Source organism: Cottoperca gobio, chromosome 8 (assembly GCF_900634415.1).
Source record: "Cottoperca gobio chromosome 8, fCotGob3.1, whole genome shotgun sequence".
NCBI lineage: Eukaryota > Metazoa > Chordata > Actinopteri > Perciformes > Bovichtidae > Cottoperca > Cottoperca gobio.
In genome coordinates, this window is record NC_041362.1 from 4,457,669 (window position 1) to 4,564,161 (window position 106,493).

A 106,493-nucleotide genomic window follows, 5' to 3' on the forward strand; every position below is an offset into this window, starting at 1 on the left:
GTGACTCATGTGTCCATCCAAAAAATGCCCCACCTCCTTTTTTTGTAATCTGTGAGGAATAGAGCACGTAGAATCTCTCTTCTAAGAATCAAATATTCAACTTGTCGGCTTAAAATCTGGCTCTCAAAGCGGGTAGCGTTCTCCTTTTGCAGAGTAGTGTAGTATCAAAATATTCATAGGAACTTTCTCCATGATGACATCATTGATCCACATCTTCAGTTTGTTTTAAATCATAATAGTTTCACCACAACAGAGATGCAAAATGTGGAGAATAGTAGTAATTCAGTGATTTGTTGGAAAAGCTACGATTGTCTACGATAGTTTATGTCTTGACCCTCTTTTTTTGCCGTGAGTCCATTGTAAGAGCTGTAAATCAAATCCCAATCTACAACTCCTGTCGTCCACAAAGGAACAGGACACCCTTCAGAGCCTGCAGAAGTTGTGTATTTCATACTCAAAAGATATATGTTTGATGTAATATTCTTTTAAAACTTCTCACCACCCACTCTCTGTCACTTCCTATTTCGTTTATTGTCTTTCTCTTTATCTATCCCATTTTCTCTGGCATTTCATCCATCATTTCAGCTCATATTGTCAACGGTTTAAAGTCTAGCAGCGTGGAACAACAGCTAACACTGACAGTCGTAAAGGTAAAGCTTTTAGTTGCTGCCAGAGCGCTATGACTCCAAGTAGACTGGTCTGTCCACTTTCACCTCAATGCTGTCAAGATACAGCAGCTTGCCAATTTCAAAAAACACTCCAGACAGAAAGTCCTGCTGCAATAAAGAAACTGTCCACATTGAGACTGACCAATGGACTGTTTTACAGAAAAGGCTCAGAGGAATAAACAACTTTTTAAAGGTTTGGAGTCCCAGGATCAACTGGACGGCAAAATTGTTCTCCTCGGATGAAAGAGCTCACATGTCATGCCATCTGTCGCACTGAATAGGCTCGAAGCTCCTGCGACAGTATGGAGTCTGTCATTTAGAAACATTACAGTAGTGCTCCAGTGCTGCTGCATTGCAGTTCAATTTAGTTTTTTGCCAGCTGAGGGGTCTGCACAGTGTGCACATTACCTTCCTCCTTCCTCGGCTTGCAGTGCTGCTTGACTTGCAGCCTGAGAGCATGGCATGGCACGGATTGAGCATTGTGAATGATTGCTTCATCTGAGCATAATGAGACAGTTGGTTACAGTCTGTAATAATCACGTGATTTACTTGATGCCATGTAATGATAAAAAAAAAAGGAATGAAACTTTGGCCAGAAATCGTCCTTTCCCTGTAGTCAAGCTGGTGCTTTATTTTAGACTTTAGTGAAAGGAAAACAAATAATCCCTAACATTTTACCACTTTATTTTCCACAAACATCTTTAAAATAGATACAACAGCATTAACTTCAGTGAATCTGAAACAGTTGGAGTTGATGAGAAACGTTGTGTTAAATGAGGAAAACAAAATCAGATATGTTGTGACTTCTTCTAAAATGCACTTGTGGTAGTAATGCACACCTTCACAATGCTTCAGTGTTACATAATCTCATTTCCAGCTCTTAATGTTTGGTTTGAGCCATCATTCATCTATTCACTAGAATCCCTTTTCAGCATTATTGTACATTTCCTCTCAAATATGGCAACAGGAAGCAACTGCAGACAGTGCAGCGAGAGAATTAGTCCTTATGTTCACTGAGCAACACTGTCTTTGAAAACAACAAGCTTCATCCCCCAGACATCCTGCTTCAACATGGTCCTCACACGCACTTCATCCTCCCCGCTGTCGCTTCTCCGCCGTGCCATCCTCCCATTAGTGTGGTTTCAGGAAATTAATTCCTCCTAATACCCGGGACTAGACGGCATTTCCACTATCACAGCTTCCTCTTGTCCAGAGGGTTAGTCCAATTTGCCATCATTTCAAAACACAAATATGTAAACAACTTAGAAAATATGCACACACGCAAAAAAAAAAGAAAAAAATCCAAAGCAATTCTTTCCGCAGTGTTTCGTTCTTCCTCTGCAGTGCAAACAATTTAAATATGAGAAAAAGATGAACAACAAAAAACAATAAATAGACCTCCTCTGTTATATAATTCTGTGTTTATGTATATACATATATATATATTTATTGTGATGGGTCTCTACATCAACACACAGCTCTTGGCCCGGTCCTTCCTCATGGCGGGGGCCTCGTCCATTTGCTCAGTCCGCCCCGGCAGGGGTGGCAGGGGGAGCTGTGACACTCGCTTCAAGCCTCTGCGGGAACTGCTGCGTTTTAGCTGCGGCTTGTGCGGCCGCTGCACTGACGCCACCGTGGTGACGTGGAACACGTCCCGAACGCTGTTCTCCGAAACCTTGGAGGTGCACTCTACGTAGGCCACCGCCCCCATCTGTCGAGCTATTGTGCTGCCCTGGAACAAGGAGACAGGCAAAGCAAGCAAACTTATTTTAAGAAACAAAACGCGTTATGGGAAACATAAAAGGGGAGACTACATGCAACACTTCAATGGTTTCGTATTCTGCGTCTTTTCTAAGACATTGTTGTGTCTGACCAACAATGTCTTAGAAAAGACGCAGAAAGTCTTCTCTCTTGTTTCCTTTTAGAGGCTGTGCTAGACACGAGATTACCCCACATCAAGGTGTTGTGTGAGCGCTTCACAAAGAAAATTAAATTTTACAACATGCACCCTATCCGTCATCGCACCTTGGTATAAGCAGGCGGTATATCTCAGCAGTGAAAGACTAAATGTCCCTGAAAAAGGCAGCAGATCTAACACAAAGATGTCGATCTAAGCCGTAGACTGAATGTCAATGATTCTAAACATGTCTGGAGACAAATGAAGCTCCTCCATCTGAGGCATGAATAATGTAGATGCTCTGACTCCTCAATCTTTGATAAGAGAGTGGGAACAGAACGCTGTTGACATGGTCCATGCAGCTATTTAGAGAGAAGAGACTAAACTCTTAGCAGAACTCCTCCAGCAATCGAGCTCACCCCTGAGAAGTGTTACAATACACTCAGTTAATTGAGACCGTAAATTGTTTGCTCGAGATCAAATCAGAGACAAATTTAATTTGAGTCCCTCTGCTTCTCTCTTTGCTACAGTACAGCCTCGTCTCTTGTTGCAAAACTTTAAACCCACAATCACGCAGGATCAAGACAAGCAAAGGTTGTAGTCAGAAGTAAAGGTTGCAACAGATGAGACAAGACTGCATTTCCCATGACCCTAAAATCGCATGCTCTCCAACACAGAGAGCTTTTCATCCCCAGTGGACGTGGTTTGATTATTATTGCGACTGTGCACTCAGCCGCATATAAGAAGCAATGAAGTCCTCATTAGGTGGAACGGAGATTTAGATTCAGGGGTGGCGGCAAAAGGGGGCCAAGGTAGAGATTGTCTTGACGAGCGGAAAAGCTTGATCGGATCTCAGATTAGTGCAGAAATGTCTGGAGTTCACCCAGTGGTCACTCGCCGCGACTCCTCAGCTGTGTTGGAATTCAATTTGAGATCAACAACAGGATAACAACACAGGCTATTGGATTAAAGCACCAAAATGTTTATCGTGCACAGCTTTCTGGGCATGTTAGAGAGACAAGCAGTTGTTGCCTTCGATGAAAATACTGCCGGAGAAGGAGCAAAGCAATAGTTAATGTAGCCCCCGCTATTTTACATTATCTCGGTGGTTTGCCACTCCAACTTTTGTTTATGTGTCTTATTTACATGAACTGCCCGTTGTTTTCAGTTGCTGATTTTTTGCTTTAAGCCTCCAGCAATCTCACAGACGGCAGTGGAAAGAAGGCTCCTTTGTTCTGAGGGCTTTTGTGTGGTGGTGAAAAACCCCCTTCACTTGTCCAACACGGGAGAGCACAAAATGAACACGCTGAAAGCTGATTAAAATTCACAGATTTACAGAACAGTTTATCCCCTCCCTCGTCTCCCTATCCCCTTGGCTTAGAGGTCATGGCAGCATGTGATAAAAGGGCTCACTCATTCATCAATGTCTGTGTTTCTATTCATCCTGCATTTTGAAAATCCCTAAATCTGCATGAATATTTCATTTCAGGGAAAAAATGTGTCCCTAGACATAAAGTCCAATAGCCACCTTTGACTCTTCGGCGAGCCTCGCCATAGGCAACCTTACATCACTGTCAGCAAATGTTGGTCAAAGCGCAGACCCCAGCAGTGTGTCCCCGAGGGGTTTCACACAGCTCTTATTTTGCGGTGGTTGATTGTGTTGCGTGAGCCCCCTTTCACACTCCCTTCCTCTGGGGCTTCGCCAGAGAGGCAATGCCACTGCTGATCCAAGATGGAACAATTGTATATAATCACTGGATTGCTTTCTAATTTATTTTCCTACAACCGTTGCTGTTTTTAAGTCTGTCTTTTTTTTCCCAGGGCACCTTCCAAGTCCCTCGCTCATTACTCATCTCACCCCTTTCTCCTCACATATCCATCATCTGCTTGTTCTCACCTGCTCGTGGGTGACAGGGATGAGGCGCTGCTTGGACAGCTCCCTCAGGGTGCTGACGTCTGTCCTCATGTCCAGCTTACAGCCCACTAGCACCACTTTGGCGTTAGGACAAAACTCCTGCGTCTCCCCTTGCCACTGTTGAGACATGAACGGACAGAGAGACACAGAAATACATCACTGAATGTGTCAAATGTGAGAGTAGAGCTGCCTGTACGGAGATACAGTGACAACCTTTGGCTTCTCTGACACTGGATACCTGAGCTTGAGGGACATTAACGCTCTGATGAAAAGCCATTTGTTCAGCTAAGGTGCCAAGGGAAATTAAAATGTCTTATTAATCTACTGATATCAGCATTCCTGAGGCTAAACGAGTCAAATAAAACACCACCAATCACCAAAGAAATCTTTATATTAGTCATTTAAGACATTTAACTGGCACAATTGAAGAAGAATGTTCTGTGTTTCTCTGTTATACCATTTTGAATTGAATATGTTTGGGTTGTTGACTGTTGATTGGACAAAACAAATGGTTTGAAAACTCTGGGAAATTGGAAAAGGCATTTTCACTGTGCTCTATTGTGTTATAGACTAAACAATGAATAAATTATTTTAAAAAATAATTGAAAGATAAAGCCTTATGAAACATAAACGGTAACGGTAGGACATCAACTAATTATTTGATCAATACATTGTGTGAAGCAGTGAACATGCACATCATAATTAACTCAAGGTGACATCTTCATATTGCTTGTTTTGTCAGACCACAACAAGACTCAATGATATTGAATTTACTCTCTCATGAGACAAAGAAAAACAATAAATCCTCACAATTGAAAAGCTGGGACAAAAGCATGTTTAGCATAATATTCAGTCAAATAAATCCATCTTCACATTATCTCAGTAAAAGCATTGTTAGTTAAGGCTCCTCCCATTTCTTTCATAATGCCATGCACTGTCAAATTAAATTGTCATTACTACAGTAATTTTAGAACCATATGAATGTATGGCATCTTTATTCATGCCATGTTGGTTCAGTCTGCAGTACCTAATGTGTGTTATACCTTCCTCACTCAGCCCCCGTCAACAAATCTATTTCAGGTTCTGCACAGAAAAGGTTGAGCGGTCTTTCTTCTGAAAAATCTCCCTGAGATTAAATGTCACTTCTGAAACTCAGCTGAATCAACACAGTCTCTCCTCCCTGCAGGTTAATACATGACAGCAACCTGCAGACAGCCTTGAAATATTCCTCATGCCGTGTGCAGAATGTCAGGGTGTCTATTCATCCTCCACGTTGAAAACGACCTTTGACCTTTCAAGCCCACACCCCTATTCTGCCAATACCACCCAATCAAAAGCTTCGATTGTTTAACCATCTCTCTTCCCCCAGCTGTCATCCAGAAACCTTGGTGACCCTCTTGTTTCTAGAGGTCAAGAGTCTAATTTGGGATGGGGATTGTGCCACAGGTTTTCCATGTGCCCCTGAGTTACAGAGATTACCAGGGCGACAGCTCGGGGTCAGGGGTCATAGCAACCCCCTGCCAAGGGATTCAAGAGAAAACCAAAAGCTTGACGGCCGCTCTGCTTCCCCCTGTTGACAGAGAGCACTGAGGCTTGTGAGATATTTGTGAGTTTAAAAAAAAGGTGTCTCGGGTTAGATCTACAAAGTCTGCAGGGGCATTTTCGCAGCTCCCCTCCGACCACTAAACACGTCAACAGGCCAGCCGTGGGAACTGCCTTTGGCCCACAAGGAGCGCAGTTCAAAGGCAAAGACACACACATGGCTTCAAGATGACAGACCACTGAAAGGCACAGGCCCATTCTACGCACATAAACACAAACAAACCCATTTAAGTTGGGTGTTTCTACATGTACTATAGGTATTGCCACCGGCTGTAAAAACACGTCCATGACCACAACCCCACCCGGCCAGTATCACACCAATGTCAACTGCAGTACCACAACATCTAGGCTACCTTCCAAATGTTAAGTGCCACCATCTGGAACTGTTCTGCATAAAACTCTGATTTTTAATTGTAAATGCCTACAGAAGGGCAAATTTAGTGCTCTTGAACAGGCTCTGCAACAGCTCCTCTTTGATATGGCTGATGTGGCTAATTTGCGTATCTGCAATTCCTCTCGAACCCACTCGGGTGCAAAGCCTCTCTTCTCATTCCTCACTCTGACCTTCTATTCCTCAGAGGCACAAGGGGTCAAGTGTCCATGGACGTTTTGATGAGATAAAGGAAAGGGAGGCTCTAACCTCGGTGCTGATTTGTTCTATTGTTGAGCCATGAAAATGCAAGCTGCCGCTGCTGAGTGGGCACAAGATGCTGATCAGGAAAAACTAGATTTTTTCCGGTTAGTTCTCCAGTGTCACAGCAGGTATTAAATGCTGATCCAAAGGGTTGGGGAGAGGAGATGAAAAAACACACTGACCTTCTTTATGACACTGTCCAAAGTCTCTGGGCGGCTGATGTCGAAACAGACGAGAACCGCATCTGAGTCAGGATACGCCAGCGGCCTCACGTTGTCGTAATAAGAGGAACCTGTGGACACACAATAACATATGGCATAAGGTCATGGTGGAGAAATTCCTCTGTGTACTTGTTTTTAACCCCATGAGATTCAGTCATCCCGACCATATGGCTTATTATATCAATTAGAAACATGCTGCACATCCCTTGAAGGTGATGTAGAGGTCATGGAGGGAGTCTGTGGCATAAACTTGGACACGCTGCAGCTTGAACGCACCCCGCAGATGCAAATGAGTCTTGATCTGAACAGTTGTGTGCATGTATTTGAGTATCTTTGTCTCTTTGGCTTCCACACAGCTGTGGCCTCCCTTTATGCTTCATGAGGAATGTCGAGGGGTTACTCGGAGAAGCACACACACACACACGTACACACACTCCAAAGTGAATTATGGTGGGTTGAGGACTGGAGGACTTTTGCACACAATCCATAATCATCTTGAAACAACAGTGAACGCCAGCACAAAGGCCAAACTAAAGGTTGAAGCCCTTAATTCTTTCGACTTATCCCTCTTCCTGAGTCTCTTGCAAATGGTCCTTGTTTTAAAATCTTCAATTTATTTCTGACTATGTGAGATTCCCATGCACTCACACGCCTCTCCCCACTCTCGCTTTTCATTTCTGTACCTTGATCAAATTTGAAGGCGGCGTGGTGTCTCTGTACTTTCACGGTTACACAGATCCTGCTCTCTTACAGTCTCATTAGGAGGCTTGTAAAAATATCTGGGCTCTCTCTCTCTGGAAATGTGGCCGTGGCTGTGGGCACCCTGCCTCCTGCCTCCTCTGGGAACTGCTAAGGAACTGAACTCTTACATTTCGATATCAACAACACCGCGGCTGCATACATTTTGTGTCATGAAAACTCGTACGTTTGGGGACAAATCACCACACTTTACACTTACAACTGCTAGAAATCTGCATAAATCTGTGAACCACATACTGTAGATTAATGTTGCCCACTAATAACATTCAAACCCTTAAGGTCCTACAAACTGATTATGATTATTATAGATAGTCTTTATACTTGCTGTTAACGTGCTTCATACCAGACCTGACACAAAAGGCAGTCGGCGTGTTAAAGAGCTGCGTGCCTTTGTCAGGTGGGGTAAATGGAGTCTGCACAATGGCACTATAGTCTGTTTTAACATCACTATGTTCTCTATGTTAATCATGGAATGACAAAAGCTGCACGCTGCACGTGGCCCACAGCCCCAGTTATTCAGCTGGCTGTCCATAGTGACCTGCTCCCTCCTCACTGAGAACAATGCAACAGCCTGCACATTAAAGATTTATGCATTCTGTGCCTCCAAGTGAAAGAAAGTTCCGTTTACATTCTGTTTCTCACCAAAATACACTTTGCTATGGTTTGCAGTCTTCTTCTTCTTCTCTCATGTTATTGTGGCATACCACTATCGATATGCACCGCCCTGCAGTCAACACAGATATCGCCTATCTCACCCTTATCATGCCATATCATGGATGTATTAAGATAACTGGATACTGTGTTCCAAAGCGGTGCCCTCTGCATTCGAAATGAAACGCTCTTCAGCCTTCTCTGCCTTTTTTGGCATTATAGAGCAATGTGCATAAAATGCCTCCTGTGGCATGACTCTGCACACATGAAGGGCAGACAAGTATTAAAGCTCGTCGCAACTCAACCTTAATGGCTCAAAATGTGGTGACATATTTGTCATGAAACAATTATTTTCCTTGATTTAACAGCAGATTCTTGTATTTATTTATGATTGGTTATGGGGGAAAGTGTTTCTGAGCCCCTGCACGTCGCATGAATTGCATTGTCCATTGCTAAATTGCTTCACAACCTGACACTGTTCCTGCAGGCATTTGGTTAGTGTGAAAACAATGCAGGGATCCCAGAACCTCTGGTGGGGGAAAAAATCTAAAAGGTAACTCCTTTTTAACAAAGCAAAAGCCTAAAGGCCATTGTGTAAGATCTCTGATACGAACAGTTTAGACAAACTTGTATCTCCTTCTTTAAAAATATACACTGTGATCATATTTTCTGTTCAATATAGAAGAAAGAAATGTAATTTTACCCTACAACTTACAGGACTTTATCAGGAATTCACAGTCCCCTCCTCACCAAGATTGCTACTGTTTTGTACTGCTGAGAGGGCAGGACTTGCACACACACACACACACTCCCAAAAAAAGCCCAATCAAATGGATGCCAAGTCTAACAGTCAGCAAAGCACACATTGTACAACAGTGAGCCCTGATTGGTAGTGGTCACACATGAGGTGCTGTAGCTGCTGAAGTTGGTCTTTAGTATGTATCACGGTGCAGCAGACCCATGCTGAGGTTAGAGCTGAAGAAGAAAAGAGACCGAGCGTGTGGGGGTGGTGAGGAGACAGAAGAGATTTAATGACTTTGACGGTGAGGTGAGGGCAAGGTGCAGAAGCATGAGATGATGAGAAAAGCAACCGGGGAATTAAAGCAGAATCCAGATGAAGGAGAAGAGATGTCAGATGAAGGAAAGTTGAGACAATGGTGCTTGTTTGACTTAACATGTAATTAGAGGCTGGAACGAGGCCATTGGGATCAATTTGTCAATTCCAAAGATCAAAATGATTGGCAGGTCACGGTCACGACGGGCCTTGTCACAGCACAGAGCTCTTCTGCCCTGAGCTACAGGGAAGCTACCTCAGCACTTTTGCAAAGTCAGAAAAAAAAGTCCAGCAAAAAAGAGCTGTGTTTAAAACAAGCCGAGCAGGCACAAATAAAAGCCAATCACCATAACGATCAAGAACATGAGGAGGAGGAGGAGAAGGAGGAAAAATAGAGTTTTTTCCTGATTGTAAAATATCACCTCCACCACCTGAAAGCCACTTGTCCTCCTTCCAGCAAAGAGACATGGCCAGAGATAAAAGTGGATGTAGCTATAGAGGAGTGGAGGAGGGGGGTGGGGTGTGCAGTGGGTGTTTGGGTAGGTAATAAAAGCACTGGACTCGGCAGGACAGATCAAATAAAGAGGTATGAGAGCTCTGGGTTGGCTATTGGTGGAGCTGTCCTGTGCCCATTCACTGTGAGGTGGAACAAAAGGTCAATTGAATTTCAGACATAGCAGGATGAGATGGATGGAGCAGGGGGGTGAAGGAGGGGAGCACAGCCTGGCAGGAACCACTAAAAACCATCACGCCTGGCAAGGAGTGGGACCCTGAGCCAAGGACGGGCGTAAAACACCCCTCACAAAATCTCCTCCAGCATTAGCATTAGTGGGATTTAGCACCGGCGATCTCTCACACTGGGAAGTGGATTTCTGTCTTTATTTCCACAGGGCTAATTAGCGCTAAGCCACGCTGCAGCACCACACAGGAGGCTTAGCCGAGCATAGGTGAGAGAGGTGGGAGGAAAGCGTTCCTCACCAGCCGTCAGTCGCGCTTCATCAAAGGCTAAAAATATCCCAGAGGATGTCGAGGCGGACTAGAATTTAGTGGAGTGCTAATGTACAGTAATACGGCTTGTGGGTTTGTGGTATGACTTCATTTCTGCCTCCTGTCCCCTGACACATCGACTCCCCCGAGGGGACGATCTGTCTGAAACATGACAGCTCACTATCTGCTCATTCGGTGAGAATTTCCATTTAAAAAAAAACAAAAACAATGAAATAAGGGTAGCAACAACACACAAACGATGCAGTTTGAATGAATATTCTATAAGGAACCTGTGTAATCTCATGTGAATCAACATCCAACAATGCCTCCCAGTCTTCAGTGTGTTAATCCGTAGCAGCACAGCAAGAATGCTCTCTTTCTCTCTCTATGTGTTGAATGCTCATTGCAGACGCAGCTAAAAAGCAAACCATTATGAGTGACGGTAAAAGAATAGTCTTTGCCTCGAGGCTCTCTGATGTGTTCATGCACATATGGCAGGGAGTCAACAGCCACTAACAGCCTCATTAGGCCAGAGACACTGAAAAACACCCATGCACACAGACAAAGGCAGGGTATAAGGAAACCAACACCCTCTCAAATGTGGCAAATAAATGAAAACGGTTAGCCCCAACCTTAGAAAACAACACATTCGGCCCCAACATACCCTGCGTGTTTTTTCTTCTTCTCCTGCAGCTGTTTTCCTCTTGAAATTCACCTTCAAAGCAAAGGCAAAACATTTCAAGTCGGGCTGGCCGAGTATCGTAGCAACCTGGAGGGATGCAAATGGTTTCATTGTGCGGCCCTGAAAGGAAGTAAGGAGGAAGAGAGCAGGAGAGCAAGGGGACTGCGGAGGCTAATGACTCAGGTGCATTGATGATTGAGGTGACTAAAGGAGGCAGAATAAGAGGGTTGGCACTCCAATCTTTAAGAGGTTGAGCAGACTTTTCATTGCTGAAGGTCTGGTGTGTGTTGTGAACTGTTATTCCTTACTTAAACAGTGATGAACAGAGCCTGCTGCAAAGACACCCTTTGAGAAGAGCCTTTGACCGGAGCACCCCTCTGCTGCACAAGACAGCGTGTGTTTTATTATGTGAATGCAAGCGTGCACAACACTTTATTTTACAGTCCCACATCCAGAATCCAATTCAGTCTTCCGCATATAGTGCCAATGACCGACCTTGTACGCATGGCGGAAATTGTGATCTCACGCTCCAGGTGGAGAAACATCTATCTGGAAGATTGGCATAAAACTAGTTCTTCACATATAAGAGGAGACTTCAAACTTTTTTAACTCAAACGTTCGGCTGGTTACATTAGTGCGGGATCGAGCGTTTCAGAGTTTTTAAAAACTATTTCTTCCTGGAACAATTGAAAGAAGTAGAGGAATTAAAGTGGCACATAAAGCTAATTATTTTTCAGTTTTGTCACACACACAGACACACACACACACACACATGCTCGTCCTGATATAATATAAAGATGTACTTCTTGGCTTTATTGGATTAATGATTTCAGAGTTCCAGTTTCTTATTGAGATCCACTAATTCTTAATTCATTTGGTATTTCTTCTGCTGTGCAAGGTGATGATAACACCAATGATATCAGGTAGATATGTCTGAAATATTGAACCTGTGCGTTAATATATGCAGATGATGTGCAACATGTAGAAGCAACGGAGACACCACTATGTGTCACACTATTATATAAGAAGCTTGGGGCAGTGAATCTGTGTGCGAACATCCGGTGAAACAAACCATTAAAAAGCCTTTTAATGAAGCAACCTCAGCTTCCTGCACTCTAGTGCACTGAGGCTTCCATCTTTGGGTGCTCATGGTCTGACATATAGACTATACTAGTGTACATACGACACACACACACACGGTGAAGCTGATGATCTGTAATAGAGATGGCTGTGTCAAGTTTTCAAAGGCATTAGCACAGAGCCAGGACAGCGGAGGTGACACTGGGTTAAATGGCCATTAACCTTCCATGTCTGCAGCCTTCACACAGGGGATATTGATCAAAGCTCCTTGCACTTTCCCTGTGGAGGAAGTGCAGCCTTTGAAGGGCGTCGAGCACCTTCCACGGATCTGCTCTGAGCTCTGCTGCCGAGGAGTTAATGCCTGTGTCTGTCGTCGAAAACGCAGGTTGAAAAGCGGAGCCGGCCGCTGAAAGCACAGGCAAGGGGACAGAGCAGCATTACTGTCTGTCTCCTGCTCGCGCCCCAGGGGTATGGAGATGAAGTAGTGTGTACGCTTTCAGTTTCTCCTCACCCCCAGCCCCTTTATAATCACACACACACACACACACACACACACACACTCATTCTGCCGGAGAAATAGCTTTGAAATTCATCTCCTGTTGTTTGATCTCCGTGTCTTGTCTAAGGCTCTGGTTCATGCTGCGCTTTGCTTTTAAAGATCACTAAGCTTCTTTTGTCGCTCAATTCTTCTGCTGATTTATATTTTCCCTGCCTCGCTTTAAAAAAAGAAACCACCAATCTTTTCTCTTCTTGTACTTCCCCTTCACACTGTTTGAGACATGACTTTAGATTTGGTGTGGCAGTCTGCATTGGTGCACCCCTCGGTGACACTCTCTTTCTGTTTTTTGGAGATGCTCATGTGTTTCGACGTTGCAATTCAAACACTTTTTTGTTTGTGTGAGGAAGTCAAGTAGCTGTGAACGACTGCGGGCTGTGTACAGGGAGCGCACGCAGAACTCCTAATCTTTTTCCATGTTTCTGTGTTCCCTCAAGCTCCGTGCCTCTCACACCAGAACCATTGAGTCCCGTCAAAACAGCGACTGCAGACTGTTTGGACATGATCCACCACATAACACAGTTTTTAAAATAACAGACAAGAGCCAGTTAAAGCACACCAGATGCTGACTTGAAGATTATTTATTCTTTGCGCAACCTCTGAGCTCAGACTGCAAGTCTTCTTGCTGTATTTGTTTTTGAATGGTTGCTCAATTTGAACATGTAAAAGCAGAAGATTTCAGGCGGGGAAGAAGTGCTTTTTACAGAACTGGTGACTATCTGCAATAACCCGTTTTACTCCTTAAAAGCTGATGAGATCGGCTTCTCTGGGGGAGCCACTGTTTTACAGGAACATCCAGATTATGGAGCCTGCGTCACCGTTATTGACAGTATACCCTAAATAAATTCAAATCAAACATTAATGTGATTAATTAATACTTACACAGGCACATGAGGATTTATTGACCCAAATAAAGCACCATATTTAAGGAAGTTTCAAATCCTACACATAAGTTTAGTACTGATGGTGTGGAAACTAACGCCGGTGGTTCTGTGAGCCTGCAGATTATCAACAGTGCCTCCATTTGGCGAGAAAGGCAATAATTGAAAAAACCTCAAGCTGCTTCGATTAATAGATTTTTCTGCAGCACAATTTTCAACAGTCTTTGAGATCATGTAATAATGTTTGGAGTTTACTGCCAACATTAGACACCCACTCTAATTCTTTGACCTAGTAATGGTGCCATGGCACAATGAATTCTGCACGGAAAAGCTCCCAGCCTTCCTCAATGAATACAATCACCACACACACACACACAGTATTCAACTCTTTCGATTCCTTTTCACCTGTGAAACAGCAGAGCTCACGTCCTTTATTTCCACTCCTACACATCTTTCAATCTCCGGATTTTCATTAAAACTTGTAATAACACTGTCTGCAGCTTCTCTGTCCACAGCTGTCGGTCTGATATGAAAGAAACAGTGAGGATATCCAGACAGTCGCTACATGGGCATGTGAAAGAAAAACGTGCGAGTGGAAAAGGACATCCTCTGCTTCATCGACTCCACTTCCTCCAGAGCATAACCATCCAAACACATCCCTATCATGGTGCTATCTATTCCCCAGTCCACTCTGAACCCCCCCCCCCCCAGTGAGGCCGCAAGGGAGACATGGCACTACTTCAAGTGAAATTCCACTTCCACAAAAGCAGCAGTAGCAAGAAAGAGAACACATTGGATCTTGTTTATAAATAAATTCATCCATAAATGATGGGATCTGTCTAGTGTGTGTGTGTGTGTGTGTGTGTGTGTGTGTGTGTGTGTGTGTGTGTGTGTGAGCGGGGTGCAGGTGGGGAGTGAAGGATGGAGGTGAAAGACGGCCTCCCTCCCTGTATCCCCTTACGCTCGGATGGGTTGCAGACGGATGCTGAGAGGGTTTTGCTCCCGTGGAGGTGAGAGGGGGGGGGGGGGGGGGCAGAAGGACCGAGCATTTGCTTTGGGAACAGCAGAACCAGTCAGTGTGGTTGTTTGAAGTGTGCTGATCAAAGTTGGTGCTGCATTGGGTTCTGTTGCACTCGGTCGAGGGAGTGGACCGGGAGAAAACACACACAGCCAAAGTTCCCTGGGTGGGTTTCCTGCCTGCCTGGATGACTGAGGCATTCACTGCTGCTGCTGCTGCTGAATAGGAACAAATGCCTGGTTTAGTGCCAGGGTGCATTAGTTTGTGTCTCTTCTCTTGTTAAATTCAATTTTCCAAACACATGAAGAGTGCTGGGGTAACATATAGTGTTACTGTCATCGCAGTACTACACAGAAGTTTGTTTTATTTTGTGATTACGTCACAGTTCAGTACTGGCATGCTGAACATCGTGTTCCTTTTGTCTAAATATATATATATCGAGTATAATGAAGCTGCAAAACTACCAATCTCCAAGACACGCACAAAATGAAGTGTTTTCAAATAGAGTCATCATCTGTAGACGAAGTTTGCTTCTCTTTGGATATCTATTAGGGAAATATGTTTGGCCCATTTGTGCAGGAGCCCCTAAATAAAGCACATTATGGTAAAGAGCTGCGGATGCTGGATATTCTTGTGATATCTTACATAACGAGTAGAAGAGGATATCACAGTAACATGTACGCTGTGTGAAGGTCAGATCCGTCAAAGCACATGACCTGAAAATAAGCAGTTTAGTCTGTTATTATAATCATTACAAAACAAAATACTTAAGAAGCTCCCAGTTTGTCTGGTCAAGTCCATTTGCTCTTGAAGTGACAACACTGAGAATCAATAACTTCCTGTCAATGGATTCCTTTGCGTCTCAATGAAGACATGCTTCCTCCATCTCTTCATACAATAGACGAAACCACTGCATTAAATGAGCTACGGGACTATTTATATCTCCATAGCTGTGTGTTTAGCTTGTAACAAGAGCGCTGCAGTGGTTTATCGGCGGTGCACAGTTGCCGTTTGTGTCTCTGCATCCCCGAGGAACACAGTGGGTCAGGTCCCAAGGGTGCCACTAACTAACCTTACTCGCAACAAAAAGCATCGAAGGGTGGGGGTGGGAAAAGCACAGATGTACACTTATCCTTCTGTCTACTCCTTCTGTCCCCTTTCCCAGTTCTCCATCTAGTGAACACTTGCTGCTCTTATAACATGCTCTAAGGGCCGCCCCCCACCCCCTCTCATGCTTTTACTCGCTTCAACTCTCACTTCGCCTATTGGGCGAAGCAGCTGCTGCACTTTCCAGCCTTATTGTGTCCCGGCTCCCTCCCCAGCACCCCTTATCAGCCCCCATTACGCCTCTGGTCAGCTGAGAAACAATAGGAGAGGTCGCAGGGTCAGAGCTGTTGGAATTGCCATACACACACCCATTGTATCACACATGCCCACACACATGTATACATGCACTCACTCGTGTTCATTACACACAGACATTGGTTATTGTGATACCTTTGTATTTTATGTTATCTTTAAACAATGACTGAAAGGTCAGGGAGTATACATATAAATGTATATTAGATGATTAGAAAAACTATTTCAAAACATCCGTTTACTAAATAGTACTCTCACGGACGATCGGCGCGCCTGCACAAGTGTTAGACTGTCTCTAAGAACTGAGAACTCAAGGTAACACGGGGTGAGTAATTTATATACAAATGATAATCTTGGAGGTGAAGTTATTCCTTTAATTACAATTTATTCTCACACCAGCCCCTTTGTATTTCTGTTGCCTTAACTGCTTGCTAGCCAAACAGTTTCATATCTTCATTTTATCCATTATATAGCTACACATTTCTTCTACTCTGTTAGTGACACGGTTTAAAACAGGGCTTGTAATCTAAGTCGGTGTGAGCTCATCAAAAGCCCTAAATGCTCTTTTTTCACCACATACCAAAAGACTCCTTTTAATTCTGCCCAGTTGATGTTCATTTACTTTAATTATTCCATTGGCACATTAACAAAGTAAAAGCCGTATACCTCCTATCAGCACTGCGCAGTGCAGTTCAGCAGTGGACATGCTATTTAAGCAGATTATACAGTTTTGCCCGGTGCTCAGCATAAAGCTGAGCATGGGGGCTGAGATGTGGTGAAGGAATGAGTGGTGGCTCTCAGCTCATAGCTGTATCCATGGTCACATTTACCGGCTCCTCTGACCGAGATAAGAGATCAGAAGAGATGGGAGGCTGTCTCCTCTGGGGCGTCCAAGAAGTGCTTGTTTTAATGTTATGGGCGGGTGGACATGTGGGACACTCAGGATGTTTTGTATGCACGTAAAAGTGGGGAAGAACGCTGGGCACATGCCTGTGTGGTGCAGTGGCTGCTCTTCTGTGTGTGAATATAGGTGTCTGTGCGAGTGTGTTTCACTGTGTCACTGAGGAGATCAGATGTTCTGTGTGGTAATTACAGCCTGTGTGTTCCTGTCAGTGCAGCTGGCTGGCTTTAATGCAGCACTTCGGCCCACTCCCTGCTTAACACTGCCCCTGACTGCTGGTGACCTCAACACAGCACTTCAGGAGCCGCCTTGATTAATGGGCTACCAGAGATGGAGAACATCGAAGAGGAAAAAGAAAGAGGGGAGGATAAATAAATGGCACCGATGAAAAAAAGAACTGACAATCCACCTCCAGAGAAGTTGCTTTACGCTCTCCTGCACATCAACAATTCTTCCTTTGTTTCTTCATCTTCTCTTACAGCTACTGCAACATACAGGCAGCCATTTCCTCTTTCAGCTTGTTGACCCTTTGTGTAATAGTCTAATAATATGATTCACGGAGTGCTGAGCTCCAGGGATGGAGCACAGCTGCTTGCCTGCTCAAGGACCAAGACAGTCAGCCCAGCAGCCAGGACTGCCGGCTGTCCTCCACACTTTCCATAATGTGACACAAACCTACTCAGAGAGTCAGGGAGTCAGGGAGTCAGGGTGCAATGAGGTGCAGCACTGTGCATGAGACCATCATTATTCAAGAAGTTTAGACTTGGAGACCTTTTGCAAAGAGGGAATGCATCACACAGAGGGGATTTCTTCTCGTAATGCCAAAATAATTAGAGTAATTTACTATATGAGGTATGCATGTGTCTGCATTTCTGTAAGTGCCATTTTTATTATATGCACTCATGTGTGATTATGAAGAAATTATGTTGGAATGGAAAACCTGAACATATAGGACTCTCAAAAGCCCTTCAGTGGCTTTTAAGCTTCATTTACATTTGTCTTCACATTTGAAGTGACATTGCATTTAATTTCATGTATTACTGAGGCCGATTATTCCTGATCATGGGAGAGATCTGTTCAGAAGTGCCTAAAACTCTCAGCTGTAAAATGTGAGGTGGTATGTACAATGACACCCAAAGACTGCACATCCACTACACCACACGCAGCTCTTGCCGCTTGATTTCTAATATGCAAAACGTCTTTGTGGGTTCCAACCATTAACTGTAATCCCAGGATTATCAGGTGCAGCCTGTCAGAGAGGCTGCAGGCTCATCCCAAACCTGACGCCAGGGGGAGAGAGTCATCGAGGAGCCGGAATTTATTCTGTGAGGTTTTGCTGTTGAGCTCATAAGGCCCCAGAGGACAGAAGGGTACCCCCTTTGTCCAAAAATACCTTCACAGGCATTCCAGTAACTGAATATGGAGGTTGGAGACCTGGAACAAAAGCCAACGTTTATTCCTTGCAAAAATAAAATATGGCAATCACAAGCCGTACAACGATATTACAAACTGTACATCCACATTGAAAAGGGAAAGTTCCATTACAGTGGAAGTACAGTGGGTTCTTTTCGCAAACACAATACAAAAGATTACACCTGACATAGACTCGCATAGCCAGACTTATTTCCACACTCGGCGCTGGAGAAAGGTCTAGCTGAACCCATCATGAGTCTGCACGAAGCGCAAACAACGCACTGGGTTGTTGGTTTTTCTTTAAAGCAATCTCAGACGTCTTGGGCGGCACCAGGATGCAGCGACAGTGCCCTTGCAAAACATAAAGCAGACATGGCAGAAGGGGAGGAGAAATCTGTTTGAAATAGGCGGCCAATAACAGTTTACTTCTGCATCCTGTGAGTCAGACTGCACCTGACATGCCTTCTCATGCTTCAACAAGATTCAGCCTACAGCCAAACTTTGGCACCGCATGCTAATATGTTCACCGTGATGATGTTGACATCCTGAAGTTAAGCAGGTACAATGTTTACAATCTTACTGTAGCTTTTAAGAATGCTAACAATTGCGAAATAGCACAAAACACAAAGTACTGCTGATGGGAATGTCATTGTTCAGGTATTTAAATATATACCAAAGTCTTGGGCAAAAGCCAGGATCTCTAAAGTCATTAGGATTCATCCTCTGGGGACCATGCACGTCTGATTGTTGTTGAGGTAGTTCAGTCTGGACCAACCGAAGGACCAGCTTTTCAAATCCGTCATTTATTAAAGAAAATATATCTTTTTAATTGTGTTGTAAACTGAACATCTTTGGGGTTTGGACTGTTGGTCAGGGGGAAAAGCCAAAATGGTAGGTAATTTTCATAATTTCTTAAATGTGTTTGTTGAATTACAGGGGCAAACACTTTTACTTTAAGTTTCAGTGTTTTAACAGTATTTCAATAACCTTGCGATATCTTCTGTTTACTCATTACCCGAAACTGTCATGGAGCTGTCTCCCCCAATGCAAGGGAGTGCCTTTCCGCTTGCTATGCATCATCAAAACAGGTTTTGTTTAGGCAGTTATTGCCCTGGGCTGGTGAGGCAAAGACTAGGAACAACTTTCAGGGCTTAGAGTCGGTGCATACATGGAGTCTTGTGAGCAGCAGTTGAAAGGATGCCGTCACCATCCCTTCAGGATGCTTTCTAAAAATAAACAAAAAGGTATATTTACTGTCTGTGGTTAATCAGGCAGCTCCCTTTCCAGCGGGAGGCAACCACCTAAACACAATCTCATTCACCAATTGCAAATTGTTCAGAGAAAAGAGAAAGAAATGTTGTTTTGTAATTATTTAACGTTGAGTCCAACACTGCAGTAGTGATTCAGAGAGGCCAAACAGACCAACTGTAAGAGCGCAGAGCAAACGATGTTATCTCCTGTGAACAGCGTGCTCGCCGCCCGGATCAGACCACTTTCTGAGCTTCCACTCATTCCATTGAGCGGTAGAATTGAGGTCCTGTTGATTTTATTTCTGCTCTGCATTGTGATTGTAGTTCACACATTGTCTATTAAAGATTAATCAAGTGGAAAATGTTGAGGAAGAGAAAGCCCCCTGAACTCGGCGTGTTTTTACAAGCCTCTGGACGCCATCCTGGTCCAGTGCGCTGAGAATGTGGAGTTTGAAGAGCAGAAAGACACCAGGAATGTTGGGAAGTCAGTATGAGAGGAGGGAGACAGCCAGACTGGGACTCTGAGCGGGCGTTGGGAGTGGTGTATCACACTTGCAGTGTCTTGTTACTGTAACTCTCTGACTGTGAAAAGTCCAGACAGCTTTTCATGAGAAATTAGCCACGAAAAAAACAATAAACATCTTTATCAGACAAAGACTCCATGGAGAAAAGGGGCTCTGAAATGCACGGGATGGTGATTGTATTTAAGAATCTCTTATAATCTGATATTTCTGGATAAATGAATGTGTTTTCTGATCTCTGCCACTGACTGTGTAGTACAAGAGCGCGTCAAACTGTGCACACCTGGGTTTAGGCAGGTCTGTCGCAGGAAAAGAATCCTCTACTGCACAGCAAGTGATGCGTTTCATGTTCCCAGCAGCCGCAAGAGCACTTTGTTTGGAAATAAATAGAGAAAAGAAACTTGTGGTTACGTTTGGGAAACCATAGCAACTCAATGTAGTATTTAAGAAAGTCAAATTTCATTGACGGATCTTCTCGGGAGAAAAGTGAGAGACACGTGGTTTAAATCACAAGTGATCTCTGGGAAGCACCGTGGAAAGAACTGCGCAGCGTGAGCGATTAGTAGCAGAGATGTCAGCAAAAGAAGAAAGAAAAACAAGATTACTGTGGATTGCCACTTGAAAGCACAATCCAGCGTGACTAAACAGAACGTACGAGTTCCAGGGCTCATGTTAGAATCAGATCCGGCATTAGAGAGGCAGCAGAGAGGCGAAACAGAAAGAGACGTGAGTGTACTGCTGTTGGAAGTTTGGGGAAACCCGGCCTGTCATGACTTGGCGGTAAGAAACGCAAGCACATCTCTTCGCAGGGTATTAGTCTGAGGCCAAGGCTAGAGGCAATCTTTCCCAGGCACCGTTACCATATTGGGAAGAGAGGAAGAGTGTATTAATGCCTCAGGCTCGGTAAAAGACTGGCTGACTACGAATAAGCCCTATGAGCATCGATAGTAATCACTAATGGCTCTCAGACAAGCTATCCCCGGGCACACTTTGACATTTTGACCACTTAACAGCTAAGGTTGCTTTAAATGTCCATTAAGATGCAAATACATGTGAAACCGACCTAACCATCTATCACTATGTGGCTGCATGTAAATATAGTCATACACAGATACAATGTTTTTCCTCATTGGAATTCAATTCAATCACTTTCTACTTGACTTAATTCACCAGATGGTCTGGAGCAGAATGCAGGGCAGAATACAAAGCACAGCTCAAAGTTGCCCTCTGGTTCTCTGAAGCCATACGACCTCCCTGTTTCTGTTTAATACTTCTTAAATACCCATTAATTTAGAGCTTCAACACAAACGCACATGCACATGCACAGACATACATATTAATACTCAGTAATGACCTCAATTAGATAAACACCTCACCACTGTTCTCACCCATCCTGCACGGACTAGACCTTGTGGAAGAACAGGAAATAATGAGAACAAAGTAATCAATGGTGCAACAACAAATGCTGGGAACATTTTAATGGCAATGCACATCTAACCATGCCAGAGAAATGTGAGCCGGGCGAGACGCAAGCTGTTTAAATAGTCATGCCTCGGATAGAGATCAATAATGCTTTGTGAGCCGAGCGAGACCACAGGAGGCAGACTTCACCAGCAATTAAAAGGGAGACAATACTAAATGTGAAGATGCTGAAAGCTTGGTGGTAAAAAAAAAAAAAAACAGCTGTATATCTAGGGGGGGGGGAATAGGATGTGGATTCAGAAGAGCAAGTGGAGGATTGACTGATGTAAATGCCAGGTCGAAATTGAACTGTCCAATACACTGTAGATCGCTGCCACCAGGAAGTGGCCATTCATTTCTTCCTAAAATAGCAGGTACTGGAATCAATGTTGTGGCTAGTTTTATTCAGGGCGAAGTGGGTACGAAGAGGGAAGGCTCTGTTGGTATTTCTTCTCATTCGGCACACAACTATCATGATAGGTTCCTCCACTTTTGACTGGTTCCCTTAAAGGTCAGCACTGCTGAGACGGTTTGCACGCAGCCTGCAGAGTGAATTCACAGGTCAGAGTTTACCAAAGTTAAACTCCACAGATTGCAGCGATTCCATTGAAATAAATTGATTTTACTGAGTTATGATGGAGTGAGCATGCCTAAGAGCCTGCGCACTGAACTGGTGTTTCTGCTAGTGTACATGAGAGACATTGTAATAAAGAATAAGAATAGGGGAGCTGAAGGAGGAGAAAGATGTTGAAGGCAGACATGCTATTTTCTTCAGATGAAAGCCTTTTTCATTTAAGTGCGAGCCAATTATTTTTCTTGTTGAACAAAAATATGAACATCTGTGTTTGCTGTGAATCAGTGAATAATGCCGTACCACACAAGGACCTCTGAACACACACACACAGAAGCACACGTGCTTACCACACACACACACACACACACACACACACAATTGCCCTGTGGGTTGGGTGATGTCATGTTTGTTGTGGGCTGGGCTGGTTGAAGATTAAAGACTAACACTGCTAAAGGTGGTTTAGGGTTTTAAAGATGGACAGAAGCACAACATTCTCACTACATCATTAGGCTCCTAAAGCCCAGAGATAAGGAACTCTCCTAAGTTGTGTCCCCGGGCTTCAGAGGACCCCGACCCCTGACTGACAGGCTCAAGCAGATTTACTCCCTGGGTCGACTTGAGGTCCAAAGAAAAACAACATTCTTTCTATGACTGACCATGTAACATAAACATTCTGCCGTCATCTCTCCTTGAAGATAGTTATAGGTTTGGGAATGTTTATGGTAAAAGAAGGAATTCCCCCTGTAAAGTTCCCATATCCAGTCCTGTGACTGGACAGCCATGTCAGTGGTCAGATATCTGACAGGAGCCTGAGATGACCATGATGAGATGCAGCTCTCAGGGTAGCTCAGAGCAGTTAATCTATCAACGCTGACAGGACTGGGATAAAAGTAGACCACGGATTTCTGTGGAGGAGTCTCACGGCCTGGTGGCCAAAACTACTTCCTTAACAAGAAGCATGTTTGTTGTTATTCTGAGCATATCAACGTGTTTCAATTTGACATTTTTAGCTGCGACTAAAGTTCACTCTGTCAGTCGCTCAAACACAACATCTCCCCCGCCCTTTGATGGCCACAGTTTTCGCATGGAGGTCAAGTGTTTGTGAGGTTGTGTGGCTGCATGTGCGTACGTGGACGCACTTGTTAATGTCTTGAGAATTTTATTATGTGTGGGAAAAGCTCCTGAAACAACATTGACAAAATTACAAGTCACTAAAACTTTCAGCTGAATGAAACCTGGATGAATAAATCGTAAAAAAAGAAACTTGATGAATGAATTTCTTTCAGGGTTAAGAGAGGTAAGGTGTGGTGGACAGCTATGTAAACTCTGGAAACTCTCGTTATATTAATGAGCAATTTGTAATGGAAATAAAACTTAATATCAGATTGATTGTATGTACGTCTAAAGAATGGAGGCGGAAACTAAATCAAACCAGCAGACAACATCTATCATATCTGTCAGCAAACCATACATCAGTCTCCCTCTGATGAAAACACTTAAACAGTAAAGGCCGTTACTGATCCCTTTAGGCCCATCCTGTTTCAATTATACACGCCCTTACCCCTTTCTCCCCCCTACAGTCGCCTGACCCCGGACAGAGCATGGGAAGAGCCAGCCACACACAGTGGACAGCTCAGAGGAATGCAAACACAAGGCACCAAGAGGCATGGCTGGCACCGAGGTTTCTAACAAAGACAACAGTAATAAATAGCAGATGCACCAAGCTAAAATAAATAATCTAAAAACAAAAGACATCTTAAGTCGCCAAGGTCAAAGCAATTTGTCAAAGAGATGACGGGGAAAAGTTGGAGAGGGCAGATGGAGGCAGTCCTCCCACGGTCGCAGCCGGGGACAGGCCCCGTGGCAGGGCTGGGAGGGGATTGATTTGATGTCAGCCTTTAGGGGAAGGTGCAGACAGAGATATGAAATTGTCTTACCTGATGTGTCCCACATATTCAGCTCGATCCGATGCTTTTCTATCTCAAAACTGGCTGTGTAGTTTTCAAACACCGTGGGTACATAGTTCTGAAAATAAGAGATTATCCAATTAAGTCTGTGTTTACACAAACACAGGAGAGTAGACTATTTCGGGGAAGAAATCATATTTGCAGCAGATAAATAAAATAATTGCAGATATATTTCATAGCAATGCTTGTACTGTAATCCTTTTGGTATATTTTAGAAATATAGTGGTATTATAGCAGATGGAGACAACGCCTTAAAGTTGTATGGGCGGTACAGCAGACATAATAAAAGTCAATTCCAACATTACATGGCTAGTACAGGGGTTTTACAGGCTTACAGTTGCCTCTCCGCCAGTGCTTCCTCTCTGTCTTAATTTAACATGTCTGTCTTTAGGCAGGTGCATGTAACCTGCTGAACAAGTGCTGAAGTTGACTTGTTCAGTCTTGTATTTTAATGGCTCACTCATTCACAGACTCCTAATCTCTTTTTATTTTTTAATTAAAAAAAAAAACACTTTAGTTCAGACTTTTGATATCCCTACCTCTGGATAGCAGTCCTTGGCAAAAACGTGCAGGAGTGCCGTTTTCCCACACTGCGTGTCCCCGACCACCACAATCTTACAGCGGCTGCCTAGACTGTCCATGGTTTGTCCGTCAGAGGTGTGTTGTTGACGCGGTGATGGATTGCATCCAGCATAGGAGACGCAGCGGAAAAGAAGACAGGGAAAGAAAAATGAGCAAATACCTGCGCCGACCCTGTGCGCTTTATCCAGCTCCTTCCTTCCTACAGTACGCGCAGCTCCCGGTCCTGCTGACAGACTCTTTTGACTGGTCGGTTACCGAAACCACAGGCAGGAGCGCACAGCCCTCCCTGGAACTCCAGCAGTTTGATGACTGGCCACGCCTTCCTAATATTCACATTCACATCACTCAACTGTTATAGGCTGCTCTTGTGGGAAATAAAGGGTCTGCAGGACAAATAGTTTAGAGTGACCTTTGTTTTGTTTTGTTTTGGTCTCCTATGGTATTTTTCTAATATCACAATAATACTAGTCAGTGGGACTCAGAGGGTTTTAATGGCCGTGAGCTGCTGTGTCAATAATATAAATTATATATACTTTACAATTTGGGGAATACTAGTTTATGGGGGACAATTATGCCTCCTGTTCTAGCTCTATGTGTTTGTATTGTATCGCCTTAGGGACTTTATATTTGAGAATCAGAATTACATCAGAATAAAGAGTCTTTGCATGTAAATAAATAAAACTTCAAATAAACTATAAGAACGTGACTTTATAAAGAACTATGTTAACATCAGGTCATAATATCACTATAAAATTGCAATAAACTGTAACGATAAAGTGGTAATATAAGAGCTCAGCAGAGTCTACTTTTAATGTGTTGCTTTTATATTCCTATATGAAGCTTAGTGGTTGCAATCAGCAGAGAGATACATGATACCCCTTAACTAATATGTCATAATTACAAGACTTGGCCAAAAGTCATAAAGCATCAGCATGTGCAGATCATGCCTATGATGTAACATTTGTATTTGTGTAGTTTCTGTAGACCTCAAAAGCCTCCAACTCAACAAAGCACTCTGGTGGGGGCCATTCCATATGTTCTGAAACCAGTTATTGCAGTACCGGGTAGGTTTTTTGATGAAATTAGTTACTTCAGCTCTTTGATTTATTCACTAAAGAGGTACTACAGTGAATAAGTCATGCCTCTCTTGTAAGGGGATCATTTCTTCACTGCAGTCTTTGATGCTGTGATAAATTGCTCTGCAGGAAGGATGATATTTCTGAATATCGTGGAAGGAAAACTCCTCCTCTAAGTAATAAAATAGAACTATTAATAAGCTAGAAATAGGCTTTTAAGTGGGGGTAACAACATATTTCTAATTAGAAAACAGAATGTTTTCCTCATTACTTATTTGTTTAAAGTGGTGTCTGTTTTTTCATATAATGATCACTGACTAAAAAGCTATTTCTCCTCGTCACTGGTGGGAAAGCAGCATAAATACTCCGCACATTAGGCCTCTTATTTAGTGCCAGCATGACCTCTTAATGGAGATACAATAAAAGCAGCGTACATAGATGAAACAGTCCATCAAATTAAGTAGTTAGAGGTGACTGGGTTGCCTTTATGGGTCTCATCGCATTGCATTCAGTTGATGTTCCTTGTAAGTGCTCCGCTGAGGAGTTATTGGTTTTGTGAATGAGATATTTATATGATTCGGCACCACGTGCCAGGACAGGTCAGCAGTGGTGAATCATGTTTTCTCCCCTAAAGGCCGACACTGCCGCCTTCTGGAGAAGAATTGTAATTACACACAAACAGACCTGCAAAACTGTTAAGTAATTATTTCTCTTATTTTTATTTAAACATTAATGTTGTAGCTATGGTAGGTGGTATGTGGACTCCTTCACATGAGCAAAGAAGTATTAATACAACAATATAAAAACACTCCATTACAAGTAAAAGTCCAGCTTTTAGAGTATTATTAGATAGCACATGAGGATTATCAGCAACATGAACCATAAGTATATGAAACAAATGAAGAACTGGTTCTGCAGAAGAAATGGCCCCAATGACTTTCTCAGATAGTTCATATTGACGCATTAATGCATTAGGTACAATCTGTATCTGAAAAGCAACTATCGCTGTCAAATAAATGTACAATAGGTACAATACTTCTCTCCGAAATGTAAAATGTTATAAGGAGGGCCGAGCAGCCATTGACTGTGTGTCAGTGAGGAGTGTGAGGCCTTTCTGTTTGTGGCATTAATCCCTGTCACAGTTGTGGCTGCAGAGCCCCCTTCATCTCAAACCATTTGAGACTTTAAAGGAGCGCAGTGGGACAGAGAGGCCGAGTGCACTGGTTATATTATGCTTTGAGAATGAATGAGCAAGTTGAACCCAGAGAACATAGAAGATTCAAGGTGCACAAAACTCAAAAAGTGTGTTCAGACACATGATTACAACCTAGCCGACGCCTACTTAATGTTTGTCACTCTGGGTACAGATGAGAGCGTAGTATCATAGCAGCGTGTGCTGTATCCTCTTTTGCTGCCATGTGTTTGTGGCTGCAGACGTTACAATTTTATTGTTTATACATCTGTGTTTTATTATATTGTTGATTCTATATGAAGTGTCAGGTTATTTAATATTTCCATCACGGTGTCCATAGCTCTTTTTATTTATTGTCTGTCATTTTTGTTTAATTTCCTGCATTGTATCCTCTTTTGGGGTTAATTATAGTAAAGATATACAGAGGAAGGTGAATATTTGAACTTTGAACTTTTATCTAAGCACGTTGTTACTCAAGTAGAGTTTAGAGTATATGATTCTTTTATTCTTTCCACCCCTTCTTGTTTCTGCAGAGGTTGTTGCACGCTAGTTTTTAAGTAATATTCTCTCAGCTCCATTATATTAAAAGGGTGGTGTGTGTGTGTGTGTGTGTGTGTGTGTGTGTGTGTGTGTGTGTGTGTGTGTGTTTGTGTTTTCTTAGTTTATAAGGTTAAGGGAAGAAGCTTTTTTTTTATTGATGTCACGTGATAGAATCAGAAATATACTATATATATATACATATATATGTGTGTGATTTGGGGGAAGTCACTCTTTGAGTCAATAGAACAGCAGGTGGCAGTACAGTATGTATTCTTTACATAGACAAAGACATTTAATGGTCTTTTGTGTAGTGAGCAGAACTCTTTAGGTCTCTATAGGAAACTGCTCAAGCTCATAATTCTGTTCTTAAGAAGGCCTACATTAAACATTTCCCTTTAAATTAATTGAACCTAATGCCCACAAGAACCTCCACTGTTCGCACCTCTTACCTCTGGTCAGTGGGTTTACTTGTTAATAGCTGAACGTGAGGGGAAAAGATGCCACTTACAGTACAAGAGTGTTGGTGTAAGCCGATTCTCATATTAAATAAATGCATTAATCTGTCTGCTGCATCTGCCAGCAAGTGGGTGTAGTGTTCTGCATTTCCATTGCCTGTATATTACTATGTGCTAAGAGATGCTTTGATGGGTATGCTACTCAACCAACAAACGCATTACACCCATGCGTGAACAGAGCAGAAATGCCAGCGGCAGATCCCTCAAGGAGAGGGTAGAGGAAGAAAAATAAATATATAAATGGCCAGAGGTTGAATTGGTAAGGAGCCAGTATGCAGTGACTTCTGGCTTCGGAGCTCTCGGGTTCTGTTAACTTGCCAAGAAGACTGTGAAACAAACAAAAGTTCCTGCGAACAGCATTTTAATTTAACATGTGCAAATGACTCAGCATATGTAATGCACAGATGCTTTGGCAACCTCTGTACAGTGCAACCCCAGAGACCAACCATTGAGTTTGTTAAGTTTGGTGGGATGAGGATGTGGTGTGGATGGATCAGCACATGTCAAGAACGGTTCTTCAGTACACTCTTGAGGTTGGCCTGTTTGTTGTTGTTGCCTAAGTATTTCCATGTTCTGTATAACATCTTTAGAGGGATACTGTATGTTTTACTCCACTACATGTATATAATAGCTACACTATAAAGAGGAAACATGGGATCAAGTTGAATTTTGCAAAACATTACTTGTGATAAATAAATAGATGTTAAAGTATACTCACTTAATAAATGAAAGGAAATTATTTCCAACATTGAACTGAACACAAAAGGTAATAATAAAAAAAGAATGATGGCGAAAACGATATGTATATACATATATGTATACACATGTATATACACATATTTATATATATACATATACATATGTATATATACATATATATATATATATATATACATATGTATATATACATATATATATACATATGTATATGTACATATATATATATATATATATATATATATATATACATATGTATATGTACATATATATATATATATACATATGTATATATATACATATATATATATATATGTACATATACATATGTATATATGTATATATATACATATATATATATATATATATACATATGTATATGTACATATATATATATACATATGTATATATACATATAAGAATATATATACTAAAATATGTATATATACGTATATAGTATGTATATATACATATGTATATATATATATATATATATATATATATATATATATATATATATATATATATATATATATATGTATATGTGTATATAATGAGAATATATAAGATGTATATATACGTATATAGTATGTATATATATATATATATATATATATATATATATATATATATATATATATATATATATATATATATATATATGTATAATAAGGCAAATACAACAAGTATTACAAGATCACAAGAAGAAAAATCATACCTGCTACATTAATTATGTTTATTATGTTTATATCTTTTTAATGCTTACCATACTGTTTTACTTCTTCAATCCTCTAACAATGAAGTGATCTAAGAAGGCAACAGCAGGATTTGTTATAACGTTTGAGAAGCTACACACATGAGAGGATATTACTTAATGAGGCTCATAAACCAAAAGGGTCGGGGTCCACTGCTTCAGCAAAACGGCAGCACCGGAAGCAATACAGATTATTGCTCAAGGATATTGTAATAATGCATGAAAGAATAACATTTACTTGCAAGCACCAAGCTGAATACACCAATAATACATTAAGACACTTTAACCCTTTCAGTAATAAGCAGGTAAGTCACCATAGCCACAGAACGTGAAGGTATTTCTTACATCTGCAGTAATAAGTCATGCAGACAGCATGTGTGGGATGTGCAAGATTTGTCCTAAATCCCAGTGTTTGCCCAGGTTTAATGGAAGAATTGAAAATATCAGTTTTCATATTTCAGACACATACATCCTCAGAGAGCGTCCAGACTCCCTGCAGACTCTTATTTGCCTGGCAGAGTGGTGACACAGTACTTTATCCAGGTTAAATTATGCCACTGAGCAGCATTATGCATCCAGTAACCTACTTAGACAATAAAGGAACGCCAGGTGTCCAAAGCAGTACATCTCTGTTCCTGCTTCCTATTCCCGTGTTCCTTTTAACTGCAGCCATTTCCTGTGATGGATACATTTTCAAACTGCTGGAACATGTTCTGAAATGTTCTTCTTGGCCTCAAACTGAAACTATTATAGAAAGCTTTTGCACTATGCTTCTCTAATATATGTGTCAGATTCCAACCTGCAATCCTGCCTGGTACATTACCATACTGGCTCTGTCAGAGGTAATGAGGACCCACAGCATACTCATGTATATTCAGAGTGGCTCAGTGCGGTTGGTCGAGAACAGACGATCTGCCTTGTAACGTTAGCCTGCGTCAAAGTGACAGATCAATAATGCCTCCATCCTACATCGTTAAGCCCCTGTGGGCTATTGATTGGGACTCTGCTGACTTTGGTCCCAGAAGTGCTGAGTGGCACTTTATGGCCACAAGGTGTCTCACCACTCCTCTTGTGGCCACATCTCTGAATGGACACTTGACTGGTCTCTCAGCTCTAAAGGCACAGAGCTGGAAAATGTGACTAGACTTCTTTTTGTGGCAAATATGAGAGACACTAACAGTCTATCACACGAGCCAAAATACTATACTACTTATACATTGTATGTGTCCCATGTGTACTAGCTTTTAAATTGAGAGGTCATCCCACCCTAAGGCTCTGGCTCCCTGTCCTGAAGCTGAATAACACAAAGCAGGTTATATTGTTTAATCAAAAACTGGCATGACCTCAACACTAACCCATATTTTTCTGAGCTGCCTGCGCAGGGAAGTTACAACAATGAGCTGTACACGGGCCCAAGGTTCCTGCAAATCCTAATGTTGAATAGGAAGCATAAACAGACATTTCCTCCAGCTCCTACGGTTACAGCACCACACACCTCGCTGTTAAACAAGCAGCAGTAAACAGCCAGAATAAGCAAATACTTGCGTGAAGAAATATTAATTCATTAATTAGAAGTGCATTGTGTTCGGAAGATATGTGATGAAAAATCAATGTGTAAAGTGTAATTGTGAATAATGAACCTATTATCTTAATTTGTGGCTTCCTTATTTAGCATGCTCTTATTTTATTACAACATTTTAATTGTATTGTGTCTGTGGAGCCTTGCAGTAGTCAACAGTTTTTGAAGGTTTCGCTAGGGTTGGCTTCAACTCTATTAGCCTTTTAGCTATAATGGCCATTTCTGCAAATCACCTCTCTGCTTGATGCAATATAAGCTTTTCTTATAGCCCTACCCAGACAGCCGAACCCACCCAATCACAGAAGCCAATCCCAGGGTTTTATCAGCTCTCCGTGTTTTCCAGCCTGCCTCTGTCTCGTCCCACTCACACACTCTGTCAGAGCGCAGCGTTGACAGCCACTGGCCACTGATCAGCCCACTTTGTCGGGGTTTGTGTCTCCATGCAAGACTGCTGAAAAAGAAGCTCTGACTCTCACATTTTCTTTTATTCGCAAGACAAGCAAACACGAACGAAACACAAGCTCGTCCACGGCTGCAACAGCACAAGAAGTGAACAAAAAGCATTTAATTCATTTTCTAGACTCATCTCTGTCTCACAGCTCCCTGCACAATGTCTGGAGAGGACGCACCTGCCGAGCAGCAAAACGCAGTGGACCAGAAGCAGGAGACCAAACCCGCCGAGGAGCCCAAAGCCGAAGAGCCCAAGACGGAGCCTGCACCCGCCGCAGAGGCAACCCCAGCGGCGACCACCGAGAAGGTCCCCGAAGAGGAGACGTTCACTTACCGCGCTCTGGTGCTCACCGGCTACGGGGGCTATGATAAAGTGAAGCTGCAGGTGAAGAAGGGCAAGCCGGTGCTCAAGGCTGGAGAGGTCCAGGTGCGGGTCAAGGCTTGCGGGCTGAACTTCGCAGACCTGATGGCTCGGCAGGGGCTTTACGACCGGCTGCCGTCCCCGCCGGTCACCCCGGGAATGGAGTGCTCCGGGGTGGTGGAGGCTGTAGGAGAAGAAGTGACGGACAGAAAAGTAAGCACTCATGCCTCTCAGCTTTTTTCTCCTTCCACTTTAAGTCTAATTTTACTGTGTTTTATTATTTAAGTGATTAATATTGGCCTTGCTTCGTTTTTTGGTGATGAACTGCTACATCTGGATATGGGCGTGTCAGGCTGCGATCGCTGCTCAGATAGAGATGGTAGTGTTGTGCAGTTTCATGACTTAATGCATGTAATGTGAATACGCTATTCAGTCAAGTCATGAACACAATTGTCTTATAATAAATATGTATCTGTATTTTATGTTTGAGCTGTTAAGGTTGCTCATCCATTCATTCACTCGAGCGTAAAGACACAGTTCATTATATTACAGTTCATTTTTAGTACAGTACTTGCTATTCAAAAGTAGAAAGCATCAATCCTGGTAGTGTGTTCATGTTGTATTTTTATCTCTGTAGAAGAAGCCCAAAGAGTGTAAATGACACGAGTTGAGTACAATGAAGTCAGAAGCAGGCGTTGCCCCTCTTGTCTCCCCGGTTTTCAAATTGCGCTGAAGTGTGTGCGCACTTAGCTTAAGCAACTTGAAGTCCAACATAGTTACTGAGATGGAGATGGATTCATTGTTCATTCGCAACATGTGTGTTGTAAGTATAAAGTCTAACAATGCACATGCAAATCCACGGGATTCGTTTCACCCTTGTTGCAGCACCACACTGCTCTGCGCTTTGATGTGTGCCAAGGCGCAGGGAGCTGCGTCAAGTCACTCAGAGATAGCAACCATAAGACCGGAAATTAGACTGCTCTGCCTTCAAAATTAAAGCTTTAACGGTCACCTGGGTGTTTCCTTTATCGTTTTATGATGGCAAAAGAATATAAATGAAAATACGTGAAAGATGGGGAAATGAAGAAGGAGTGATGAGTATGTAAAGCATGATTGGCCTACTGGGCGTGCAACATTTAGTCATATAGGCCTACAGTGCACATGTAGGCTCTAGGGCGGCAGTTCCTCATCGTGCTTAGGCCTTCATGGGTCTTAATGCAAGTGTAAAAATAACATGTCTGGTGAAAGAAAAAAAGGCCACATCGGTTACAATTTCTCCTAGTTTGCTTGCAAAGTGTTCATTATTAAGGGGTTTTATTTTGTAGACGATGGCCAGATGCCACAGTTATTAATATGTCTGACTTGATACCGGTGGCAGAGACTGGAGTCACCGACGCCTTTTGTTACCGGCAGCGACGGTGGCGCACAGACTCACCGAGCAGAAAGGGCGAGGCGCGACGCAACAGACAGCATGGTGTGAGAAATATAGGATCACTCGCCCTCTTTGTCAACAGCTGAGCCTATCGCCTCTGTTGTGTGTCAGAAAATATGTATCCAGCAGTCATAAATAAATCACGATCAAAGTTCAAACAGACAAGGAAGCCAAGTCAATGAATCAATCCCAATAAAAACTGATTTTCTTTATTGTTCAGCCACAAGGAATGAAGTGGTGATTGAAAGGGAATTATTAGTAGCTTTCTTACATTGCATGATGAGTCACAGGCCTATATGTCTGTCTCCTGGCTGCATGGCATCACCACGGCAACGCCTTCGTAAGGCAATTAAAGTACAAAGCCTAATGTTACACATCAGCCAGTGATGACTCACAACGTTTGTTGTAAGAGCACCACATATCAGCCAGTTAATATCTGTGTAACACTCGGCTGATCAGATGTGAAATGCAAATGCAGAATCAGTGCATCTGGCTGGGAGTGGCACATATGCCAAGTCCTTATGGATGGGGAGTCTGTGCAGAGTAATAGGAATATGATTGGTCAGCCAATAGCAGCCAGACATCATAGAAGGTTAAGACCCTTGTGTTTCTAACATACTTAATAGCTTCTTTCCACATTGTCCGTAATGTCGATTGGATTTAAAGGTCACGCATTACACACACATGCACAAACACACAGCTTGTCATCGAGGCCTCACACTCCCACATCCCCTGGCAGCCTTTAGCTTATAGAATTAAGAGCCAATCTTTCTAATGGACGGAGGATCTCTGAGATCTTTTGGCAGCCAACTCAGAGAGAATGTGCTGACCATGATGGCACAGAATGTTTTGGGAGGATCATCACTCAATGCAGCTCTATCTTTCTGCCTATCGCTCTCTGTTTCTCTCTCTCTCTCTCTCTCTCTCTCTCTCTCTCTCTCTCTCTCTCACACACACACACACACACACTACCCCATATGCACACAAAGACATACAATAATGGGTGTGTCTGATACTTTGTTCCACATACAGTGCACACACAACAATGCACACTTTCATGCCATTTAATTAGATAATGCAACATAAACATTTGTGGCTAATTAAAGTGTGACTATTTGTTTTTTTTTTTCTTCGTCTGACATTTTAATATAGTGCTGATCCTTTTGTTCTCTAATGTAAGTGCCTGCTTTCCCAAACAGGTTTAAGAGGCGTTTGAGAACTTGATAAAAATCAAATATATTTATAAAAATATTGTTTCGGTATCAAAACTCCGCCAACACCCATCCATGGATATAATGTAATAAAAATCGCTCTGCCATAATACAGTTTCAGAGTTGATAAAGGCACTTGCCCCATTGTTGCCCTTTGGTCTCCCTGTCTGTCTTGTAAGTTTAGCATTGTTCTGTCTTTATATGTATTTATTATCCCCTGCATGCCTCCCAATAAAAGCATCCCTTGAGGGGAACAATCAAGTTGAATAAAGTAATGCTACAGTGCCCTCACCCGAAGTGACCTCAGAGTGAATGCGGGGAAAAGTGTAACAGTGAGTAAGCGAGGGGGAAGAGGGGAAATATCACAAATCACGCCGAAGCTCCCCTGACACCAAACATCAGCACTTTTTTCTCCTGACCCGCTTCTTTTTCTTTTCTTTTTTCATGCTCTCCTTTGGTGAGTTTTGGTCGAATCTGACCCATATGTTCTCAATTACCTCCCTCTGGCCGACATTGTCAGTCTGGTATTTCCTTCGTCCCTCGCTCGAACTATCTCTCCTTCTTTCGCATAATCTCTTGATTCTTCCTCTGTTGATCGTACTGACAGTGAATCCCTCTATCATGCTGCTCTAACATCCTTCCTCATCCTGCGTGTCCTTTTCACCCTGGTGTAAACATTAAGAGCTTGCTTTCATATGCTTTCATACATGGCCTGTTGACAGTTTGCCATAAGCTGCCAGGTTAAAAACGGAAAACCAGACGCCTGTGTTTTGTCTTTTCCCCTTCACGCTTGTCCAGTGTGGTTTTCCTTGATACAATCTGGAGAAGCTGCAAAAGCTGCTGCTAAAACAAAATGAAGAATAATGGTATTTTGTTGGCATGACATGCTGATTTGCATAATCAGAGGTGCATTCAAGTGCAAAGAGCAGCATGAAGACCCTCTTGTCACAGATTTTGATGTATGTGAGCAGGGCGTGGCCTTTATCCGAACATCAAGCACAATAACACCTACGCTGACACCGGCAGGGAGATATTATGTTTCCATTTAATTACATTTACAGGAGCCATGCAGGCTGTGTGGTATTGTATTTAACCTCCATCTCTTGTTTAAACCTGACTCAGGAATACTATTAGAAATTTGGTACATCCTTTTTTCTTTTCTCTGATAATGTTTTGCTGAGATCATCAAAGCTCAATGCCACGAAACAGCTGACTTGGAGGCCCACAAACCCCAAAATTGAATCACCATCTGATTAAGTCCATTCATGTACAGTAAACTGGAAGTGTCTTTGTTCAGTTCCCCCACACTCCTGACCCCAACTGTGACTACATTGGATGCAGTGGCATGAAGGCTGAGAAAGGAAATGTGTGTGTGTGTGTGTGTGTGTGTTTGTGTGTCACATTGTGAAGATGTTGTAACAGAACTGTCACAAGGCTTGCTCACTTGGCTTTGAGTGATTCTACCGAGATTCTGTGTGACTGACACTAACTCGCATGCTTTACGTGGGCACAGAAGAATAGCTGCAGATGCATTTGAATGTGCTGTATGAGTCATATTTGTGTGTGTTTCCAGTAAAAAGCCTGAACTCTCGCGTCCATCGATTTGTGCCACACTGTACCCCCAATTAAACCTGCGAGGCTGATGAGTTTAAAGACTCAAAAAGGGTGGGAAAAAACCTGTGATGGAGATGAGAGAGAGACAGTCAGTATGAATAACAATAGGGAGGAACGACAAGTAGCCCACAGTGAAAAAGTGAAAGTAGAGTTTGAAAATAAACTTAATGACTCGACCTCAGGCAGAAAGATTCGGGTATGAAAAGGGAGAGAGAGAGAGAGAGAGAGAGAGAGAGAGAGAGAGAGAGAGAGAGAGAGAGAGAGAGAGAGAGAGAGAGAGAGAGAGAGAGAGAGAGAGAGAGAGAGGGGAGATCTCTCTAATTGGAGTCGATAGACAGCAAGGCGCATTGCTCCCTCCAGACCATTAGAGAGGCCCGGGTGGAGTGGGTTTGTTCCCAGGAGGAGAGAGCTTGTCTTATGCTCAGCCATGGGGAAGAATCTGGCAGGGACTCTGATGAGGGGAGGGATGCCAGGGGAGAAGATGGGCCCCATTGTCCTGTCTCGCTGATGAGGAAGAAGGGATACGGGACACTCCTCGAAAGAGAAAAGAAAGAGGATGGTAGAGACAGAATGAGACAGTGGAGGATGAAGAAATAGGGAGGAAAGAGAGAGCGTCAAAGACGGCGGCAAGTCTGAGACACAGACAGGACGAGACAAGGGACTCTTGAAGAAGGGGAAGGAAGACATTCTAAAGTTGTAAGGGGAAAGGGAGTCAGGAAGTGAAAGAGAAAGAAGGGAAGAGAAAAAGTGAGGAGAATGGAACAAGCAGGAGGGAGAGTTTTGTCAAGAGGGGTGAATAAGGGGGAGGAAGAAAACAGGAAGAGAGTTTTAACACTGCAGTCGTCTCTGTTTCCTGTGTCCCTCGAGCGGGCTCTCCTGATTGGTTAGTTAGGATGCCGGGGGGGGGGGTGGGGTAAGTTAACATCGAGGCTCGTCCTTCTGTAAAGAGACAGTTGTAATTTGGAGGATCTAGCTTTGATATGGACAAATTAGAAGTAGAAAATCACAAGATGGCGTGCAGTTGAATGGCGTCTGTGGCTTCCTCACTGTACCAATTGCTTAAATGAAACTAACATATTCTATCATATAAAAAAAACAAATCATAATCATAATTTGGCTCCCGAAGCATCTCACATGTTAAACAAGAAGAAAAGAACAGCCCCGACTCCTCTGCCGCTTCATAAGGTCAATAGAGTTACTACTCTTACTCTGCTGTGGTTTATCGCTTCCCTGTTTGCTTGCTTTTTAAAAAGCAAACACTTTGAGATTTGGTTGGACGAGGTGGCTGCATGTTTGCATGTCTGCCATTGTTGTAAATCACACTCCACACTCTAACTATTCCTGCTGCACGACTCACATCATTCCCACTGCACCAAAGAAACCGTGAGGCCCCACAGACCTGTCGGATGAACTTATTAGTTTATTATTATAGTCCTGTTTGCAACCTGTGGTGTTCAGGTGGTACAACTGACTGAATATGTGGACATTAAACTGGTTGTGAATCACTGCATTAGGTTAGGTCACATTGTTTTCAGTAACTTGAAATGGGTCCAGACAGAGAACCCTCTGCTTTCCCTTCTTCTCATCCCCTGTCTTCCTGTGCCTTCTGTTCCAGGTCGGCGATAAGGTGATGGTGCTGAACCGCTTCGGGCTGTGGCAGGAGGTGGCGGTGGTGCCGGCAACTCACACCTTCCTCATTCCAGAGGGCATGAGCTTTGAGGAGGCAGCAGCCCTCCCTGTGAACTACATCACCGCCTATATGATGCTGTTTGACTTCGGCAACCTGCGGCCCAACCAGAGCGTCCTCATTCATGCTGCTGCAGGTAAAGACACAAATACAGAGAGGGATACACAGCATACACACACTCTTTACATTTATATACATCTCAGGTTGGGAACAGATGCATGATCACTGAAACCTGAAAGGGTCATTCATTTAAATGATCGTTGAATTAATTATAAATTGATTAATAATTCCTTCACAAGACTGAAGCAGACATTGTTTTACCCTGTTTGCTGTAGTATATATGAAACATTGTTCACTTGTGTTGTAATCCTGCAACTGAAAACCATATTTAATCAACTTCATCTCAGGATGTGTCGGCACAGAAGTCTGCCAACTACAGCCACACAAATGAATATTTTACCATCAGCCCTTTGAGTAGATCTCTAGAGAATCTTTTTTGAAATCCTCTGCAGAAGCTCAACACAAAGATGCAAAGCTTGAATTATGACGTTAAGGAAACGCCCATGAAAGCTTACAGTACCAGACTTCATCCTTCTCTGCATCTCCTGTTTATGCTTTTCCTTTCTATATGACTTATGGCTGTTGGAGAAGGTCCCACTGTTCATTAGTATGAGATATGTAGAGTATGAGAGTGTGTCGCAGTCTCTAGGACTACACTAATACTGGAGCACCTGCCACCTGGGCTTCGAGGTCAAAGTTCAGAGTGAGGGGGTGGGAGGAAGATGGGGATTGAGGGAGTGAAAACACCTGTTTTGGGGTGTGATGCACCGAGCCTAAGAGCATTTGATTTTGCTGTGCTTACACAATCAGGCCAGCTGGAGAGAATAGGGAGTGCATTAGCCATTAAAAATTGCTCTCTCCCCTATTCTCTGCCAGCTTTCTCTCGTTCTTACTGTCTGTGCAGAGGGAGTCAGAAAGGGATCCCTCAGCATTTGGGACAGTGTGTGGGCGTAGATGGCTAAGAAGAGAAGTAAGCACATAATGAAACCTGAGCCCCTTTTTCTCTCTGTGAGACAAAGAATGACAGAGAGCTGTGGGGGACTGTCAGGTGGATGTATCCCTTGGTATTAACACAGCAGCACTGTAAAGGGATGCATTTGTATGATAATCATTGAACAGTGCCGTTTCCCCAGAGACTCATAGTTGTGGGATTGGTGGTTTACAAAGGAATCCCAAATGTTTGTGTTCATCCGGCTGATGTCACTCATCCATGTGAACACACATCTTGCCAGAAAATATGTTTGCTATAGGAGGAATGCTGTGGAAGTGTGGTGTAAGACACTTTCCCCCACTGGTTTGGTCGAGGCGTCTCTGGTTTCTCAGGGCAGGCTGCCAGTCTTGGCTCCCCAGCTGTCCGGACATCAGGATTGAAAAAGCACATTATTGAGGCTATGACAAAAACATTTGCTTAACAGTCTGCTTCACTGCACTCTGTCATTCCTTGCATGTGTAAATCATTATCATACTGTATGCTCCACAACGCTGCTCCGTTGAGACTTGGAGAGCTTTCTTGTTAAAAGCAGCGAACATGATAGTCGTACCTTTTGTGGAAAAGGTGTTACCAGTGTGACAAATGTGCACATCCTTCGCCTCTCTGCTCTGTGGGGCTGCATGGCTCACATGGGGCTGGAGGTGAGTGTGTGTGAGGATCCTGATCCTTACTGATAGTCTCTGATTAGAAAGCTCAAAAGTATCTGCTGTGACAGTACCAGAGAGAGAAAGAGAGAGAAGGTGAGATTGTGTATCTGTCTGTCTTCTCAAGTCTGATATTTTTCAATATTAAGAAGGAAATTGCATATATTCCTCACAAAATGCAGTACTGGAGCTGGTTGTGTCAGCCATACTTTAACCTAAGCAATGTATTGTAGACATGATTCATCATTTACATCATTATAATTTGAATATCTTTGAGTTTTGCGAGACTTCTTCTTGGTCTGCGGGAAGTTCTCAGGAGCCGTTTCTGAGATTTTACAGATAAAATGATTCACTTGTTCTGATTAACCTCGTTGTAGCACTGCAGTATTCTAAATGAAGGGTGTGGTTCTCTCTTTGGCTTAATATCTTTACAGTCCATCCTCAGGTCACAGATGTCTGAGCAGATCAAAGACATTTTCCCATCTATGATTACCCCTCATGAATATCTTTCAGTGGCCTGAGGACCTTCCAGTATTTCACACGTTAGTTTTTTCCTATCATATTGAAACGCCTCAGGGTTTGGAACCACTGATCTAAGGTAATGCCTCTGCTCAGTACTGTACTCTGATTACTTGCATTATTGCCATTATGTCATTCATCTGACTGTAATGCGTCACATGGAAATGTAGAACGTCACCACTGTTGCCTGAACACTTTCATGTTTTTCAGTTGAAACGTTTTCCAAGACTTAATGTTCCTTTTTCACAAATGTTTGGAGTTCGAAGAAACACATCAGAACACGGAGCATGTGTTGCATTCTGATTGTGAAACGGTAATTAACAAGCACTCTGTCTGTTACTACTCAACCCTGCCCACAGCTCCAGTGATCTCCCCACTAAACCACACACAGTATAAGTATGTGGTTGAAAGGCTTTACGTCTCACAAGACGACGCAGCTGATGATTGCATATAAAGTTTTGAATCCAACTAAACAGCAGTGATTGTGTGTGCTGGACGTGCCTGTACCATTCCTGCTAGATCAGTCTATGTTTTGCAAAGATAAAATATTAAAAAGATTAACTGGGCCTATTTGTACAGCCAGTAGCAGTGGTAGAGAAGACATTTGTCGATTTGGTAATTATGAAAACCAAACAGCAGCCAGAGACTCAATTTTCTTCTTCTACTGTCATAAATCTTGTCATCAGAGCGTCTTTCTGGTGAATGCTTAAATGGTCCATCTTCACTTGTTTTGTCTCATGGTTGACCTGTTTGTTTTCATATTAAGGATGTAATCCACGGCTTTAATCACATTAGGAAAACAATCATCCTCCTTTCAATTAATTTTCTATTTCTTTGTCTCCAAAGCCCCTGAAACTTGCAGTTAAACATTCTAAATGATTACACCATTTAATAATATGAATTAATGGCATCATCATCTTTTTGTGGATAAGGAGAAACTCTTGAAAAGAGGGAGAACCCCGAGGAAGAACAACAGAGGAGATATAAAGTGTTAGAGATTAGAGAGCCTTTGAGATGCTGGGAGGGACATTGTGTTACCTTTAGACAGAGTCAGGCTCGCTTTTCCCCTCTGATTCCTGTCTTAAGCTAACTGGCTGCTGGCTCCAGCTACACACAGAACATAATGTACAGACATCCTAGAGTTTCAGGTCAAATGTCCAGATTGAAAACTAATAAATAAAAAACTGAAATGACAACATAACTTTGCAGCTGGTAACATTGAATGATAATCATTTCTCTTAAATATTGCTGGTGCAAAACCTGAACCACAACATGAGGCAAATAACCTGTTGAAGCTAATGTTGCCATGTCAACTCACGTAGAGCTCTTCATAAAGAACATCGTTTCCTCAAAAGCACGGCGACCTTTACACATCACGATCAGGTGACCAGTGCTTACACTGTCATGCCTTTGTGTGTGTGTGTGTGTGTGTGTGTGTGTGTGTGTGTGTGTGTGTGTGTGTGTGTGTGTGTAAACTCTGGTGAATAATCCTCAGCTGCCTCTCCCGTGGGTCCGCTCCTGTCCTCTCTCTCCAAACAATAGCTTGTTGTATTTCCTCCCATCGTGCCTCCCTTCTCCACCGCACTGCACATCTGCATCCTCCGTTCTCCTCCTCCCCCTCCGGCCCTCCGGCCCTCCGTAACCTCCGCTCCCTGTGCGTGACCTCGCCATATCCATGCTCGATTCCTCGTCATAGGGGAACGTGTGCACGTTTCTCCTTTTGTTTTCCCCAGAGGGCTTGGGCGGGGAGAAGTTCAGTGACATTTGGATGTATCTCGTGGGTCTTCCACTGTGCCTGGCCAACAGCTTTTCCTCTGACCTCTCCCTGAACTGGTTCTTATGTTTATGCACCCTGGCCAGTCACCCCGCCACCACACCCACACATCACATTCCTGCATACATATGGGGCTCCGCTGCTTCCAATGATGACGTCCAGCTCTGTTTTATTTATGAGCTCTCAAGTGACTGCAGGCCAACGTCAAGTATCATGCATTGTGTTGCAGATGTGGAATGCATAATATGAATTAGCTGGTGCTACAGGAGCCTGTGTCATCAATTTATCTGATGGTTTTGCCTCACGGCCTCAGCCACCTTCATCCATCCATTTTGACGGTTTGTGGATTCAAAATGGATCTTCTCATACTATAAGAAAACCATGCTCACTAATAACACTGTAAGGTGCTTTGGCCTACTAACTAACATATGTTATCAATCATCTCCTCTCCTAAAGCTCCAGTTTGAGGTTGTCTGTCAGATTCCACACATCCTGATTGCTGTTTAAGCTGACCGTTATTAAACCTTTTATTTTTCCCACCAGCCAATTATGATGGATTCAATACTTCTGCAGCTGCTTCTTTGCTGGAGTGTCTGCGTATAGGATTGATTTACACCAGGTTACACTGAGGATTATCTGAAAAACATGTGATGTGAGTGGCTTCCAGCTGCTTCATGTGGGTGCAACACACCCATGAAAGTGATGGGTGACAGCAGTGACAGCTAAGGAGTTAAATCCTTGTTAACGGTAATCTATTGAGCTGAGCTGCTGGTTCTGGACGTAGTTTTTATCATTATTAACACCTGTTTGTTGTTCAACTTTAAAACAAGGGATTATCCTGGATCATTTAATGATATTATAGGTTTATGTTGATGCCAGTTTCAATTCTTTTAACTTTATTTCTGAGAAACCATGTCTTTTTGGTATGAAAAATTGCTCTAAATGCTGTGATGAATCCATTTGGAGGCGCTGAAATCAGAGCAGTGTTAAATTCAAGATACTTCACTTCTGCAATTGGTAACAAAAAATGCAGCGTGACTAAATCAAAAAAAAAAGGCAACTGCTGAATGTTTGATGAGGTTTTTACAATACCTGATCTTTAGCTTAGACTCACTGTTGCTGGCACAAAAATCAGAATCTTAACTTTGTTATGTTTCCCTACTGAAGCGGTCCTTAGTGAGCCTCCTCTTTAGATACACAAACTTAAAGACTGACTGACTTTTAATCAAAGAACCAGATTTTCTCTTCAGCATTTGCTCATCAGCAGAATTTCCTGCCCTGTCAGGTAACGTTGTTTAATTGTTGTTACATTGTAAATGCTTAAAGGGGACATAGTATGCTTATTTTTAGTTTCATACTAGAACATGTTGTCATGCTTTAATATTCAAAAAGCAAATGATCTTTCTCATACCGTCTGTCTAAACAACTAATAACTGTATTCACACTGTTTTAGTGATGAGGCTCATATTCTAATGAGCCTGCATGTGACATTGAAAGGGGAGCCAACTCTGAATGGCTTGTTGAGTCACATGTTTTCTGACCCAGGCAGCGCTCAAACAAACTGACAGTGTTGTCTTTCTCACAGCTTGTGGGTCGGTAGGCACTCCAGATATAAATGAATAAAGTGAAAAAAGTTTTCATAATATGTCCCCTTTAAATCTAGAGGAACAGGTGGCTGGATCTCTTGGGTTTGGGGAATGAGAGCCCCATCCTGGTGTTGATCTTTAAGACTGCTGTCAGGCCTTCAGGCAGGGCCTCAGGCATATGAGCCCTCGGTGTATAGCTGATTGCAGATGGGATTGAAAAATTAGAAGTAAAAAATGTTTTAGGGAAATAAATATAGATTTCTTTGTATCTGACATACATAAAAATCTAAGAAATCTAGAAATTCAGGACTCTATTAGTGTTCTCATTCATTATATACAAGCTAACAAAGCTGGTTATTAAATCATTAGCTCATGTGTAGTTACATCTCTCGCTTTTCATACTTCCTGGGAGCCATGATATAGGTCTGATGTGCCTTGAAAATGGTTTCCTCTCCTCTCCTCTCCTCTCCTCTCCTCCCGGTCTGTCTGTTTGGGAGGTCTTACCCTACTTTAGAGAATGCTAATTCAGTCTGACCACTAAGCGGGAGTCTGGGCTGCGTGGTTGAACCGTCTCTGTGTTCCCCCGGTCTGGCATCGCCGGCGGCAGATCAGCTGCACTGATAGGAGAGGGAAACCAGGGCAACCTCCAACCTAACCCACCAATCACATCGCTTGCTCGCACTCTCATTGCTGCAGCCGTTGACAAATTGCCCCATCCACCAACCCCCACCCCTAACCACCGCACACAGTCGCAGGTGTAAGTGAAACCTGTGTCAGGACACCTGTTTGTGTGAAACTGGATGAGTGTGCGCCTGCTTGAGTTTGCAACCGGGTTCATGTGTCAGAAATACATTTTGTGTCCATACTAGTGCTGCTACTAACGATTATTTTCTCTTTTCTCAAAGTCCAAGGTGATGTCATTAAATGTCTTGTTAGTCCAAATCTCAAAGATATTCAGTTTAATGTAATATAAAACAAAGAAAAGCAGGAAATGTCCATATTTGAGAGGCTCAAAACAGCATTGTCTGCCATTTTTGTATGAAAATTGCTGAACCCAAGTGTTGTGCTTGTGTTAGGTTGGCAGTGTGAGAACCCCTTACTCAGGAACTCACAGGGACCATCGCCACACACAAGCAAAGGATGCTTTTTAATTCACTCACCCAATAACTGAGAATGGGCTTCCTCTTTGCTGCACAGAGAGAAATTCACCATCAGAGAGAGCCCATTAAACTGCTCTCCAAGCCCACAGTGTGCGCACACACACAGTCATCCCAGAAAAACACCAAGGTTACATAATACAGAATAATACCTCAAGAGTACGCATTCACAAACCACCGTTACAGGACTCTTATCTGAACTCTGTTGTAGAGCTTCTGCACAAAGTAGCAATGAAATAGTATTTGATTCAGCGTGTTGATGTTGTAACGCAGCCACGGCGAGTTTGGGTAAAGAGAGATGCCTGGGTCCACGTTTGTATTTCATTCTTTGTCAGCCGCTACCACCGCAGGCTAATGATAGGTTAGGAGAAACTCCAGTCCTTGAGGAAATGTGGAAATAAATGCAGAAGAAATCACACAAAAAAACCAGCACAGAGCTCCGAGACAAGGGACCAGTCATCAGTCTGGCGTTGACAGTAGACATATGGCCACCATCCGTCCCCCGATTAACACCTGAGATCATCGCCTGGCTCACACAAATGAAGAAATGCTGTGATGTGAGATCTTCTTTATTTAAATAAGAAACACGAGCTGAGAGAACAATGAATAAGAACGAGGCAGAAGCGCTGTCCATCACAATATTTCTTCATAAATATTATAAACATTTCTGATGTCCCCCCCCCCCCGTCCCCCCCTTTGCTGTGGAGCTCTGGGTGTGGAGCAATAACAGTGGCCTCAGTGTCGGTCTGGATTCCTCTGTGTTTTGGGGGAAATTCCTCTTCGCTCCTAACAGCCATGTTATGGAAGCCAAGTGCAATTTGTGCCAAAATGTGAGTATGTAAGGTTTCAGGGGAAGACAGAACCCTACTGTGTATCCTGTTGAGAAAAACAGAGTAGATAGGTGAATGCCTTTTGACGTTTCCTAATCTTCATGTGTAAACAATTCAATTGAATCTCGAGGAGAAGAAATGCAATTAGCAGCAAGAATCTGCTCAAGATGCTTTCACTTCCCCCCCCGAGGAACGGGTAAGTGACCGTGGATGGTCCTGAATCACACTCAGACCGACCGAGAGAGATGAATCTAGTGTAAAGAAGTAGATACGGGATAAACTATCAATCAGGAAACCAAGAACACAATGGGAACTGAAGCACTGGGTTATTGAAAGGTTAATATTTTAATCTCTGTGCATATTTGTGAAGATTAGCTGATTAGTGTGTGTGCGTGTGTGTGTGTGTGTGTGTGTGTGTGTGTGTGTGTGTGTGTGTGTGTAATGGGTCTTGTGATGGGAGATCAGCAGTTTGTTCTCAGGGGATTAAGAAACAGGTACCTTCTTCCTCGCTGGGCAACATATTTCTTTGACTTAAAATATGTTTTTTCTAGTGTGAAATTTAAGAAACAAAGATTTCTGATTATTTAAAATATATTGTGAAATATATTATTTATATTTTCTTCTAAGTGATGGTTCATGAGCTGATTGGAAAGTAAGAAATCATTCTAAAAAGGTTGATTTGCCATCGCTCACTGACTTCATGAAGCAGGAACAGAAGGGGAATCACTGTTTATGACAGCAGCGTTAGTTAAATATTAATATGCCAGTGCCTGGTTGTAAGTATATGGCATTAATGGATGTGTCATCCATTTTCACACCTGCATGTGAGGGTTGCTACTATGCTACATAGCCATTTAGTAAAAACAGCACTTAACCCCCGCACAGAGAATGCATATTCAACATGTTCTCACCTTTTTTTATTACTTCCCTTCCACCTCACATAAACAGTTGCTCATGTACTTACAAACCTGTCAATTGCAAACAGATTTGCTTGTAGTGTTTAGTACATTTGTTAACAGTTTATACTATAGATTAACTGCCTATAAATTACTCCTGAACATATAAACACCTCGACACAAACTTACAGGTGCCTGACTATCCGAAGCTCGGTGGCTAATAAACGGAGGTATGACCCTTTGACCATCGAATTACTCTTTTATGCGCTGAAGGAAGAGCAGTCAATGAAACAAAATGGCTCCCTTTGCTCAGTCATTGCCTGCAATTTGGCCGAGGTTTCCTTGGCAACACAAACTTGGTTTCTCACTGAGGACAAGGAGAGGAGGTGCAGCCGTAACAACACTCGCATCCAACAGTAACGGCCTTGATTTTGTTTTCTCATCAGTTCTCCGCTCAGTGTCAGCAGGTGTGATTATACTAATGCAGAGCGCTCTATTCATCTCACATGGACGTGAGAGCTCCGACGACAACCGCAAATCCAAAATGTTTTTGGTCTTTACACTGAAACTCAAAGCAGGGAAGGGGTTGTATTCAAAGTGTGTGTCTTACCTTGTGCCTTTTTTTTTTCATCTTGGCACTATTTTCTGTAACAAAGCAAGAAATGCTGTCTGAAATGAACCTTTTTAAATTCTCAATATGAGCGTTTCCTGATCAGAGATTAATAAAGAGGATAATGTGGTTTGGCATTAATCTTATCATTACATCTCTGATCATTTGTTTTGGCCAGTTTCAGGGCTGCTTTTATGTGTTTGTGCCGCCTCAGAGACTAACTGCCAGGATGTCGTTGAGGAAATTGTGTCAGTCGACGGCTCGGAATAATCTGTATGTGGAGATGAAGGCACCAGAAGTGTATCAGTGCCATCTAATGTTCTACCCACACAACAGATATGAAGACATGATTATAATGATATTAGGATGTTTGGAAGATATACCATATAAAACATTAACTAATTAAATAAATGTACAACCACTGGACCAGCTACACTGAATATAATTAACTATAGAAGAAGCAGGTACAAGGAAAACAATCTATATCCATTTAGTTTTTATAGATTAAGTGTACATTTATGGGTTGAAGAATCCTCCATTAAACATGTGTGTGTGTGTGTGTGTGTGTGTGTGTGTGTGTGTGTGTGTGTGTGTGTGTGTGTGTGTGTGTGTGTGTGTGTGTGTGTGTGTGTGTTTTCTTAGTTTATAAGGTTAAGGGAAGAAGCTTTTTTTTTATTGATGTCACGTGATAGAATCAGAAATATACTATATATATATATATATATATATAGTATATATATATACTAAAAATATGTCTTCCTCTTTGGTTACTTCTGCACAAGTGTAATGAAACATGCATAGGCCTTCTTGTGCATGTGCCTCTCTTCCCGTCTTTCTTTATCTCACTGGGTGTGCATATTAAATGTTGGGTTTAGTTGTCATGTAAGCAAGCAAATCATGATTTCATCATTCATTTAATCCAACCCTGTCCAGTCTGGCAGCACAGCTCCGCCATTAAAATATAAATGAACATGTTTTGTGTTGCTTTATTCTCTGGTATCAGACGAGACATGCTCTTTACTTGGTCAGGCATACATGACCTTTATAGATGCCTTTCGGTTCAAGTCCTCAAGTCAGCCTCCATTTCAAACAAGCCACTGCTTATCAGTAACCTATTACTTCTTGCTCTGGCTGCCTTCGCAAACATTGGTTGAGGCATTTGCCGCAACTATGTACACACTTTTAAATACAGCGAACACAAACACAGATATCCCAAACATCCACTGAAGCACACAGTCTCGCAGCACTTTGCCTTTAAAAGTGAACTTGGACAACATACTGTAGCATATTTAGTTTTCAGCTGGCACGGTTATAAAGATCTGTGTTTATCTCATTTGCAATAGAACGTCATCCAGTTCTCCTTTCCTAACAAAACAGATACAACAGCTGAATGGCTTTTAAATAGGTTGTGTGTGTGTGTGTGTGTGTGTGTGTGTGTGTGTGTGTGTGTGTGTGTGTGTGTGTGTGTGTGTGTATATATCTATTCTCCCTAAGCCAGTCAGGGTAATGTGATTGTTTTTAATGCTCTCTTTACATACCCTTGAGCAAAACACATCAACGCTGTTATTGACTGGCTTGTTCGGGATGATAAATAATGCAGATCACATGTAACGGCTGTAGAAAATACCGTGGGTAAGGGAATTCTTTGGCGTCTTTACCAACTGTTCTGTTGAGCTGAGTGTCATGTAGGTCTTGAACAATATTCAGTTGAGCTTTGAATCCTTGTCATTCGTCTTTGCACTAGAATAAATCACAAGTCATGTCCGCAAATGTATATTTTGTTTTATGAAATCATAACTATGTGTCAACCTGCCCCTCTTCCTTCAGGCGGTGTGGGTATTGCAGCCACTCAGCTGTGCAACACAGTGAAGGACGTGACTGTGTTCGGCACGGCATCCGCCATCAAGCACGAGACCATCAGCCAGGGTGGAGTCACACATCCCATCGACTATCGCACCAAGGACTATGTGGAGGAAGTCCGCAAAATCAGTCCGAAAGGTGAGAAAATTGGCCATTTGCACTGAGATAAGAGCTCTTAATTTGTGTGAGCAAGGATTGGAAATAACTTTTTTTTTAATGAACAAGTGTAAACTATCTATACTCCAGGTTTAGAGCAGTGAATCACAACGTACGGCTTGTGGGTCAACTCTGGCCCAGATAGGGTTCCGAGTGGCCCGCCGACCCTTTTCTAATTCACAATGAAAATAAATTGATTGATTTTGTTTTTTACTTTTAATGTAAATAAGGTGCATTAAAAAAATAAATAGACAATTAAGAAAAAAAAGAAGTGGCAGTGAATCTGGACCCGTCAACAGAGGTCCAGATTAAGCCTGAATGTCCTTACTAGCCCCTGGCCCTCTGTCATGTTGATAAAGTGGCCCCCAGGCAAAGTTGAAGTTGAGTATCCCGGTTTACAGCCATGTGCATGTTTATCACTAAAATAGTTTCTTAAAGCAACAATTCCAGATCAATGTATTCCCACTGGCACAAAGCAATAGCTTACTGTGTGACTGCAGCAAGTGTTGAACAAACTGCAGACAGTCAGTGAGATGATATATTTTCATACTTCTTCTCACAACACAATTGTCAGCAGAGCTGGCTGCCATGTACACTAGACTGACAGCATGCAGGAAGTCATTGTTCCTACCAAGCAAACTCATTTCACTAAACAGTGACTGTTTGGATCCTCATCGCCATCAATAATGTATCCGCAGAGTTTTATGGACTCCAAAAAATGAAACAACATCCAGATCCTGTTTTTTTTCTTTCTTCCTTTCACCTACTGCTGTGTTCCTCGCAGGGTGGAGATTGTTATTATGCCCATTTCATAGTCTGCTCTCCAACCCGTCCCTGTTCTTTGTAGCATGGAGCGAGACAGACAGACATTACAGAGACGGATAGGAAGCGAGCGAGAGCTGACACTTTAGACAGAATGTATATAATTAGAAGCCTGGATCAATGTGCAGCCCTGCTTGCTACCTTTCCCTCTGTCTTTGCCTCTCTGTCAAGTCATCTGTGCTGTGGTCAAGGCAGAGTCCTGCTGTGAGCCTCCCTCGATCAATAGAACCGGGGTTTAACAGAGCAAGGAGGGGTAGCCCAATTTGAGGAGTCCCCTCTGGCACAAAGGAACATCATTAAGGCCGAGCCTACATGGCCAGACATTAATAAGCCACAGAGACATAGTTAGGTTGCCCTTCTTTAACATCTGTTCAGAGGTTGGTTTTTTATTCTCTCCACTTAGGAATGGAATGGACAATGACGGAGAGACATTTTATCCTTCTTGTCTTATCAGTGACAAGAATGAGAAAACATAAAACTCTCATCTCATCCTACTCTCCTCCTCTCCTCTCTTGGAATACGTATGGGTTCCTCTTCTTGTAAACATGGCACAACTTGGCTACACTTGCTACTCCAAGTGAACTCTGGCATGCGGAGGAGGCTGCTGAGGAGACTTGGCAAGCTGCTCCTGCTGAATTCACACCAGTGATAACTGTCCCCTTCTTCTCTCTCCTGCTCCAGGGATGGACATAATACTGGACCCTCTCGGAGGATCAGACACCCATAAGGCCTACAACCTGCTGAAGCCTATGGGGAAACTTATCACCTATGGTAAGTAGTAGAAATCAGTTCTGCTCAGTATGGAGCCATGGAACAGCTCTATTTGAATCCTCAGTGACACAACACAGCTTCTCCAGGAGTTAATGCAATAAGATTGGTTAAAATGGTCTATTTTGAAGAATGCTTGCCAATTTCACCAGTTTTCCCACACAAAATAATCAGAAACAGAACCACAGAGCCAAAGTCAAATATAAATGAAGCCTCCACCTCCGCAGGCAAACGTCCTGTAACTGTGTTCGAAAAGTCTTCTGCAGAGCTGGCCCACAGGCTGTGTTTATCTCTCCAACCAAGCTTCTCCACATTTTTAATTTTTAAAGTTACCAGAAGTTCTTATGTAACGCCTGATACCAAATATGTAGTTTCTTAAGCTTGTTGGCAGCGCTGCACATCCTGGTAGGAAGCACAACGTTTACCTTTTAAGTCAAGAAATACCCATGAACAGGGTATTCATAAACTTCTTACTGAAACTCATCTATATATTATGATATATTATGACTTTTTACAGCTTGTTTGTTATTTTTGAATATATATTAGGGATTATCCCAGTATAACAGTAAAAATGAAAACATTGATATCATGTTAATATGACATGTTAGTCCATGTGGTTCCCTTTCACTATCCATTAGCAGCTTCAAATTCAGTCATTTTGGACTGCTTGATTTTCATGAAAAGAGTGTTACTGTTAGGCAAATTAATAAGTACATGAAAAAGCAGTGGGTTTCCACACACACAGAATAAAGCTGCTTCCTGGTGGGCTGTGTGGCCTCTCTGTAGAGGTCCACGTCCTCAGTGTGCTGTGTGTCATCTGTGGGAAGGCCTTTACGCTTGCTGCTCTGTGGCGATGCCAATCTGGAACCAGCATGCATGCAGCAGTGGGCGGGGTCGGCATCCATGAAGAACAGGGCCTTGCCTTTGCATACTGCACAAAATCCCACTACCCAGCATGGTGCCCCCCACCATTGCCCATTCACCCTCTCTGGGTCCACCCCACCCTCCCGGTCCCTCCGTGCCGGTTGCTTCTCTTCCAGCTTATCAGAAGTATGCATGGTGGAACAATGGGCGTTCTATCCACACGAAACCTGGAATGTGTCTGAATGTAGCAGGCTGGGTAACTCTCTTCTCTCAGAGCAAGCTTTGTGTCCCCTGTTTCCCCCCCCCCCCCCCGAGAGAGACACAGACAGTGAGAGCCGAAGTGCTGAAGAGGTTTTCAGGGTGGAAGGTGTAGGTGAGAGTGTGAGAGAGGAAGGGCAAAGATATAAACCCGAACTCACCATCTGCCACATGATTAATCAGTCTCTTATTTTCATCAGTACTTGTTTGGCAGATAACACTGGACAAAATATAAAGAAACATCAACGAAGTCCAAGATTATGTCTTCATATTGCTTGTTTTTTCCAACAATAATTCATAGACATTCAAATTAAAATTGCATAAAACATAGAAAGTGGTAAATGCTCTCATTTGAAAAGCAGGAGCCAATAAATCCTTGGCCTCATTCCTTAATAAATGACTTAAAAGAGAAATCTGTTATCAAAATGCAGTCTCATTAGTAATTAAGTGATTGTTTCCATGCTAAAAGAGAGAAGTTGATGACCAGTTGAGGGAAAAGTGTGAGCAAAAGGGAGAAAATGGGAGTGGGGGCGGATAATTAGATAGAAACATTAACCAGACCTCCGAACAATTCATCATCAGTAAATCAATTATACACGGGGATTTAGAAGTGGAGAATACACTCGTAGACTTTCTCTCCCATGGAGTACAGATTGAGGTTCTTTCTCTTCTCTATCAGGTACGTCTAACATGCTCGCGGGCCAGAAGAAGAACCTTCTCGCCGTGGCCAAGAACTGGTACCATCAGTTCTCCATCCACACGCTCAGCCTGATCCAGGGGAACAAGTCGGTGTGCGGCTTCCACCTGGGCTACCTGGACGGAGAGATGGAGCTCATCACCCAGGCCATGAACATCATCCTGGATCTCTACAAGGATGGCAAAGTCAAGCCCCGCATTGACTCCACTTGGCACCTTGAGCAGGTTTGTGTCTTACTGTGGTTCTCTTTACACCTGGAATTAATCTCTATTATAATAACACATTGCGTATACCATGACGGAAGATATTATCCTTATCATGCAGTTTCCCAGCCACATGTCGATCAAAACATTTCTTGGACAGGGTTCGTACAATGTCTTGAAAGTTTCAAGGATAGGTATTCAAATATACTCCTTGAAAATGCTTGATTTTCAACATAATCTGGTATTTCATCTACACAATCACTCATGTGAGCCAGAAATCTTTTAATATTTGAAATGAAACAATCCCATCGTCACACATGACCACAACATACAATCAAAGTTAATATGAACAGCTGGTGAAAGAGACACATGCATTGATTGTTGTGGGTATAAAGGAATTCTGTAAACTTTATTTTTCACAATTGCATTAGGAACAGATGTGCCGATAAAGGCTTGGAGAGTCTGAACAGTTTTGGTTTGGGTACCTTGTTACGTGCTTGAATTGTACACTTGAAAAGCTGTACGACTCCTGTAAGCAGCCTTTGTCTGTGGGTTTCAGATTCATGTACGCCTGGTTGTTAGTGTGACTAAATGCATCCCTGTACATCTGAATGATTCATTGTGACACGGGTGCATTTACACCTGAACTACATCCATTTATACACCATGTGCTTACAACCCAGTCACCTAGAATTCATGTGAATGCCAGGTGGGTTGGTGTGTGCACGAGTTTTGCAGTGGGATCTGCAGGAGCAGGGTGTGGCTCTCAGATTCAATAAGGCTCAGCATTTAACAGGCGAAGTTTGTCCACGAGAAGCGCTGCGTCTCCTCGAGCACAACTCCCTCAGCCAGACACAGTCAGATTGTTTCTGACAAAAATTAACACTGCCAACAGATATGAATAGAGAGAGTGTGAAAAACACAGAGAGAAAAGGGGGAGTCGCTCTCAGAGGCTGACATCTTCTGTTGTCGGAGTCGGAGCTGGTCAGTATTTTGGCCCGTGTTACTTTGGCCAGAGAGAAACACCCGCTGTCTTTCTCCGCCATCTGACGCTCTTTCTCTGCTTCTCCATCTGCTCTTTATATTACACTATTTCTTTCTCTTTAGGTTATTGACTCTCTCTCTGTCTCTCTCCATCTCGCTGTATTCTCTCCCCCCTCCCTCCTCATAGTGTATCTTTTTGCTTTTTCTCTCTTGTTGCTATGGTGACATCCTTTAGTCAGCGTGTGCGTCTGTCTAGGGAGGGGCCCTGATGTATGAGAAGGAGTGTGCAAACACAGAGGAGAGAAGAAGGTATATTTCAGTCAGTCTTGAAGCGATCGGGTGTGGAGTTTCAGCATCAAAGACACACGGACTGTTGGTTATTAGTTAAGCAGATAAAACAATCGTTTATTACAAGCCGAGTACAAACGCCACGCCCTAACCCCGTCCATCACAGCCCTTCCTCCATCCTTCATCGTCGCCCTTCATGTTTGCTCCAATAATCAATAAACATGTTGGGACATTATTTAGAAATGAGCATTATCCCTACCTCTTGTGGTTTCTCGTGGTTACTTATCTATATATGCACCGATGTGTCTGCAGCCGCAAATAGCACACTCCAGTCCGAGATGCCTGGGAGCCGGAGAGGTCGACAGATCTTAGAGAGTGAAGGGTGGAAGAGGGTGGAGCTGCCGAAGGAGCCTCAGTGGCTCTCACTGTGACTTTCATTCAAATTGAAGATGATTCCTATAATTCCCGGACTTGCCCCTCCCTTTCAGTGTCGACGCAGGCGTGTTTCTCATCCGAAGAACACCAGTTGCTCCCTTCGTTCCCTCCTCCCCTCCACTTCGAACTCCCACCCTCCCCCCCCCCCCCCCCCCCCCACACCCTCCCCCCTCTCTCCCATGTGTCTGAATCATCAGGGCCACATTTGAGCAAGGCTTTAGGTTGCTAGGAGATGGCCCTGTTGCCGTGGCATTGGTCGTTAGGTGGTCTGCCTGCCTCGCACGAAGAGGGGGGTCGGAGGAAAGAGGGAGGGCCAAGCGATGGAGACGGGAAAAGACAGTGGACGGAGCTCGGTGGTCAAGACGAGGGTGGCTGGGATTCTCCAGATTGACAGTTGGTCGATCCATCATTGGACGGGGGTTTGACTGATCAGATGAATGTCTGTCCCCAAACGTAACATCATTGGTTAACTCCATTACCACCGTTTTAACGGGACAAGCACCGATCAAACAGCTTAAAATAACAAGTAAGAGTTTGCACACATCCAAACCAAAGAGGGCAGGTGCTGAGCCCAAAGTGAGCAGATCATAACATATACTAATAAATAATTAGCTTGCACGCTGCAGGGCTCCAATGTCCACTTATTTATAACACCTAGGTGAGCACAGGTGCTCTTCATCAGACTAGTCTGATCAGAAGAGTGGACATTGGAGCCCTGCAGAGTGCAAGCCCATTATTTATTTGCGTATCTTAAAACAACACTCATATTCTTAAGTTTGGCTGAAACTACATATGATCTGATTTACACAAGGTGGTGTAGTTTTAATGCATAAATCATGTTTACCTTCTTTAATCTTCTCCTTTTAATAATGAGCACTATCTATTCACAACAGTTTATTGATTTATTCATCTGTTGTGGCTCACAATGTCATCTTACTGAAATGATGACATAAGAATTCACATTACAGCCATCATTAAACTCCAGCACCTACTAGAATTGACCCCCAAACAAGAGCAGGATTGAACCAGGGTCAACATTACAGCGTCACGCCCCTTCTGACTTAAAATGCACAATGATGAGCACGTTTCAATGTATAGATGATAACATTTCATCACGTGTTGCTCAGTAGCTTTGGGATATTAAATTAAATGATTACTTTCTGTTTCATGTGTGTATTTCCTGCCTATTTATAATCAGAAAAAAATCTATCTGGTATGAAAACAGAAGCTTAGAGGCACAGAATGCGAGGAGGTTCGCTTTGCTGTGGATATGTGTTGGTGGAAGAGAAACTTGCTAATACTGCGTGCTCTCAATAGATTTTTCTCAATGACCGGTGTATTTAAACTCTCCTTGCCCTCCTTTCACACTCTTTAATCTCACCTTATGTAACTGTCCTTTCTATCCCTCCTCCAGGTGGGCGATGCCATGAGAAAGATGCAGGAGAGGAACAACATCGGCAAAGTGATCCTCACCACGGAGCCGATGCCCGAGGAGGAGAAGAAGGAGGAGCCCAAGAAGGAAGACAAGAAAGAGGACAAGAAGAAGGATGACAAGAAGAAGGACGACAAGAAGAAGGACGATGGCAAGAAGGAGGAGAAGAAGGACGACAAGAAGAAAGAGGAGCCCAAGAAGGAGGAGAAGAAGGAGGAAGAGAAGAAGGAAGAGCCCAGCAAGGAGGAGAAGTGAGCGGGAGGGATGGATAGTCAAGCAGACCAGCAGGGAGTTTGTGTCCTGGGAGCAGGGGGTGGGGTTGGGGGCGAAATGGAGATGAAGATGGAGATGGATGGGGTGGGAGGGTGGGGGCGGAGTGTAAGCAAGGATTGAAAAGAGTTAGAAGGGTAGATTGCAAAATTACCACACCACTGTCAATCCCCCCCCCCCCCCCCCCCCCTCAGCCTCACTACAATGGCAGTGATTACTCAGGTCTGGCTCCACCCGCCCCTCCCCTCGTGTTTTCTTGCCTTTATCTCTAAAAAATAAAAATAAAAGTCCAAACACTTGTTCCACCTTGTAAGCTCCAAAGAAAGAGCTCACAAGATCGAGAAAGTAGACGCAACACTCGAAAGATGTTTCCTATTGGGAAAGACGGAGACAAGAGAGCCGTGGAGGATTGTGGGTATGGTCCAGGCCTGGGGCAAATTACTGTTTCCTTGACAACTGTAATCCCTGCTCGCACTCCGGCCCCGCCCTCGACCCCCATGCCCCTCCGCACCTCAACTCCCACTGTGCTAAATTGTTCTGCTCTGACTTCCACCTGCCACCTCCTCTCTTCCCCTCACTGTGCTGAGTCCTCCCCCACCTCCCACACCACCACCATCACCATCTCCACCACCACCACCACCGCCCCCACCCCCAACCCATCCACGGGCCGGACCCACAGACAGGCACAAAGACAGGCAGATAAACGGAGAACCACACCCACCCACACGTTCCTATCTTCGTGTCCAATGCTTAGTTATGTCACTGAGAGTGAGTCAGAGATGCCTGTGATTGGCTGATGCACCCAGGCTCCCCTGGAGATATTTGCAACATGGTTTTGATCATCATGTTTGATTGCTCAGAGAATGGTGTTAATGTTGCCAGGCCTAGCATTGGTTATCGTTCCTGATAATTCTTCCAGTCTGTATGACCTTAGCTTTGATATATCTTGTATCTTCATCAGTGGAGAGGGAGACAGATCCATAATGCATGCGTTCCCACCTAAGTGAAGTTTAATATAGTGAGTTCTGCAGTTCTGTACTTGCCTGAATATAAATTTCCCTCATAATGAGCCTTTCTGTGCAGCGTTGAATAGGGAGGCAGAAAATCATTGCTCAGCTTCCTTCTCCTTAGTTACAGATTTTTCTAGCTGACCAACTGTTGGCAAGAAGTGCACAGTGCCAATTAAGAGAGAATTTGTTTCTGTTTAAACAAGCCACAAATACACACACAGACATACACACAGTGAATGTGATGAAAGGGGCACTGTCATGCTGAGATAGTGAAGCGTTTGAAATGAGCAAGTTATGAAGGTGAATATCGGTCCTCTTTCCCTCGGGATCAGGCTTTCTTCCTCCCTGATCCTCCTCGAGGCATTCCATGGCATTCTGCTCCTTTCACAGCGACCGCTCGCCTGTCGATCACCCTGACCTGAGAGAGGAGAATTCAATTCAAGCTGGCGTCCATACTTCGCCTCCTCTGCTTGTCTCTACTCTCTCTCTCTCTCTCTCTCTCCCTCCTCTTTCCATTTCCCTCTCTATGGTCGGCATAGCAACAGGCGTCAGGCTCGTCAGAGAAGGCACTGTGGTCTGTTTCTCTCTGACTCCCTCTCCCCGTGTCTCTCTTTTCTGCCTCCCTAACTCTATATTTGCCAACAGTCGGTGCTCTAGACCAGTATTCAAACAGGTGTAAAATGTATTAAGGATTTCAGATGATAAAATGAAGAGTTGGAGCAGTTTTGTTCAAGGTTGTTAGCTTTGCACTCCAAAACAGTTTGTTCAAAAACCAGTGAAATTAAAATCGTAGTATTGACAATGTGTGCAATTAGTAGCGTGCTGGCAAAAACAGTGCACCGCTCCCCCTAATGGCCAGTATGCATCTTGTCTCACTGGTGTAATGTCATTAAAGTAAATCCTTCACATTTCATCTTAAATCCCACTGGGTGGACTCTAAATCTTTCATGTAGGAGGATATCAACTTTAAACCTTAGACATGTATCTACCTGTCTGCCTGCCTGTCTGTCTGTGAGCCCGGCCTCAGTGTATGAGACTCAGATGGTGACTAGTGACTTTGTAAAAAACACAAAACAAAAAAGAAAAGAAAAAAAGTTGTTGTGTTAGCATGAGTGGCCTCCCTCATGTGATGTGTGTGGTGTGCCATTGTGTGTGAAGATGTGTGTGTGTCCTCAGGTCGTTTGTCAGGTTTTAAAAGCACCCACCTTACCCCTGCCACATTTCCCCCTCACACTACTCCGCTACAGTATTATGTAGCTCCAACCCTCCCTATTCACTCTGTCTCTCCCTCCTGTCTGATAAGAGGCCTGTGTTATGAGGACAGTTGGTATTAGTATTTTTGCACTCTGCTCGCTGATCTTAATGCACTTACAGGCATGGCAGTCGCACTCCAGTCCCACGCAGGCTTTGATTCTGCTCCAGGTTTGCAGCCTGTTTCCCATCATCCACTCCCAGTGTATCTGCTGAAGCTCACTGAAAGCACAGGTGGCACACACACACACACACACACACACACACACACACACACACACACACATTGAAACAGACATATAGGTCCCCTCATTTTCAGCCTGCTAGTCCCTGCCCTGGCCAACTTGGTGGCAGCTAAAATCAAAACATTCATCCATCCTTGATTGTGGGAAGTAAAATGTGGAGAGCAGGGCGGGGTGAACTGGGCTGGAGTGCGACTGCCACGCCGGTGTGGGGAGTGACTGTCCTGTCAGCCTCTGGTTAGTGTTCTGTTCTAATCTGCTGGGCTCCCTTTGTGAACCTGTGGACGGTGCTTCTGTTCCGAGTGCCATGTGAGAAACAAACGCTTCAGTAAAAAAAAAAGAAAAAAAGGATGTTTTACTTAATATGTTATTTTAATTTACCTTTATATTTCCGTTTGTTTGTCTGTTTTGTTATCCAAGGGTTTAAAGTTCAAAGCTCATACTCTTCTGTGGGGACCTGCCAACCTGCACTCCTTTTAAATGTGATGAAGTCTTTCTGTTGGTCCGAACCATGTGTGCCAAATTGTATGTATATTCCTCTGTCAATGCTTTGAATATTAACAGTGCATAAAAAATATGAAGAAAATTCTGTTTTTTGGATGCATTTCCGTCTACCTTCAAGAAAAGTGAAATTAGAAAAAGAGTCGTCACAGTGTGTCAGATTTGTATCCCGAATGCTCACGGGGACAGAATTTTTGCTGCAATTTACAAAAGGTTTAACACAATTTGTAGTTTTGGATTGGTTGCAGTCTTGCTCAAGTGTAGGCCTGCACTGTGCCTCTCGCCTTGCACACAGCTTACCTCAATCCGAGGCGCCTCCCTCCGTATTTATATCCTTTTCACTGTGTTTTACCAGCTCTCACATCATTTCGACCACAACAGGTTGAAGCGTTTACAACCATAAAATTAGTATCACAGTGAAAAGGGACTGGATGTGGTGCATTTAAGGTTCAAAACTCCACCAAAACACATATAGATTCACAGAAATCTGCAAATTTCCTCTAAATCCAAAACTCCAGAGTATTCCTCTCTATGGATTTCTATTTCTTTTACTTTGTTTCCAAATGGCTTGTTTAGCAAGCGAGGGAGCATATGTTTTCACACAGTTGTGCAGGGATGACAGCTGCACAAAAACCCAGCTTATTGTCTGATCATAGCTCAGCTCTGGCCTGCCCCAGACACAACATTTCCGCTTTACAGCTGATCTCAGTTCACTCCTCTTTTCCTGTGCTGCATCTGCAGAGCCTCTTGGCCGGTGCAACAGTCACAGTCCAAAATTCCTCTCCATATCACGCCCCCTCTTCTCTCCCTACACAATCACAGCAAATAAAACATTAGTTTGACATCTGGAATTTGAAATTGCATGCATTCATCGGCATGTGGAAAACCGATTATAATGTCTTTCTTTCTTTCAATATTTTCCCCTTGGTTCTTTTGAGCTAAGATGCCTTTGAGATGAACTCAATCAGTTGGGCGGGGGTGGCCTGCTGCCTGAAGCTGCAGTGTAAAGTCATCTTGAAATGCTTTCACAGTCATTCCAGACACTTATGCAAGAATGCTTAGCAACTCAAGAGATGCACAGGAGAAAAACAAAGTTTAAAAAGTGGTCATTTTCTGCACATTTGCAAATTTAGATTTGATATTACTAATTAATACACTAAGACAATGAGTGTAGTATTTCCAATAGCTACTCTTCTGTCTGTCTTGGCTTGTATAGCTGAAGAGCCTCACTTGCACCCACCGTTCAGCTTTGAGGTGACTTTCCTTCTGTTTTTAATTTGGTTTCTCAGGTCATTCCAAACAGCAGTTTTCTTCATGTAAGAAACCACTTCATTTTGCATTAACTAACACACACATCATTCTATTTCACTGAGTTCACTGCACAAACAGTCTCACCATCCATGTTCCATGTAAGCTTTAGTATTCCAAGTCAAAAGGTAAGCCTCTGTCAGTGGCTTATTTCCAAATTCAGAGCCACTCTGTTCACTCATCCAGCCTGAGAACCTGAACAACCATCCATCACAGCACCATTGCAGAGTTGCTACAGACGTACAGCCTGGCTGGGCTTGTCATGTACAGTACTAGGATGCATATTTAGAAAAACAGAAAACAAGGCATGTGTTTATGTACAGCTCACCGTCTGTTTCCACCATAGTTTAGTATTCATTTAGTGGCATGGTGTGAGGGAAGATAATGCCCTTCCAGTCGTACCAAGTTGCTAACTGAAGCCAATACACTGCCCCGACTCCGTCCTCACCTTTAGCACCGTCACTGTCATTGCCAGCTGCTCCAGTCATGAGACACCTTAACCTATCTCTGGGAATGTTTCAGAAACTCTCTTCACATCACAACCCACTACACACCACCTGTTAGAAGTCAGTCACCACTGATCATTTTCTACAAGGCATACCCAACAGGTTGATTTCCAAGCTAGTTCTCCTTCCTTGTGTTGTTTTTTTTTCCTGGTTGCAAACACTCTCAACTTTGTTTTTTAAACCCTTTGAATTGATGCTGCTTCTGTGCTTGACTCTGGGTTTACTGCGTGGTGCCATGTTGTCCACATGGCCTCTAGAGCTTGTAACGCTTCAGTGTGTAATGTTACCATATGCCTTACATGTTTTCCAGGACTAATAAAAAAAAGCATAACAAAAATGTCAGGAGATGTGCTTTTTTATTTATGTGCCCATTCTGAAAAAAGAGACACAAACACAGATCTTTACAAAATAACTATTCAACAAATGTCCTCCTGTTTTTCCTGGTTCTTTAAATTACACAGGAAAGTACAAAATAATAATAATACATTTTATATATAAGCGCACTTTTCATTTGCGTAAACAAAACTGTGCAAATGTATATCTATATGGTACCATGCACACTATACAAAATAGTATGCAATTCTTTTTTACAATATAAAGCTGAGACAGTGATACAACGTTCAGGAACGCTAAGTGAAACAATGGGTGGTTGGTCACATTTGTCATTTACACTCAGTTTGTAAAAATATACCTTGAATCATCTATCTTGAAAAAAGCTACTGCGAGGAAGGTTATAACATTTAAAAATCCAAAATGGCTGCAATGAGAGCTATAAACCTATTATCTTAAAAATATGTCAATCTCTATATACATTATTAGACATCATGAACTTGCAAATATAGTGCAAAATGATATAACAGCTTAAGAAGTCCTCCTCAGATTGCTTTTGTTCTTAAGACTTGGCTGGTGGCTCCTCAATCCCGTTGGAGGTCAAGACCTCAGACAAGTGAGTCAAGTACAAAGAATCTGGGTAACCGTTCCTGTGAGAGACAAAACGAAGACTGTTCAGCTCAGATACATGGACTAGTGTGACCTTTAACTCTACAGCTCTGCAGACATTCGCACTGGTCCCACTCACCCTGATTTGCCTCCATGTAGGGTGGTCTTGTGTGGGATGCAGTTCCAGGTGACCCTGGCCCCTGTGTCTGTGTCCCTCACAGTGAAGGTGAGTCCCTGATTAAATGCTTTTTTCAGCCTGTGCACCAACTTCCTCGTCTTCGCGCTGTCGGGAAGGTAGGCTTCAAAAGTACCTCCTTGAAATGGTTCTCCTGGAGAAGGGTGATCCTCCTGGTGAGACAGAAAGCAAAGATCCCACTCGTAAACAAAGTCTCAAAGATATTACTACGCATAAGCTGAAGGCAAAGTCTTGTTATTAGAGCTCCTTCAGCACACACCGTTCACAAGAAGCTCCTACAGAACAGTAACTTCCTATGCACAATGTCACAGTGGATTGTGCAGTACTCTATAAAGCAGAGGTTTTTAAAGTGGGACGCGGGTCTCCAAACAGTTTCAGGGGAGGCTCAGTGAATCAAAGGGAAATATTCTTACAAAAAAAAGATCACATTAAAAAGAAAGCCTAAATGTGTTAAAGAGATAGTTCAGAGTTTGGGAGGTGGCATCCAGGTATTGAGCAAAACTAAGCAATTAAACTAAGGCTGGGTGAGAGGGCGTCTTTTTCCAAGCTTTGTCTGAAGCCTACATTCTCAGACTTCTAAAAAAACCAGCTATAAATCATAGTAGTTAAGCTAAATGCTTGTTGACATTGTGTAGAAGTCAACTACAACACTACAACACTACAACAAAAAGTACCTCTACATGAATTATTTGTAAAAAAAAGAGGCCTTGTACAGAATAAAACAATTTTCTGTAAAGTGATATCGGGTAAACATTAGAAAAGCATGTACAATATGTACAATAACAATATAAATAGTTTTCTCTTCTCAAAATGAAAGATTAATAGGCACTCCAGCACATTCTGCGTAAGGCTTCTCTCAGTTATCAGTGAGAATATGTTGAAATAAGCCACTCACCCCTTGGATACCATCAGGAATGCAGTAAATGATCTTGATCGCAGAGTCTTCTGTGTAACCGGACAGGCGACTGACGTGTATTTTGGAGTAGGTCATCTTGCCGTGGATGACCTGTGGTGTCTCATGGCAAACTCTGCAGTGGACATGTACGGTGTCCAGGCACTTTGAGCACATGGCAGCCCCACACTTAGTTTTCATTGTCAACATCTCACTCTCACCACACACACAGATGCACCCTTTCAGATCTGACCTGGAATCCCCTGGGGTGATCTCTGTTTGTTGTTGCTTCATACTGTGCTGAGTAGAATTTATAGTTCTCACTTTCTTGTGAAGGTCTTTATCATTAGGGGTTGTTGTTGACCCGACTTCATTCACATGTCTCGCACTATCATCATTTACCGTTTTAGAGTTGTTGACAAATCTCTCAGTCTTCTGTCCATCCATCTCCACTGTACCTACAATTTCCACTTTCTCTTTAATGACAGGGTCTTTCCTCACCAACGGTTGACTAATAGCTCCATTCACCAGCTCTGTCAAGTCACTTCTCTGGTTCGTTCTCCTTTCCTGACTTCTATCAGTCCCATCGGCTTTCCTTGTTTTGCTATCGAGCTTCACCTGACAATTACTATAATGCAAACTGGTACTTTGGACATCATTCATTTGTAAAAATGTGGATGGATTACGATCAGAGGTAGAGGGGCCAGAGAAGTCATGCTGTTTAGGTATTTGGGCCGAATCTCCAGGAAATACCTCCTGCAGTAACATACCTACCTGAGAACACAACGCTCCTGGGCCTAAAATAAACAAGTTCTTTTTAACAATCTGCATGCTAACCTTCTTGAACAAGCTACGCACCTCAGCACAACAAGCCTGTAAGGTTTCATCTGCTGTGTCAGTGATACCGAGGTCTGACAGGCACAGCGCCTGCACAGAGAAGTCTACACTAACCGAATCAACCAGCTTCTGTAAACCTAGCCGACATGAACTCACTATGGATGAGTTTGCCCCTCTTAAGGTGACAGTCAGACTACCATCGCCCTGTGAGTAGTTCTCTTTCATGTAGACATCAGAAATCAGGTCTTCCACTCGGCTGTTGTATGCTTCTTTAATGTACTTCCACATCACACTGGAAACTGTAATCTCTGCATTACAGACTTCCCGCTTGTCCCTCCCTGTTTGGTTACTGAAGCTAGAGGACCTGCCTCTGGCTCTGACTGTGGATTTGCCGGAGTCGTCTTGACTCTTCTGACTCATAACTTGCGCCTTCTGCAGAGGCGTTCCTGAGAAACTACTGGCTCGCTTCAAGGTGGATCCAGACCGAGCAGGAGAAAGTGGAGTACTTCCTGAAAAGCTGTATTGAGTTGTGTGAAGGGGGGATGTTAAACTCTTGGGTCGAGTATCAATTGAATGTGAGTTGGAGGAGGTTTTATGCTGCATGGAAGCAGTTGATGCCAAAGCATCTTCACTCTTAAACAAGATGTCCCCTCCAGTGTTTTGGGCTAATGCTCTGGAGACACTTTGACCAGAAATCCCTGCTGTTTCTGACAGTACATCATGCCCTAACATTGGCCCAAGTCGTGTTTGTCTATTGGGAGATGAGAGCCCTCGTAAGGTGAAAGTCAGTGGGTCGACTGCCTAATGCAGAAAGCCCTGAGTCCTTAAAGCGAGCAGCTAGTTTATACCTTGTGGCTCCTTCAGCTCTCTTCGCATCCTCTTCTGACCTTATCAGCTGATCTATCCTATCCTCCAGAGAATCTACAGTGGAGGACATGTCGAGGGGGACTCTCTGCTCATCAGCATGAGTTGATGAACCTGAATCATATGGAGAAGATCTAAGAAGACTGGATACATCCTCTTTTTTACCCCTCACTTCGCTGGAGTCCAGAAGAAACAGTTTGGCCTCAGAAATGTCACTACTGCTCCCAATAATGTAAATATTTTGGTCATCTTCATTCAGAAGAAGCTCAGGAAATCTGACACTTAAGTGCTCCATTGCCTTTTGCAGACCGTCCTTGAGGGACAGGATATTCTTGGGGAGCTGGCCTCGACGGACCTTGCTCTCATTGTCCTGGTGAAGCCTACTTATTGCCTTTCTTGCTAACTTCAGGCGCTCCTGACCTTGACCACCCTCCCCTACTCTTGTTGCAACCTGCAAAAACAGAGTAGTAAACCCCTCAATTGTCAAATCCACCACATCAACACCATACTGACTAAGGATATGCTGGTATTCCTTCTGGCAGTGTTTCTGAAGATACCGGAACATGTCGGCATCCACAATTATTGAGAAGTCCTCCTCTGATGCAGTAGGATGCACAGGAAGCTGCAGAGCTGCACCCTCTGTCTGGCCTTTATCTTCCCGGCCAGAACCACCAGGTGTCAGGTCTCTAATTGAGCTGGAGTTGTACTCATCAGAAGGCCTGCCAATGTGAACTTTCTCTTGTTGTTCTCTTTGCTTATAAGATGTCCTGCTCTGATCCTCTGACTCCTGAGTATGAGGCTTCTGTGCTATCTGGACTGACCTGGAGCCACTGGTGGCAGGTTGACCTGAGTCTTTTATTCCTGCTGATTGTGGGCCTTCAGGATGGCCAAATAGTTGTGCCAAAGCTGCCTGAACTTTGGAATAGGCGCCATGCAATGTGCACAATTCCTCAGTAGCATCGTAGTTCATCTGGACATCAGGGTGGCTCTTTTGAAGGCTCGTCAGGACCATTATTCCCCCAGGAAGCAGTCTGAGGTTGATAGTTGCAGATAAACTTATGATGACCTAAGATGATGGAAGAAGAGAGACAACAAACACTCTTGGATTTTACTCTACATTCAGTATTTGTTGACATATTTTCCAAAATTCAACTTATTATTGTTATACTTGTTATACCTTGTCTGTGTCCAGGCTTTCACGGTGCTCAGTAACAACAACAACATCAACGTCATACTTCTTCTCATCCACTTCCAGAATGTGCCTGCAATGCTGAATTACTTTCTGTGCCACTGTGTGAGAGGGATAATCAGCTGGAAATCAATCTCAGTCTGCGAAGCATCCTGACTAAGCGCTTTACCATTGGCTTCTCCATTGACTTGCATGTCAACATTTCAGCTTAGTGTAAATCACTGATCACAATAGTGAAACTAACGCTTTGCAAATTACTGCAACTACATTTTGCAAACTTTAGAGTAAAAGTTAATGAAGCATTTGCGGTTGTAATATGAGACCTGAGTGGTAATGTAGAAAATATAATTAATAGTATTCTCACACAAACATGTCTCTGTACTGGAATCAATTATGCATTCAGAAGAAGCCCCCTCCCCTTCACTTCATATGCACAGACATGCACACACCCTGACCCTACTGACCTCCACTGTCCTCAAAGGTGATGAGGGCAGAGACGGGCGTTGCCTTGACAATAGTGACAGAGTTTATTTCCCCTCCTCCATTCCTGGCTCTCATGAAGTGGATGCAAAGCTTGTCTTTCAGCCTGTTATCCTCAATGTCTGTGGGAAGACCACTCACCCTCACAGTCTTGCCCGGCTCTGCCATCTGCTGGGAGAAACACAATTACTGCTGTGAAGATAAGTGGCTGCAAGACAGCAACACAAAGCTGCCGGGAATCTGCAGAAGAGGTGAGCGTCAACATCAACAGGATGATGACAAGAAGCTTTAACAAAACACCTCTTCATGAAGTTGTTAATGTGAAACTATCAGCCAACCATTCACAAACCCCGCCCTTGCGAATAGGGAGGGAGATAAATGTGGTAATAAAACCCCCTCTATGGGGGTTACTAGGACACTACATCAACATAACTTGAAAACGTCCATTTCAGGTGCCTTCACCAATGAGACTTTTGTTGAAATTCTCAGCGAATAATTGTGAATCACAAAAACATCAAGGTTTCTTCTCCAATTCCTCTAAAGCTGGTTCTTTAAAACATTGACATAAGCTATGGTACATTATATTTGATTATCTTTCTACCATAACTGTTGAGATATTTGCTCTATATTGTGTGTGTAAAAACGTTTTTAGTTCAAATCCCCTCGTGCAATAAATGTGAAAATGTTAAATAATATTTGCAAATTGTGACAGATGATAAAGTTAACGCCCCTTCTTCCTCATTCCCACCTACAGTTAGCGGCTGTTGTGTTGGCAACGTTTGACATATTGACAAAGAATAAACTGCTCCAAACAGCATTTATTTATTTATTAACTATGTGTTGCTTTTCACAGACACAATACATATTTGTAATTGTAAAGTTACGATCATATCACGTTGAAATCTAAACTATTTTGGTCAAATTTGCAGCCATTTCGCGAAAATAAGGGCACATTATTGAGTGTTTATTGCTACAGGAAGTCAGAAAAGATATGTAGAAGCGAGCAGGAAAGCCACATTGCAGAGCCGAGAGTCAAGGAAGTGGGAAAATCACACAAAGCTGCCGATCGCAGTATCGGAACATCTTCAGCTTGCACCCGACGCTTTAACTCCATGTCACACATGATCTCGGATATCTTTCAGATTTGTAACGATTACTGACCTTACATATGTTTCACGGCGGTTTCTCGCTACCTTTCAAAGGCCGTCACACTTTACAAGCCATGCAGCAAAAGTGAAACTACACACTAAAGTGTGATTTGTCATGTCCGCGCGAGGGGGCGATCAAGTGCTGTTTTACTGCGCATAACAAATACATTCACTTGTGCGTGTGTGTGTGTGTGCGCGTGTGTGTGTATAGTGCTTTTATGAGTGTTCAAAGTTCAAACTCATGTTACAATGTTGAGGTCATCTCAAAACCCCTCAGATTTATGTTGTGACCCCTTGAAGGGCATTTAAATTGTGAATCACTGGGTTGAATTACCGAACTGTATATAAAGTAGTAAAAGCTAGCCACAACAGCTGCAAACATAAGATGCTACTTACACATTGTTGCATCAGTAATAATAATCCCATGTATAATAATATATGAGTCATACTTGTACTTAAGTGGGGTTTTGAATGCAGTACTTTTACTTTTACTGCAAGTACTAAAAATAAAGTATAATATAATGTGTGTGTAACATGGCTAAAGTCAGTCCGACTGACAGATCATTTTAATTACACAAGATCAAACTATTCTCTATTTTACTACATAGTCAAACAAATAAAACCACAGCATCTTGTATTACACTAGCCGTAGAGGCATTGTGTTTTGGTTTGTAGGTATGCTGACTTCCAAAATATATTTATTTTCTTCAAACACATTGCAAAGCCACAATGTTTTATAGGTCACAGACATAATGGCAGTTTGAATAGATCCCCAGAGGGAAATTAAATCGCCATAGCAGCCAGATACATTCAAATTCAATAAAATACAATGACACAGGTACATGGACACAGTTAAAGATGACACTATAATGAATCAACATGACTAGTAAATGGTTAAATGGGGCTGTTGATTAATATTCCGGTTGTAAATAAGGTGCAAGATGAAGGCAAAAGTTGCTGAAGATATAATAACTTCTACTAGATACAGTAAAACAAAAAAAATAATATGTGTGTAGAGTAAAGTGATTAAAATGAATAAAATAAATGATACATTCAAATAATATTGTGAAAATAAGGGAGCTAATATTAAACTTTTGCATCCTCTTTTTGTGATTATAAAGTTTGATTTGAATGCAACACTGTACACAATGAGGTAATAATTTCAGTACTCAAGAATTGACTACAGAAGAGTTAATTTATTTATTATATACAGTATATATCTATCAAATCAATCCATCAATGAATTAACCCTCCCCAGACGCTACAACAGTAGGTAGCAGTAATGCGTCATTACATTAAAGGCCAACTGCTCATATATAGGCCACAGAAGAAGAGGTCTGTCCAATCAGAGGCTACGTTGCTACATGCAGTGCGCAGGCGCAGTGGACCATATATTCATGTGTTTTACGTACGTCGCTTCTTCTCTGGTGGAGGTCACAGACATCTGAGCAAAACTGAGGTGAGTTATAACATGCTGGGTCTCTGTGACACTGAAAATACTTAATTGTATAGCCAAATGTGTGTATAGTAGTAATTACAAAGTGAACTGGAGATGTATAATGTATAAAGGTTTTACCATATGTGCTGCGAACACGAGCAACCACTTTACATCAGCGAGATATAACATGCGTACTGTCACCCGGCGTGACTTTGCTGATACAAGCTTTATTGTAGTTTTATTGCATCTCAGATGGTAAATAAATCATATTTTACATGTCGCAAATTCTTAAGCCACCGTGCTTTTGTTTAGTCGCCTTATCTTACGAGCTTTCTCAGTACACAGCTAGCTGACATGCTAATGCTAGCTTGTGAGCTAAATTAGCTAATACCCACAGCCTTGGCATCTCCCAGTGTAAGGCCAAGGCCAACTATTACTGGATAAAAGGGATTTATACTGGCTTTCTAAACACCGTCACACATACGTAAATGGTTTACACTGCGTAGGAGTGATGTTTGGGATGTGTACTAATTGTATCAACCTTTTGTCCTAGAAGCAGGATTGCTGTCATGGCCAAGCTGTTCGAGTCTATTGGAAAGTTGGGACTGGCCATCGCCATTGGTGGAGGTGTTGTGAACTCAGCCCTTTTCAATGGTGAGTACTGGTTAATTGAAAACTTAACAAATAACTGGTTATTTTCTACCTAGGCCAGTTTACCTACCCTAATGACATGTGATATGTCCTTGATGTGAACCCTGCAGCACTCTGCACAATCATGAAGTGTCTTATAAGACTACTTACTGACTCACTGAGTAATTATGTTATTGCGGCAGTTTTAAGATCTACAATGAATTGTTGCATCCCCCATGTAACTGCAGCATCTCCTAAATCAACTTGCATTTATCGTTCGCATGCACAATCCTACACAGTACGCGTAGTAAAGAAACACATGCAAATAAATAAAACACAAATCAAGAAAACAAAAATGTGTGCGTTTCAACCCGATATCAGTGATGTAGCAATGTGTAGCTCTTCAGCAATGTCATTTGTACGGTTTGAACCAATCACGATTTATGTCATAGGTTAGGAAAACACTGAAAAAAAAAAAAGGTTTTCAACCAAACATTTGACAGTTGAAGAGCTATAAACTATTAAAACCTCTTTGATGTATACACAAACTACTTTTGTTCTACAGTTGATGCAGGGCACCAGGCTGTGATATTTGACAGGTTCAGAGGAGTGCAAGAGAGTGTTGTTGGTGAAGGGACCCACTTCCTTATTCCCTGGGTTCAGAAACCTATCATCTTTGATTGTCGCTCCCGTCCACGTAACGTCCCTGTCACCACAGGCAGCAAAGGTACATCAGTTATGAACTAAACCACTGTAATGTTATCCTAAATTTTGCTTATAAACATTCTGTGTCTCTTAAAACTCAGTTGGCTGTCTGGGTTTTTGAGTATACAACTAGCCAAGGAGAGAAATAAGCTGGCACTGCTAACATCTAAATTAACTTATTGAAAAATGCTTTATATGTTAACATTTTGTCTCGATACTGTGCAAACATTACATAAGAATGTAACTTATAAAACTGTAAGTCGCTCTGGATAACAGTCTGCTAAATGACATGTAAAAATATAAGAATGACACTTTAACCATTCCCGCCACAGATCTGCAGAATGTAAACATCACATTGCGTATCCTCTTCCGGCCGGTGACCAACCAGCTGCCACGCATCTTCACCAGTATTGGTGAGGACTATGATGAGAGGGTGCTACCTTCCATCACCACAGAGGTCTTGAAGTCTGTAGTGGTGAGTATCAGTCAGGAGTAATTACAAATCAACAGATGACAGTTTCTTTGTGAGTGAGGGTGAGCTGATGAACTGATTTTGTGTATTTTCTTCCCCCACAGGCTCGGTTTGATGCTGGTGAGCTCATCACTCAGAGAGAGCTTGTGTCTCAGCAGGTCAGTGATGACCTCACAGAAAGAGCCAACACCTTCGGCCTCATCTTGGATGACGTTTCACTGGTATGAAGCTGCTGGCAAGTTTTTCAACATTGTCCATGTTGTCTTTACAGTCGGATTTTAACTTGGAGAAACTATTGTGTTCTTTCAGACACACTTGACCTTTGGCAAGGAATTCACAGAGGCTGTTGAGATGAAGCAGGTGGCCCAGCAAGAGGCTGAGAGGGCTCGTTTCATTGTAGAAAAGGTATTGTTATCCCTATGTTACTTGTGCATTCAGAAATGTGTACTGAAATCTACTCTATGGGAAGAGGGTGGAAGGGAAATTACAGTTATTAGGAATTAAGGCAGCTCACACACTCTTTTTGTCCTTTTTAGGCAGAGCAACAGAAGCAGGCGGCTATCATCTCAGCGGAGGGTGATTCCCAAGCTGCCTTGCTCATCGCCAACTCCCTGATGGCGGCTGGTGATGGTCTGGTAGAGCTGCGTAAGCTGGAGGCAGCTGAGGATATTGCTTTACAGCTCTCCCGCTCCCGCAACATCACTTACCTGCCATCAGGACAGGGCACATTGCTCCAGTTGCCCCAGTGATAACATCTCACCTCATAGCCCACTCTCGCTGTCACCAGCTGTTACAATGGAATGGGTGGTTGGAGTAGCAAATAAATGACTCTCAACTTCACACACATTCCTCCCACTCTTTCTCTAACCAACTCTGGACTGGGCTCTGCTGATAGCAGGATAGTGGGAGACAAAGTGAGAGGTCTGCGTTGAATACATTTATGAAGTCCACCCAAGTGTAAGGACGTTGAAGTAACTAAATATAAAGCTGTTTTGAAATAAATCAACAATGCAGTAAATTCTCTTAAGATTTGTCTTTGCTACATTGTTTCAGATCACAGCATGTGTGGAAAGCAACAGAGTGATTTTAACACCAAGGGGAAACCATTTGATTCCTTTCAAAGATACGATGATAAATGCCGTTACTCAGTTATATGTGCTGGAACGTTTCATCCAATTGTGTAACTGTATTCAGATCTATAATGAAACGCTCTCCTTTTGATTCACTGACGTGACTGATTTGAGATGGTGCATTCATTTGCCAGAGGTATAACACTTCTGGAATACATCTGCTTTCTAGCAAATTATTTCTTCATGAATAATATTGCTATCCCAAATAATTTAAATGTGCCTGTCGGATAGTAAAGAATGATCCTTCATTCAGTTGTCGCTGTCTTTAGTTTGTGTGGAGAAATTGTACACCGCGTGTTCAATTTAACAATAAATTTCTCTTTCTGACTCCCAGTTGCCACACTTCTTGTTCAAGGTGAATGTACATAACTTTTTATTGAGTGTAATCCTAATAAGCACCACAGGATGGTGTGTCATAATTGTAACCCCATTTTGAAAATGTTTTACTATAGCTGAGCAGTCACTTGCACTGTTCATAGAAGCTTCTTTATTTTAAAGAAGAATAAAAACTAATTAGGGGGTTCTTTTTAAATATTGTTTATCCTGGTGTATAGATTTCAGTTTAATGAAATACATTTAAAAGAAGACATGGTTTATTACATAAAGATTACTGTATGTTTTGAATCGATAAGGTGTTTTTATCCTATGCATAGTCGCGAATGTTATTTATCTTTTAAGGAAAATGTTCCTGTGAGTTTCCATAGAGACGAAGTAATTTTTTAACAGGACGCCTTGGGTGTCCAGACCCAAACACTTAAAGTTAAAAACCCAACATCAAACTCTTAACATTGGAGAAGTATGGCAATAAAGATTTAGAGATGAGTAAAAATAGAATAAATTAATGACCCTTTTAGGATTTCTCCTTTGAGAGGATGAAACGGTCCTCCGGGTCTTCTCATTATTATTTTTCAGCTGAGCGCGTGTGCGCGCATTGTACCCTGTCTGGTTTGGAGGGGAGACGAAAAGAACCCAGACCCAGACACGCTGCCGCGCGCCTGCCCAGACAGCGGCCTGATTTCTGACTGCCTGGGATGAGCGCGGGACGGTGGTGGTACGCGCGAGAGCTTGGCCGGGCCACGTAGCTGGGCTGAAGACACCGGTGCGCAGGTATCTCCGCAGCCCGTACCGCACATCAACAAATAATCTCCTAAACATTTGCACAAAAAGATTATTGCCTTTTCTTAATGCACATCCGCAAATGTAGAGAAGCAAGAGAAGTGCGCGTGAAACCCTGAATCTGTGCAACTCTGATTGCACGAGAGGGAGGTCGCTCTCGACGGAGGTAAGCCAGCAAAACCGACAACAAAATGTTGCTATACAACTTAATTGTATGCACTTACATGTATGACAAGCATGACAACTGCTTGGGGAAAGCCCACGTATGTCGCCGGTGGCTGCAGCTACCGTGAGAAATGTCCGTGAGCTTGGCTAGCACTGACTTTGTGACAGTGTCGAGTTGAGTGGGTTTGTCAAGTAGCGTACAGCAGTCGGGGTTTCGTTAGGAAAGCGTCGCTTCTCATCTTTGCACGATAAGAAAGATACATTGATAACAACACATGACATCGGCTTTTCATCCAGCTTCACGTGGGTCCGACAACTGTCACACTTTCCTCTTCAAAGTGCAGCATCGAAATTAAGTGTAACGTTAATGCTAAATATCTGACGTTATTGCTAGCTTTAAGCTAACTAGCCCCAATCTGGGCGGTTTTGGGTTAAAAAAAAAGTGAAAGTCTTGTAGCTGTTGTTAGCTAATGCATGTCAGCAAATACTAGCCTTTAGATAGTACATCTTGTGAAATTTAATGTGATTGTTATTGAAGCTGAGTAGCCTTTAACTGCATTAAAATATCTAATGGCTGCACCTTGAGCTAATGTAGCTAAGTTAGCTTGTCATGTGTGTGCAGGTTACTACCTATGGAGTATTGCTAGCTAGCTAAGTAGCCTAAGTTGGCCAGGCCTGAACAGTGTTACTGCTGTTCGGTGTATATATTGTTGCCTTTTTTATTTAACCCTTTCTTTGCTTCATATGTACTGTAACGTTGTTTCTCAGTCTTTTAGCTGAAAAGATTGCCCTCGGAAAGATGTAGCTATAAAACCCAAAAAAGTAGCTGCTGCAATATATCGCATCATACTTTCCAAAATGATGGTTTGTTTCGCAGTTTTAGTAAACTCGTTCGCCAGAAATAGGTAAACTTGTTTGACCTAATGATGTTTCATTGTTGTTGTTTTTACAGTACAACTCTTGTCCCAGTTGTGGATGTCAGTGGGCTGCTGTCAGGCCTGTCTCTCTGTGCAGTGATGACAGTAAAGACATTTGGTAAGGGGAGAGCTTGGGGCTGAGATAATACTCTCCCACTTTAACTTTGATACCTTTTGGATGATTTTTACCAGAACAAAAACACTAGGTACAGCTCTATAAAGCGATTATTGGCTTCAGGGCCAAATACTTACAGAGGCACAGAGCACCCCTGCAGTGCACCACACAGTGAGCTGGTTAAGGTCTTATGAGTTTGGACAGAGTGAGGAATGTGAACCTTCACACGGTCCTCTACAAGCTGCGAACGGGAAAGCTCATTAAAGTCTAGACTTTAGTGGGAGCATGGATTTGAGGAGCACTGCTGCAACATAAGAGGTAAACGTGAAGCATTTTGACTGCTTTAGAGGTCTCGTCAGCTTTACTGTCACAAGCCAAGCTTTAGGGAACACTTGCCCATTTCATTAGTTTGGTTTAAATGTTGTATAGTGCTGTTGCAGCTCCCATCCTGTGTCATTCACATCTTAAACCACAGTAGCATCTATCCGGTATAAGACTAGCTTTGTGGCTTACCCTATATGAAATGAATTTTGGTTTCCTCATGTCTCTGAAGCATGATTGAGGTAAACTATAAATTGGTTATTGTTGAATAAACTTTGATTCCTGGGCAGGTTTTGCTAAGCATTAGTAATGCTCTGGATTACTGAAATGGGCTGTCAGAGAAACATTAATTTATGCACTTTTATCTTTTTTGCACCCGGGATGCAAAGTTAATTTTTGAAAGCTGTACAAACTACATAAAAGAAGTCGCAAATGATCATCATTCCAATAGGTTTGACCTCCCGATCTGACAAGGTGACTGTGTAGTCTAATTACTAGTGATATTGAAAAGTCTGCGCTCTACTTGATTGCCACATCAAAGGACTGCATTATTTCGTTTTGAGTGAAACTCTGAAATGACTCATCATTGATAATGATAAGCCGGTGGAAGGATTTTACTCTATATGGGTTACATAACCACACTGTGTTTGTTTATTTGCACATGTGTGGTTTTATTGGGACAGTGAATTTGGAACTTTTGATTATTTTTATATTGTGAATGGAAAATTAAATGCGTTCCTTATGTGAGCTGTTGTATATTCTTTCAACAACATAAACATTTATCTTAAACAAGCACGTGATTAAAAGAGTAGTACATGTTAAGTCAGGCTGAGGCAATGGTTTCTTATGCAATTTATATTCCTCTTTCATCCAGACGCAGGATAATGCATTAGGCTTTGTGATTAAAACAGCCATGCGAGTTGAGTTGCTCTCTCGGTGCAGAGCTCGCCCTCCCCTTGTGGTCTTAATGCTCTCAGAGCTGCTGTCCAATTCTCAGAAAGGATCAGAGTCAGCATGCACAGGAAGACAGGTGTGTCTGTAGGTGTGGATAGACATATTCTACATTAACGGCTTTTGCTTATACTTGCCAAGCTGATGGAACATTTAGTCAAGTACTACTATGTTTTGGCTTTAATACAAACTTGGCAAACATCATTTAGTTCCATTTACGCCTGACTTCCTTCTTTCTTTTATTACAGTCTAGCGAGATGAAGTGACGGAAAGGAACTGGAAAATCAGTTTAGGGTCAAGAGAGATTAAAGCAATTAACTAAGAATGAATTTCACATGGAGTACTGAGATCCACAGAGCATCTTTGTAATGATTCTGATTGTATTGCTGATGACTTTGAGCAAGTGCAGCGTCTGTTAAATTAGAATTAGAGTTGGTATTGAACCCTCAGTAATAAAGTAGTTATGAGGCCTGCAGTAAAAGTAAGACGCCACAACATGTGGAAAATACCACTCTGGGAAAAAAAGTTCAAATTGTTGCCAATTGTGATCCTAATTGACAAAATAATTAGGCTTATAATGTTTGCTGTTATTCCGTAGCTCAGCGCTATACTCATGTCACTTATGAGCCCCTTCTTTTCACTCTCTCTTGCTTCTTTTTCCTGCACTCTCGCAAACCCTTTATGTTAATCATGACTGTAAATTAAAGACGAGAACAAAGTAATCTTCATGGGTCGGGCCGGGGAATGTTTCATTATGAAAGTCGCGCTTGGCTTTATGTTGTCTTTGTAGACAGAAGAGCGTTGTGTGTGTTAAAAGGAATGAAACGTTTGTAAAGACACAGATGAGAGGATGTTAGCCGTCTTCAAGAAAGGAAATGTTTTTTTTTTGTTTCTTGCATAGAGGTTTTCTCGTGAACAAAAAACGCCTTGGTGCTCAATCATTATGAGTCGGGTGTGAGGTTGTTTGAGGTCAACTAACTGTCAGCCCTATCTTTTTAGATGTATGTAAAAGTAAAGAACATGCAACCGCCATAAAAACAAGATTTTTTTATTTTAATACTGCGTTTTCCATCTTTAACCTGATAATATTACTATAGGCTGCAAACTGCACACTTCTGAGGCTTCATTGAACAGTTGAAATATAGTTTCCTGTGGTTTGTATCTGCAATACAAGCTTCTGAGCTGTGGTTACACTATACTCTAACAGTCAATGGGAGGTGCGTGCGTAAGTTGGTGTGTATTGCTTTAAAAAAAAGAAGGAAGTAATATATTGTGTTTAATCGGTGCTTTACAATTGAGTTGATGTGGATTTATGTTTTTTGAAAAATACTCAGATCATCTTTGTCAATTGTATCAAACAATTTATTTAGGCCTATGTTTAAGAATCAGATTGTAGTACAGTGATTGCTTCTATATAGTCGACCAATATTAGTTTTTCAGTGGACGATGACAGTTCTGAGTTTGTATCCTCCAGCTTGTTTGCACTTATTGTAAGTCGCTTTGGACAAAAGAGTCTGCTAAATGAAAATGTAATGTATTATGCCATGTCACTCTAGAAAGCAAGAACATTTCTGCATTTTATTTGATAGTGAAGTGGTAAAGTTGTGGTCTGGAAACATTTAGAATACTCTGCAACTTAAATCCACTCACAGTTGTGAAGGTTGTGGTTTTGACTGCTACACACTAAAGTGAAACATTTGTGGGCAAATGTGGTGCTCAGTGTTGAAAAGTTGACACTATGGCTGTAGTTTCATTTCACAGACTGTACTCTAGAGATACAAGAGAGCGGAAGAGCACCTTTTCTAAACCTCTGTTTCCCCTGTTTCTTCATAGGTAATGCACTGTAAATGGCTCTTCAAGCAATACGCAGAAGTTCTTACAGCAGCTCCATGTCTGGCATTCAGCTCGTCTTTACCTGCTCTGCAGTTTGAAGACACTGGCACCCTGCAGGGCAGCGGCCTTCAGAGAAACTGAATCTGTCTAAACCTCACATACGAACTCGAGAGGAATTTAGCTTCAAATGTTCAGCATCAAAGACACTGAGCCTTGGATTTTGCAGTTTGATTTTTAAGCATATGGAACAAAACTTGGAACAGATTGTATGTCTTTCCGACTGCATTTGCTACCTTGGACAGCATGGATGCTCTCTTTGAATCAGGTTGACTATCTGTCGCCTCATCCCCTCCTTCCTGTCTCTTCAGTAGAAGGAGGGTGGGGGATTGGTGTGGCGTCCCCTGCCCCTCCTTGTAGAGTAGGCTAGTCTACGTTGGCACCATAGCAGTTACTCTTTTCCATTGCCTTGTGCTCCCTCCAACCCCATCCCTCCATTCCCTCTTCATGAAATCCTGCAAGACTCTCAAGGAAGAGGTTTCAGTCCCTATCTTTGGCGGGATGTCACAGGAAGAAGGACGCAGGGCGCCGGTGTCCCAGTCCTATTTTCCCTCCTCTAACCCAGATCTGGACCTGACGGGCAAGCTTTATAAGAGGGAGGTTGGTGGTAAGCCCTATTCTGTGTTAGTGGACAATAAAATGGCAGCCAAGGCATCCATGGGAGATCAGAACATTGGTCAGTTGCCCGCTCAACATGTGACTTCACAGCAACATCAGCAGTATTTCAGAGAGGGAGGAGCAGGGCAGGAGGTGGGATCCAAGGGTGGCAACGACTGCACCTCTGACGACACTGAAGATGATGACGATGACGATGAGGAGGAGGAGGAAGAAGAGGAGGAGGATGGGGAGGAGGAGGAGAGCTTCAAGCGTGAGCGGATCATTGTCGAGGTTAATCTGAACAACCAGACACTTCATGTATCCAAGGGGGACAACAAAACTGGAACCACAGCAGACGCCTCTCAGAGAGCTGTCAGCGACGATGATGACGAGGAGGAAGAGGAAGAAGAAGAGGAGGAAGAGGAGGAGGAGGACAGCCTCAATGAGGAGGAGGAGGAAGACGATGAGGAAGATGAGATTGAGAGTAGAAGAACAAGGGCAAAGCGGGCCCGTCGTGGTACAAGTAGCACAGGAGCTCCCAGCCAGCCACGCAGGAAAAGCCTCAGAACAGCTCTGAGCACTTCCACCGCTGGAATGACCACCAGGGGCAGACGGAAGCACATAGAGCCTGCAAAGAGCAAGCGCAGGTCAGCCAGATCAGCCCCATCGTCTGCCGGTTCCACAACAGGAGGCAAAGCCGAGGCGGAAGAGAAGGAGATGCTGGCTTGTGAAAAGTGCCCCCGAGTATTTAACACGCGCTGGTACCTGGAGAAGCACATGAATGTCACTCACAGGCGAATGCAGATTTGCGACAAGTGTGGCAAAAAGTTTGTCCTGGAGAGTGAGCTGGCCTTACACCAGCAGACTGACTGTGAGAAGAACATCCAGGTAAAGCCAACTTCTTCCTCCTTATATCATATCACTGTAAATACTCACCATATTCTTTGATACCACCTTTTATATACCTAGATGCGTTCAGCAGCTGCCCAGAAAAACTTACTTTTTAGATTTAGTTTGTAGCTTTGATATTCAAGCATAGCATTTGTTGCCCTCTGAGCACAGTAAACATTTGAGACATGAAATTGTTGTATTTCCTGTTATATGTGGTCCATAAATGTGGAAAAGTAAGAACCTATTTTTGTTTCTGGGCAAGTAAATGTGTGTTCTTCTCACCAAGTTAAAATATGCAACCATAACTATTGAATAGGTTACATTATTAAATATTAAATTAATACAGTGTCCACAAAAATACATCAAACCCCTTGGACATATTCATATTTTATTAATAACAGTGGATGTTACAAGGATGTACACTGATCAGCAGAAGAAGAAAATGATCTAGCCTAAAATAAGTGCAAATATAACACAAAATAAGTTGAGTCGGGTCAAACAACTGGTCATTTACCTGGTCAAAACTTTATTATGAAGACAAAAGCTCATACCAAATCAGAAAGAAACATATCACGGGTAGGATACAAGAATGAATATCTTATTTTAAGAAATAGGTTAAAAGAAAAATCATGGCACAGTGTAAATCTGTCTTAAACAGGATGACCTCAAAAGCTGAACGTCTGTGTGAAAGAAGAACTAGTGGGGCTGCCAACAGAGCTCCAGGGTCCGTGGATGAGATGGGAGACACACGCACAACTGTTTCTCCGGTGCCTCACAAGTTTCATGGTAGTATAGCAAGAGAGAGAAAAAGACACCGTTGGGTGTGAAAAGAGCTCACATGATAGCTTGGCAAGCATATTGCCAGAAGGCATGTGAGAGATACTAAAACAGTGTAAGTCTCTTTTTGATATGACGCTCTCTGGCCATCATATTAAATGCTTGGGTTTTGGGGTTTTCATATGTTTGTGGATGCATGATGCTGTGGGTACGTTTCTCATGCAGTCTGCAGGATACCAAGACATGTTTTGCACAAAGACAACAACTCCAAACGCAGCCGAAGCTCAACCTGAAAACAACAATGTTGATATTCTGCATCGAAACTTAAAAGCTAGTACAGATTGACCCACACTGACATAAATCTGTAATTGCCTGCAAAGGTTCCTCTACTGAAATATAGATTTGAAAGGGATAGAATACTTTTATGCACGTTACTTTTGAATTTAAGTCTCTCTGTTGATCAGTGTCTTGATTAAGGAAATTAGACGTTTCCCCAGCAGAGGGAGCTGGAGTATAACGAAACAGTTTGACCAATCTGACAGCCCTCATGATATTCATCAGCATCAAAAATCTTTTAATGGTGTTTTTTTAATCTTTGTGTCCTTTAGTGCGTCTCCTGCAACAAGTCTTTTAAGAAGCTGTGGTCACTGCATGAGCACATTAAGATTGTGCACGGCTATGCAGAAAAGAAGTTCTCATGTGAAATCTGTGAGAAGAAGTTCTACACTATGGCTCACGTCCGTAAGCACATGGTTGGTAAGTGGGGGCCTTTTTTCACAGTTCCTACAGTGCTGAGCCGTCACATGACTCTGTTCAACATGATTGAACCACAGCATAATAATGTTTCCTATTAGATTTGTTTTTCATGGCGTATTTTACCTTTTATTTATTTTGAAGTTGTTACACAGTTATCCTATTTGAAACATTGATATATTACCTGATCAGGATTTTGCAGTTGTCTCAGTATTGTTTTTCTCTCTCTCTCTCTCTCTCTCTCTCTCTCTCTCTCTCTCTCTCTCTCTCTTTCATCCATCTCTTCCCCCAAACCCAGCTCACACTAAGGACATGCCGTTTACCTGTGAGACGTGTGGAAAGTCGTTCAAACGCAGCATGTCTTTAAAAGTCCACTCGCTCCAGCATTCTGGAGAGAAGCCCTTCCGTTGTGAGGTAAAATACATTGCGGCCCTGTTCAGACGCCTTCATTGTGATCACTGACACACATTTGTACCTTTTTACAGTTCACAACCAGACACTCACTGAATCCCACAGTCATAGTTTAATTTACTTTCCCTCTTGAACAAATGCCAGAACCTATATAAAGTTGACATACTGGAGTGGTTGTGTGCATTACATTTTGTGGTTGGTGTCTGAAGGTTACAGTTTAGACGAATTCGCCCTTGTGTGCCTCCCCAACAGGAGCCTCGAGGGAGTTTTCACTATCTAGTTTGAGCAGAGGTGGCTATGTGGTTGTGACCAAACCAAAAGAGTCAGTTATATTCAGTTGTTGCCTTTCAGAGCGGGACCATCCCACTGTATTCTGAACGGTTATATCATCAAGTATACAGAGAAGTCAAATATTAGCAAACCACACGAGCAGTGTTCACCAATTAACTGGAACTAAAGATGAAAGTAGAACTAAAGTTGGTGTTTTGGACAGATGTCTCTTATGGATGCATGTTGTCAGGGTGTCATATTTTGTATTCTGCTCACCGGGGTTAGTTAGGGTTGACTTTTCTTAGTGAATTCGGAGGATGTTGATAGGTGGGGGTTGTTTACTCCCACCCAAAGCCTTTTAATGTCCAACCACGTGACTGGACAGCACACAGGGAACATGTGTGTCTGGGTGGAGCCGCTCTAATTAAATGCTTGAAGTCATCCTACACTGAAACATGTGATTACATGCTTATTAAGGGTGTATGTAATATATATAGGCACTTCTCCCCAGTGGTATTACTCTGGAGTCTCGTATGAAAACTGATGTCCCCCCCCCACAGACATCTATTTAACCAGGTGGTGCCATTGAGGTTATAAATATTTGACTTTAGGAAAAGACCCGACTAAGAAAGCCTCATAATGCAAACATGCAGTGTGGTGTCACCCAAATAATCAGGTTATGTGGCATGCTAGCCACATAATCTAAGTCGTGTACTTATAAATGAGAAATCTGCTTCCTTTTTATCAGATGATGGGATTAAAAGAAGTCTTTTTAACACAGTTAGATATCTAGAAACCTGTTCTCTGCACGCTGCGTTCCCTCATATGCGAAAGAATCAAATCCAATAGTTTCCTTTCCTAATTAGGGTGCACATTAGCACTAGTATGAGCAACGGCTGTTCCTTCTGGGGTCCACAGACGTGCAGTGAAACACACACAAACAAAACGGCTCATCTCATTGAATCAACAAGTACAGATGAGCTTTAGTTTGTTTTTGTCTGACTAAAGGCAATCCTCACGTTCCTGCCTAACCAGACTAACTTCATTTAAGGTTACTATCTTCAACACGTTTGCAAGTATAGAAAGAACAGTATGTGACAGATCGTTATCCTGAGTGATGTTGCTTTTGTGTGTGTCTGCACGTGTTTTTGAGTGCATGCCTGTCTGTAGAGCTGGTGTGTTTATATGACTCTGTCTCTTGTCGTCTCTGCTGCAGAACTGTGACGAGCGGTTCCAATACAAGTACCAGCTGCGCTCCCACATGAGCATTCACATCGGACACAAGCAGTTCATGTGCCAGTGGTGTGGCAAAGACTTCAACATGAAACAGTATTTTGATGAGCACATGAAAACACACACAGGTGAGAAATGAGTTAGCGCACCTGTCATCTCACACCAATTGTGCCGGTGTTCTTGGGGTCTTGTTGTTTTGGCACCAGGAACCTGTAACTGTAAAGCTATGAAGCAACTATCAGGATGGAGTCTCCAGTACAAGCAAACGACCCATTAGTACAGACTTTCTTTCACTTATAGTTATACGGACATGTTTCCAGACAAAACAAAAGCGTGATAACAGAAAGTATAGTGTAAGAAAGGTTTTCCACAAAGCGCTTGGATTATATAATTATATCACAAAGACATTAAGCAGAAAGCACTCGGCTGAGCCTGACTACGCAGCAGACGGGCATCTCGCCTTTCTGGCATCTTCCCTTCCATCACTTCCCAGCATCTACAGTCTTTAAATATCACACAGTCCCCTACAATAAATGAAATACAACAGCATTAATCTGCTGTCGGGGCATTGCCTGCAAAACTGATGTTTCATACAAATATAACTTCTTTATTCTCTGCTTCACAGATGTGGAGAGAAATGCAGAAAGTTCCTAAATTCCGTTTTTTTTTCCATTTGAATTGAACTCCCTCCAGAATATTTTTATCAAAAGGTCATACTTTAAGATTCAGAAATGTTTTGAGAACTTTGCCAAACAACAACAATGTTCCTGGGCTCAGTAAGTCAGACAGCCAGTCACCGTACACGCTCTAAAAAAAGGAAAGACATGGGATGTTTCCAAGAGGAACATTATAGTGGGGAGAGCAGGGAGACTTCGCCCAGTTTTTGTAATGAGAGGGATGTTGTACATCAAAGAAGAGCCTTGCATATATTGGGGCTTATAATGACTACCCAGACACATGCTGCATTACATCCCTCTGGTTTTCTGTTCCTGCTGCAGTGAGCAGTGCAGCCTGTTTGTCTTTCACTGTTTTTCTCAAGCCGTGCCTGTCGTGGGTGGACACACTGCTCTCCGTTGGCCCTCACGGTTCTATTTGTGATGTGTAATTACGCTACCCTCTCCTCTCCCTGCCACTACCAACCAATTTAGCCTGCAGGAGGAGGCACACCCAGACATGCCCTGTAATAGGCGGCACACATGTTAAACAAACTCCCAAAATTTTGGTTCACTGCACACAGATCTCTCATGATTTCTTGCGCGCGTAATGTAAACGTTACAGAAGACGAGCACATTAGCTGTCACCTTTTGATATTCAGTTGGCTCGGAGGAGCTTCACACTTGCCTGTGGGGGAAAAAAGGCATTTAGAGAGCCCTTTAGCAGCCTGTTAATAGATGGCTGTGTGGGTGGTAGCACATTGAGTAGCTCCATGGAGGGAGGTTAATGAGAGCAGCATTCCAACGTAGCTGCTGTTATTCACTTTCACATCTTCTCTCCTCAAAGCGTGAATTGTAATAGCTTCCTGCAGAGTGGGTGGGATGACAGCAAAGACCCTCAATTCAAGATGCCAACTTATTAGCATTTTTAAAAGAGAAATAGTTTAAAGGGAAAAAAAGTTCACTTTTGGAGAGCATCAGTTAAATGTGTTTAATTCTGTAACTCGTCACATTTTACAACAAAAGATTTGACTGATGCGTCATCGTCTTTTCTCTTTGTAGCTCTCATCTTTGTGTTTGTGGTACGGTCTCTTCCTCACAGGAGAGAAGCCCTTCATTTGTGAGATCTGCGGGAAGAGCTTCACCAGCCGACCCAACATGAAGCGCCACCGCCGTACCCACACGGGAGAGAAGCCCTATCCCTGCGAGGTGTGCGGCCAGCGCTTCCGCTTCTCCAACATGCTCAAAGCACACAAAGAGAAGTGTTTCCGGGTCACCAGCCCTGTGGTCCTGCAGACCAGCGGCCCACCTGTGCCTGTCCGCATCTTTGCCAACACCTTCTCTTCCTCCATCTCTGGTCCCAGTCCCTTGGCTGCGACCCCGGCCACCACCTCAGCACCTCTGGGCCTCAACCCGACAGGAGGGCCAATGCCTCCACGGGGCCCTGTGGGACACACATTTTCCCACGTACAGCTCCACTCAAACCCCTCTCACCATCATCCCCACCCCCCGCCAGCCCAGCAACACCTCTCAAACACACCCCAACATGTCCCGCCCCACCCCCACCACCACCTGGCCGTGCCCCCAGTGTCCCACCTGCCCCCTCCCCCAGCCCTTTTCAAGAGTGAGCCCTTAAACCACTGTGGGCATGAAGACAGCAGCTACCTGCACCACATGGCTCCCCCTGACAAGGGCCCCGGAGCCCCGCAGCACCACTGAACTGTGCTCCAGCTCTGCAGGCCCCCACCAAACCGCGCCTTGTTCCTCCTTTTCTCATAGTCCTGCCTCAGTCTCTGCGTTGCTCGGCCCCTGATGAAAGGGTGCTCCTTTTCAAACAGGGTGAAATGATTCAGACCTGTACACCCTCAGTGCGCACATCCTTTAAGTACGACTCTTACTTAAATACCCCCCCCCCCCCCCCCCCCGTCAACTGACAAAGATTTTACAACCTCTAGAATTTTTTTCTTGAACATTTTCTTAGGAAATCTACACAACAGGATTTCCGTGCGAGTTCTCTCTCTGTACATCGACGGGTGTAAAGTATCTCCCTTTCATCAAAAGCTGCTGAGAGAAGTCGACGTGTGTGTTACCTGTGCTTCATGGATCATCAGGATCGTTGTCATTGAACTTTTCTCTTTGTCAAGTCGACTTATGGTTGCACATTGACTCTGTGCAGTTCCTCCCCATAGCAATACTAAAGCTGTCCTATTAGTTGTACTGTAGAGCCTCGCCCCACAGAAATGTTTAATTAATATTGTAACGATTCTACCTGAGTCTGTCGGAGAGGCATCAGCAGTAGTGCAAGATGCAGTGCCATAGGTTACAGTAAGAAGGGGGGGATGACTTTTTGTAGGGGACATTGGAAATTAAGTTTTTATTTTTGTTTAATCTAGACAAAGTCTGAGATTCACATCATGGTTAAATGGTGCTTTCCATTCCAGTATATACAATATTTCTTAATTTTGCTTTTCTGTTTGATTTTCGGAAGTGTAATATTACAAAATAACAATGTATTGTGTCAGCCTGGCTTTTCTACAATGGATTTAAGGTTTGACTGGATATGTTGTGATTTTAAGAGACTCAAAGTATGCAGGACACACACCCTCACTCTTTACTCAAGCACACTCAAAACACAAAGACCATCAAATGGTCACTGATTTACTCGCTGTGATCAGTGCATGCAACCTCAGCTTTCAGAACTGTTGGTCAACAGATGCTTTTAGATAACAGATGACTGTCAAATACTGCCACTGTGAGGGGCCAGACACATGGCCCCATCAGGATTTACCCCACTTCCCTTCGCTGCTGTCGAAATGATACGGGTTACCATGTAAAAGGTCATTTGACAAACACACAGTATAAACACTTTGGACCTTTTTCATCACAGTTCTTAACAGGCAATTATGCATATTCCTCTCAGCCTATATTCCACGGTTTGGTGTGGGGTGGTGTCGTAATGTAAAGGTTTGTTTTATTCATTTCATCTTACCGATGTACTTTGATCCACACAGGCAAACGTGTGTCTAAACCTGTTGAATGTTGCCTACGCAGAATGATGGCTGAGTCATTGATATGTGGTATTTTCTTTTCTTTTTTTTAAATGTTCTCCGATAAATTGCTCAGTTTTAAGCTAATGAATGGTTCTGCAGTGTAGATGTACTGTTGGCACATGATAGGAAATGTCAGGATAAAAGGCAGTGGTCATACAACTTCTAATTCTTGTATAGATAAACATACATGTGATCAAGTCAGCGTATGACATTACATTTATTAATGTAATAGCCGATGGTGTGAATGTTATTTGTTTAAAATAAGCATAAATGGTATTTGACGTGTGCGTACGTGCGCATCGCTCTCTAACCGGTCCGTCTGGTTGTCCCCAGTGCTCTTCTACCAAAAGCTGCTTTTTTGACAGTTTGCCCCCCAATATATGTGCATTTGGGGACCGGAGATGGACAACAGCAGTAACTTCCACATGACCCTCGTTCTCCCACTCTGACGGTGTTCAGTGTGAAGTGGTGAAGCTCAGTAGTTTAGGATGTACTCTTTTCTTTTCTTTTTTTAATTGGAGACCTGCAATTATCCTGCCATTTCTGTGGGTCTTGATACTGCTGCATTATTTGCATAATATCATCCCGTCTCCTCGGGTTCACTGCTGTGCTCCAGCATTTTTGCAGAAAGAATCTTTTGTCTTTTTTTTTGTTTTTTGTTTTAAGCCTTTTCATTTGTGTGTATTCTCTGCACTTTAGTGCTGCGTGGGTGAGGCGCAGGGAAGGGAGGGACTGACGATGCATTGTGGAACAGAGTGCAGTTGTGGCTGCATGGGAAAAGGGTGGAGGTGATCATTTTCAGTGGATGTTTTTAGGCAAGGAAAGGAGGAGAAGCCCAGGTGGAGGCGGTTAGTGTAGAAGGGACCATAGCAAGCGAAGGACATGTCTTTTATTAAGCGCATACATTTAATTTCCTATTTTAAAGTAATACACTTTTGCTCCCCTAAAAGTGAAAGCGATGTTCCTCCTGCTTTGGCGACTTCACACCAGCTCCTCCCAAGTTATGTCTGAAATACATTCTTCTGTTTTGTTAGTTCATGGAGTGTCTCTCTCTCCGTCACGTCCTGTTTTGTCTTTGAGCTCTCTGAAAGATCCTCCTCCTCCTTTCTTTGTTATATAGAATGCACTTTCTACTAAAATTCTTGGCTAGTTAAGATAAAATAACATTGTATATTCTTTAAAGATGTTTTAAAAAAAATCAATATACTTTTTCCCCCCTTTGTATTTTTAACCACTTAATGTAGCATTGCGTATTTTATTATTGTATCTGGTACAAAATGTGCAGCTTTATAATGTCCTGGTTTGTCCTTTTTTTTGTATGTTATCTGGAGATTGAGGAGAAGTGGAAGAAGTTGGGCCTTTTTTGATAATGTACATTTAACTGACTGCTAACTTTGAGAAGTAAAAACAAGTAGCCATGATTATCACCTATCTGTGCGTCTTTTTATCTTTTATCTGTGAACGTAAGCGAGGACCCACGCGTGTGCAACATGTTCCTGGTAGTAAGCGACGTGCTAAGCTGTGAGGAGAAGCACATTTGATTCACTGGGTTTTTGCCGTAACGCGTGAAAGTAAAAAGCGCCGGCTGGCTGCACGTGACTGAGGGTTCAGCTGCTGACTTATTTGCTTTCTTAAGCTCTTTATTTGTCCAGGAATGTATTTTGGTCCTCTTCTCTGTGACCACTTCCTTTTCTCTCTCTCTCTCCCGCTGTGATCCTTCGTCAAGACTTGTTCTAGTGTTTGTTGTTGATGACCTGAGCGAGCCTTACGATAGGTTTCATTGTCTTCCCAGGCAGTGCATTTGCAACTGCTTATACCAGTGAAATGTCCGACCCAGGGACTGTGTGAAGACGGTCCTCACACGTCTCCTCTGCTGCATATCTGTTGTTTCAACTCCACCAGCTTTATTTAACAGTGTTCCTCCTCTGAGGGCACTTTCAGTCATTTACTTGTGCTGGAATAACTCCTTTAAATGCATTGTGTCCCCTATCACCATAGGGGTTTTTTAAGTGGTGCACCAATGAGTCACATAATCCTGTAAAATAGCAGAGGGGGGCCGATGGGTAGAGGAAAGTGTGAGTGACTCACTGATGGTGAGTGGGTGGTCAGGTACCGCGGCTCTCTTCACGAGCAGAGGAGATAATAACACACAGTCTGTACATCTCCATTCCCATTTGGGTTTGAAAATAGTCAGCCACCCCAGCTGTTAGTCATTATGCCTTGTGGTGTAGCGGAGGGCGGAGGCTGAGTCTGACAGCAGGCAGATAAGGAAAGGATGGCTTCACGTTGGGTTTTTCAGGAGTTTATTTGCTGCTCTGAAAGTTGCTGTGCGGTTCATTAATCACTGTATCTGCACGGATTTATCCAACACACACTCCCTCGCTGTGGTGCTGAAATGTCTCTGTAAATGGAGACGCCATATTGTTCCACATTTGAAATGATGTATTACTTTTGGATACACTTAATTCATTTTATTCCAATCAGCGTCTCAGATGTGATTCAGCTCCGTCCACATGTCCTGCGTCTCCCTGACCACCGAGGTCCGACATCAAGCACCGCTTCAGAACACAATCGCTGTCCCACCATGTTTTGTGTTGCACTGACCCAAAGCCTGATCATCCTGTTGAAGCTGGAAATCTGCTGCAACTGAACACTTGAGATTATTCTAATACTTTCCAGTGACTGTGAAAACACTGTGCATGGCAGGGAACTGTTGGCAAACACCAGGCTCCAAACTGGGTCAACACTTTGCCTTAAAATAAATTTTAAAAAAGCAGAGTTTACTTTGGTATTTCCTAGAGCTCAGTGTTTATTCTCCCCAGTGTCTCACCTTCTGTACAGACTTCCCTGGAAACTGTTGGCTCCACGAGTTTGTACTTGAGACACAGATCATTCATTACAAACGGAATATAAACCGACACCTTCCCTAGAATAACATGCATAGTTCAGGAAACATAATATTTACGCTTCGTTTGGTTTTCTTTCTTTCCTCCCACTCTCGCACGCGCTCAGTAGGCTGTTATTTAAGGGGCGGACTTGTAGGCGCGGTCACGACCACCTCTCGGCTCCGGTGATGTTCGGCTGTCACATAAAAGCGCGCGACACACCGGCCGACCGGCGGAACTCTTGTCTCTCTCCGCGAGACCGGATCGGACCTGACCGACACCGGGGATCATCGGAACCAGCGCTCGTGACACAGTAATGCTTTTTGCAAGAATGTAATAACCTGTGCATGCCGGGCTCCCTGCTGCTGTTGTTCTTTATAGAAAGGTTAGTTTAGTCGGGAGGTGAGGTTGGCAGGCTGACAACTTAATGTTCAACAGACTTTCCTCAGAGTGAATTTGGGACATTTTATGTAAGTACTGAAAATAACAACGTGTTCCTCGATTGTTGCAAATGGGACTTTAAATGTGTTTGACAGCCAATGATGTACTTCAGAGAGATGGAGCCTCACCTCCATGAACCTGGGTCAATTTATTCTCCTGTGTTTGATATTATATGCGACCAAGTAATCTCATTAGTGAAGGCTACACAGTGTTGTAGGGTTAAATAAGTGAGTATAAAGTTATTATAAAGGGCCTTGGTGTCTTTTCTTTTACGGTGTTAAACTGCACGATGATGTTTCCCCATCATACAGACGGAACGGAATCAGGACACCCGAGAGCAGCTGACTTCACCTCAGTGGAAGGTAGGAAGGCAGACACGTTTGCACACTGAGAGAAGACATGGGACTGTTTTTGCCTGTCTGTGTTCATTTGCTTGTTCATTGCTCGTGTCCATGTTTCCCCAGATCTGAATATAATCATAGCCCCCACTCCCTCCTCTTACCTTTTGTACAAAATCCAAATGTTTTGTCCTATGCGCTCGTGAATGCAGCTTTTCTGCTGGCTGGCTGCTTTGCTCTCTTAAAGGTCATACATGTTCTTTCTTTTGTTTTCTTTAGATGATATTCAGAATATTATGCTAATTTCTTGTTTTAAATTTATATTTTATTCTTTTTTTTTGTTTTACCTTCACCCCAACCCCCATTCTTTGTCTATTTATGAATTGGTGTTTCCCAGAAGCCTTACTGTGGCCTGCCTTGCGTGGGATGCTGGAGAGTAGGAGAGCCAGAGTGGAGATTTGATGCCAACAGTAGGCCTAAGAGGTGTGGCATAGTTAATCATGGGAGATTCAATATTCAACTGCTGTTATGTCCCACCCCATCCCCCAGGCGAGGGGGAACCCGGGTCCAGGTCCAGACGCTCAGAGATCATCATGGCTTCCAATTCAACGAACATCTCCTCCGACAAGCGCTTCCTCATCTTCTTTGACTTTGATGAGACCATCGTGGATGAAACCAGCGACGACGTGGTGGTGCAGGCCTCCCCGGGTCAGCACATGCCGGGCTGGCTGAAGGACACCTACCAACCCGGCCGCTACAACGAGTACATGCAGCGCGTGCTTGCCTACCTGGCGGAGCAGGGCGTCACCGAGAGCGACATCCGCAGCGTCATGGAGAAGATCCCGGCCACCCCCGGCATGCTCACCCTCCTGCAGTTCCTCCGCACCCGGCCCCCGCAGGACTTTGAGGTGGTGCTGTTGTCCGACGCCAACACCTTCTTCATTGAGTCCTGGCTCCGGCGCGCGGGGGCCCGCCAACTCTTCCACCGGGTCTTCAGCAACCCGGCCACCTTCAACAAGGACGGCCGACTGGTGATGCGTCCCTTCCACTCCCACGACTGCGTGCGGTGCCCCAACAACATGTGCAAGCAGGTGATCGTCAGGGACTATGTGGCCCGCAGGATGCAGGAGCGGGGCCGCCCGTACCAGAGGGTCTTCTACGTGGGGGACGGAGCCAACGACTTCTGCCCGGCGCTCTCCCTCGGGCCCCGGGACGTGGCTTTCCCGCGGCGGGATTTCCCAATGCACCGCCTGATCACTGAGACCCATGAAGCCATGCCCGGGGAGTTCAAGGCGGTGACGGTGCCGTGGAGCAGCGGGGAGGATGTAGTGCAGCGGCTGAGGAAGCTGGTGGCAGAGAGGGGGGATCATTAAGGGGCCATTTGACACTTTCAGTCATGTTCTCAGGTACAATAAATCCTAGATAATAATGGTCAAGGTAATCAAATAATCTGTGTGCTACTGTCAGTCAAAATAAATGTTGTCTCTCTGGCGTCCAGCCTGACCCGGAGGTCACTTTCTGAACAGAGTCCCACTTTATCAACAGCAAGTTAATGATTATGGAGGCCTGCCATTGTACCCAAAGAGAGGAGATCAATGACCAATCAAATGCTTTGTTAAATAAAATAAAAATGATTTCAACGATGAGGTATAACTTTAAAGCTTCGGGGTATTCGGTGCTTTCAAGTGTTAAACTGGTCAGTAGGGAGTACCCTTGTAGTAGCAATATTTAGAAATGTTATGGATGGTTATGTCAACCAACAATTGTGTTTTCTTATCTGCACTTTTTAAAATATTAAATTATAGTCTCAATAAATGGATTCTGAGTAATGGGCATTTCAACTGATCTACATGATGACCAAACGATATATTTATCAACATGATTCTCAGAGAATAGGCCTGTATGTCTAATTTAAATATATGACAATGTTGTTGTGTTTGTTTGTTTAACTTGTTAAATCTGTTTTGTCTTATGTGTAAAGAACATATTAACACCAGCAGGAATAAAGCCATCAACTGAAACTCTGCCTGTGTCTGAATTTATCAACATCCATGTGGAATAATGCATCCCTCATTACATATACCATAGATATCTGTACCATAGAAAAGCCACATTTTATATTTGAACAATAGCACTTCTTTTACTTCGCTGACATTTTAGGCAAAGTTACATCAAAGGCACACCAAGCATGCACACCACAACTATATATAAACTGCACAAGTTGTAGGAGTTCTAGATAGATGGATACTTTATTCATCCCGAGGGAAATTTAGACATCCAGTAGCTTAAAAGACATTATACATGTATAAACATTATTAACATTACACCCCCCCCTCCATTAAAAAGTATGTACAAATAAAAAATGTAAATAAGCGATAAGCGATTCTACTGCTTGCTGAGGGTTATATTTGTCTTTTTTAATGTGTAATTTTCTAAAATCATGTAATGCGTATTTTAAAAAGAATAGTTTTAGTATTTCAATATTTATAAATCAACAATTTTGCAAAACAATAATTCCACCTAAATTAATTTTAGAAAGTTGTTATATATAGTATATAGTATATAGGGCTTATTCAGTTCAACTTCTTTCAATGTCCGTATAAATGCATGCAATATTATAAATCCATTACACGGGTCTATATAGTCTATATAATCTGATTAGACACTTTTAATGTACATTATTATCATCTTTGATTGTTCACTGCCCTCCAGTGGTCACAATGCGCAACTACATCCCTGGTTATTTTAAATGTTTTATTGTGAAAGCGCTCACCGGAAGACACCGCATTCAATTATGTTCACCTTAACGCTTATCGTCAGTTCATGTCAAGATTCAAATATTTTATGGTTATGCCATATGCACAGTAAAATGCATAGTAACAAAGGGCTTACTCTTAATTTAGTAAAACTTTGGAAGGGGAATGGCTGAAAATGATATCCAACAATGGGATATACATGGGAAATTCACCCAATACAAAATAATACACAGATATTATTGGACACCATTAGTTGGGATAAATTCCGAAATGGGAATACCCAATTATCCAACCCTTCAGGAGCCTAGATTTTCTTCCAAGTCATGCTATTTTTGGTATGTCCCTTATACTTTTGATTATTTCCATTCAGTGGTTTTCGTTTTTGTTTTGTTTATATGCCACTGATGTTAAATGCACGGTAACCAACAAGAAATGTATCACAATGTGAAACAGTGTAGGCAATTTCTAATGACAAAATAAAAGTATAAATAGCTGTAGTTGCGCACCGTGACCACTGGAGGGCACTGGAGGCTCTGACGACACGTATGGTCAAGGCAGACATGATAGCATGCTAACACTTCCGGTGAAGGAACGCAAAATAAAAGTTTAAATATGACTAGTGTGTTGAATTACTATGGGAATATAAATGTAACATCATTTTGGGGGTGTTGAAAGCGAGGCAAATTAAGCGGGAATAATTGAGCTTTGAAAGGTCGATACTGTGTCAAGAAGTTATTTTGCAGCGTCTAACATCTCTACCTAAGGGGGCGATAGTGAGTATGACGTTGAACGCTTACCAACCGGCGCCCTCGATTCGATAGAAGAAGAAAAGCCGGAAGTAGTATCTCGTGCGCATGGCGCTATTTGGGAAATAATTGATCTCCTGAAATACATACTCAACTCTTATTTCGTTTTGACAATAATATTTTCTGACTACGTTATAACACAACACAGGTAAGTTGGGTTTGCAACCTGTAAATTATAGTTTAGCGCTGTAAGCTAACGTTAGCTAAACAACAACGTAACTGAAACGTCGCCTCCAAGTCATTCATTTCTTGACATGTTAGCTGGTTAGCATGCTAGTTCTTGTGTCGCTAATAACTCTGTAAACATAAGAAAATGGGCAGTTTATAGTCATCGAAAACTTTTTACTGGCGCTACATTTTTGTTTGAGTTTTTGTCGATTTGAAAGCATCTAAAAGCTTAAAGAAAAAAATAATTAACCGGCGGTAGTGCTTGTTGTGCTACATGCAAAGTTAGCATTGGTGGAAACTTACGGTACTAATAAAGAAGCTAGGTATCTCACCTTAGTGGATGTTCGCGCCAGCAACGCGTTAATTACACACTTTTAATTATAGGGATACGTGAACATGCCTACACACATCAACACTTAGAAATAACATATCATAATATTTTGTTACTAATTGAATATTTGTAGTAGTATCCTCTTTCAAATATAAAAATACACGTCATTTATCCAGAGCGACTTACAGTGAAAGTACAGGACAGTCCCTCTGGAGGTGCCTTGCTCAGGGGCACAATGGTGGCAGCCCTGGTATTGAACTCACAACCCTCCCATGTTCTTTTTGAAAGCCTAACTTCTAGACCACCGTCACCACATCTTTCCACATTAGAGAAAGTATGGCTTGCATTAATTTTTTTTATTCATGGTTTATAAGCTACAGAAACAAATCCAAAGAATGACATGCTAAAGTGAACACTTATTTCCAAAATGGTTCCAAGATGCACAAGCAATTCAGCTTAAAAACTAAACAAAAACACGTCATCAAAATGTCAGAAGAAGAAAAACTACCCATCTCAAATAGTAATGCCATTGCAAATGGCCTTTTAAATCCGTTACCCTGATCTCACGAAAGACGGATATTAATTACCACATGACCTCTTTCAGTTCTCTACAAGATGGAGGCTGATCTGTATGACGAGTTTGGAAACTACATCGGTCCAGAGCTGGACTCTGAAGATGATGAAGATGATCTGAATGCAGAAGACAGAGATGTTGACGAGGTACTCTTCAAAATGAGTGTTAACAGTTATTACTAGTTTTTACTTCAGTTTGTTCATGCAGCATGTAACTCTCTCCTCGTGTAGAGGGATGATGATGATGATGACGAGCCTGCTGATGCTGATGAGGAAGTCCCAGGGATGGAGGTTGTGCTGCATGAGGACAAGAAGTACTATCCTACGGCAGAGGAGGTTTATGGGCCCGAAGTGGAAACTATTGTCCAAGAGGAAGACACGCAACCTCTCACAGGTGAGACACAAAGAACAGAGTATTTGGTTATTTAATCCACATGCACACATTGATCACGGTGAATGGCAGATGCTACACATGCAAACACTCGTGTTTTCTCTCTACTCCAGAGCCCATCATCAAGCCTGTGAAGAACAGGCAGTTCACCCTGATGGAGCAGGAGTTACCTGCCACTGTGTATGATATGGAGTAAGTCCCCTTCATGAACATGTTGTCCTGATACAACAGGATTCTGCTCGATAGGGTTGCCCTGAATGTCCTTTATTTTACATCCGAAGCTTTTATTGAGGTTTTTGAATAAAGCTTTGAATATCTTTCGTCTTTAAATCATTTAAATCAACTTTCTTTAATAAGCGACGTGGACTGAAGCAGAATATTTTGTCTAGATTAAGACGTGTTGTGAATTGTACATAAATATCTCCCGTCATAATAACCCGCCTCTCTCTTGACAGGTTCCTTGCAGATCTGATGGATGGTCCGGAGCTGATCCGTAACGTGACCCTGTGTGGTCACCTTCACCACGGCAAGGTTAGACTTTTGCTTCTGGCTCAGTTTCTCTTTTTAGCTCCGTGTTTCTACTCCGGACTCTCCTGTGGCATTTTGCCAAAGCGGACATGTGTTCCTAAGATGAACGATTTAGAAGGATTGGAGTTTTTTTGGAGCGTATGTTAATAACGTGGCTGCACTCGTCTGGGACTCGTGAGGATCTAATGAATGTCTTTATTCTGTTCAGACCTGTTTTGTGGACTGCCTGATTGAACAGACGCATCCAGAAATCAGGAAGAGAGATGATGTGGATGTGAGTGTCGACTAATAATAACCATCTTCGCGATTTATTACACTTTTATTTAGTTTATGACGGCAGAAACTAACGTGACTTTTATCATTTTCAGCTCCGATACACAGACATCCTCTTTACAGAACAGGAGGTGAGTGAGTCGTTTGAACACTTTATTGCGTCCTAAAATATATTTGTTTCCCACATTGATGTTTCCCCGGCTGCAAAGGTGATTTCTATCTTGTACTTTTCTTTCATAGAGAGGAGTTGGTATCAAGAGCACACCGGTCACGATGGTACTGCCAGACTCCAGAGGCAAATCCTACCTTTTCAACATCATGGACACACCAGGTATTGGGCGCCGCCTGATGCTTTTGTTTACTGAATATATGTTTGGGTTTTGAAACATCATAGCAGAAAGTGATCTAAAACCTCGTGTCTCCCTGTGAAGGCCACGTGAACTTCTCTGACGAGGTCACGTCCAGCATCCGGCTCTCCGACGGTATTGTCCTCTTCATAGACGCAGCGGAAGGAGTGAGTCACTTATTTTCCCCTCTTGTGATTTCCCCACAATCCTGTCATCTCTGAGCACATGTGTCGCTGTTCTTCAGCTTTCCTTTACAACCAAGACTTTTGTGTATCTCTGCCCAGGTGATGCTGAACACAGAGCGCCTGATAAAACATGCGGTGCAGGAGCGTATGGCCATCACCATCTGCATCAACAAGGTGGACCGGCTCATTGGGGAGCTCAAACTGCCTCCCACAGATGCTTATTATAAACTGCGCCACATTGTTGATGAGGTCAATGGTTTGCTCAGGTAATAATTAAAACTCATAACTTAGTGTCTGGTGAGCACGAGTGGCTTCATGTGATGTAATATTGGTGGGAAGAAGTGACAGTCGGACTAGGGCTGATTATTTTCATGGTCTATTAATCTGCTGATATTATTCTAATATATAATCGTGCAGCTTCAGAGCCTCCAAATGTCTTGTGTTGGCCGACCTAAAATATTTAGTTTGCAATGATGTGACAAAGAAAAGCAGGAAATCCTCATTTAAAAGGATTAATACATTATTAAAATCGTTGCCAATTTTTCTGCTGATCAGCTAATTGGTTAATCAACTAATCGTTTCAGTTTTAAATCTCACGCGTCGTGGTTGGTAATTTCTCTCCTTTCTCAGTACGTACTCCACGGATGAGAACCTGGTGGTGTCTCCTCTCCTTGGAAACGTGTGCTTTGCCAGCTCCATGTACAGCATCTGCTTCACTCTGGGGTCCTTTGCAAAGATCTACTCAGAAACCTACGGTGAGACTCTCCAGCTCATGCTCTCACAAACATCCTTATCTCCTGCCCTGCCTGATGAAGTTAGCAGGCGTAACTAACTCCCATCTTTTGTGTGCAGGTGACATCAACTATAATGAGTTTGCGAAGAGGCTTTGGGGAGACATTTATTTTAACCCCAAAACGTGAGTCATTCATTTTGGATTTCCACAGAATGCTACGAATGAATGCGAAGCCATCGGATCTTCATGGTATCTGCCGTCTTCTCTTTTCAGCCACAAGTTCTCAAAGAAAGCTCCCAACAGTAACTCTCAGCGCAGCTTTGTGGAATTTGTCCTGGAGCCTCTCTACAAGATCCTCTCACAGGTTGGACACGTCTAACATACATTTTGTGTAACTAGGCTAGCTCAGTACTTTCAGGCTCAGTGTGTAATCCTCCCCCAAATCCTCTTTGTGTGTAGGTGGTGGGGGACGTGGACACTTCTCTCCCCAGAGTTCTGGACGAGCTGGGGATCCACCTGACTAAGGAGGAGCTGAAGCTGAACATCAGACCCCTGCTGAGGCTGGTCTGTAACCGCTTCTTTGGAGAGTTCACTGGTAAGGCTTAATAAAGTATTTCTATCCTTTACATTGGTATCATTTTGTTATTGTATATGGAGAAGTGTGTTTCTTGTTTTGAATACAGTAATAATAACAATATTGCAGGGACTCTAAGAGGCACTGCATCCGTCTTGCTGCTTAACTCGATGTAATTATATTCTGAAGATAAACGGTCATGCTTCGCTAAACGTGTTTAATAAATGCCGAGCATTAATCTCTTCCCTGCAGGTTTTGTGGACATGTGTGTACAGCACGTCCCCTCGCCACAGGAGGGTGCCAGGAACAAGATAGAGCACACGTACACTGGAGGTCTGGACTCAGACCTGGGGGAGGCCATGACGGAGTGCGACCCTGATGTGAGTATGATGGAAGACGAGCCGGAGTCTCCTGTTAGAGAAGCAGATCTGCCCGTTTACTGCAGATAGCTGCAATCTGTTTGCAGTTGTAGTCAATAGTGTCGTTCCAGCTGCTCTTGTAGATGAAACCAACCGTTTTAATTGGCTTGAATTGAACAAGCTGGTAACTAAGACAACGCCAGATATTAATCACAGGCTTCCAAGACTTCCCTGCCCTACTTCCTGTCCGTCTCTTATCCGTCTCTCCTGCTCACCTCGTGCCTCTCGTCCTCAGGGTCCTTTGATGTGCCACACCACTAAGATGTACAGCACAGAGGATGGGGTTCAGTTCCATGCGTTCGGCAGAGTGCTGAGTGGGACCATTCAAGCGGGTCAGCCCGTCAAGGTTTTAGGCGAGAACTACACCCTGGAAGACGAGGAGGACTCCCAGGTGTGCACTGTGGGCCGTCTCTGGATCTCAGTTGCCAGGTAGGGTGTATGTGTTTGGTTTCACACGTTTGTGGAGTCAGAAATCAATGATTGTTTGAATTAAATCTTATTCTGCCACATTTTTTAGATACCAAATTGAAGTGAACCGAGTGCCTGCTGGCAACTGGGTTCTCATCGAAGGTTGTGACCAGCCAATCGTCAAGACCGCCACAATCACAGAGCCCAGAGGGAACGAGGAGGTGGGACTTAGCACTGAGATATAAAATAAAAAGCCTTATGAGAAACAACATAGTTGACTTTTCTTCCTCTCCTCTCAGGCTCAGATCTTCAGGTCTCTGAAGTTCAACACAGCATCGGTTATAAAGATTGCAGTGGAGCCCGTTAACCCATCAGAGCTACCAAAAATGTTGGACGGACTGAGGAAGGTCAACAAGAGCTATCCGTCGCTCACCACAAAGGTACGTCGCCACAAGTGCAGCAGTCGGTCCCGTATGAAGCTTGCTGATCGCTGACCATTCTGTGTGTACGTCCTTGTGTTTCAGGTGGAGGAGTCTGGAGAGCATGTTATCTTAGGGACAGGAGAGCTCTACCTGGACTGTGTCATGCACGACCTGCGCAAGATGTACTCTGAGATCGACATTAAAGTAAGTGTTCTCACTGCCTACAAAAATCTCGAAGGCTCGACAGGAGTGGAGCCCTTTTTGTTTCTTTGTGTAATTGTGCTCCTCTTCATCCACAGGTTGCCGACCCTGTTGTGACTTTCTGTGAGACGGTCGTGGAGACATCGTCACTCAAGTGCTTCGCTGAAACGCCAAACAAAAAGTGCGTACATTTGTTTTTGGATCTTCTCCACACGTACAATGACATTAGGCCAATTACAAGAAGTGTGTGTGTGTAACTTCTAACTGTTAAGAGTGTTGTGTTTCTTGTTGGGGAGTTTAATTTGTGCACAGTTTGGAGTGACTGTCAGAGTTAGTCCTTCCCTTTGGCCGAGTATCTCCCCAACCCAGAATGAGTGATTGACAGCCGTGTGATGTGATTGACAGGAATAAGATCACCATGATTGCTGAGCCCTTGGAGAAGGGTCTGGCTGAGGACATAGAGAACGAAGTGGTGCAGATCACGTGGAACAGGTAAGACGTAGGAGATATCGTCGCCACACTTACACGTGTTGGACTTTAAGTGATCTCTTTAATTAAATGAATTTATATAATGTGCCTTTCATGTTAGACATCTGGAGATTTCCCCCCTTTTCAGTGTGATATGGCTGTCGCCTTATTCATTTCTTCACATATCTCAGCCATTCGTTTTCATTATTCCCTCGGTTAGCAGGGATAAAGGAGCCGGCATGTAGTAACGATGATTGGCTCTTTAATTAAATGCTGTCATTGAAGACGGTAGAGAGATATTAAAATGCCTCGGGCTGAAACACACATTTAAAAAGAGCAGTTATTGGATTTGTCGGTAATATTCCTAAATCATAGGTGTGTTGCTGAATGTTCTACATGCATGGACAAAGATGTTGGACATGGACGTTACAACCATGTGTGATTTAATAACTTTAATAAGCCTGGTGTCTTTTTCATTTATTCTTTTAGAAAAACTTTCGTCTAATTTTCTTTTAGAAGTTTTGTAAACTGTCAGAGCTGCAGAACAACGTGACAGTCATGGTGTATTTTTGCTTCACTGTGTCGATTTGAAAGGAGCCTCAGAAACGGAGAAATGCTAAATATAAGAACAATGTTCATGACTGATGTATATCTAGTAGATGTACAGTAGAGCATTTCTGCAGACATGCTTCTATACGTTGTGACAGGTGTGCTCGTTACAAATCCCATATCCATATATCGATCAGTTCACTCACAGTAATGTGTGTGTGTGTGTGTGTGTGTGTGTGTGTGTGTGTGTGTGTGTGTGTGTGTGTGTGTGTGTGTGTGTGTGTGTGTGTGTGTGTGTGTGTGTGTGTGGCTTTCCGTCAGTCCTCGGCTCATCTGTTAGGCCATCTGCAGCCAGTGTTGCCAGAGTGGAGTAGCAAAGCCAGAGAAGTGACATACTTCACACACCATGAAACTGAACCTTCGCTCTCCTCTTCCATTAACCCTCTCTATTTCCCCCCCCCCCCCCCATCAACCACTCTCCTTAATGTTCCTGCTGACACTCTGTGTAGACCTCCCTTCAACTAGTGGCTGTTCTGTTTCCTCACGGCAGGAAGAAGCTGGGAGAGTTTTTCCAGACGAAGTACGACTGGGATCTTCTGGCTGCCAGGTCCATCTGGGCCTTCGGACCAGACACTACGGGACCAAACATCCTTGTAGACGACACGCTGCCCTCTGAGGTGAGTTGTGTACCAGTCCAGGCATGATCACTGCTAAATGGGGCGGTTTGTCTTTCCTATATATCCTAGCAAAACGGTTAAAAAAACAAAACCAAATATTAGTTTGACAACAGAAGCAGCAGCACGTCCTCACACATGAGGAGCTGGATCCTCAAAGCCGACCCCAGATTCACACGGGCGTTGTGCCTCGTATATATACGTCTGTTTGCCACCATTTTTCGTAGCTTCCTCTTGGATGCCTGCTTACAATCTGGCACCATGATCACTGTTTTTATAGAGTTTGAAACGTCTCAAACACAGCAAAATGAAAACGCAGGCAGAGGGCAGATTACTCTTCTCTAACTCTTGTTATGATGTCTTCCCGCGTCTGTAGGTGGACAAGGCGCTGCTCGGCTCAGTCAAAGACAGCATCGTTCAGGGCTTCCAGTGGGGCACCAGGGAGGGGCCTCTGTGTGACGAGCGTAAGTTCTTTCTTTTCTCCACCATGTGTTGATTTTAGGAATAAACCTTTGTTCTCTGTATTGCCATTGGTGTTTCCTCTTCACCACAACTGTTGAGCCTTATTCATTGTGCACAGGGGGGGGGATTTATTTTTCCTCATTGGTGTTCTGTTACGATAACTCAGTCTTTCTGCAGCCATCAGGAATGTCAAGTTTAAGATCCTTGACGCAGTCATTGCTCAGGAGCCTCTCCACCGAGGAGGGGGCCAGGTCATCCCCACAGCCAGGAGAGTGGTGTACTCCGCTTTCCTCATGGTGAGATCATCCTCCCTAAGCCTATTCTTCTCCCCATCTGTCATTAGCTTTAATGTTCCATTACTGTGATTACGCTTTGGGTTCTGCTGACTTGCGTTCTTTTTAATTGTAGTGCGGTAACGTTCCAATACAATTTTGGCGTCTTTCCTCGGCTCTTTTGGCTCTTTCACTGCTCTTATGATAAATTCATGGGTCAGCAGTTCACCTGCTTGCCATACACTTCCTTCAGCTTTTTGTCTCCCTCGTGTCGCAGGCCACTCCACGGTTGATGGAGCCATATTACTTTGTGGAGGTTCAGGCTCCAGCTGATTGTGTGTCTGCCGTTTACACAGTGCTGGCTCGGAGAAGGTTGGTACACTGTCCAATCCAGGCAGAAATATAATGCTCTGACAATATTCCCAAATACAGAAATGTGAGGGGTTTCTTTTGTCATTTAACAGGGGTCATGTCACCCAGGATGCACCTATCCCAGGGTCTCCTCTCTACACCATTAAGGCTTTCATCCCGGCCATCGACTCCTTCGGCTTTGAGACCGACCTTCGCACACATACACAGGGACAGGCTTTCGCTCTCTCTGTGTTCCACCACTGGCAGGTAAACAAACCAGCAATGTGTCTAACATTAGCCAGGCTTCCTTCCAAATGAACAAAATACAGACAAATGGCAAAACAAAATGCCAAATCCATCAAATTATTGTTTTCTGCAATCCGTTAAGCAGGGTGTGAAGATTATTTATGTGATTTCAATGGAAATGATGGAGTCACAGAATAATATGAGGTTCAAATCAGACAAAACAAGTTAAGTCCCAGGCTTCTTAGTGCTAATTACTTTTTTGTTTTATTACTTCTGCAATGCAGCTCAGCAAGAAAACACTGTCCTGGGAATGGGGGGGGGGGGGGAAGTTTCTACTAAAATAATAATAATACCCCCTTGGTTTGACTAACTGGCTGCTGAAGCCTCATTAGCTCAAAAGTCTTTACTTTGAAATGCATTTTTGCACAAAAAGACAGTGGACCCATTGGAGACGCGTTAGAAAGGGAATAATCACAGCAACATTTAGCAGCTCATATGGTGACATATTTGTCGATGGGGGGATCAGCACATGAGACTCAGTCACATGTCAGCTGTTCCAATCCGACTGCTAACATGCCTGCATCATTACGATGACGAGCAATGTCACAGGAATGTAATCTAATGCCTAAACCATATGTCTAGAATAAGAGTAGAACAGTTGTTCACATTTAAATCAACTGCACAAACGATAACCATTCGACTCAAATGGCATCGTTTATAATTAGCACTGTGAGCTTTGCACATTTTTCTTTCCAGATTTAAAACTGCTAAAATGTGTTATCCCTCTCACCTGTGCACATTCTCACATGCACAGACTCTCACATTCATAAAACTGTGATGGCTCGTGCAGCAGAGGGACCAACCTTGTGCACATGTCTGCCAATCCGGCTAAATAGCTTTTGATGTGGATTGCCGAGTCATTAAGTTTTAAGTATAATGTAGCCGTCTCTGTCTGACATGTGTTTGTGTCTGCCCTCTGGAGAGCTGTGTCAGTGAAAATGAACTCCACTTAGAGAGGATTAATACTTTACAACAAAGTCATTCATCTGGAAGAAAAAGAGGGTTTTCCTCAGTTCAAATATTTAATGTTTTATCCCCATGAGGAGAAAATTCAAGCGTTGGACGTGAATTATTTATTAATATGCTTGTCCAAACACGGGGAGAAAGGTGTTGTATAGAGGGATCCCTGGGGAACATGCAGAATAAACCATTGTTGACACTTTTTGACTGCAGAACCGCAGATTTTATCCCGCTTGTATTGCCACGTGTTTTACTGTAATGTCAGAGCTGAGCACTATTTTTGAAATGTATCATTTGTTTGCTGTCAACGTGGTTGTGTCATGGGAAGTGCCAATCAGTACACAATTTGTTTTATTAACTAAATAGTAAGCAAAGCAGTTACTAAATCAGATTTCACCCGGGATTATCCCTGAAGTGATTTGTTAAAGTCGGCAGGAATAAACCGTTCGATTGTCCTGTCAGTCCATTGGGATGATTTATTTCCCTTCCTCCTTCCTCCTTGTCAGTCTTGAACCGTTTCCCCACCAGACACCCCAGGTGTTGGACTCTCTAAAGTGCAGCTCCAGAGTTTGCACCGATGCAATCAACACTCTGAATCTTCTCCTGCTCTTGGCCTTGACAGATGTTATTCCTGTTGGAGCGTATCGATTAAACTGCCCTAGAAAATAAGAATAACATGGCAGTCCCTGAACTGTGTTGTTTGCCCCATTAAACTTGTATGTGCCTGCCTCATTTGTTTGATTATGTACTGCCAGTATTGGCATGCAAACAGCACAGTGAGTTACTGTTAGCAGCTCTCATCCATCTGTTGATTGGGCTTCAGCCACTCCATTGATTTATGTTTTCCTCTTTCCGCCCGTTTAATCTTCCCCCCGAGGCGAGGAACGTCTTATTTAGTCCATTCCACCCGACGTTTTCCAGATTAAACTTTCCTTCTCGCTTTGCATTGAGGGGGACTGTATCCTTTATCCATGACGATGAGAACACGTTGTCCATGTCGTACTACGAGCTCCTTAAGATGAGGGATTTTGTGAATCTTTTCAAAAGGCTGTGAACACACTTCTAACTCCTCCTGCTGACGCTGCATTGATGCCGTGTTGGTCGCAAACTGAAGCAGTGACAGCACTTGCACGTTGTTTTTCCATCACGTTGATGGACGTGCCCCTGACTCGGGAACAACGGGACAGATTTGCAAACCGAATCAGCTATTTAGTGAAAGGTCGGAGCCATTATTAGAAGTGTCCACTCAGTTTGTTAAAGCTCAAAATTTGATGTGTTTGATGCTGTCGCATCGTTTCTCAGATCGGGCCCGGCTGGAGTTCCTCTGTTGATCATTAATGGCTGCCATTCACTCCTTCTGTCTGGGTTAACTAGATGTTTAATGTCCTTTCAGATCGTCCCCGGTGACCCGTTAGACAAGAGTATTGTGATCAGGCCCCTTGAGCCTCAGCCTGCTCCTCACCTGGCCAGAGAGTTCATGATCAAGACCCGAAGGCGCAAGGTGAGCCTTTTACCTACCCCTTTATCACTTCAGTCGTTGGTGAATTTCCTTTTCTGCATGACTGATCTCCTGTTGGTTTGTTGTTCTGCAGGGTCTTAGCGAGGATGTGAGCATCAGCAAGTTCTTCGACGATCCTATGTTGTTGGAGCTGGCCAAACAGGACGTGGTGCTCAACTACCCCATGTGAGACTGCAACCGTAACGGCAACATGCAAACCTCCTTTAGTCCCTCAACAGCAAATCTAGGTGTTTTTTAGGGGAAATAATCTGACACAGAATCCATAAAGGTTACATACAGTGGGTATTCTGGATCTCCAAAGACTCCAGTGCTAGTGTATGAGCTTGTCTCATTTCCTAATGGAAATCCCTTAAACCAACGGTTTTATAAGATCTGTATCAAAGGGAGTTCACCTGGATCAATCCTTGCATCGATGGAAACTAAAGAACACACAGCGCTTGCTGTCACAGGAGAGTTTGTTGCTCTTTCCATTTGGAAAGCAGCTGTCAAAACCTTTGCAGATGCTCGTATTTTTATTTTTTATATGTACAAATTATCATTGTTTTTGTAGAATAAATTGACCGTGAAGCCTTTTTTTTTCTCTTTTTTAAGAAATTGGATGTCATTGATCTGGCGTATGTCTAAATAAAAAGTGTAACTCAAAGAAAGCTGTTTGATTGTTATCTGTCTCAGACCATGAAACCACATCCTCTCAGCGATGCCACTTTTTAAGGGCTTGTGTCGTTTAAATATGTAATTGTCAGAAGCTCGAGTTTAGTGAACTTAATTCTCTGTGGCTTGAGCGTAGTGCGAAGTTGGAGCTTTGCTGGTGTGTGAGTGATTGGTGTGTCTGTTTGCGACGCTGTGTGGGTGGTGACGGATGGATATGCTGTTGGAGGCAGTAACCAGGTCACATGGCCGAATAGAAGAAGGAATGTCAAAGATGACAGATGTCACTAAAGCAAACAAGTCAAAGTGTTGACCTCAGATTTAGCTGAACATTTAAAGTTGGCTCTTTTGGGTCAGGGTGCTAAAGTACAATCCGTGTTCCCTTCATAAATGATAGAAGAAGAAAACGGGCACATTTTCAATCTTTGCAAATTGAAGACGACAGGTGAAATAAATCCAGAGGATGAACCATAATACAATTTTAAAAGAGAAATTGACCGTTTTTTAGATTATTTGGTTACCTGTGGCTTCAGATTAAATTTAAAATGGCTAGTTGAGAGGTCCAGTGATTTATCATTTAGTTTTAGTTTATTAATATTGTATAAACAGATGCCCATATTCCATATTCTATACCCAAATAGGGTCTTTCTTGTCGCTGAGCCTGTGCCTGGAAGTCATGGTCATAAAAATGTCATTAAAAAGTCGTAGTATATTATGCCATAAAAAGGTCAAAGCACAGTATCTCATAAAAACATTTATAATATATTATGTCATAAAAATGTCTTTAAAAAATGTGTAGTATAGCAGGTCGTATAAAAGTCACAGTATAGTCATGGATGGGCTTACCGGGACTTCACCTACAGCGAGGGAACAAATAAACTCTTATTAATTGTATTATATATAAACCTCAAGGTTTTAAGTGATACTTCATCCAAAGTGTTTCCCCGAGGTGTTCTGTCACCGTGTAACCGACATGATTTCACGCTGACCACAGCCACTGTGAAAGATGCAACTGACAACCTGTCTACAGGTGACGAGTATTTGATCTTTAAAACGCATCTGTCGAGTGGATAATCCCTCTAAAGAGCAGCGTTTAACTACGCTTCATGATGGATTCATGTGAGAGTCTTGTCTCGCCTTCAGAAGACTGTGGTGTCTGAACGGCTCAGTCCTTCATCAGTCACCACTGACAATCACCCCAACAGTCCTGGAGGTGATGGACATGGGGAAGGTAAGAATGGGGACAGGAAGAGTCAAAAATGTCTTGAGCAGCTTTGACATTTCGACTGAATGTCAATCCTGTCCAGAGAGAAAAGGGATTTTTTGTTCCAGCAGACCTGGGTTGATGGTGATGGGGGGGACACTGTACCCTTTCTAAAAGCTTCGGGGAAGGAGAAATTAAAAAGATTTAGGACTTTCTGTAAACATGAATGCACCATCAGGAAGAGCTAAACACAGAGATGACACTTCACTCATCGAGGTTTTCAGGGTTTGTATCCTCTCACCTCGGCTCTGACTAAATGTGATCGACTCTGCACATGTGTTCAGTAAATGTGCACTCAGACGACATGGTCCCGTCACTCTTCCCCTGCGCTGGCGTGAGCTGGGATCGTGCCTCACCCCGGGCGGCGAGACGGATGGCAGCAGTTCTTGCCGGTCTGAACACAAGGCCCCGAAGCGCTCGTTACAATCTGTGGTCCCTGTGCTAAATATAGACGGGAGCGAGGCTCGGCCTAGGTAGAGGGCCGGCTAGGGGCTCCCTCCTCCTGCAACTCAGACCTTTTTCCTTTCC

The 106,493-nt window shown here is 43.0% G+C and overlaps 7 protein-coding genes across 17 annotated transcripts; 5 read left to right on the forward strand and 2 right to left on the reverse strand.

The window, feature by feature from the left end:
* Nucleotides 1-1,267: 1,267 nt before the first annotated feature.
* Nucleotides 1,268-25,078, reverse strand: rnd2 (Rho family GTPase 2). The gene is made up of 5 exons (XM_029437641.1): nucleotides 24,591-25,078; nucleotides 24,022-24,109; nucleotides 6,899-7,008; nucleotides 4,463-4,597; nucleotides 1,268-2,400 (listed from the first exon to the last, which is right to left on the reverse strand). Exons 1-5 carry the CDS (start codon nucleotides 24,690-24,692, stop codon nucleotides 2,131-2,133), a joined length of 705 nt encoding a protein of 234 aa, XP_029293501.1. The 5' UTR covers nucleotides 24,693-25,078; the 3' UTR covers nucleotides 1,268-2,130.
* Nucleotides 25,079-31,379: 6,301 nt separating this feature from the next.
* Nucleotides 31,380-61,021, forward strand: vat1 (vesicle amine transport 1). The gene is made up of 6 exons (XM_029437619.1): nucleotides 31,380-32,030; nucleotides 37,690-37,897; nucleotides 48,656-48,826; nucleotides 50,348-50,437; nucleotides 52,236-52,477; nucleotides 55,578-61,021. Exons 1-6 carry the CDS (start codon nucleotides 31,617-31,619, stop codon nucleotides 55,848-55,850), a joined length of 1,398 nt encoding a protein of 465 aa, XP_029293479.1. The 5' UTR covers nucleotides 31,380-31,616; the 3' UTR covers nucleotides 55,851-61,021.
* LOC115012150 (uncharacterized) lies at nucleotides 61,021-67,379 on the reverse strand. 3 transcript variants are annotated; one of them, XM_029437600.1, is made up of 6 exons: nucleotides 67,242-67,379; nucleotides 66,065-66,248; nucleotides 65,589-65,701; nucleotides 62,714-65,477; nucleotides 61,762-61,970; nucleotides 61,021-61,663 (listed from the first exon to the last, which is right to left on the reverse strand). In XM_029437600.1, exons 4-6 carry the CDS (start codon nucleotides 64,277-64,279, stop codon nucleotides 61,576-61,578), a joined length of 1,863 nt encoding a protein of 620 aa, XP_029293460.1. In that variant the 5' UTR covers nucleotides 64,280-65,477; nucleotides 65,589-65,701; nucleotides 66,065-66,248; nucleotides 67,242-67,379; the 3' UTR covers nucleotides 61,021-61,575. The 3 variants fall into 2 exon arrangements, with proteins under 3 accessions (XP_029293460.1, XP_029293461.1, XP_029293462.1); XM_029437602.1 differs by having other exon boundaries at nucleotides 67,247-67,292.
* A 1,188-nt stretch (nucleotides 67,380-68,567) lies between these two features.
* Nucleotides 68,568-71,931, forward strand: phb (prohibitin). Of its 2 annotated transcripts, none has more exons than XM_029437638.1 (7): nucleotides 68,568-68,687; nucleotides 69,220-69,320; nucleotides 69,862-70,023; nucleotides 70,334-70,476; nucleotides 70,578-70,694; nucleotides 70,783-70,878; nucleotides 71,010-71,931. In XM_029437638.1, exons 2-7 carry the CDS (start codon nucleotides 69,236-69,238, stop codon nucleotides 71,220-71,222), a joined length of 816 nt encoding a protein of 271 aa, XP_029293498.1. In that variant the 5' UTR covers nucleotides 68,568-68,687; nucleotides 69,220-69,235; the 3' UTR covers nucleotides 71,223-71,931. The 2 variants fall into 2 exon arrangements, with proteins under 2 accessions (XP_029293498.1, XP_029293499.1); XM_029437639.1 differs by having other exon boundaries at nucleotides 68,632-68,687; nucleotides 69,223-69,320.
* A 692-nt stretch (nucleotides 71,932-72,623) lies between these two features.
* znf652 (zinc finger protein 652) lies at nucleotides 72,624-87,137 on the forward strand. 4 transcript variants are annotated; one of them, XM_029437595.1, is made up of 6 exons: nucleotides 72,624-72,710; nucleotides 77,022-78,563; nucleotides 79,952-80,099; nucleotides 80,395-80,510; nucleotides 81,994-82,138; nucleotides 83,766-87,137. In XM_029437595.1, exons 2-6 carry the CDS (start codon nucleotides 77,526-77,528, stop codon nucleotides 84,380-84,382), a joined length of 2,064 nt encoding a protein of 687 aa, XP_029293455.1. In that variant the 5' UTR covers nucleotides 72,624-72,710; nucleotides 77,022-77,525; the 3' UTR covers nucleotides 84,383-87,137. The 4 variants fall into 4 exon arrangements, with proteins under 4 accessions (XP_029293455.1, XP_029293454.1, XP_029293456.1 ...); XM_029437594.1 differs by having other exon boundaries at nucleotides 72,640-72,885; XM_029437596.1 differs by lacking the exon at nucleotides 72,624-72,710 and adding an exon at nucleotides 73,133-73,187.
* Nucleotides 87,138-88,828: 1,691 nt separating this feature from the next.
* Nucleotides 88,829-91,398, forward strand: phospho1 (phosphoethanolamine/phosphocholine phosphatase 1). 5 transcript variants are annotated; one of them, XM_029438753.1, is made up of 3 exons: nucleotides 88,829-88,911; nucleotides 89,351-89,401; nucleotides 89,927-91,398. In XM_029438753.1, the coding sequence occupies exon 3, from the start codon at nucleotides 89,971-89,973 to the stop codon at nucleotides 90,748-90,750; it is 780 nt and encodes a 259-aa protein (XP_029294613.1). In that variant the 5' UTR covers nucleotides 88,829-88,911; nucleotides 89,351-89,401; nucleotides 89,927-89,970; the 3' UTR covers nucleotides 90,751-91,398. The 5 variants fall into 5 exon arrangements, with proteins under 5 accessions (XP_029294613.1, XP_029294614.1, XP_029294611.1 ...); XM_029438754.1 differs by having other exon boundaries at nucleotides 88,850-88,931; XM_029438752.1 differs by lacking the exon at nucleotides 88,829-88,911 and adding an exon at nucleotides 88,920-89,068 and having other exon boundaries at nucleotides 89,775-91,398.
* Nucleotides 91,399-92,934: 1,536 nt separating this feature from the next.
* On the forward strand, nucleotides 92,935-104,667 carry eftud2 (elongation factor Tu GTP binding domain containing 2). The gene is made up of 28 exons (XM_029438375.1): nucleotides 92,935-93,087; nucleotides 94,043-94,158; nucleotides 94,243-94,405; nucleotides 94,516-94,594; nucleotides 94,858-94,933; nucleotides 95,139-95,204; nucleotides 95,299-95,334; nucleotides 95,444-95,534; nucleotides 95,635-95,717; nucleotides 95,835-96,001; nucleotides 96,366-96,490; nucleotides 96,588-96,651; nucleotides 96,742-96,832; nucleotides 96,928-97,063; nucleotides 97,295-97,422; nucleotides 97,697-97,890; nucleotides 97,979-98,090; nucleotides 98,169-98,309; nucleotides 98,394-98,495; nucleotides 98,591-98,673; nucleotides 98,898-98,984; nucleotides 100,060-100,186; nucleotides 100,560-100,647; nucleotides 100,823-100,941; nucleotides 101,195-101,289; nucleotides 101,382-101,535; nucleotides 103,928-104,035; nucleotides 104,127-104,667. Exons 2-28 carry the CDS (start codon nucleotides 94,054-94,056, stop codon nucleotides 104,220-104,222), a joined length of 2,916 nt encoding a protein of 971 aa, XP_029294235.1. The 5' UTR covers nucleotides 92,935-93,087; nucleotides 94,043-94,053; the 3' UTR covers nucleotides 104,223-104,667.
* The last annotated feature ends 1,826 nt before the right edge of the window (nucleotides 104,668-106,493 follow it).

Coding starts and splice junctions, on each gene's coding strand:
- rnd2 (XM_029437641.1), bottom strand. CDS start 24,692: ATGGACAGTCTAGGCAGCCGCTGTAAGATTGTGGTGGTCGGGGACACG. Junction 24,110..24,590: donor CCAAGGACTGCTATCCAGAG/GTAGGGATATCA, acceptor TCTTATTTTCAG/AACTATGTACCCACGGTGTT. Junction 2,401..4,462: donor TCCCTGTCACCCACGAGCAG/GTGAGAACAAGC, acceptor TCCTTGTTCCAG/GGCAGCACAATAGCTCGACA.
- eftud2 (XM_029438375.1), top strand. CDS start 94,054: ATGGAGGCTGATCTGTATGACGAGTTTGGAAACTACATCGGTCCAGAG. Junction 98,674..98,897: donor GCTGAAACGCCAAACAAAAA/GTGCGTACATTT, acceptor TGTGATTGACAG/GAATAAGATCACCATGATTG. Junction 100,942..101,194: donor TGTACTCCGCTTTCCTCATG/GTGAGATCATCC, acceptor CTCGTGTCGCAG/GCCACTCCACGGTTGATGGA.
- phospho1 (XM_029438751.1), top strand. CDS start 89,329: ATGATGTTTCCCCATCATACAGACGGAACGGAATCAGGACACCCGAGA. Junction 89,402..89,926: donor TGACTTCACCTCAGTGGAAG/GTAGGAAGGCAG, acceptor CCCATCCCCCAG/GCGAGGGGGAACCCGGGTCC.
- phb (XM_029437638.1), top strand. CDS start 69,236: ATGGCCAAGCTGTTCGAGTCTATTGGAAAGTTGGGACTGGCCATCGCC. Junction 70,024..70,333: donor TGTCACCACAGGCAGCAAAG/GTACATCAGTTA, acceptor TTCCCGCCACAG/ATCTGCAGAATGTAAACATC. Junction 70,879..71,009: donor CTCGTTTCATTGTAGAAAAG/GTATTGTTATCC, acceptor TGTCCTTTTTAG/GCAGAGCAACAGAAGCAGGC.
- znf652 (XM_029437595.1), top strand. CDS start 77,526: ATGAAATCCTGCAAGACTCTCAAGGAAGAGGTTTCAGTCCCTATCTTT. Junction 78,564..79,951: donor ACTGTGAGAAGAACATCCAG/GTAAAGCCAACT, acceptor TGTGTCCTTTAG/TGCGTCTCCTGCAACAAGTC. Junction 80,511..81,993: donor AGAAGCCCTTCCGTTGTGAG/GTAAAATACATT, acceptor TCTCTGCTGCAG/AACTGTGACGAGCGGTTCCA.
- vat1 (XM_029437619.1), top strand. CDS start 31,617: ATGTCTGGAGAGGACGCACCTGCCGAGCAGCAAAACGCAGTGGACCAG. Junction 37,898..48,655: donor CCTCATTCATGCTGCTGCAG/GTAAAGACACAA, acceptor CTCTTCCTTCAG/GCGGTGTGGGTATTGCAGCC. Junction 48,827..50,347: donor CCGCAAAATCAGTCCGAAAG/GTGAGAAAATTG, acceptor CTCCTGCTCCAG/GGATGGACATAATACTGGAC.
- LOC115012150 (XM_029437600.1), bottom strand. CDS start 64,279: ATGTTAGGGCATGATGTACTGTCAGAAACAGCAGGGATTTCTGGTCAA. Junction 61,971..62,713: donor TTCCTGATGGTATCCAAGGG/GTGAGTGGCTTA, acceptor CTGTCTCACCAG/GAGGATCACCCTTCTCCAGG. Junction 61,664..61,761: donor CTACATGGAGGCAAATCAGG/GTGAGTGGGACC, acceptor TGTCTCTCACAG/GAACGGTTACCCAGATTCTT.